The 144,179-nt window shown below is 35.6% G+C and overlaps 1 protein-coding gene and 1 pseudogene across 4 annotated transcripts; both read right to left on the reverse strand.

The window, feature by feature from the left end:
• Window positions 1-25,369: 25,369 nt before the first annotated feature.
• On the reverse strand, window positions 25,370-108,581 carry Opa1 (OPA1 mitochondrial dynamin like GTPase). Of its 4 annotated transcripts, XM_026400290.2 has the most exons (31): window positions 108,329-108,581; window positions 100,317-100,635; window positions 99,575-99,671; window positions 98,503-98,610; window positions 97,964-98,017; window positions 97,234-97,301; window positions 89,987-90,097; window positions 85,322-85,375; window positions 79,713-79,817; window positions 77,883-77,969; window positions 75,943-76,056; window positions 72,827-72,907; window positions 72,629-72,703; window positions 72,249-72,320; window positions 72,061-72,160; window positions 71,603-71,733; window positions 69,162-69,234; window positions 68,989-69,061; window positions 68,034-68,149; window positions 66,998-67,062; window positions 66,210-66,286; window positions 60,336-60,501; window positions 57,905-58,057; window positions 56,536-56,644; window positions 55,197-55,276; window positions 51,808-51,948; window positions 49,341-49,457; window positions 48,124-48,217; window positions 47,578-47,688; window positions 29,790-29,864; window positions 25,370-27,463 (listed from the first exon to the last, which is right to left on the reverse strand). In XM_026400290.2, the coding sequence occupies exons 1-30, from the start codon at window positions 108,358-108,360 to the stop codon at window positions 29,800-29,802; spliced, it is 3,048 nt and encodes a 1,015-aa protein (XP_026256075.1). In that variant the 5' UTR covers window positions 108,361-108,581; the 3' UTR covers window positions 25,370-27,463; window positions 29,790-29,799. The 4 variants fall into 4 exon arrangements, with proteins under 4 accessions (XP_026256075.1, XP_026256076.1, XP_026256077.1 ...); XM_026400291.2 differs by lacking the exon at window positions 97,964-98,017; XM_026400292.2 differs by lacking the exon at window positions 89,987-90,097 and having other exon boundaries at window positions 108,329-108,580.
• Window positions 82,509-83,500, reverse strand: LOC113190793 (glycoprotein-N-acetylgalactosamine 3-beta-galactosyltransferase 1 pseudogene; annotated as a pseudogene).
• Window positions 108,582-144,179: the final 35,598 nt, after the last annotated feature.

Raw genomic sequence — 144,179 nt, forward strand, 5'->3', positions numbered from 1 at the left:
TAAAGAAATCATGGCTAAGGTTTTTCTGAGTGTGATAAAAACTATATACTCCCGGATCCATGAAGGTCAACAAACCCCCCAGCACAAGAAACATGAAGTTCAATCAGGCATTATCTTAATCAAATTGCTTAAATGTGGCTGCTATGCTTTGTATATAGTTGGTCCCTCAAAGGTTTATGTGTTGAAAGCTTGGTCCCCAGTATGGTGGCACTGAAAGTGGTGGATCTTTTAAGAGGAAGTGGGTCCTTTAAGAGATAATTAGATCCTGGGAGCGCCACACTTAGAATAGTTCTCACAGGACCAGGTTAGTTCCCCCAAGAGCAGGTTGTTCTAAAAGAGTGAGCCTGACTCCTCCCCATTCTCATGCTTCCTTGTCCCTGCCACACACAGCAATTTCTGTAGGTAACCATCTCCCTTTCTGCTTCTGGGCCATGTTGTGATGTAACCATGGAGGCCCTTGCCAGTGCCAGCACTGTGCTGTTGGACTTTCCAACCATCAGAAACATAAGCCAAATAAATCTCTTTTCTAAAGTACCCAGCTTCAAGTATTTTGAGAAAAAAAAGCAAAAGAGTTTGTAAGCAGCTTAAGAAAAAAGATGTTATCGATGTAATGGGACAAAGTATAGAATGAGAGCAGACTTCATGTTGAAATGATGCAAGTTAAAAGTTTGGAGCAACATTTTTCAAGTTCTGAAAAGTCAACCAACTTCTCTATATCTAGACAAACTATCATTTACAAATAAAGGGGGGAATAAAAATTTCTTCAGACATATAAAAGCTGGAAGAACTCAGCAGCAGAACATCTACATCATAAGAAATCTTAAAGGAAATATAGGCGTTGGGTAGAAGGAAATGATACTAACGTCATCAGGATCTGCAGAAAGGAATGGAGAACACCAGGAATGGTAATTGCACATGTAGGTGCATAAGATCTTCTCTCATCATTTAAGTTCTTCTACAAGATTATTTTAAAAAGATAATTGCTTAGAAAACTAAGATGTCCCTCTCAAAGATTTTTCTCAGATTCACTGTACCTTCTGTTTCCATAATGAAAATCAAGACACAAAATGCCTTCTTCTCTCACAGGCTTTTCTTGAATTATATTTGCTACCTGTAAACTCAGACCCCCCACCTCTGATTGTCTAAAAGCTCAGGTATTAGCAGTGCTTGTCTGGGTACATAATAGTCACTTGTTTAATGTTTGTTGAATAAATTAATGATGGAAATTAATGTTAATGGGGGAAAAAGAGATAACTGCCATTTAAAGCAAAAATAATAAGATATTGGGCATCCATAGAAGTAAAATTTATAACAATAGCACAAAGATTGAGAGAGGAGAAATGGAAGTATACTGCTGAAAGGCTGTTATATGCAAAGCATAACATTATTTGAGTTAGATATATGCACATAAACCAAAGCTAACATCCCCAAACCATGTAGCTATAGCTAATATGCCAATGGAGGAGATTAAATGGAAAATTAAATTATAGTCAGTTAGTGTCATGAGCCACTCGTGGGCTGTGTGTGGACTGTCACACATCACTGCCTAATTGAATAGGGGAATCTGGTGTCTGAGAACTTCCAGTGGACATTTCCTCTGGCTGACTGCCCAGAGACATTGTGAGCTCTATTCATGTTCTGCCAGGTCCCACACAGCAGCAGAGATGGGGTGACCTGTAGCTGCACAGCCCCTCTGAGATGGGTGTGACCTGCTAAGATGCCAATCAACCTGCTGACTGAAGGACATCACCAAGCAAGACTCCACTCTTGAAACCTTACCCTTGCTTTTGATGTACCCCCTTAAATAAACCACAGGAGCCATTTTCTAATTGTTTAGCTCCAGCTCCTGCGTCGACTGAACCTATCAGGGCTCCATCTTTAAAACTATCCTTTCTGACTCTTTGTCTTTTGTTCTTCACTAATTATTCTAGACTTCAATTTATCAGGATGCTTATCCCTCTGAGCAGGCAAGAATTCCCTGGCAAGGTGCTGGCCACCCAGCAATAAGTTAGTTCAAAAGAATGAAAAAAGAGAGGGAAAAGGAGAATAAAATGTCAATCAAACATGTAGAAATATCAAAATGATAGGTTGAAAATGATTGGATTTATACCCGACATGTCAATAATCACACTAAATAGAAATGGTCTAAACTTATAAATTAAAAGGCAATGTATGACACAAATATAGAAGACTTAACAATTGGTGAGTCTGGTTGAAAAGTATTCCCATATATTTTCTTATAATTTTTCTATAACTTTGAAATTATTTTAAAAATTAAAATTTAAAAATCATAACCTTTGTAATTATTTTTAAAGCAATAGATACTGTTTTTCTTTTAAATTTATTTTTTTTAAAGAGAGAGTGAGAGAGGAGAGAGAGAGAGAATTTTTTTAATATTAACTTTTTAGTTCTCGGCGGACACAACATCTTTGTTGGTATGTGGTGCTGAGGATTGAACCCGGGCCGTATGCATGCCAGGCGAGCGCGCTACCGCTTGAGCCACATCCCCAGCCCTCTTTTAAATTTCTGTTCTTAAGTTCTTACAGGCTCTTGCTTTTCCATCTCACTGAATTCTGGTGGGGTTGTGGCTCTGGGTAGGGAATCAAGACCTGAATTTCAATTCCTGTTTCACAAGGCATATGACTTGATCTCTCAGAACCTCAGCCTTTTCATCTGAATATGGACACAATAAAACTTACCCCACAGGGAAACAGTGTGACGTGTACAAGGATGTCCAGTGCTGGTCAGTCAGGAGCACTTAGTTAAAGGCTCGATGCCCAACCGAAGCCTGGACCCAGGAATCTTGAGTCATTTTTAACCCATAGGGTGCAGTTGAGAAAACCCTTGTCTCAGGAGTGAAGGCTTAGGCAAGACATAAGAAAAACAAATGCCAGGAGTGGTCATTGATTAGCTCCTGGACAATCTGCTGTCCTCACCCACCTCCAGGAGATCCTTCCTGATGGTTGAGAACCATTCAAGTGCAGTACACACCAATGACTCTTTCAACAGCCCCAGCAATGAGGGAGAGTGTGCCACACCACACAGCCAACCCCTGTGCTGGTTCTATCGGCTCATCTCCCTGCCCCTTAGTGCTGAGTCCCTGTGATTTCACAGCTAGACTCTGGTGACAGACCTGCAAATGGTCTCCTACCCTCCATTCTTGCTTTGTCAGCTTCCTTCTCATCTCCAAATTTACTTCTATCTCTGTACTATAGCCAAAGTGATGTTAAAATATATGTCTTTTAATAGACTGTGTTTTAGAGCAGTTTAAGTTCTCAGCAAAATTGAGAGGACAGTCATAGATTCCGCATATGTTTCTTGCCTGCCTGCATGCACAATCTCCCCCATTATCAGCATCTCCCAATTGGTACAATTGTTATAATTTATGAGCCTGTAATGATACATCATTATCTTTGAAAGACCACGAGGGTTACACTAGGTTTCAGTCTTGGTGTTAAACATTCAATGAATTTAGATAAATGTGTAATGATATGTATCCACCATCATAGTGTCAAACAGTAGTTTTGTTGCCCTAAAAAATCCCCTGTGCTCTGCCTCTTCCTCCCTCTTGCTCCTAACCCCTGGCAACCACTGATGTTGTGCCCACGGTTTGTCTTTTCAGAATGTCATGCAGTTGGAATCATATATATGTATGTTTTTCACATTGGTTTTTTTCACTTAGTAATACACATTTCTGATTCCTCCATGTCTCCCTCTATGGCATGTGTGTATGTGTGTGTGCACTCGAGCCTCTATGGCATGTGTGTATGTGTGTGTGCACTCGAGCACACATGTGTGGGTACATGCCCATATGTGCATTATATTATTCCTTTGTCCAGATATACTAAAGTTTATTCACTCACCTATTAAATGATATCTTGGTTATTTTCAGGTTTGAATAATTATGAATAAAGCTGCAATCAATATCTGTGTGCAGGTTTTCGTGTGGACATGTTTCCAACTCATTCAGAAAAACGCCACAAAGTACAATTGCTGGATCACATTGAGCATATGCTTAGTTTTGGGTGAAACTGCCAAACTGTCTTCAAAATGGCTGTACCATTTTGTGTAATCAGCAGTATGCAACAAGGATTTCTCCACATCTTTGTCAGCATTTGGCATTGCCAGTATTTTACATTTTGGCCATTCTAAACCACATGCAATCATATTTCCTTGTTTTTGTCTTTGCTTGTTTGTTTTGTTTTTTGCTGTAGTGGGGATTGAACCCAGGGCCTTGCACTTGCTAAGTAAGCACTCTACCTCTGAACTACATCTCTAGCCCTTTTTATTTTATTTTGCCACAGACTCTCACCAAGATGCCTAGGCTGGCCTCCAACTTTCCATTCTCCTGCCTCAGCCTCCCAAGTAGCTGGGACTATAGGTGTGCACCACTGTGCCTGACTCTTGTTTTTAATTTGTTAACTCCTAATGGCATATGATGTTGTACAATATTTACATGCTCATTTGCCATCTGTCTTCTTAGGGGAGGTGTCTGTTAAGATCTTTGATGCACTTTTTAATTGGGTTGCATGTTTTCATGTAAGTTGTCAAAAGTTTTTGTATACTAGTTTTCTGTATACTAAAATATACATAGCTGATATACTTTATCAGATTTTTTTTTTTTGCAAATATTTCCTCCCAGCAAAACAACCTTTGGAAAAATCAATTTGGATTATGTCACTTTCTTGCTCAAAATCCTTCAAGGGCTCCTCATTTTCTTCAGCATAAAAACCCAAACTTCTTAGCTTGTTCCAATTTAAATCAAACCCAGACTTCAGTGTCACCCCCAGCCTTCCTTAAAGACACACACTTGGTTCCAGTCAAACTAGGCTGTCCTCTGCTACCTAACCCTCTGCATGACATTTATTATGGAGCACCTATTGTGTGCCAGATACCATATGATGTATATTTTTATAATTTCTTATTATGACCGTGGTAAAGTAAGGGTTTATTCCAAGAAGACAGTGGAACTGAAGGACACCTGGGTTGGTTCTGCTCTCTTTGACCTCCCATAGCACTCAGTGCCCTCTTCAGAGAGGACTTCTCTAAAATTATTTCTTGCCTGTGATCAGGATTCTTACTGTTCCTTATGTTCAATTTCTACCAAACCAAGCGAGCCTCTTGGGATGAGAGCCCTCTCTTGTTCATATCTATTTTCAAGAACAGGGCTGAGCCAGGAGTCTGAACTGAATGAATGGAAACCTCCTGTGCCTGAACCCTGTGCATCCCAGCAGCATTTTGGAAAGAGTCACCTGGGCCTCCGCACACACCACAGTCTGCTTCCAGGGCTTTGGGTGACTAGTCCTGGGGTATTGCTGGCACCATGTTCTGGAGGGAAATGAAGCAAAGACCTCAGGACAAGGGAGGTGATAAAGTTGCCAAGACTCTGGGTCCCTGCATGGAGGCCTACAGGCTAAAGGTGACCACGGGTCCCTCTTCCTCTAGTTGGTAGAGTCTCTTGACTTTCTGGCCACTGTGGATCAGCATGTGTACTCTGGTAAGAGGGTGGCATGGACCCAGGTTCTGGGTTTGGGTTTGAGGGAAATTTAAAGGTACTGTCTCATTGCTGGGGCAGCTGGGAGCACAAAGAGTCTCTCTAGTCATCACCCAGCCAGCTCCAGGGTCCCGGCACGCAGCATCGGGCAGCACACTGCAAAATGCAGTCCTGAGATCCTCATCTGTAAAACAGGAGTCATGATGGTTGGGCATGGTGGTGGGGACAGGGGAAGGAGGGCAAGGCCATTTCTGCAGCAGCAGTGTCCTGGGGATGTTTCAGGGGTTGATGTGAATGCAGGAGAGAAGTAGATGAAACCGAAATTTTGCATGGGAGTAAACAACTGTTGGTGCTGCTGTGGTTGTTGTTTGTGTTTGTGTTTCCTTGCTGGGAATGAGGTGATTTTTTTTTTTGTCCCTTGACAAGAGACATGAAGTCCTTTAAAAAAAGCCTTCTTGAGGATGCATTTGTCAGCTTACTCCTTTCTGCCTGTGGATACCTCTGCGAAAGCATCATTAAAGTCTCCCTCCCTGCTGTCGTCATGTCTAAATCGGAGTCCTCGAGAAAGCCCAGACAGCTGTGGAAGCTATTCCTCGAAGGGCTGAGCTTTGAAACAAGTGATGAGAGTCTGAGAAGCCAGTTTGAACAATGGGAGACGCTCACAGACTGTGTGATCACGAGAGACCCAGACACCCAACGCTCCAGGGTTTATCACTCATGACACCATGGAGGAAGTGGATACAGGCAGGAATGCAAGACCACACAAGGTGGTGGAAGAGATGTGGAACCAAAAATCTGTCTCAAGAGAAGATTCTCAAAGACCAGGGCATTAGAGAAGACACTAAAGAACATCACCTATGGCCAGGCATGGTGGCACACACCTGTAATCCCAGTGGCTCAGGAGGCTGAGGCAGGAGGATGGCAAGTTCAAAACCAGCCTCAGCAAAAGAGAGGAGCTAAGTAACTCAGTGAGACTCTGTCTCTAAATAAAATACAAAATAGGGCTGGGGATGTGGCTCAGTGCCTTGAGATCAATCCCCAGTAAACCCCTTCCCCGCCCCCCCCCAAACAGAAAAGAACATCACCTACAAGATTATTTTGAAGAGTACAGGAAAATTGAAGCGACTGAAATCATGACTAAGAGGAGCCTTGCTTTTGTAACTTTTGACAACCACAACTCTGGATAAGATTGTCATAGAGTGTACTATAGGGATACTGCTACATCAATGTTCATAGCAGCACAATTCACAATAGCTAGACTGTGGAACCAATTTAGATGCCCTTCAATAGATGAATGGATTTTAAAAACGTGGCATTTATACACAATGGAGTATTACTCAGCACTAAAAAATGACAAAATCATGGCATTTGCAGGGAAATGGATGGCACTATGCTAAGTGAAGCTAGCCAATCCCTAAAAAGCAAATGCCAAATATCTTCTTTGATATAAGGAGAGCAACTAAAAATAGAGCAGGGAGGAAGAGCAGGAAGAAAAAGATTAACATTAAACAGGGATGAGAGGTGGGAGGGAAAGGGAGAGAGAAGGGAAATTACATGGAAATGGAAGGTGACCCTCATTGTTATACAAAATTACATATAAGAGGATGTGAGGGGAAAGGGAAAAAAATCAAGGGAGAGAAATGAATTACAGTAGATGGGGTAGAGAGAGAAGATGGGAGGGGAGAGGAGGGGGGATAGTAGAGGATAGGAAAGGCAGCAGAATACAACAGACACTAGTATGGCAATATGTAAATCAATGGATGTGTAACTGATGTGATTCTTCAATCTGTATACGGGGTAAAAATGGGAGTTCATAACCCACTTGAATCAAATGTATGAAATATGATATATCAAGAGCTTTGTAATGTTTTGAACAACCAATAAAAAAATTTAAAAAAAAAAGATTGTCATTCAGAAACACCTTGCTGTGCATGGCCACACTGTGAAAGCAAGAGATGGCCAGTGGTCCGTCTAGCCAAAGACACAGAGGCAGTTCTGGAAACTCTGGTGGTGGTCATGGTGGTGGTGGTGATGGAGGAGGAAACTTCAGTGGCCATGATGGCTTTGGTGGTAGCCATGGTGGTGGTGGATATGGTGGCAGTGGGGCTGGCTACAATGGATTTGGTGATGATGGTGGTTATGGAGGAGTGGCCCTGGTTACTCTGGAGGAAGCAGAGGCTATGGAAGTGGCGGGCAGTAATACGGAAACCAGGGCAGTGGCTATGTCAGGAGTGGCAGCTGTGAGAACTGTATTGAGGGGAGGAGGCGGAGGTGGCGTTGGGTGGTACCGGAAGCAATTTCGGCAGTGGTGGAAGCTACAATGATTTTGGCAATTATGACAATCAGTCATTAAATTTTGGACCCACGAAGGATGGAAATTTTGAAGGCAGAAACTCTGGAGGTGATCCTTGGTCAAACTAGAAAACCAAGGTGGGCTGCCACCACAGCAGCAATAGCGATGACAATGACAGAAGGTTTTGATACTGCCAGGAAACAAAGCTTAGCAGGATAGGAGAGCCAGAGGAGTGACAGGGAGGCTACAGGTTACAGCAGATTTGTGAACTCAGCCGACACACTGATGGCAGGGCCTCGCTGCTACACAGAAGGCATGGTTTAGACAATACTTCTCAGTCTGTATTTGGGCTGTAATTGTGATTCATCGTATAACAGGTTATTTTAGTTTCTGTTCTGTAGAAAGTGGAAAGTATTCCAACAAAGGGTTTTCATGTAGACTTTTTTTTTTTTTTTTGCACCCATGCTACTGACAACCAAATGTGATAATCTGATCATGAAATTGAAGGTGTCTTTAAAAAACAAAAACAAAAAAAAGGCTTCCTGGGACTGGGTGTGGTGACAGAGGAAACCTGGCCCAGACACTCTCTGCAACTCGCCTCCCCTGTGAGGCCTCTGTCCTGAGCTGAGAGTGCCAGCTCTGATGTGCCTGTCAGCCATTCCACTCCCCACGCTGTGTCCCCACTCTGTGTCCCCACACACGCATAGAAAATGCTGTGTAGGCACGCTAAAGGGAAGAGAGATCTGGTGACAGTGTGTCCAGAGGGTTAGTCTCCAACCTTCTGCTTTAAATCTGCCTGGGACACATTTAAGAAAGAGTGGACCACATTTAGGACCCAAAAACAAAACAAGAAAAAATTAAGATGCCTCTCGTGGTGACATGGCTTCTGAGGCTTTGGGATGGTGGTATGGAGGAAGTGGGCAGGTGAGGCACAGTGGGCCCGGCAGAGGCCACTGTCTTAGAAGGTACACCTGAGGCTGTGTGTTGAGACTGGCTCACAGTCCTCCTGTGTCTGCACCTCCCATGCTTAAGACCGGATAGTGGAGGAGCCAGGGACCGTACACTTCCATTGGCAGAGGCTGAGAGTCAGGAAGACCAACTCTGTCGTTCAATGGAGTCAACCATGGCTGCCAGAGCTTGGAAAGGGCTTGCATGAGAGTTAGAGATGGAGCCAAAAGCCGACGGTGCCTGGCTGAGTTGGAACTCTGCCCTGCTGGTGGAATACATGTAGTATTGGTTTCCAGTGCCATGTTTCAAAATCCTGGGACTTAAAACAGTCAAGACTAATGTATGCTAGAGGTCTAGATAGAGGTTACCCTTGCTGCAGAGAGTGCCTGGAAGGGGACACGGGTGGGTCTTTGGGATGTTAGAAGAAGTCAGGGTCCTTGACACGGATGCTTGATACCAGGGAGTGGCAGTGTGTGGAGAGTCATCCAGCTGTACAGATTATATGTATACACATGTGGCCCGGGCTCAGTGGCACACACCTGTAATCCCAGTGGCTCAGGAGGCTGAGGCAGGAGGATCGTGAGTTAAAAGCCAGCCTCAGCAAAAGCAAGGCGCTAAGCAACTCAGTGAGACCCTGTCTCTAAATAAAATACAAAATAGGGCTGGGGATGTGGCTCAGTGGTCGAGTGCCCCTGAGTTCAATCCCCAGTACCAAAAAAAAAAAAAAAAAGAAGAAGAAGAATCTTGTGACTTAGCTACTGCTTGGCTGCTCCCTGAGGTATGTTTTAAACACCCCCAGCCGTAACCATGGCAGGGGAGAAGGTTGGAGGGCTGGCTGCTGGTGCATATTGGCAGAGCAAACACACGGGCCTCTCAGCACACCATCCTCTCTGTGTACACAGGGTGTTAGGCCAGGCTCTGCAGAGCTGCACTTCATGGTAACAAAGACAACAATGCCACCATCTCCTAACTGTCAATAGCATGCCTTACTCAAGTCTTTGGTCTAATATTTGCAGAGCCGGAGGAGCTACGTCTGCATTGCAATATTGACTTAGATTCATCACTTACCAGGAAGACCTGAGTGTCTGTGCTGCCTGCTCATCGGCCGTGGCTTCAGGCAACACGTGTGGGGTCGTGGAAAATCACGACTGGGTTTCATGGCCGTTGTGGCTGTTGTCTTTCCCACGTTCCCTGGGAGTCAGGCTGAGGCGGGAGTCAGGAGTTTCCAGGCCGCTGATGAAGGTCACCTGCGTCCTCTGTAATGCCACCTGCAAGATTTGGGAAGAAAGGAGTTGGGAAAAATGAAGCCCAGAACCCTCATCTCTCCAGCTGCAGCTTCCAGGACATGGCAACTAGAAAGCTTTTCTTTATGACAAAAATTTTTCTTTTTCATAAGAAAAACAATTTTCTTTTTTTTATGATTGGGCCAGACCCTGTAAATGCCAAGCCTGTGAGCCTTCCCTTCAGGACTTGGCTTCTCCCAGGAATTTCTGAGTGAGACACTTTAATTTTTAATTTTTTAAATTTGTTTTAATTAGTTACACATGACAGTACAATAACCTTGACACATCATACGTTTGAATCAGATGGGATATAATTCCTCATTTTTCTAAGTGTACAGGTTGCAGAATCACATTGGTCATGCAGTCACGTAGATACCCACAGCAGAGACACTTTACATTGACAAATCCAAGAGACTGCTTTCCAGAGACTCTGTTGCCAGGGGAAGCAGTGGCTCCCCCTTTGTAAGCCCCAGGGTCCCTGAGCCGGGCTGTGACCTGTGACCTCCTGGCTCCCTGCCTCCCTGTCAGCTGGTGAAAGCAAGGGGCCAGCCTGCATCAGCTGGACAAACGAGGGCCTGGACACACTGCCTGGAGGCTCTGCTTTTGCAAGGGGCTGACCCCTCTCTGCAGGTGCTGTGTCCCCAAGGCAGCCGGACTGCCCCCTGCCCTGTCAGGTGGCAAGGAGCTTCCACGTCCCTGCTCTGAGAGTGTTTCTCTTTGCTCCCTTTTATCAGCAGTGCTCTGACCAGCCTCCCTGCCCTGCCCTTTCTCTGCCTCCAGGGCCCACACATTCAGGGAGGCCCCCACAACCATTAATTTAGCCAATTTCCTGGGCCACACCATCCCCTGGGGACCCCACTTTGGTGGGCAGCAGCGGAACAAGACTCCCTGCTGTTTCCCTTCCCTTTTAATGACATGGGACAAGCTTCCTTGAGCTGACTCTGGGAGGCAAGCCCCAGGCCAGCCTGGCTGCCCTCCGCAAAACAATGCACACATGTTCCGGAGAATTCCCTCCTTGCCTAATCCGGGCTGGGAAGAAAAGGGCTTTTCTTCTTCTTGTCAAAGGGGGTCTTCGATGCTAAGATACCATTTTGTGTCTCAAGTCATGTCACGGGACTTCTGCCTCGGCCTCGCTGCCTGCTCTTTAGAAATGAAAGACACAGTCCTTGATTCACCTCAGGACAAGTGCCCCCCACCCTGCCCTCCTCTGAAAATAAAAGGGGGCTGGGGGCCAAGGGAAGCAGGAAAAGCTCCCCACGCCCACTGTTCCTTTCTCATCCTGGCAACCTCTGCTTTCCGGACTGTTTGCGCAAAGGATGAGCAGAGAGGGCAGAGCCTCACCTGCTGATCTCAAGGGTCATGAATATTCTTATAATCCCCGGGAAAGAAGGGCCCTTTCATTAGTGAAGCAGATCCTGTCCTGGCCGCCTCAGCTCTGCCACCTCCTCCTACCCACTGGCTCTAGCATCCTGTCTGCTGTCCTCTCCACAACCTCAGGGGCCCTGTGGGCTTTTCAGCCTGGGCTGGATGGAGACCCAGGTTTCCACCAGGCATCGCAACACTACTTTCCATCCCTAACCCACTTCTCTATTTTATAACAATAAAGAGGTTACAGACATGCAACCTGCTGCTACAAAGGAGCTGGCTTCGGTATACAGAGAACAAATTCCCTGTATTGCTGGTGGTTGCATACATTTATGTTTACACAGTAACCTTTATGTGATGAATGGATTTGAAGTAGCTTTTGGAAATACCTACGAAAATTCAGATGAAGAATTCAAAGTTAAATGGGAGAAAGGTAGCAAAATGAAATCAAATCAGAAAAAAAAAGTTTAATACCATCGACAAGACATGTAAAAAGTTCCCTATCAGCAGAAGGATAGGCTGAGGCTTCCTCGCAGCCAAAGAAAAGGGAGAACAATGGTTAAGAGAAGCTAAGAGTGTGGTTGGTTTTAGTCAGGAGAAGCAGTTCTCCCTCACGCCGAGTCTGAGATACCTCTATCAACTTGTGGGACAGCAAACAAAACACCATACGCTGTGTTGAAAGAGTGTCCCCTAACATTGCCGCACTAAAGATATCATTTCATCAAGCCATGCTAGAATTCTCTGAAGTTGGATTCTCTGCATATTCTCAAGAAAAACAGGCCTCTAAGGCTGTTCAAGTTTTCTTTGGAGTCCATAAACACCACCACCCAGTCAGTGCCACACAGGTAGTACTCTCAGGGGCCTGTCCTGAACATACTGATGCAAGAGACAGGCTGTGAGCTGCACTGTCCATTGAGGCCACCACCCATAGCCCCATCACAACAGAGCCACAAGGAATCCACAGAGCAGAGCTGGGCCTGGGCAGCTCCACCGGCTGATCTAGGCTGGCAGGGGGAAGCAGTGCCCTGAAAAGGTCAGGGTCACCCTTTGCTTAACAGAGAGCACAGGAAACATCTCTGGAAAATAAATCATACTCTGGCGTCAGGGTGAGTGAGTGGACCCTGCAGGAAGGACACAAGATTCCATCAATATTTCTGATGTCAGTCTTGTCTTTGGTTTGGAAACAACTGGAACTTAAGTTACACGAAAATAGTATCCTAGTAACTATTGGTTTTGAATAGTTAATGATGAAGGCTCATCATTAAATGCTAAGCATTTAAGTGCTTTAAATGTATTGGGCTTTTAACCTAAAAAACCCTGAACACACAACATATACACACTCTCCTTTTTCTTTTTTAATGAAATGACGAAATCAAGACTTAGAGAAGAATTTGACAGCACACAGCCAGGAATTAGCAGTGCCAGGATTACAACCCAGTTCTACCAGATTGGAGGACTCACAGTGTTCACAGGATACCATCCAAGAAAGAAAATCAGGTTAGAATTGAGCTATGGAAGTCTTTTGGTTCAGAGATCATTATTATAACAAACCAGCCTCACCATATTATCCTCCAGGGATTCATTTTTTGCTATATTTGTTTTGGGATTGGGCCTCTAAAATCCTTTACAGCTAGGACATTCTGATAAACTCATTGATTTGATAATAAGTTATTGTATTTGGCACTGCATTGTGTGAAAATCAGATGAAGTCTCTGATCTCTCAGAGTCTACAATCTAAATGGGGTAGATGGACATGGAGAACGTAATTAGAAACATGGCATGTAGTAGGAAGGCTCAGTTCTGGGTGCTCCAGAGGCATCAAATTAGTCTGAGTAGGGGTGAGGTCAGGGAAGAGCTCCCAAAGGAGGTACTATCTAAGCCTAAGGATAAGTAGCAGTGAGTGGGGCACATGGAGGTGGGGGTCGAGAAGAGCACGTGCCCAAGCCCCAGGTGGCACCCAGTATGTTTGAAGAGTCTATTTAAACAGACCTAGAAAGTTTGTGTGACTGAGGTTCACAGATGGGAGCCTGGAGAAGGCAGAGGTACACTTCTCGGGGCCTCCAAATGCCTTACTGGTGACTTTAGGTCTTTTCATGAGGACAATCAGTAGCACAGGCTTAAGCAGGAGAATAACAAGTATATGTTATGCTTTAAAACATCATCTGGCTGAAGTAGTGAGGGTGGGCTGGGGGAAAGCAAGAGGGGAAATGAGGAGGTTCTGCAGGAGCTCTTGGCCAGAGCAGACAGGGAGAGGCATGGAGGGCTGAGAGATGTTCAGGGCTCCAGTAGGCTCTAGAGAATGATTGGATGTATATATTAGGGGAGGGAGAAGACTCAAGGACAACTCCTAGTTTCTGAGTTGAGCACAAAGATAAATATCACCATTAAGTGAAGTATGGCAGAATGGACTGAGTGCAGATTGGGGAGAATGATACTGAGCTCAGTTCTGAAGGACCTTTGAGAAATGCAGGTGATGAAGCTGATGAGGCACCAGTTTCATCACCAGCCTGGAATTACTGGTGATTAAACTATGGTTGGAGCTTTAACAGTAGCTGAAATCCAGGGACAGTGGACAGACTGAGGGAGGACCAGGACAGAGCTCTGAAAAGCAGAGGAAGAACTGGCAAGGGAGACACTGAACACCTAGAAAGTGGGGAAAACCAGGAGTGCATGCTGTCATGGAAGCCAAGAGACACGTAGTACTTCAAAGAGGCAATGGCCAAGAGTGCAGAATGCAGTGGTGGTCGTGAGGGTAGCCTGGCCACTGTCCAATGGATGTCATGACATGGGTGCCACTGGGGATCTTAGGCAGAACAGTCCTGGTGGAGTGGTACAGGTCATCTGGACACAACTCACACATGGGGATCCCTGGCTGGACCACCTTCTAACTTCACACCCTGGCTGGACCACCTTCTGGAAGTCACCATTCACATAGATATATCCTGATTTCAGGTGAAGAGAAAGAGGTAATTGTCATGAGAGCAGATCTTCAGATATTTTACACAAAGGGTAATTTCAAATAAGTCACTGCTTTGTATTCTGCAGTTTGGCTAAAGGATCAGACGCTACACTACAGAATAAAAACAGTGATTTTCAACTTTTTTGTTTTGGTTGTAGATGGACACAGTATCTTTATTTATTTCTATTTGGTGTTGAGGATTGAACCCAGGGCCTCACACATGCGAGGCAAGTGCTCTACCACTGAGCTACAGCCCCAGCCCAATTTTCAAAATCTTAATGTTAAAAGTTTTGAGTACCCCAAGTGTTTGTTGGTTGTGTCTCTTGATATTTATTATATTTAAAGTTAAAACAGAAAAAAATACTTATCAATTTATTTAAAAAAATCATGATCATATTAGCATAAATAACACTTATGAGAAATGCATGTAGTGGTGAGAGCATTGTTTTCACTTTGGCATTTCTCTTGAATGTCTGTCTTGATGAAACATGACTGAATTCTCATATCTTCTTGTGCATTAAGTCTATTGAAATCTGTTGTTCTGGTTTAAGTATAGGAAGAAAACTTGGCCTCACAGTTATGTAATAGAAAACATAAGAATTTAATAATTTTTTCAGGTAATTGCAAATCTACTGTACCTACACTTGATGAAGGTTAGTAGTAATGTAGAATCTGAAACACATCAATGAACTTGTCAAATTCTGTGAGCTAAAATCCATTAGTGTGCCTCCCACTTTGTAGGGATCTCTACCCATCCCTGATTGGCCATTTGTAAATATGGATTCCCTGGGTTATGCAGATCTTCCAGAGGTTGGTGTATATTCATTCTTCAACATTAAAAAATCACATTCATTCCTATCACCACCATTTCATCAGAAATTTACTGAGAATCTGTCAAGTGCATGATGGAAGATAAAAAGCTTTTCAAAATTCTCATTTTTGTTTGAATACGCAGCTTTATTGTTGGCAACAGTTACAAGAGGGCTGTTTTCCTTGAAGTGGCAGACTCACTCTGCTCATTGGGTGAGAATCCACCTGCTAAATGATCAAGTCTGAGTTAACAGAAGTTGTCAGTCCATGCTTTGAAGCAAAATATTCCTTGAAGAAAGTGGTAGTTTAGTTCACAACCCTAACTATCAACACAGTGATAAGGGCACATTAGCATTATAAAAAATCATGCTGTCTCTTGGGCCTCTAAAAGGATCTCAAGGACACCAAGGGTCACAGAACACTCATGGTCCACTGGTGGTGCAGAAGGAGAGTTGGCATCTCAGAAGGCAGTTAATTATCAAGACTCTCTTTAATGTCAAAACCAAATAAACAAACTAGTAATAATAATAAAAAAGAGAACAACTTGATAGTTAAAGGAATTAGAAATGCAGTCTGTGCTGCAGTTTTAACTGTGTTAGAAATTTAGCACAGGAACCAGACTATTCCTTTAAGATTTGATTAATTGCTGGGTGTGGTGCAAATGCCTGTAATCCTAGGGACTCCAGAGGCTGAGGCAAGAGGATCCCAAGTTCCAAGCCAGCCTTGGCAAGTTGGTGAGGTCCTAAGGAACTCAGTGAAATCCTGTCTCTAAATAAAATAAAAAAAGGGCTGAGGATGTGGCTCAGTAGTTAAGTGCCTCTGGGTTCAATCCCCAGTACCAAGAAAAAAAAAAAAAAAGAGAGATTATTCTTGTCTATTAATATCTTTAAAAGACTAGAAATAATAACTCTGAAAGCTATATGTCAATTAAGGAGAGTTTTATTTATAAAAGATAGTTTCATAAAAACAGAATCAAAGCTTTCACAAAGGTTCAACGTGACAAGGGCCTTTAGTAAAAACCAATCAAATCCTCTTATTGATGGGGGAATAAAGCAGATTTTAATCAAATGATCACGTTTTAATTTTAGATAGCTCATTCTGTCAAGAATGTGGATGGTACATGAGAGGTGAAAATGATGGCCAGTAGCAGTAACAGAGGCGAGGACATGGGTTGAGTGAACTGTGCCAGGATCAAGGATTGGAAGGAGAAGATGGTAAAAAGACATGAATCAGATGAGCTGTGTCAAAAATGCTAGATCCACACACCCATCCACACACATACTTAGCAGATAGCAGACTATCCCTTATGATAAAGCAACAGTGAGATGATTTTATATAAGCTGTGCAATAAATATAAAATAATGATGATGATTCTGGCTTACTTCTTTCTCAATGAATTTTAAAAATAAAATGTGCCTTCAACATTCAGAATTCATTAAAATGTATAAAATGGGCATGAGAAATGCCATTTTCCCCTGTTGACATTCACCCGTGGGCCTTTCAGAGTTTGAAATAGTTTGATGTTTAGAACAAAAAGCTTCTGTATAAATATGTGCATCTCTTTTCAAACAAGGTTTTGACTTATCCATGGAGCTGGAAGTAGTGCATAATGGCATCTCTGTATGAATACACACACATTTTTGCAGTTTAATTTTTTTCACTGTCACCAAAAAAGTTGACGAGAACAACATAGAAGAGGAAGAGTTTATTTTGGCTCACAGGTTGAGTGTTCAGGCAATGGACAGCTGACTCATAGCTCTGGGCCTGAGATGAGGCAGAATATCACGGTGGAAAGCAGTTCAGATCAGGGCAACAGGAAGCAGGGTGCCACTCACTAAAGATAAAAATATAAACCCCAAAACATGACCCCAGTGACCTAACTCCTCCAGACACACCCTACTGTATCTATAGTTACAAACCAGTTAATCCATATCAGTGAATCAATTCGCTAATTAGGTTACAACTATCATGATCTAATTGTTTCACCTCTGGAAACTCTTGCCTTGTCTCACGCATTAGCTTGTGGGTCATCTCATATCTAAACCATAAAATTCCACTTCTAGCCCATGAAAGTTCATAATCATTTAACAATGGAAAATACACTTAGTATACTTCAAAGAGTTCCAGCATTCCTCAAAAGTTCAAGTCCAAAATCTCATTGGAAACTCAAGGCAAACTGTTATAAAGATCAAAAGCAATATATATATCTCCAATATATAATGGCACAGGAGAAACATTTCCATTCCTCAAAGGAGAAATAGGAGTATAGGATGGGACCAAAGCAAGATCCAAATCCAGCTGGGCAAACAAGTCCTGTAAGTCCATATCGAGTGCCTGAGACACAAGGTATTGTGATGTTTTCCCCAAAGGGTTTGTGTAGCTCTGCCCCTGTGGCCTTGATAGTTGCAACAACATGGGCTCTCTTTTGGCTTGTCTCTGCTTGATTCCTACAGTGGTCCTTGGCAGATGGTCCACAGTACTGGCATCTCTTAATCTTGGGGGTCTCCACTGCAGCTTTGGCTTCCTTCTTAGGTCATGAATTGCCCTCTCAGGGGCATCCTGCAGGTGCCTAGGATCTTGCAACACTTTGGCCTCCCAGGCCTTCCTTTGAAATCTTGGTGGAAAGCTCCACAACCCCATAACTTCTACATCCTGCATTAATGTACAGGTAACACCACGTGGACGATGCAAGGTCTACTACCATCTTGAGCAGTAGCCAAGTCTCCTGGGACCAGGCTTGCAGCAGTCTTTCAGTGCTTGGGTGGCTGAGCACAGCAAAACAACTTCCTAGGCCCCTCTGGGCAAGCAGGGTGCCCCCATGGTCTCAAAGGCATTTTTACCTTTACAACCTTGAGTCTTAAGACAGGTGTGGCCTTGTCAATTCCAAGTTGCTCTCAAGCCATCTTTCCTATTGTTTCTGGGTAAAGTACACAGTGTCTCTAGTGGTTGTAATGTTTTTAACAACGTCAATTTCCTTAGCCCCAGTTTTACATGTGTTTTTCTGGTCAAACTTCAAGTTTTTCAAAATTTTCTCCTCCTGATTATCATAGTAAACTTGGCAAAAAAAAAAAAAAAACAACAAAAAACACCCATAATATCTATGTCACCATTTGAATGCCACATTAATGAGTCCATCACTTTTTTTAAACTTTTTTAAACATTTATTATATTTTTAGGTGTAGAGTTTAAATTCAGCATCACAGAAAATCTCAGGACATGGGCAAAATGTATATAGTTTCTTTGCCAGAATGTAACATGAATGGCCTCAAGTCCACATTCCAATAGAGTCCTCCTTCTCCTCTGAAACTTCATGAGCCCAGTCTTTACTGTCCACAGTCAACGGACATTTTGGTCTTCTGAGCTCCCACCACTGAACTATGCTTATGGCACTCTAAAGGTTTTCCAGCTTGCATCTCTAAGCTTTTCAAAAATTCCTTCCCCTGCAAACCAGCTCCAAAACTTCTGAACCATATGGTCAGGTTAGTCACAGTAATAACCCCTCCAATTGGTACCAATTTGTTTTAGTCAGCTTTTTCATTACTGTGACCAAAAGACCTGGCATGAACAACATAGAGGAGGAAAAGTTTATTTTGGTTTATAGTTTCAGAGGTTCAGCCCATGGTTAGCTGACTCCATAGGACTGAGGTGAGGCATCATGGTGGAAGGGCATGGTGGAGGAAATCAGCTCAGTTCACAGCAACAGGAAGCAAGAGAGCTCCACTCACCAGGGACAAAATATAAGCCCCAAAGACATGACCCCAGTGACCACCTTCCTCCAGCCACACCTTACCTGCCCACAGTTATAACCCAGTTAGCCCATATCAGTGGATTTAGGCAATGATTAAGTTATAACAATCATACTCTAATAATTTTATTTTCCATCTAAACCATAATAGTGGACTGCATGAAAAGGAACTGTTATCTCAGGGTGGTGGAATAGGTGGGAAGGAAACTACTACTACACCTCCATCCCATCTGTACCTGCTCTTTTTCTAGGCTCTGGTCAAACTAACATGGCCTCTCATAAAAGGCCTTATCAATTAGTGAGCAGTGTAACTTCAGACAACCTCTTGTCTAAAGAGTTGACCTGTTGGTAAAATGGTTATGATGCCAACCTTGGTATGTTAAAACAAAAACAAGTGAGGCAATGTATTTAAAACCTGGAGCATAGTAGATATTTAATAAATGAGAATTTCCCTCCAGTTCAGCCTCATAATAAAGCTGCATCTCAAAGAAGGACTAGAAGTTATGTTATTTTAAGAAAGCCTCATCAGCAGCATCACCAAAATCCACTGAGGCTAGAGATCAACAGAAAGCTGTAATTTAGCTGCTAGAATTTGAAAATTGAGAGGTTTCACATTAATACTCAGAACTCCAATTTATCTTGCAAAATGCCTGGCTGTGGAGGCACTGAATCATGGCCCTGTACCTAATTCTTCATGTGACAGGACAGAACATGCCTGGGCATCAGGATATAAAGTCTGTAGCTCTAACATTAGCTTAAAAAAATTATTATTTTCTCTGGGCCTCTTTTCTTTTTGCAAAATTAGAGCTATCACTGTTTTAAAAGCTGTAGTTCATTTTTTAGATAAACAATGAAAATCCGAGGGCAAAAAAACTTATATATCACTCTTCTAGTCACACCATACTCTATACAATTAGCCAGATATTGGGAGGCTTTTAAACTACTTTAGAATATATAAATAATTGGTTTGCATAAAAGATTACTCAAACTACAGACATCAGTATAAAAGCCACAATGATTCAGAAAGGGGAAAATATTTTTAAAACAAATAATTATTTTATGCTTAAATACATGGGAAGATTTGAGCTTCCCACTATGAGATGATGAGCATGCAGACATGCTGCATATCCATCTGCTCTAGAAAGTTCCTCATTTCCATATTCTCATCTTGTAGCTGTAAGGAGGTTGAGCATGCCACGCCTCATCTGTGGAGGCTTTCTGCTTGGCTGGCTTCAGACAAAGTTACCATTAACTCCCCAACCTGCAAGAAAATGATTTGACACAAAGGGTTCCAAAATGTCCTCCTCTCCCCCTACAAGCCTGCAAACAAATGGTACAGGAATGAGGTCAGAAAGGAATCCCCGCCTACCAGGCCGCTGAATTCATTTACCTACCTCAGAGCCCATTCAGGGAAAGGGGTGGGACAGGGAACAAGAGATGCTTGGAGGCCAAGTGGAGTTTGGGGGTCGAGCGCTACATTACAAGATTTGACAGGCCTTTGCCAGCCTTCAGCTTCTTTGTGTCTCTCACATAATAGAGAAACACAAACTGAGCAGCCCAAGATCTGTGGTTACACCCTTGGACAGAGCACACTCTTTGCAAATGCTAATAGTATTGTAGCATCCTGTCACCCAGGAACACAAAAAAGGATGTTGATTTTCACATGAACCAGAACAGGCCCATTGTACACAAGTTTGTGACCAACTTGTAGTATCTGCACATCAAAAGTCCAGCCAATCATAGAGTACACAGCTGGTGAATTGTATCAAAGGGGGGTGCCCAACGAGAACATCCAAGTCCAAATGCTTCATTCCACCAATAGGGTACCATAACATAGTACTTTTGACATGAACAAAAATTACACTCCACAATCTTGATTCAGCTATAACCATAGTAATTACAAGAATGTAAATGTGTCAAATGTTTAGAAAGAAGAAACAATGTGTGGAAATGGAAGTGGTTTTGTGCCTGGGCCCACAGTCTCTCAAATGGCAGAGGCAGCAAATGTCAGGGATGTTCAATACACACTCATTTTTGAGGTATTCTGAAAAGATAAACTCAGGATCCTGAGTTTTGGCAGAAAAGTAGCTATTTCCATTCTAATAGCCTTGGGAAGCCAGACATATCTCAAGGCAAGAAAATTAAAGAAGAAATGTATATAAGATTTCTGGAAATAAATTTAGTTGAAATTATAATGGCTTCTACTAATAACTTTCAAAAGGGTTAGATTTATTGGACAAACGAAGACAGTCAAAAGGAATAATTTGAGAAAATCAAATATTCAATCAAGGTTTTAAAAACTGGGATAAAAGTAATTGTTTCTTAACAGGGCAATTAAAAAAAAACTAAGAGGCTCTACATGGGTAGGTGAGAATTAAGAGAAATTGCAAAGCACTAATTTTTACTCCTAACACTGAAGGCCTTTCTTTGGCTGACATAAACTTTTAACTCCCGAATCTCATCTTGTCCAGTAGGGCTGCACAAGGAATCACATCTTTGTTGGTAATTCCATTCTTGCAATGCAACAACAGCTTTGTACAGTTAGGGCTATTTCTATTATTAAATGAGCTCATTTTGCCCTTTTTAGATGCATCATGTGCCCTGACGGAAAGCATTCCTGATAGCATAAACATATTACCTTTCCTAAAAGTATTTCTGGAAGGACAGTGCATTTCAGAGAGTACACAGGTTTGTAATAATACTACTTATGATAAAGGATGCAAAAAAACCCCCCCAAAAAACAAAAAACACCCTGGTTTCTTTGCTCTGGATTCAGATTTTCTACTTAACTCCAACATTTCAAAAGAAAAGATAAAATTTCCATAGGACTAATTTGGCAAGATAGAATACTGAGAGTTAAAAGGCTTCAAGGGAATTTCTAGACCCCCAAATTCTAATGGCCAGTTATAATACTCCTCTTTGTTTTCTCAGTCCAGCTAAGACTTTCTGGAGCTTCGTAAGGATGTATTCATACTCCAGGAATGGCTGCAAACTTTTGGCACTTCTCCACATCCTTCCTCCAAACACACATAAGACTGACAACAAGAGGTGCCTGATGTGCCTCTTGATGTCAGTCTTGCTCATGGCAATGAGAAGGCAGGCTCACCATTGTCACTGGGTGTATGCTATTTGTGTCCTTGAGACCTCGATATGGTGATTTCTAGTTATATAAATTAATTGTAGAAAAAGATATATTTGGCATGCAAGGGGATAGGCTGTATACACCATGGCAAACGTGAGCACTTCCAACATAAGTTCTCTAGACAAATACATTTTTTCCATATTTTTAATTGGTACATTATATTTATACATAATGGTGGAGTCTTTGTGACAAATACATTTCTTAAAGGAGAAATGACATGACATTTTGCTAATGATGGAGGATCAATTCTGTATTAAGATGTATGGAGAAGAACGTAAATGACAACAAAAAAATGGAACATAGACTATGGGAGCAGAAAATGGCTGGGTTCATTCTTTCAGTTAAGAGATAAACTAAATGCAACATTTCATGGCACCTAAAGCAAGGAAACTGGTAAGATCTTGTATTCTCAAGGTCAGAAGAAAATAAGTATATATATAAAATCTGTTAGAGGAGGAAACTCTGCTGGCACAAAATTATCCAGTAATCCTGACATCAATGAACTTAAGTGATAACAGATTTATTAGACTTTTGCAATATACTTTGTATTTCCTTCAAATAGATGCATCATATACTAGTACTATTTGTTTGTGGAAGTCAAGGACATTAATATTAGATAAAGAGGTACTAGGTAAGTAGTCCAGATAGTATTGCTTTCTGATGATTTGGCCTGATTCTCAAACTTTAGTGAAACAAGAAGTTGAAATGAACCTATTCCACACAAATTATTTCACAAATATTGCAGGTCTCATGAGCTTTGGTTAAGTATGAGATCATGTAAGCCATAGTGAATAAAATTCTTATTTCCATATCGTTCCTCAATGATTCAGTAACTGTAAGAATAAATTCTGCTTTGAATATCATAAAGTGCAATGTGTATTCCCAACAGAGCAGATCTATAGAGATCTATCTCTGGGCTCCTGCTAACTAGGTCTTCAGCAGTGCCTCTTATCTCATTCTCAATTCCTTGAGTTTACACCTGGGTTAATGAATAAAAATACAAACAAGAATTTTTTCTTTATCACGAAAGACAAAGGAACAACTTTGATTTAAAACCGACTAAAAGCAGTGGTTAGCTGGATGTGGTGGTGCATGCCTGTAATCCAAGCGGCAGGGAGGTTGAGGCAGGAGGATTCCAAGTTTAAAGTCAACCCCAGCAACTTAGTGGGACCTTAAGAAACTTAGCAAAACCTTCTCAAAAAAAGCAGGGGTGGGTGAGTGGGTCCTGGGGATGTGGCTAAGTGGTTAAATGTCCCTGGGTTATATCTCCTTATCAATGACTTGACCCTAAATGAACCTTAACACTGGCCCTACAGAATGTGAACATCACTCACAAATAATCTTTCAGAGAAGGACTATGTACAAACTCCCAAGTTTTAAGCTAGGAATTTTGTTATTTTAAGAAACAGGTTTAACTTAATAACTTATGATATAGGTATGTCTTACCCTCAGTTCTTCAGGCTCAAGATCACCCAGTTTACCTGATATTGTCCTACTTTATTTTTCTTTTAAATATATTATTAGTTGTCAATGGAGCTTTATTTATTTATTTATTATTTATATGTGGTGCTGAGAATCAAACCTATTTTTTTAAACAATTTTTGCAGTACTTGTCTTAACCCTCAAGTTTTCCATATTTATCAATTTAGTTTAATGTGTGTATAACATGACAATCCTAATTATCATAAACTGGGTATGTGATTATTTTAAAATACTTTGTAACATGATACATCATATTTGTATATGGTAGTTACATTAATTCTGAATTGAATATGCTAAAAGAAAATATAAACTGCTCTTATAAGTTTTCAGTAACTAAATACTTCAAACTTCTTGATATATAAAGATTCTGAACTTGAACTACACAAAAGATTAAGAGCTAGCATGATTGAAACTTATCTTGCCTGTGCACCTTCCAAATGAATTTTTTTCTTTAATTTTTAAAAAGGGTATTGACATTTATTGATCAAAAATATATTCTACAACTACTGAGTCCTAGTTATTGAAACAATCATGACTTCTGAGCCTTAGTAAACCTCATATACGACTGAATATGTCAGCATCACTAATGAAAATGATGGCCACGGCAGCAGAATGCAATTATAAAACATGTTATATATTTTACCAAAAAAACAACAAAATGCTTTGACAAGTATTGAGATATGGAAAAAAAAAACTTCACCAGTTGAAAATGGTAATATTATAACTGTGCAGTGTCAAGTATGTGGAATTTAAGCTTTAGTGTAAAGTATGTGGAATTCAGCTACATTTGTTAGACCATGAATTTGGTTACACTACAGGGTTCCTCATTAGAAACAAAGAAGATTTTTAAAAAGATGCTCTTCAATAATAAAATTATAATGTGATTTAATTATCTTTTAATTACTTATCTACACAAATGACCTTAGATCAAGCACAGGCAAAATATAAGTTGCAACAACATCTACAAGTAGTATGAGGTTTTTAAAAAATAATACAAAGTTCATTCACAGTGCACAAGTGAAAAACAAGCTTTAAATATTTAAATAACACATCACCATGATCATTCAAAAGGTGAACACATTTTTAAGCATATTTCCATAATGCTAATATATCTGAAAGTAAAATACATATCAGCCTTGAAAATTGAGATAAAGACCATTACTATGATCCCATTTATTGAAGAGAAAACACCAAGTTTGTTTTTTCAGGTAAATATCTAAAATAAATACATACAAAATTATTAACTAGCTAAGGAATTCATCTTTAAAACTCTGATACACTGAATCTTGTATATGAAATTCCCAAATTGTAACATTAGGAAGCAAAACTCTCCACAATGTTTCCTACTCACTTTTACATTATTGGTTCACATTTGGTCACTAAATAATTTATGTGAAGGAGTCCTTCTGAATAAAGCCTGGAAAGCAGGGTAACACAAAGAGAATTTAATTAAATGACAAGACAGGCTGACTGCTCTGCCTGTGACTATGGCCACAGTCAATTTGACAGTGAAGAGCAAGAGCTGCACCACTTGCTTCATCTATACACACCGATTAACATCCTGTCCAACTAATTTTGGCTATCATCTGTTCAAAATTCTTCAGCCTCCATACAAAGCTGTATTCTCCCCATTTTTTGAAAATTCTGAGATCAAACAAATGATTTCTTGTCCTATTTGTCTTCACTTCTGCATACTGAATATCTGAAATTATTTTTTTACCTTGAATTTCAATCATTTTTAATTTTTGAACTATAGACACAACACACAAGATTTACTGTTGAGACTGAATTTTATTTTTTTCTCTTCACAGCATCTGCATTTAATAAATACCTGTTTTTTGAGGGCGGGGGAAGCATATTTAGTGTGAGATCAGCTAAAATAAAAAAGAAAAGAAAAAACCATGAAAGAAGCCAATTTTAATGAAGGGGACAGATAGGAAGAATGTCAGTATTCATATGGGATTGTTAATAATACGTTTTTATGATCTACTTAACATATTTAAGTTATAATATTGATCTCCTCAAAGAAGCCGTTTCTTTGTCCCCACCACCATTTTTAAAATTTATACACATGGAAGTGATAAAAATTACTGCCTAACAAGAGGGCATTTCTTTTCCCCCTCTAAAGTTCACAGTAACAAATATGGTCCTATTTCTTTCTTTCTTTTTAAAGAAATAGGTGTGCAGTTGTAAGGAGTGTTTTACAACTTCATGAATATTACCATTGCAAGACATCTGCTTCAGTGAGGGGTTACCTACCTATTGTAGCTATAGGTAGTAGTAGAGGTAGAGGCTAGCTAGAGTGTTCAAGCAGTGAAGCCATCTCCTAATCCTTGTATAGAGCATCACAAAGTTCACTTCCTTTCTGCTGACCACTGTCCATAGGCCCCCCAAAAACCACAAAATGCTTTTGACTACTCATCTGCAAAATAACAATATGTATACTGCTGCTAGCTGCTAAAAATTGGATCTACTTTTCTTATCAAACAGTGTAAAGCAAATATTCACGGAATTTCTAGTTTCTGAAATATTTTGTGATATTCTCCAACTCTGTATATGAGGTGTCATATCTTGAGGGGTTATCAATTTTTCCTGATTAAAAAGAAAAAGTGGGAATTGGGCAAAGGAATTGTTAACAAGGGAATTGTAACAATTCCAAGAAAACATAAAACTGTAGAATAAAAACTGTTATACAATGGGCATTTTTATTAGCATAATAAAGACTTAAAAAGGTAGCAAATGAGAAAGACATTTTAAGTAAAAAAAAATGGCATATTTGCTTTAAAGCCCTTTAACCAATAAAAATTATACAAAACACAAGAAAATGTTGTGAGGGTATTATTATAACTGAACTGCAAAGAATTAAACTTTAAATTTTTCTTTAAATTTTCAGCTGAGAGAGGGAATGGTCAACATCATTCTAATTGTTGAAAGTTTTTAAAATAGTATATGGAGGCCCTGGGAGTGTAGCTAAGAGTATAGCATTTGCTTGGTACATGCAACGCCACGGGTTTGATCCCCAGTACTGAGAGAAAAAAAAAAGACAAAACTCATATGAAAGAAAGTCTTTTCCTGATTCCTAGTTCAAATGTTTGACAATATTCTAAATAAAATTAGTCAATTGATTATCCTTCATCTTTTTCATCATTTGTCATAATCCAATGGCTCTGTCAATAGGAAAAAGAAACCACTGTTAACAGGAAATCTAACTTAAATATACAATATTCAAAATGAATTAATTTCAAATGGATATAGGGAGTGTAAAAATAGCAACTGAAGGTAAGCTGCTACTGACAACTTCCAAGGCTAACTTCTTGTCTAGCAATGAAGGGTTGAGGTTCCTTTCAATGAATATACACTGAATTATTATAATCCAAATTAACTTATCCAAGGGGTTCTTCTGTTACCCAGTTTTCTTTCATGTGGTGAATATAAATTGAATTATCACGCTCAAATAGTTCCTGGATATAGAACATTAAAGATACAGACAATGACTTAGCAGGCTACCATCATTTTATATACAATTGATAACTTCTTAAAAATTGCTATGTTTTATTCCAAAACAACTAGCATTACATTCCTGGAAAAGAAACTTGACAGTGAGTAACATATGTTAATAAATTTAGTGCCACCACAAATAAGACAACAGCAGAGAGCAAGTTTCTTATCTTCAAGGAGTATACCTAATGGCAACACCAATCTTATAATCCCAATTTGTCACTCCAGAACAACTGAATAGGATGTCAATGCCATTTCCACTGTTTTTTCATTCAAGGCAGCTGATGGTTAAAGTGCCTGTAACGCACATAAATTATTTGTATCCTATGACTTTATTGTATGGGTAGAAAGGTGGAATAGCAGAAGAAAAAGAGGCAGGACAAAAGACTTTGAAGTTTTCTTTCTCTAGACGTACGTAGAGGCCATTACATTGTGAGTAGAATTCTGTAAAAATAAACCCATTTGATAAATTTAGGTCTAGAGAGACAAATGCAAAACTTCTAAACAAACTTTATTACTGCATGATCACAAAAAAATTGAAGTTTCACTAAGTTTGCAAGTTTTATTGTAATTATTTAGAATATCATCTACCATAAAACATTAGCATAATTTTATCAAGTATGATGTCTGAATGAAAATATATTAGAATTCATTTCTTTTTAAAGAAAAAGTTTAAAATGTAACTAGTAGAGAAGACTGCACAGTTGTGTTGGGTATAAACATCCTCAGTAAATATTAGAATTATAATTACTTCAAACTATTTTTTAAAAAGCAAAATGAAGGCTAAGGAACTCCACATACATTAAAACTATAATTGAGCAATTATTTCTTCCAATGCTTAGTAACTTTTCTAAAATGATTGGAATGAAGAAAGGTTACCATTCTGCCAGATTTACTGTTTTAAATGGATCTTTAAGGTAAAAAATAGATCATGTGTCCAATTCATAGATATTTTGCAAGAGTTTAGAGTCATAAATCACAAGGATTGCGAAGGGTCTTAGAGACTCCAGGCATGTAGGAAACAAGAAAAATTGGGATGGTTTTCCTATGTGCAAGGTCTCTCCATGAACCAGTATCATCACAACCTGCTTTTTAGGATTGTACTATACTGTTCCTGAGAGACTCTGGCAGAGAAGAGGAATAGCTCTAGCAGCAATGGCAATTCTAGATATCACACTGACCACATTAGAGGGCAGACACTATTATATAAAACATTGGCTAATTGGAAAGCTGAGACAGGAGGATCACGAGTTCAAAACCAGCCTCAGCATTGGTGATGTGCTAAGCAACTCAGTGAGACCCTGTCTCTCAATAAAATACAAAATAGGACTAGGGATGTGGTTCAGTAGCCAAATGTCCATGCCCCTGGGTACACTGGTACCCCCCAAAACAAACAAACAAATAACACTGGCTGGCTTTGAACTTCCTCAGTTAATTACAAAACCCAGAAATATAGCTTGTAGTTTTAATGGATTTGGTTTCTGTGGGTTTTCATAAATTATTTCCCCCAAAGGCCATATCTATAAATGAAAATGTCATGTGAACACTGGTGCCAAAAAAGGAGAAGATCCAGATCACGAAGCACTAAAAATGTTCACTGCTAATCCTATCTAGTCATACTAATTATCATGACCAGAATGATATTGGAACATTTTATGGTTTTAAAATAACTTTTTACACATGGAAGATGTAGAAAAATTTATAAATATAAATAAACACCTTTAAAAGCACCAAAGTTATATTTGGCTTGTGTTAAAGATAATTCTGCATTTTTGTATACTTCTATATATCTGTTCTTTAAAGAAATAAGCAAAACAAAGCAACAAAGCTTTCCTTGAAATGTGTTTAACTCCTTCCTTTCTCATTTATTGCTGGAGTACTGTTATTAATGATGTATGATCTGAGCAGTACTTCTCTTTTTAGTTTGCTTTCTCAAAAATACTTTCCCTATAGTAGAGAAGAGGTGGTAGTTTTGCTTAGACTGAACTGGGTACAGCCAGGGAAGTAACTTTACATTTCTACTCCTTCCAGTTCCCACCCTGTCACACGCAGGCTGCTTGTACCCAGCTCACAGATAAGGAATGGAAATTTTACAATAAATGATAATGGCTTAACAATAGCGTTTTTTTCCCTTCAAATTCTTCAGTAAAAGTAAACAATTACTGATTATAATGCTACTAAGGGAAATCCTTAAATACATATTTTATTAGAAACATGCTTAGAATGCCAGACTTCACAGAATCAGACAAGTGTCAGTATATCAAGATCAGTAATAAATTCTAAGGCTGTGTAAGTTAAACAGAAAAAGGTTTATCTAAATGCTTTTAAACAAAAGAGAAAAAGATTAAAACAATTATTAAAATTACTATAGACAAGCCAAATAGAAAATTTTACAAGTTGAATATTTAACATATACATAATTATCCAATAATTATGAACAAGGGATAAAATAATAACACAGTTCAGTTTTTAACATGCAGATGAGGAGTGATCTGCAGATTATAAAATATCTTAGCTCTTTACATTCACCTTTGTTCTGCCTATAATGAATGCTAGAGGATATTTTTGGTTCAGCCAGACGGCAATCAAGTTTTTTAAAGGAACAGTATATACATGAAATTCAGAAGCTATTTCTCAGATTCATGCCTTAAAGTTATTACATTGAAAGGAACAATCAGGATATAGTCAAGCAGAGTAGTAAACTGCTAATAAAAATTTAGAATACAAATTTTGTACTTGGTACCAAAGCAGCAGCAGACTCTTTACTCACTTAATACAGTTTACTTCTCCTGATGAAGAGCTTCAATGAAAGCGTCAAGTTTTTCTTGAATTTCTCTAACTTTCTCTATGGAGATAAAATGAGATAATGAATGAGTTAGCTAAATAAAAACAAATTTATTTTTTAAAGCATTGCAAACCACAGGAGATAATCACTTACTAAAAGGTCTAATACACTTATTTAACTATCTGAAGAATAAGGAAAAAGTTAGAGCCCCACTACCATACCATCTGAGGTCTACATAATGTTTTTTGAAAGAGGGAGGACAAGATGTGTGTGCTTTGGAATCTATTAAAAGTTAGAGATTCTTACAGAGAATGCACATATAGAATAGATGTACCATTCTGTATATAATTTTAGTAAGTTCTCAGATTCTTTGAAGCCCAAGCAAGGACTCAGCAAATCTAAAACAAAAAAATTTAGCAAGACCATTTTAAAAACTGAAAAAAAAAGGGGGGGGACCAAAAAAGAACCAAAAAATATATTTTTAAAAAATGAAAATACAGATGGATTTCTAACTGTTATTAGACTAGGAAATGACTGTTTAAGTATAAAGTAATAGGAGAAATAACAAAGGAAAGATCAACCATTCTGATCACATAGAAATGTATGCTTTCACTTCTAAATATCACAAGACTAAAAGGCAAAGAAAACAGTGGGAAATATTCACAACATACAGAGAAAGGTGATAACACTTTAAAAATACACACAAAAAAGTACTTTTCCAGTTGTAAATGAAAAAAGTTTAAAAACACCAGAGCCAGTAAAGGCAGATTTACAGTATTTACTTGATATGAGTTTTTCAGGTTTAAAGACTTCCAAATAAAATCTTGGAAATGTACATTTTTCTCTACAAAGGTGAACAATCTGCAGTATATAATGATCTCTTACTGAAAGTGGAAAAGTCATGATTCATATTACTGACAAATTAATCCTGCATCTCCTATATTATGGTTTACACTAAGCATGATTACAAACAGTTTTGTAATATAACTTAACATATTATGGAAATTATCAGATAAAGTGAGCTGACTGGTTCAAAGCTAATGATCTACAGGTAAAACTGGCAAGCATTCTACTTGTTTCCACAGAAAAATCATAGACGATACAGTTCATATTCAGCATTTATATTTGAAAGAAAATAATCTGCAATTAAAGATACAAGTGACTTTTTTAACAGCAAGGGGCATTAGTGATGAGTACCCAATAAAAGAAAGAACTGTTCTTTTTGTAGATTCTTAGCATCGCATACAATCAACAAAGCATTCTATGGCTGTGTATTAAGACCGCAATATCACAATATTTTTCTGGCAATTTAGTATTTCTAACTTTTGATTAAATTAAGATTAATATAAAACCTATGGGGAAGAAGGGTCTCCTGTTTTAATCAAAGTATTTGTTGAGCATATATGATAATAGTTATCACAATGGTGATGTTACTTCCTTATAGACAAGATTAAACTAGAGGACTGTAGAGAAAAATAATCCCAACCTATGTCTTAGTTTAGTCCATATATTTTCATAGGCTGGTTTTCATTTCTTAATAGCAGTCAAACTAGTAAACATACGTACCTTCCCAAAATAAGGCTACATTGTTAGTTTTAAAAATTATTCCGTCTAGTTGCTTAGAAACAGTCAAGTCTGTTTTTTGCAATGAGTAGAAACGTTTCCCAAAAGTACAATTTATCAGTTAAAGGATTTTTTTAAAAGGGTGTACAGGAGAAGGATAAAGTTTTCTAAACTGTCTCACAGAATTCTGGAAATGGACAGTCTTTAAAAACTTGAATAGCACAACATACAGAAAGCTCAGAGGCATTTAGAGGCTCAGTAGTGCCTCTGAATGCTTCCATGATAAATACTTCTACTTGGGCATACCGTACCTTATAAAAAGATTTGATAACATGATTTGAGAGCAATCAGGCAGCTAGCCACACTTTTACCCTATTAATGACTTCTACCCTCAGCTGGACAAAATATCTGTAGGCATGAGGTACAGTGGTATCACTTAAAAGAACTATTTAACATGAAAACCACAGAATTAAAAAAAAAAAAACCTGTCAAATTTCCCTTAAGAAGTTATACTTTTATTAAAAAAAATTATAATTAGACTATCAGGACACAGTACCACCATGCCTTGAAACCTCAAGAATGACACAAAGGGAACTTAAGTGGGGAGCAATTGGGATGGGTGTCATGAACAGAGGAGAAGCTTACAAGAAAAAAATATCAGTTGTCACAGATGTATTCTTTTAATGCTAACTAAAAAAAAAAAAAAAATCACTTATTTGTCATTTTTTCACCTGCCCAATGCACTTACGGTACACGAAGATATCCTTTCTTTGGGAAGCATTCCTTGGTTACTCCTTCACTCAAAATCTATGAAGTATCTACTATGTCTGTGGTAATTTTAAATGTGACATTTCAGTTGCAAGTGGTGGCACACACTTATAATTGTAGTGACCTGGGAGGCTGAGACAGGAGGATCACAAGTTTGAGATCAGCCTCAGCAAAATTTAGTGAGACCCACAGAAACTTAGAGAGACTCTGTTTCAAAATTTAAAATAATTAAAAAAAAAAAAGACTGAGGTTGTAGCTTAGTGGTAAAGTGTCCTTGGTTCAATCCTTAGGGCAAAAAGAAAAAAGAAAAAGAAATTTCATTTGGTCCTCATTCAATCCTGTAGGTGTAACTACTAAAGATGTGGATGTTAAAGCTTGAAGAGTTAGCTCTGTGTTTCTATAATTCAAATGTAGTATGATTCAGTATCATAAACTGAACATCAATAGTAATAATGCAAATACTATTATTTTAAGTCTATTTGTTACAAATACTACCTTTAATGTGAAATAAGATATATTTCAGTTAAAATCAGGAATATGAATATAAATCAGATCAAGTGTTTATAAAGCAAATTAAAATTTTATAATTACAGAATTCTGATAGAATTTGTGATTTATTTGATAAATGAAACCAACTCAGGAAGGGATTAACAAACTACTATTTCTGTTACACAATTCTAAATGAAGTGAATATGGAGTCTACTTTCCATTTTACCCAATGTTTACTTAAAAGATGAGCTATTTCAAACATCAATTCATTGTGCTTCTTGATTGAGCCATGAATATTCCCATAATCCCCAACTCATAAACCGCCAGTCTCAGTGAATGAAGTTCCTTCTTTTTTCTTCTCTTTAGATGACTTGACACCCATTCACGTTTTGGGTCTCTTTATCTCCACATGAAATGATACTGCTACTCTCATTTTCTTTTTGAGTCTTCTGATACTTGCTCTAAAAGTCTCAAATATAGACTAATCTGTAATTAGGTTTTGAATACACTGTGAATGCCAAAGGCCAAACCCAGGAGAAGGTTCACTTCAGTGGTTAATACCAGTTTAGAACAGGAACAAAGAGCTACACACAAAACACTACCACATGCACTGAAATAAACCTTTTACAACTTTTTGATGTTTTTAAAGAAAGCATGAAGAAACAAGCTGCAAGCTTACTACTGCAGGGTACTTTAAGCAAACCACACATCCAAAGATCCAAATGTCCTCAACAGAACTGTTTTATAACATGCTGCATAAGCATTTTGTACCATGCTTTAAGATAACTCGTAGGTGAGATTCTGTTATAAAGAGCTGTTCACTGATAGACTAAAAATTAAAGAACACTTCTTACTAGTATATGTTGTTCCTTAAAAGATTTGCCTTTTATTAGACAATTATACTATGCAAGTACCTTTTAGAAGAAAGAATATAAAATGTGGGGAAACATAGGGAAAAAAAAGAGTAAAAACAGATTCAAAATAATGAAGATGACAGTTAAAATCTTTGATTAGACAAAGGCAAAAAAAGTGCACTTTATAGCTGATAAAAGGAAGACCCAGAGATACAGTCAAATGGGTACACCTCAATCTAGCATTTATCTTCTGAGTCTTGAACACTGTTTTTTTCCCTTAGAAACAGGCAGGATTATTTTTAAAGACTCATTAATGAAGACAAACAGAATATTACCTCTTGTTATATGAGGAGGAGGCACCAATTCATATCTCCTGAAAACCTAGTTAAGACTGGCATAGACTTCCAAAGCTGGGGTCCTAGACTTCTGGGATCTGTGAAGGCTGGGTTATTTCCATTATTTCAAAAATTCAAATGGAAATTTTTGTTTGGGCTAGAATTACATCCACTTTCTTCATGACTGTTTATTTAGGTTGATTGGGAACTACAATTGATAGCTCCATGTTTCTAATTTAAAAGCGTGTAAGTATATTATTGTAGACAAAATCTTCTAAGACTCGACTTCACAAACAGCAATGAAAGGTTTGATGACCTCCCCCCCTTTAAATCCCTGTTCTAATCCTCTGATTATCAATGGGGGAATATTTTATATCATTTTTAGAAAGGAGAGAACATAATGTGATGTATATCACCTCATAGCTTATACTACAATGTGGAATTTTGCCATTACCCTTACAACTGTGGAGAAGTCATAGTCCTAGTTCTAATTGATCACATGCCTATAATTATATCTTTTAAAATTTCTCTTTCTGTTTACTCCTTGGTGTCTATTTATTTGATGTTAACATTCTGGAAAAAAATGTAATCATAAACTGCAACATATTTTCACAAAGCTATGATTCATCTTGGAAAGATCAATTTTATAAAAGTTTTTCTCATGAATCAATGTGGGGAACAGCAGGGACTGCTTTTATGAATTCCCTACTTAAAATCATTGAGCCTAGTACAATACTTGCTCTGTAATAGATGTCCATGAATATTCATTCAGTGTTCAGAGTTGAGTGAACCAACTTAACCATAACTTAATTCAAACAGTAAAGATAATTATTAAAATATTTGCTATTTTATGACGCCTAAACCATATGATTTTGAAAGAAAGTTTGTCTTAAGAAAGTCCGTGAGGTAAATTACAACTTATGTTTGAGCCAGGCTCATTTTGGCTAATATGATCAAAACCTCTTCAAATACTTTCTCCATATTTTGAAACCTATTCTCCAAAAGACTTCAGTATGAGTACACACAGATTAGCCTTGTATCCATGTTTTTACACCTGTTAGACCCTTCACCTTTTCTAAGTGGATGGTGAACCTAATTTCAGCTGACTGATTATTGATCTGCTTTAATTACCAACATAGTATTATCATTCCAGGTGCTTGTAAATATCAACAAATATAAAATATTTTTATACTTTAGAAATAATATTTATGGAAGATTGTCTATGTGGTATGTATAATTCATCTAGTTCTTTAGATATGTTTTATCTTTAGGTAAATTTAACCAAAGAGCTGTGAATTTGGACTGCATCATTTTCATTTTTCATAGATTCCTTATGAACTTACACTGAGGAACATTACTATGAAGAGTCCATGAAATGCATGAATATATGTAGCCATTTGATTCACATCCTTCAATTCTGTCTCTACTTTAAGAGGACGGATGAGCAATTTCTCTCAGGTATGTGTACCTGGCATACCTACCCATCTCCTAAGTACCTGTCTGACAGTCACCATGAATCAGGTAACCAACTTAGTTTTCCAATGTACACCAACCATTCTGCCCCTATCAAAACATGTGGAACTCTTGAGCATGTTATTTTGAGGGGTTAACAATCTTAATCCAAACTTCACTTCATTTGCTTTAGATTTTCCCTTTCTTCCCATTCAATGTTTTCACTTAAGTATTTTTATTTTTTGCATAGAAGATGTTTATAAATTGCCTCAAGTCCTTTTAGGGATAGGCCAGGAAACTGATAAACAAACTAACAAGCTTGTTTGTAGAAAATGCCAGTAGCCAACTGATTTACACAATATGCCATAATATTGTAAAAGTGGTCTTTTTATATTGGCAATGCTTTCTAAATCAGTAATTTAAGAACATTTTGCAGGGTGGGGACAGGGACTACATATTTGTCATATTTAACCTTCTAGAAATAATTTCTACATGGGCAAAGGAATTTATTTTTATTTATGCTCAACAGTTGGAAAGCTCAACATTATAAATACCTATAGCATTTGTTTTCAGCAATAGAAGTAAAAGATAATAAATTTTTATGGAATCTATGATCATCTTTTTAAATATAAAAGCTATACAGATTCTACTATAAGATTACAATTGTCTACTGTGAATTATTTTGTATGAAGTACATGAAATATTCCATATTATAACTATCAATTCAAATTAGGAGCAATAAAATCTTTAAAAGTTTTTGTATAACTAATTAGAACAAGTAAAAAAAGTTATTCTACATATGCATTTAACACAGTTTTATTTTCTCCAATAAAGGAGAAAATACTTGCAAAGCAGGTAAATAAATTCCATTTGCCTGCTTCTGCAGGAAAATCTAAATATCAATATATTTTTTAAAAATTTAGGCAATTAATTAGGAAGACTGAAAAGAAATCAGTGAAATATTCTGTCTCAATAAGCTTAAAAAAATTGATCATGTTTTTTTTTTCTTTTCTATTTTCCTCCACTCTCAAAAGTATATTATTGCTCTGAGTTTTGTTAGGAGAAAAGCTGAAACATTTTTAAGAAAGGAAAAACCACCCAGGCAGCCCTTAAAGAGATAGGACACCATTTATCACCTGCAAAGACAGATTTATAAGAAGAGGGCCCCTTCTGTTCCTTTAAGACTGCAAAACAGATGGGAAGTGAATGGACAGTCAATGGGAGGAGAAAACACATGGGAGGTGCTGCTGTATGTATGTTCCCAGCATAAGAAAGAGGTCAAGATTGTAACTGCATGACTGGGTCCTGGAAAGGGTCTTTCTTCAAGCTGTTACAAAGACAAACGCTGTTCCTCATCCTGCTGTCAAACTGTTATAAATATTGGTTTGTCAAAAGACCTTCAGTGCTGAAACTTTAAAAAAGGAGGCGTAACAGACAAATGAATCATGAGAATGATTCTTAAACAGTCAGATCATAAATGTAATTTTAAAAGTAAAAGGAAATAAGTTCAGAGAATGTACTGATTCATGAACCCAACTAAAAATTCATGAAAAAAATACAGAATTAAAAATCTCAGTACTTAATAGTTACAAATTGAGATAAAATGCAAAAATAAAATAAAAGTCATATTTCCTAAAATAAGATGTTGCATTAGGACAAAGTGTACTTAACAAGAAGAACAGAATTCATGCTTTATTAGGCTGACTTTACAACTTATGTTATTCATCACAACAATCCTGGAAGGAGGTATAGTTACTGGTATAGGTTGAATATCCCTTATCTGAAATACTTAGGACCAGAAATGTTTTAGATGATGATGATGCTGATGCTGCTGCTGCTGCTGATGATGATAATGATGATGATTTTGGAATATCTGTTTAGACTCTATGGGATGAACATTCCTAATATGAAAATTTAAAATTCAAAAGTCCAGAAAAGTGTCACGTTAGCACTTAAAACTGGATTCCGGAGCATTTTGGATTTCAGATAAGAAATGCTCATCTTGCATTGGTTCCATAAGTTGAAATACAGCTCAAAAAATGAAAATAACTTCAGAATTACTTTCACATATTTGTTAAATTAGAAAATCTTTTAAATTTTACATCACAATTTCTTTTTCTCGGTAGAAAAGGAAAATCAAAGGTTAATATTGCAAATGACAAATATTATAAACTCGAATTACTTTTTTTAAACAAATGAAACCATTATGCATATCTTGAGGAAATAACACTTTTTTCTAGATTCTTAATGACTATTTTCACTGGGAGAGTAGGCTCTAAAACTAACAAAATCCAAAAACAATTCCAAAAAGATTTTATCTCTAACATATATTGTTAGACCCCGCTTTATCATAACTACTTATATAACTGGCTAAAAATCATTAGGCTCAATGAACATCAATTTCCCCCCATAAACAATGGAAAAAAATGCCTTATAAGCTCCATATGACTTTAAAAGAAATGTAAGTTTTGTAAACTGTAAAGCACTATACAAATGTGAGAGACAGATGAAAGCTGATTCCAAAGTATCAAATGATGCAGTTACAATGGGAATATTTTCTAATCCCAAGTGCTAATGCTTTCTCTTATTTTCAGTAATCTTGGAAAAAATCTATTTCAGCAGAAGTGAGAATAAAAGATCACAAAGTTAAGAAGCAAGTGCACTGTTATAAGTAGGGCAACAGGCAAACAGAGTTTTCCTGAGTAAAACAAAATCAAGATCAGAAAGTAGCTGGACTGTATGTAAAAACCAATCATTAGTTTTATGATGAGATTGATTTGAGCATTGAGAATGGTTTGGGAGACATAATGAAAACATAAATACACATAGGAAGGCTAGGGTCCTAAATGTAGGTAGGGGATTAACTTTCAAAAGACAGTGATTCTCAGTACATGTTACACTACATTCAATATGGTTTCTGAAATATTTGGAACTATATAAAGTAAATGGAACCACAGGTTTTATTAATATTGCTCGTTTCTCTGAATGAACATTTTGAACTAAATTTATGTGAGGAAAAGTAAGTGAAATTTAGCTTACTCGGACAGATGAGAAACTAGAAATAAGGGCACCAAAAATGAAGATATAGGGGTATAACAGGAAGTCAACCAGAGAGCACTCTTAATGAAAATTGTGTTCCAGAAACTATAAATTGGTAGGACTACATTACAAATTTTGTTAAATTACAATGTTAAAATGGTAATCTCTGATTGGCAACACTTAAAACTTTACCATCTATATTTTTGTAATTCACTATAATACATATGTACTAGTTCTGTGATAGTAACAATTTAAAAAACCCACTAAAATTATAATAGTGTACTTGGTAAAGATCTGTCTAAAGACATATACCTCAGGGTATAAAGTGGATTCAAAATACAATAAAAGGAGATTCTAAAAAAAGAAATCAAATTCTTGGCACAGAAAGGAGATCTAAGTTAAAAACAGCAAACTTCTTTCTATGTCACAAAATACTAAAAGTAGGGAATAGATGAAAGAAATGTTCTAAGGAAAAATTAGAACAGAATGTTCTGTACACAGGTGGAAACAACGAAAGAGAAAATCTAGTATTTAAAATATGCTAAACAAGCTGGAAAAATTCACTAGTACAAGAAAGATTTTAATTCATTTTCAGAGGACAGACCCAAGATTGGAAGTTGCAGTAAACGAGAATTCACTGTGAATTAAAACCACTGAGGATGATACCACGATGTGCAATTACCATGTGGATCTCATGCAATGTCCCTTGGTACTTACATAACCATGAAGAGGTTATCTGGGAAAATATCTGTTACTTTGAAGACTGTGCATATCATGTACTATCTTCCCTTCCCATGGACAAGATAATTAAGATTATAAAATTTCTAAGGTAACTTTTAAATTGTGCTAATGGGGGGTAGGGAATAAGAGTTTAGAAATGTATAAAATTTAGAAATTTATAAAATCATAAAAACATTAACATTCCTTTCGCCTTAGCCCACCCCTCCAACCACCCTGAGAACTGTACTTCACAGAGGCTACTAGTTCGGTGGGTACCGATTCACCAATTTTTAAGCTCTCTGTCAAAAATGTGTTCATATCTTGCTTAATTTTGTTTTTTATAATTGTTGCATAGGTCAGTGGATTGTTTTCTGATTATATTTAGATTTCTGTTCTATTTTTTTCCATTTTGGAAATGGGGAGAATACTCAAAAACATAAAAGTTAAAAAACCAAACCAAACAAAATTTAATACAAATAAAAATATTCACTCTAATTTCTCTCACTGAAAAACACAGTAAGCATTACTAGAAGGGGAGAAATAGCCTAATCTCTAGGTTTAAATATGTGTATTGGCATTTTGAAAAATCAAAGAGTATTTTCACAATGGCACATAAATAAAACTTAACTTTAATATAAAACTGCAGATTCAATCCCTAGATTACTGAAGCAAACTTTCTTGCTTTTATTAGTACTTTTAACAAAAGCTGAGTTTAGAGTAAAAAGAATATACTTGCTAACAAAGTATTGAGTACCAGTAGCCTATATAATAATATGGAGCAGTAAATATCCTTTTAATCTTGTACCAATTTATCGATATCCCAGAGTCATGATTTTCAAAGAGACTCAGGCCATGAAAAATGTGCTCCATTCTAAAAGCCCATTTTGATTCTGGATTTCCTCATCAATAATTTGGAAACTTAACTACCATAGCCCTGTCATATGGAATTCTGTGTATAAATAACTACTTCTCTAACACATAGGAGTTTCCCCAAGGATTATTTTGTTCTGTGAAAACTCTTCTTCTTCTTTGTTTCTATTTATTTATTTATTTTTTGTGGCTAGAACACAAAAGCAGAACCTGCCTCATTTTGCAGACTTAATCCTTTACTATCTTCCTTAGCAGCTTTCATCTGTCAATTTCACTTTACTATTAAAAAAAAAATTACAAAGGCAGAATTTAAAACTGCAATCACTTTTACCCCCCCCCCGCCCAAAAAAGATGTCTTAAAGAGTCCATGTACATAATGCATGAATTTAAAAAGGGGAAAAAATAAATATTCACTCAATACTGAAAAAAAGTTTAAGCACTGATAGCTTAAAACAGAAATAAATTATGATTTTCTGCTGTGAATAACAACATTAATCTTTCCCTTTTCCAAACATATACATTTCTAGTAATAACCACTTCAAAAAGTACTTTAAGAGAATATATTTTAACTGTGGTATATATACATAATGGAATATTACTCAGCATTAAAAGAGAATAAAATCATGGCATTTGCAGGTAAATGGATGGAGCTGAAGGATATTATGCTAAGTGAAGTAAGCCAATCTCAAAAAGACAAATACCAAATGTTTTCTCTGATATGAGGATGCTGATCCATAATGGGGATCAGGGGTGGAGCATGGGAGAAATGGAGAAACTTTAGATAGTGCAAAGGGAAGGGAGGGGAAAGGAGGTGCCAGGAGGGTAGGAAAGATGGTGGAATGAGATGGACATCATTACCCCAAGTACATGTATGAAAACACAAACAGTGTGACTTTACTTTGTGTACAACTGGAAACATGAAAAACTGCTCTATATGTGTACTATGACTTGAAAGGCATTCTACTTTCATATATAACAAATTAGAATAAATAAATAAATTTAAAAAAGAGATTGTATTCGAATAAACTTAATTCCTAATAAACATATAGAGTAAAAATTTTTCTTTTTCTAAATAAATTGGATGGACTGCAATTAGGAAACCACTGATGACCTATAAATAAGAGGCTTCCATGTAGCTGAAAGTGAGACTACAAAATATGAGGAAGCGAGTGGGTGAGTATAAAAGTGAATATAGCAAATGTAAACTGCTGTATAAGAGAAACGAGATGACAGTTTTCTGATAAGAGAGAGTAGAAGAACGTTTTTTTAGGATGAAAAGGGCCTCCCTCCTCCTCCTTTTAAGTCAAGAGAAGGGGATTAAGGAAGACTCTGTACTAAAAGATCATGATCAAACATTCACAGAACTTGTATAATATATAACATAAGGTATGGTGAACAGAAGACTGAACCAGATCACATGGTCAGAGTGGGTCAATCATAACAAAAATGAAAATATTTTCTTTAAATGGTTATTTTGGTTGACTTACAGTTGCTAATAATGGGAAGCCTTCATTCTGTTCAACTGAACAATCCACTGGCAGTACCTGAATAAGGTTTTTAATAACCGAAGGAAGGCAAATATGTAGACAGGAGAGAAAATAATGGTTTAGGTTCAAGTGATAATCATCGAAAAGGAGGACATAAGAAAAAAAAGAAAGGAAAAATACTGTTTAAAGAAATGCTAGAAGCTAGGAGAGATGAAACAGTGTTGAGGCTAAACAAACACAGTAATAGTATGAGGAACAAATGAGGATATAGGAATTATGGTCCTTATAGTGCATCATTCCTGCCAGAGCACCTTATTCTATTCTTTATGATGCACCCCCGCTTTTTTTCCTTTTAAAAAAGATTTCCTCTGGCCAGGGATGGTGGCTGTATGCCTATAATCCCAGCAGCAGCTGGGGAGGCTGAGGCAAGAGGATATCGAGTTCAAGGCCAGACTCAGCAAAAGCAAGATGCTAAGCAACTCAGTGAGACTGTCTTTACATAAAGTACAAAATAGGGCTGGGGATGTGGCTCAGAGGTCAAGTGTCCCTGAGTTCAATCCCGGGCACACACACACACTCTCTCTCTCTCTCTCACACACACACAAAAAAAGATTCCCTGTGGATCTAGATATCTAGAACTCTACAGCTCAATGTTACCTTCTCCACCTTTAAATCCTTTTAAAATCAATTTCTTGGATTAAGTCTTTAGAATGAAAATGAACATATTATTGTAGATGGAGTTCAAATTAACTTACCAAATTTTCAACAGTCACATTATCGGACTTAAAATTTTTATCCCAATTAAAAAAAAAAAAAACAACAATAAATTGTCTTGTTGTGAAGAGGAAGAACTCTTCCAAGAGTACGGGTCCAGGAGCAGGTGATGATGGATGTTGGTGGGACAACAAAAATTACCTTTGGAGTCTTGTCAATTCATGTCAGAGGCAAACCTCTAGGAAAATTTTTTTACATGTGTACATGTAACTTACTTTTCTGTGAAATATAAAGTTCCAAATTCTTATAATATTTTGGGGGTGATTTTCAGTCTAACAATATTTCAGGGTCACTGTTTTTATCTACAACAAAGATATGATATGCATCGGAAAAGTTTAGGAATATAAAGTAACCAATGGAAATTAAGTTCAAGAGTTATCTTAACATTTTTCCTTTCTAAATACATTAGAATAAAACCATACTGGCTAACTAATTATCTGATAATTTAGCTATCTGATTTTTATTCAAGTTTTACCATGACATAAAGATATTCTATAGCTATTCCATAAATCAGAATAATGTTTGAGTTCAAAAAGGTCTTTTTAGGTATAAGTAGCTATAGTACATTCCTCTTCTCAGCTTTTAAAATGATAGTTTTAGATTATTTTGCTGCCTTCTTACCATCACTTCAGAAATGAACTAGTACATTTAATAATGCAATTATTAAATAATATTAACTATGAATAAAAACATTTTCATTATAAAAATGATTTGTTACTGAATATCTGGTAGCTAAGAATAAAAAAGAATCTTCCATCTACAGACTGTATTTTTAAGTTTTAGGATCACAAATGAATCTTATGCAGACGAAGATACAAAGATTCTATCTTGGCTCCTTTCTAATTATCCAGAGAAAGCATAGGATGAAGGATAAGAGGAGACTGGGAATGTGAAGAAACACAAAGAGGAGCCCCAACAGCATTGTATACACCCAAGAGAAACAAACTTTAAGTTTCCAGAAACAATTGCTTGCTGTCTGGGAGATGCTCAGGCATCAAACAATAAAGAACAGTCAACAGAGGCAAGAGGCCGAGCATGCTGCTGTGATTCCTTCTCTCTAATCCCTCTGAGCTCCAGTAAAAAGGCCAGCTGTTGCCACCTCGCGTAGGGAGTCAGCAGAGCAAATTAACTGCCAGGATGGGGGAAGTTGAGGATATTGGAAAATTCTAATTTACCAGCCTCTTTAGTTATACTGCTTTTAACACTAAGGATATCAAACTATACCATTACAATAAGCCTGTACAATGGTAACCCAAGTAAAGAAATTTATCACTGTTGACACATTTCATTACTAAATATGAAGTAATACACTGAAACTTGTTAGAAAACATTTCAATGCTCCCAATCTAGCTCAACAAAAAGCCTGCATTTAGAATAATGGCCACTTTGTTCAATTAAAGATTCCATATCTGTCACAACTGGACTTTAGGACTCTAAATATGAACACAACCACACTAAAAAACTGTCTGAATTTTGGGCAACTTAAAGGCTACTTAATTACGGTGCAATCTGACAGAATATATTTGGAGATACATTTATAAGTCATATAAAGAAAATTAATTCCTTTAATCTGTTTATGGCTTCACATATACTTTGGAGTTCTTTTACCTAGATGTTCTATCAAAGTTCTCATATAGTTTGAAAGCTTTTTAAATTATGGGAAGTACACAGAATAACTGTGAAGATGAAAGACATCATCACTAAAATGTATGTCTTTCTGACCCACCTTGTGGAGGATACTGTTAATCATGGAAGCATCCCAAAAAGAATAATTCTGTATAATTATATTTTTCAAAGGTTTGAGTTTTCCCCTATAAGTTAGTTCAGTGCAGTATTAAAATATCAGGTTGAAAGTTGAGCAATCTAAATGAATGTTAATGGCTCTTTAATTTTTGGGTATCAATGATTACACAGAGAATACCACGTAAAAGTTGGGCTTTAGTGAATGAAAGACAGAAACCTAAGTCTCAAGCAATTTTATAATAATGGTCCAAACACTCACAATAACCTAATTAATAGTTGATACAATAATCACAGAATAAAGAATAAAAGAACTCTATGTTGTACTGAGGATGCTTAGCAACAAACAGTATGAGCCATTGTTACCGTGCCCAGATCTCAGTTTCAAAGGAGGGATGGGGGAAGAACAAATTACAACAAAAGTTTATTAAATCTTGGGGCTGGAGTTGTGGCTCAGTGGTAGAGTGCTTGCCTGGCATGTGTGAGGCACTGGGTACACTTATTGCCACCACATAAAACTAAATAAAAAAAAATAAGAGTTCATCCACAACCAAATAACCAAATATATACAAAATAATATATATATACATATATATATATGTTTATGAAATCTTAGCATTCATTTGTTTTATATGACAATCAAAAACATTTTAATTTATAAGTCAAAATCTACTATAACAGAAAGAACAACTCTGAATTGAGCCATAATACCAATCTTCACCTTTCTAAAGAAGGTATTTTAAAAGTGGTCTATTTCAACAAATAGTTTGGTTATGTTACTAAAAATTACACTAGGAGTTAAAATGGATTCCATCTAAGTTGACATTATATTTAAAAGGCTGTAAAAAAAATCCTTTGAAATTAATCTTACTAGAAAGTCAAAAGAATCTCAGAGGTCATAATGAATATATTTCAATACTGGACAGTTCTAAGTGTAAATAGATACTGAAGAAAAAGAAATAAAGGTACAAAGATGAGTTGCATTCTTATTAAATTGTCCACGAAGTAACTCAGTCTTTTGATATATTCAGGTCATGTTTTCAAATGTCATTTTCAACCAAGATCCTTACATTAGTTATAAACCACAAATCTTTTTTTTTTTTTTTAAAAAAAACCCTTTGTGTGAAGATAATGTCAGAATTACAAAAGTTGCAAGAACACTACAAAAACATTTTTTCCTGAAACATTACTGTCTTTATGTCCCATTACTCCAAAATATTCTATTATGTATTACCTACAAATTAGGATATTTTTCTAAACAATTCCAATTAGTAATCAAAACTTGAAAACTAATACTGGCATATTAGTACCCAGAAATGCTCAGATCTCATTTAAGTTTCACTGATGGTCCCATTAATGTCCTTTAGACAAAATTCAAAAGTTCAGGATCAGACACTCTACTAAGTTTTCATGTCTTTAGTCATTCTCAGTTTTTCCTTCTCTCTCATGGTCCCAGTAGCTGAAGATTATGTAGACTGTACTTTAATTTGGGTTCTTCTGATATATTGTTATGACTGGATTTAACTTATGCATCCTTACTAAGAATATCTTGGAAGTGAAGCTAGGGTCTTCTCATTGCATTCTGTAAGGTGGCACATGGTTTTGATGTGAACATTACTGATATTAACTTTGACCACTTGATTAAGGTAATGACTGTCAGGTTTATCCACTATAAAGTTACTCTTTTCCTTAATGTATCTTCTGTGGAGATATTCTGTATGATCATAAAAACATCCTGTTACTCACCACTGATTTTATTCACTTATTGACATAACTATCAATTTATGGATTCCTATTTCATTTGATGAATTAAGATTTGTTATTATTATTTATTTTGTCATCTAAATTGTCCCAGGTTTGGCCAGTTAGAGTCTCAACAGGGCCTCTGTGTCCCATTGACATGTGCCCATCATCCTTCAAGCACTTCCTTACTTTTAAACCCTAATATGCTGCAGACTTATCCTGTCCTCTTCCTGCCTATCTCCAGAGATTCTCATTTCTAAATATGAATCCTCGTCTCTGTGCTTCTTGAGACATTTTTTTACTTCCGCATTTCTTTGCTCTTCTTAACTAGCTTCATTTCAATAGTGAATATATCTTTTCCAGAATGAGGAGAAACAATGTACTACTTCTTATGGACTCCTTTTCAAGTAAAAATCAATGAATCACTGAAGCAATGAAATAATTTAAGACCCAGGTAAGCTTAAGACTGGTAAAAATATGATGCATCAAAATTTTAATCATCCTCACATTATACTACTCTTCACTATTTTGAAATTATAATGAAAATTCTTGATAGCTGCTCTTTCTCTAAACTTTATAAGCTAACATACTACCCTCTTAAATGAATATGCTGTATTAGAAACTTTGGTCTGTATGATACAGTATTGGCTATTAAGCTCAAAATTTCAGACTGAAAGCATCCATGATGATATTCCCAAGAGTTACACCAAAGATAAACAATAAGGTGAAGATACTTTCAAGACTCTTTTTCAACTACTGAACAAAATCATGGCTCATCTCCTTTAGAGTGAATGATGAAGCTGAGTCACTGGTGAAACCCTTGCTTACGAATATTATTTGGTACATTAACACCACTATAATTTTATATGGACAAAAGGAGCACTATGAAGCCATAGGACTACTTGCCCTTAAAAACCATCAAGAGAACTTGGCTTGATAGTACACAGAATTTGAGTTAGTAATATTCTTTCTTTAAATAATCAAACTGGGAGTGGAGTAGAGGGTATAGGATTATGTAGGCTCTACTATAAAATATTAGAAAAAACATCATTTTTCAATCACTTAAAATATATATGCTGATAAAATTCATTGAAGTATTTTACTGTTTTGATAATTATCCCGAGGGATTAAAAAAATTGTATACAATTGTGACAGTGACATATCTAGTACTAATTTAGCATGAAATTATGAACCAGGGACTTCTAAATACTTGCAGAACAAATTCTCTCAACAATCATTATGATAGCAGTCATCTTATAAGTAAAGGAGACATGACTTTGGGAGATTCTGCCTAAGATACAGCTAATAAACGCAGTTCAGATCTGAGTGCAGGTTTTTTGTGTTAGCACATACTTACCTCTAATGCCAAAGTGGTATGAGAAACCTAAATATAAAGACAGATGACTAGAAACTGAGATGTAAATGTGTGGATGTGCATCTATACACGATTAGATGTACACAAACACAACAGTATTTCTAACTCTCTACACTGAGAATACCTGGGAATTGTGATATTTCGATAATATGAGACTATCCAGTTCTCAGATCTTGATTTCTAACTAAAAATCTCTAAAAACTGAAAGCTGGGTTAGGGAATGAGCCTGGAACATTTTGCTATCTGGAAGGATGATGCTGGGACAACAAGTGAAACTTGAACAGAGTCTGAGAATTACATACAGTAATGTCTCAGTATTAGCATCCTGATTTGGGTAGTTGCTAGAAAATCCTTGTTTCTAGGAAATACACAGGAAGTACTTGGAAATGATGGGACTTTAAGTCAGTTTTTTACTCTGACAGTTCCAAGAGAAAAAAAAACAAAGTTCCTTGTGGATAGATACTTTAGCTTTCTTATAAATTCTAGATTAAATGGAAAACCAAAACAATGTAAAAGGTGAAGGGGGAATAGGAGGTAAGGCAGGGAGCAGGAGGATCTACTTACTGAGGTCTTCTGCCAGTTGAACTCGTTTGCCAGTCAGCAATTTAACTTTCTTCTCATTGTCTTCAGCAAAATCTTCCAATACCTCTTTAACGTTTTTCTCTAATCGCCTAACTATTCAAAGTAAATAAAAAACTTGAGCAGCACTGTTATTATGATGCAAAGAATGATAAAATTAACCATACATGAAGTGTAAGTCATTTTTTTATCATTTATCAATTTTTGCATAAAGAAGGTAGATGCTCAGTATGCTTTATCTCCCAACCTTTTTGAATTACAATTTATTTTTACTATTTTCGGGGCAAATTATAATTTTCAGCTTTTCTAATCAATCTCTTTTTAAGGAAGTATTTTGGAATTGTTTTATTAAAAATGTCAAGTTAGCCGGGCATGATGGTACATTCCTGAAATCCCAGTGGCTCAGGAGGCTGAGGCAGAAAGACTACAAGTTCAAGGCCAGCCTTAGCAACTTAGTGAGACTGCAAGCAACTTAGTGAGACCCTGTCTCAAAAAAAGGTCAAATTAAAAAGCAGTTTCTATGTGGCTTACCTTCAGTATTTGTAAGTTGTTGTCGTAGAGTATTTGCAGTGATAGCAAGCATGCGCTGTATTCGCCAAAACAAGACCACATCATTGCATTCCAGCTGAAATATTAAGTAACTAAGATTAACAAATAAAAAGTAAAAATGAAAACCATGACTGTAAATACACATAACTATCAAAATCAGTATTTATCCTAAGTTTTAACAAAATATTCTTCTTTACTGTAGTTTATATAAACTACAGAATTTTTTCTATACAGATTGATAGGATCTTGAATGATTTGGATTCTATCTCAACCACACCTACATAGCTTTGTTTTAATTCCTATGAGTAAGCAAATAAACTTGGTAAGTAGAAAATTTCATTGTGTTACAAAAGTAGAAATTCATAATGTATACTCTCAATTTATACGTAGGTTTAGTTAACAACCATGTTTGTCTTAAATATGTCCTTAAGTTAACCTCTTTTGAGTGTGCAAGTCATTTTTTTTAAAGCTTATTCTGTTACGAAACCTTCTTTTCAACAATTAAAGTTATGCAAGAAACTTGACATTTTTATATAGGTTCATTTAAACACAGATTTATTTTAAGCTGCTGAAAACAACAGAAAAGTGTTTTGGAGGTCTCACAAATACAGCTTTTTCAAAAGGATATTTAAAAGTACTTTTACTTATTTAAAAAATGGTCAAAACACATCAGTCTGCTGCCATCTAGGGGTTACTTAAAAAAATGTTCTAAACTATAAAACAGTTTATTACGACTTTAGTTCTTTTAAAGAATCATTTAAAACAAGATTCTAGTGATATGAAGAAATAATTAAGATATATGATAGACTTAAAATAGAAATTGCTTTGCTGTATGATTTCCATTATGCAAATGGATTATTATACTACACACATACACTCCCCAGAAAAAGTTAAAGATCAGAAGCACATAGAAATGCTAACTAAAATAACTTTGAAGTCTAAGGAGTATAAGTGATTATTTATTTTACATATTCTTTTACATTCTTTAGAGGCACTGGGAATGATACGTATGGTAGATGTAGTCACTACCAAAGTAGCACATATATTTGAAAAGATGAGTTAGAATACCTTTTATAAACTATATATATTTTCTAGATGAACAAAGGACTTAAAATTCATATTAAAATTAAAGCTTAATTTTCAATATCTTTAAACAACTATTGCTAAAAAATATTTCCCTTTGTTTTGGAAAACCTTACCTCAGAATCTACAAAATGCCTTTGGTAATAATAAAAGCCTCTTCGACAAAGGTTACAATGATTTAGAGCTGTTTTTAAGAAATGTCTTCTATAAACTTGATGCCAAGTATCCTTAATCTAAAATATGAAAACAAAAATTAGAGTGTTATTTTATACTCTTCACATTGATCAATCACACCAAGAAGTTATACATAAAATTTATTACAAAAATGTTAATTAAAAGCAACACCAAGGTTGTTATTTTATCAACCTTCTTTATTCACTTACATTGTTTTTCAAGCCAAAATTACATTTACTAGTTTATGTATTTCAAAACATGCAATGTTTTAAACAAGCTTGTTGTTTTATTCAACCAATTTGTAGAACAGATAGCTCGGGAATTATCCTTGCCTAATCAGGACAAAGGAAACCAAGGCAAAAAACAGGTTGAAAGGCAGAATTAGGACCAGGAATCTGTTCTTGGAACAACAATATTTTTTCTTGTTGGTGCTGGAGATTTAACCCAGGGACACTTAACTACTGAGCCATACCCCCAGCTCTTTTTTATGTTCTATTTAGAGACAGGGTCTCGTCAACTTGCTGAGGTTGGCTTTGAACTCACAATCCTTCTGTCTAAGCCTCCCGAGCTGCTGGGATTACAGGCGTGTGCCACTGTGCCCAGCTAATATTTCCTTTTTGATAATTAAACATCACCGCTATCATACCAGTATGATCCCTACCACTTTATTACTACATAATAGTATTAGAGCTCAATGCTTCTTCATACCTATTGTCTTTCTTTGAATATAACACGAATAATGCTAAGGAGACAAACAAAACAAGTATCAACAACATGATTTGACAGATAGGCAAAGTGGGGCTCAGAGAGCTATCAATTATTAAAGGTAATATAATAAAACTGTATTAGAATTTAGAACTCCTGACATCCAATATTCTTGTGATGGCATTTGGCTTCTTATTTTAGATTTTTGTAAGATATACTAAACAAAGTATCACTTAAAAAAAATAGATTTCTCTTGCTTACAGAAAGGAAGATATATATATATATATATATATATATATATATATTATATATATCCATATATATGGATATATATATATACAATCTATATCTTTAGATATGGGCAAAAGCTTTAAAAAAATCATACAACATTTTCTACTCCACTATTAAGAGAAATTCCTTCCTACTGTATTAACCAAATCAACATAAATTTAAAAGTATCAAACTGAATATAAGAAGAGTATCACTTAAGCAAAATATTTGGGACCAGACATATTTCAGATTTCAGAATTTTTTGAAGTATCCACATACATACAACAAGAATTCTTGGGGACAGGACCCAAGTCTAACCATGAAATTCATTTATGTTTATATACACCCACACAGCCTATAGGTAACTTCATACAATATTTTTAGTGCCCCTGAATTTTGACTATAACCAGCTACATGAGGTTGGATTAGAATTTTCTTTTTGTGGCATCAAGTTGGAGCTAAAAAAGTTTCAGATTTTACAGGATATCAGATTTCTGAATTAGGGATGCTTAATCTGTACAACTTTTTGTTAATAAGAGTAAAGACCAATGTAGACAAATTAAATCTATACTCAACTAAAAATCTCATGTTCAATTTATAAATAATGTTAGTTTTATAATAGCTTTAACTACTTTCATGTTGACCAGTTTTTTCTTTTCTTGTGAAATTTAAAGCAAGTATATTTATTTCTCAAATGCAGAAACATAATCTTTAAAAAAATCTTATGGGTGATTCTGAAATTTTTATATGACTGTTCTCCCCACTAGATTAACTTTTCTAACTGGGTTTTTCACTTAAGCTAATATTAAAAGGAGCTTCTGAATCCTTTATTTTCTAGCAGGAAATGGAGACCTGTAAAGTTTTATTTTGTTTTTTAAAAATTTGTTGCAAATAATCATTATGAAAGTAAGCAAAAAGTAGTCTGAAGTTTAGATTGTCCTCTTATTTATCATAAATAAAGAAAATGAGATAAAATACAAAGGTCTTATCCAATTCAATAAAAGCACTCATATTTTTTCTAAATCTATCATATCTATACTTGACTGCAAAACATATACAATATATGTGCAGAAATGAGCCATATTTAAACAGAAATTCTATTTTGCAATCTAAAACAGTGTGACGTGATGCAGAGATATGGGTCAGTTTCATCCTTTTTTGCAAGAACTGCTGAACTTGCCCAAGAAAATCCAATTTTCTAAATTTCAATTTCCTATTTATAGATTACCCTTTAAAAAGCAATATTGAGCATAACATTTCTTCACAAAATAACTTCATATAATAAAAATGACCAAGTTTTCATGTCAGCAAACGTGGAAATAAAATAACATTAAGCAGTTAGATATCTATGCAACACATTAGAAGCAATAACATTGTACTGCATAAAACAATGATTAAGAAAGCAGATTTGTGTTTTTCAGCAATATTTATTACCAAGCTTGGATCTACTTCTACTCCTCGGGATTCCAGGTTCTTTCGGACGGTGGTTATCTCATCACTTGCCAGATACGCTGGGTGTTCCTCATTACATTTCAACATCTTCTCCAATTCATTCTTTGTTTCATTGTGAACAGACTTTAAAATGTTGAAAAGAGGACTATGCTTAGATGCTTTTACTTTGGCACTTGTAAAAACAGAGTCCAATTTTAATAGGTACATCGCTATTGCATAATAGGTGACATAAGCTTAATCACAGCAAGAAAAACACACAGTATCCTAACACAAATATGGGTAAGTGATCTATGAATGCGGGGCAATTTGCCTTAAAAAGGGGGAAAAATAGGAATCAGACCTATTTATTAAATTTTACTCTTGTTGCAATGTTTTACTATTGAAGTCACAGCACCAGGTATCTTACTATATACTTCCTTTTCTCCACCTACTTTAGGCTTAGGGAAAAGAACTCTGAAAACGAGAAAAGATGTTCTACAAATGCCCAAGAGAACTCAGATCTGTTGACCTTTTTTCCCTGACTAAATACAAAATGCTAGTTTGACATTTTAAAAAAGTCTTTTCATTAAAAATCACACTTCAGACTGTTCCTGTGAGGTACTTATCATTCTTAAATGATTCACTTTCAGCCTCTTCTCTATAATTGTTCATAAAGCTCAGCAAAGAAGGAAAACAGATATAATACACATAAACACACATTATAAGTTTGAAAACAAGACTTTTATACTGTGTCAAATTAATTTTTCATTTTTCAATCCTTCATTTAAAATTGTATGATAAAAAAAATCTATTACTCTAAACAAGTTACAACAAGACTTTGCTCCAAACTGTACCACAACTATGGAATATAAGTTTTTAAACAAGAATAACACTTTTAAATGCAACTAATTAGCTTGTAAATAGAAGTACCAATTACTACTCTCTGAAGATATGGCACATTAGGAGAAATATTAGTAAAGAGGCATTCACTGTTTGGTTAAATATTTCTATTCAGTCTGAGGTAGGAAGGAAATCTCTGTTAAAGGAGTTCCCTCTAACTCGCCCTGGCCTGCATTTTCACTTCTACCTTCCTAGACATCAAGCACTTCACCATGACACTTAGTCTTCAAAAGACAACTTCTCTCTTATTTATCCTAAAAATTAATTCAGCTCAGACAAGTGAAAATGTTTCAAAGGATATGATTTTCCTAGGAATCTAAGGAAAACATAAAATAAAAAATACTTTTCAGAGCACGTAGCATGTATTTCTAATTTCACAGGACAATCTTTTTTTTTTTTTTTTTCTTTTTTCCTTTCCTGCTAAATCCTGTTACTCAAGACAGAACTGTAACATAGCTACCTAAACTTGCAATATGAGACCTGGAGCTATTCTCAACCTCTTCTAGAATTTGTTTTCTATGGTAATTTCTGAGTGTGAGGTATAGAACCAACCAGGAGTAGGAAGGATTGAAGGTCAGAATATAACTTGACTTGCAAGTCTGACACAAGGCTATCTTTTGAAGGAAAAAACTAATATAAAAACATCTCCCCAGGTGATTCAGAAGTGTCTCTCTCCACAGCCTAAATGTCGCCTCTGTTCAGTCAGCTGGGTACACATGTTGCCCTGTAATTTTTGGGAGAGAAAGCTCTTCTCTGAAAAAGAAAGCTCTTCTCTTGCTCATCCAGGCTTACACATCTTTTGCAATGACCTTAAAATAAATTCCTTTACTTCTCTTCCAGTTCTAGTAAACAAAAAAAAAAAAAAAAAAAAAAAATTTTAAAAACCCTGATAATCAGGAATCTTTTCCAAGTATGCTCTGGCAAAGGATATTTACCACTAGATGCTAAGGCAAGTTCTGCTACTGTTGATTATTATGGATATTTTAGGCCCAATTTCCCCTAAGCTTGAATTGAAAATTCATTCAATTTTCTCTTGAGTTTATCTGTCTTACACCAGCACTTTGTAATCAATCAATGCCTCTTCCTGTCTCAAATGTCAGAAGCCTCTAATGGATTCCCCAGAAATCCTCCTCTGACAGATCCCCTCCTCTCAGCCCATATGTACAGGAGAGATAATTGATGTACCCTAAACACATACTCTAATCACCCACTCTGTCTACTTTCCCAGCTTCTATGCAAGCTCTTAATGAGTCATTTTCCACTAAAGTCTTAGAGGAAAAAAGAGAAGGAGAGAGGAAGAGAAAGATGGGGCTGGGAGAGGGAACTGTATTCAATATTTGAGCCAAGTTGAGAAATGGGATATCTTATGAAACAAGAAATGTGAAAAGTTAGAAGAAAATAGGGTGTTGATTATTTAATTCAACTATTTAAGATGAAAATAAAAATATAAAGAACAAAGTGCATGTCCTTAGGTAATTTTTCATTATTTTTATCTCCTCTCCCAATTTTTCTACTTTTTAGCCATTTTTTTCTCTAATTAAATGGGTACAAAAAAACAAAACAAGAACAGAAAGTAGATTGGATGTTACCTTTTTCTTACAACTTCATTCATTTGTATATTTAGATTCTATATTCTATTTAGATTCATTTAAGGAATAAGTGTAAGAACAGAGGTATAAGCCTGAAAGTGAGACAGGAAAACAAGCTAAAAACAAAGAAGGAAAAAAAGTGGTGAAGGCAGGGATGAGGACATGAATGACATACATTTTTCTGCAATTTACTTATTTTTAGTTATTTATCATTAGACTTTTCCATTTTGTTCTTCTGAAGTGCTCTTTTAACGTTTATTAAAGGAACAAATTCTGTAACTATGCCCTGTGTGAATTTTTATATTTACATTGCAAACACAGGAACAAAATATACAAAGCAATAAAATAATTTGAATAGATTTCCAACAGAAAAATCTAGGGAGAACAAAATACGGCAAAAATCATTAATTATTTTTCTTCCTAATCATATTCTATGCATCTTTTGAAATCCTTTTCAGTTTTTTTCTGTTCATAACTAATCCTTTTTTTTTGTAGTTGTAAATGAACAGAATGCCTTTACTTTATTTGTTTATATTTATATGGTGCTAAAAATTGAACCCAGTGCCTCACCTGTGCTAGATAAGTGTTCTGCCAGAGCTATAGCCCCATCCCAATCTTTTTTTTTTCCTTAATCTCAAGTAGAGAACTGAAATAAACAAAGTAGTCAGCCAAAAAAGGGTCATGTTTTATCTTCATTTTCTTTTATTAACACAGTTACTTGACTTTTAAAACCTTCTCAGATAGTTTATTCTTTATTTTAAAGATTCATTATATCTTAGAAAGGCAAATATAAAATATTTTAAATTCTTAGGATTGATCTAGAGCCAGGCAAAGATTATATTTTAATGCTTGAATTAAAATGAACAAAATTATATTATTATGAGACCACAGAGTCGTTTTTACCTGTTCTTGGGTCCGATTTTTCCAGTATATCCACCTTTTTCTCCAGTCTGGGCCTATCATGTTTTCAATTGCATTTTCAGCTAGAAAAAAAAAAAAAAACAAAACTTAAATTAATTCATCAAAGGACTTAAAAACAGCATACTAACAGGGACACGGCCACATCAATGTTTATAGCAGCACAATTCACAATAGTTAAACCCCGATATTCCAGAGTTAATAATTTAGATGATCTTTTTTTAAAAAATATTTATTTTTTAGTTTTCGGCGGACACAACATCTTTGTTTGTATGTGGTGCTGAGGATCGAACCCAGGCCGCACGCATGCCAGGCGAGCACACTACCGCTTGAGCCACATCCCCAGCCCATTAGATGATCTTCACCTTTCTTTTTTGCCATATGAACTAACATTTAGGTGGAACCAACCTAGATGCCCTTCAGTAGATGAATAAAGAAAATGTGGTATATATACAAAATGGAATATTATTCAGCATTAAAAAAGAATCAATTCATGGCATTTGCAGGTAAATGGATGAAGCTAGAGATATAATGAAAAGTGAAATTAGCCAATCCCCAAAAACCAACTGCCGAATTATTTCTCTGCTTTAAGCATGCTGAGCCATAATATGGTGTGTGTGTGTGTGTGTGTGTGTGTGTGTGTGTGTGTGTGTGTGGAGGGGAGGATTAAATGAACTCTAGATAGGGCAAAAGGGAAAAGGGAAGAGAGGAAGCATAGGGTTAGGAAAATTAGTGGAATGCAATGGTTATCCCTGCCCTAAGTACATATAAGAAAACATGAAGGATGTAACTTTACTTTGTGTACAACCAGAGATATGAAAAATTGTGCTCTATATGTATAATATGAATTGTAATGCATTTTGTTGTTATACATAACAAATCAAATTTTTTAAAAAAGAATTTTATTACTTAACAAGGACAAAAATTATTACTAATAATGATCTTACTTTCTTAACTATTTCATATCAATATAAAATCAGTTGAAATAAAGGAAAAATGATGATTGATATGGGTACATGTATAAGAAAGAATTATGTGTCTAAAATTTATGAAAAGTACAATTGCTTATAGAACTCCTAAAACTGCAGCAAACACAAATATTCTGAATTATACCTTTTTAGAATATGAATACACGTAAACATCATGTATCAAATTTATTTATTCTTTTTAGTAGTCATAAAACACTTGACTGAAAAATCCAACAAATATTCAACTATATGAATGACGAAAATCTTGAAATATTTTATTTTTACACTGTTCACTACTGCTTCACCACTGCAAATGTTCAGAACTCAGTTCAGAACCCACATTCAAAGATACTTACTATCCTTGAGACGAGCCTGAAGAGCCTCTTCCATAAAATAAATAGCTGCATCCCACTGCTGCTTATCAGAAATGGACCGGTCTTCTAAGGCATTGTGCTGAATCACCCTCTGCAATACAAGCAATGAAAAAAGCTGGGTTTGACTTAATGTCTCCTTATTTCAGTAATTTCATATCAGCTTAGTGAATATTCAAAATAACAGATGTATTTAAAATAGCATAAAAACATATCCCTTCCATCAAAATGCAGGAGCTCTTTTAATTGCCTGCTTATTTCTTATCTTTCTGTCTAAAAAAAATAAACAGTGGAGATCCTCTCCTGGCTCACATTAAACAAGTTAACTATGAATGAAGGGGAGATAAAGGTAGTGGTAGGTAGGTATAATACACATTGAACTGCACAAAATGCAACAATCAGAACCTCGATATTCAGGGGTTAATAATTTAGATGATCTTCACCTTTCTTTTTTTGCCATATGAACTGTCATTAGTATTTTTTAAAAAAAGAGGAAAAAGTAATAACTATTATTTCATTGTTAAAAGCAATAAAAATAGTAATAGGGTAAATAAATGCTTAAAAGATCTAGATCATATGTTAGATGTTTGTTTTAGCTGAAAATTTGTTTCCAAATTTTATAACTTTAGAATGAATGAATGAAAATAGCATCACTCTCTAAGAACCCAGACTTCAAAGCACTTAACAAGAATAAACAGTTTTCCAACATGAAGACAAATATTTCTTCAAATCAAAGTTATAATTACAACCAGTTCATGGTGAGATACATACATTTCTATAGCACTGCTGAATCCTTTCATTCAACAGTACCTCTCATGACTCTCTAAGCACAGCAGATACTTAATAAAGGTCTGATTATGATGGTGAATATTGGATGTTGGTCAGGAACTAGACTCTGCAGTCTGAGCAGGCTCTGAACCCCAGTTCTGCCAATGACAATTGGGCTGTCCAAGAATTACATCAAATAATGCTTGCAAAATGCTAAGCAGAGCTTCTGGCACAAGGCAAACACTGAACACATGGTAAAGATTTTAGACCCAGTTATCTACACACAGGCCAATAAAATGACTAACAGATGACAATTTTTGGAAGTTTACGGGAGCCCGCTTACTACAAAGTTTGACTCATTTCTGAAATGATAGCCAAGATGAAATAGCAGAGAGAGATTTTAGAAGAACAGAGAAATGTTAAAGGGAAGATTACAGAAAATAAATCTATTTCCTTACTTTAGTATTTTAAATTAAGAATTTAATATTTAAAAAGGCATATAAAAATAATCTCCTATGGAAAAAACTCAATTTGAGAAATCATGTTAAAAATGATGCTGACATCCTAATTAAAAAAAATGACATACCAAACTATCTTCTGCAAAATCATTCCACTTGTGGCGTTTAATACTTTCTTCTTTTACAGCCTCTTTAAGTTTATCAAATATGTCATCATGTTCTTTTCCCTTGGGTTCTGTCATGAAGCGGGAAAATTCTTCCTGTAGGGTCTCCCAAGCAACCTACAATTATTTAAAAAGAAAAAACCCCTGTGTTTATACTACATACTTTAATATGAAAAACAATGAAATCAAGTCAAACAGATGTGATAAATCAGCTTATCAGGAAATGCATATGAAGGAAAGTACATTAAGAAAAAGGCAGCAAATATAAACTATAGTCTAGGTAGTGGGTGGGACAGGTTTGGATTCCCAACATGTTTGACTATTCAGATACAGTGTATTAAATTTTTAGAAATTAGTCACCAACATTTAAAAACTGAGTGACTTCATATAAATTTTATGGACAATCTGGAAATAATATACCCACATTCCCACATGACAACACCTGGTAGAGCTGAATAGGGGCCACTTCCTTTAGATGAGGTTTGCATTCCAAGTCGGCTAGCAGATTTAGTTAACTTGTTTATCATCATCATCATCATCATCATCATCATCATCATCATCATCATTATTTTGGTCCTAGGGATTGAACCCAGGGGTCCTTAACCACTGAGCCACATCCCCAACCCTTTTTATTTCAAGACAGGGTCTTGCTAAATTGCTTAGGGCTTTTCCAGCCACAGGTATTACAGGTTTGTGCTACTGGGCCTGCCTTAGTTAACTTGTTCATTTCAACCTGTAAGACAATTGAGTTTTCTGGCTTCTACACCATAAAAAGTTCAAAATTTCTTATTGATTCAACTATCTTCACATCTTTGCCTTTAAGCAAACACATGAAAAAAGGCATAATTACTTTCAAAAATAGCTTGAATACAAACAAGATACAAGCATTATTCACTACTGTATTATAGCTAGCTCCTAATAATCTAATAAAAGGAAGAATACAGTATTAAAAAATAATTAAGAACTAAATCTGGTTATGATTAAGTGGGCTTTTAAATGGTGGACTTTGTTTATCACACCCTCATTCTAAATATAAGAAGTTATGGCATAAAGACAAATGATTGTCAAAAGGACACAGTGCGTTGTGAGGTATTAACATCTGCACTTCCTGACCCTCACCAGATCCATGTTCTTTCCATTGTGCCTAAGGTTAGGAAAAATAAGTGGGGCTGGGGCTGTAGCTCAGTGGCAGAGCGCTTGCCTTGCATGTGTGAGGCACTGGGTTCGATCCTCCCCACCACATAAAAATAAGCAAATAAAATAAAGGCATGCTGTCCATTAAAAAACAAACAACAAGAACAACAACAAAAACAGTAAGTGGCAGGAGACGAAATCATGGTTTTTATGATCACTTACCATTTACACTTAAATCTTAGGAATGAAAATATCCTCTCATGGGATAGGACTCAGAAAACTGTTAGGGCCAGTAGTAAGAAGGGCTAGTGAAGTGGTGGCAGTAGCTCACCAATTTTTATTCAGGGTAAGTATCTTGAGAACTGTGTGAAGCAACATACTACTTAGGCAGAAAGGCAGCAAGAAAGAGAGGCTTGAGGAAACTGAGAACAGAGTTAAAGCAGCACAGGACTGAAGCAGGACAGGAAAGGGGAGAAGTCACACCTGAATAATTAGAAACTGATACTTTGTTTTTAATGTCAGTGTGAAAAAAAAATTACTTTCAATGTTGACTCTAATTTTGTGAGCAACCTCACAAAGAATACTCCGCACAGAGCAATGTGCAGGACAGGTCAGCCTGGACAATGATGATGATCATTTCCTCAGTAGTTACTATGGGTCAGGTGTTATTTAAAATTTTTTTACATATATGAACTCATTTAGTCCTTATAATAATTCTGTGAGGTAGGAAACAGCATCATTTCTGTTTTTTAGATGAGAAAACAGAAAGGTTAAACACCCAGCCCAAAGATCACACAGCTAAGAAGTCGAAACAAGACACACAAGTTACAAAAATGGATTCCTTAAAGTACTTTTTATAATTCTTAGTCTAATTGGCAAGAGCCTACCTATGAAAATAAATAGTGTAATTTGAGCATTGTAAGAATGAATAAATAAAATGTTTGATCTATTAAACATTTTCCTAAGTTGTTCAATATATTTCACATTCAAACAAATTTTGCTGGTTTTGTTAAATGTTATCTTTTGGAGAAGAACCAATGCCCTCAGGCAAACACCATCCCAATTAGCAAATTTTTATATCTACATGAGCTGGTAGCAACATTAAGGTTAGTTCCAACAGAGAGATGAGGAACAAAGCATAAATGAAGTATAAAGGCCAAATAGAAAAATAGTGGCTGTGATGAAAGTAAAATCTAAAATTCACAGCTCCTACTCTCTTCAGATAATGCTTCTTACCCATTTAATTAAATTATATCCTAACCTCTACTGCTTTATTTGGAAGCTGTTTATCAGTCCACTGTTTAAGCTTGATATCCACTGTGGTATTAAAAGTTCCTGAATTCATGGTTTGTGCAGCTGGAAGATAGATGTTTTCAATCACATGAGTTGATACTCTTTCCCACAAAGACTGTTGAAGGATTTCCTCCCTGAAAAGCAAAACAAAATTATAAGAACATCAAATTTAAATATAATAAGTTTCTAAAAACAGCTTGATTGAAGTATCATTAACTTACTATAAATTGCAAATAAAGTTTTGACATGTGTATAACATCTATGAACTACAGCAATCAAGATAACAAACATATCTATTATCCCCAAAGCTGGAACCACTCTATGTACTGTGACTATGATTAATTTATACTTTCTAAAACTTTATTTTGTCTTCTTTCACTCAACATAATTATTCTGAAATTCATCATGTTGTATGTGTTAATATTTCACTTATTTTTATTACGAGAAGTATTCCATTGAATGAATCTGTTCATCCATCCACCTGCTGATGGATGCTTAGGCTACTTCTAGTTATTGGTTATTACAAGTAAAGATGTTATGGGAATACATTTAAAAATCTTTGTAAGGACATACGCTTTCATTCCTTTTGGGAAAATGTCTAAGAGTGAAATAACTGGGTCTTTTGATAATTATATGTTTAACTTTTTAAGATATCACTAGACTATTACACAAAATGTTTGCAGCGTTATACATTCCTACCAGCAAAGAATGCAAGTTCTATGTCCTCTATGTCTTTAATGGCATTTGGTATGCTCAGTCTGTAGTTTTGGCTATTGTAGCAGGTTTACAGTGGTATCTCCTGTGGTTCACATTTCTCTAATAACTAATAATTTTATGCATTTTTCATGTGCTTATTTGTCTAACATTAACATATACTTTATGTGTTTACTGTAGAGTTTAACACAAAACTTTTGATGTAATTTTTACAATTTATCAGACCACATCATAAAGCATAGTGATTTTATGGTATTGCTAGATGAAATAACTTAACACATTATGATTAAAGAAATACTATAAAAGATGCATGATCAAGTTGAAAATATTTGTAAGAAATTTTAAGAAAACAGATCACTAAATAAGAAAAAGAAATTATTTTAATTAAGAAAAAAGTGAAATCTTAAGAAAATATTTGTCTTCCCTTGAACCAAATTTTACTATAATAGGATACAAAAACTAAAGTATAACCAAGTCCAACCAAATGAAAACAAAAAACCACATTGTTTATCATATGGTCAGTCTTCAGCATAACCTCAGTCAATGTTGGAGGCCAATCACAGAGCTCAGAGTGGCTATAGAAACACCCCTGTTGCCCCAAAGCAAAACAAAGAGCTTAGCTGCTGGTTTCACCTGGCCAATTTTAAGGTCTTTGGTCAGTTATAACCAGAAAACTAGAGTTCAAGGAAAGGATACATCACTGATGCCCAAAGAACAGAGACCATTCAGTCACTGAGTAATGACAAAAAGTGGATGAATTTAAGAAGATGAAAGAAAAGGAGTTTGTAAGGGATTCCTACTGAAAGACGTATGAAAACAGAACGGAAGATCAGGGTACAGTCTCTGACCTCTAGGGCTTTTTTCTACTCCTGCCTCAGAACAGGTCTGATCTGTTATTTCTTTTTAGGACTCTTGGACCAAGAATCTACATCCCAGACACACTTTTGAAACTGTAACAAAATCCAGAGTACCAAATTCTGACAAGCCTACTGCTTTCCATTCCTAACCATAACAGACAGCTGCTATCACTTTCCTTTATACAGCCTCTCCTACCCTTTCATCACCAAGTTGCTGTCCTCTGTCCCAGGCTCCTATTGCTCCCCTCCATCACTATTTTTAATATGGCCCCAATATCAGTTCTATAACAAATAAGGAATTTTACACTCTCACTCTTTCCCTGTTCCTTTTATCTTTAAACCTTTCTGGCTCTCCCTTAAGGAAAGTGATTATCCTCAAGTTTTACTGAATGGAAGCTGTCAGCAGTTAAATGTGCTTCAGAATTGGAAGTTAGAAGCTATGTTTTCTTCACCCTATAATCTCTCTTCTAGATCATTAGTCCTCAACTCTCATAAAAACTCCTGTACTATGAAGACACCCATCTGGTTGTACCCATCTGCTATCCTTCCTGTTGCCATCATCCAAAAATTTCCCTAGCATGTTCTATAGATTTCGTCATTGTAGGTTTGTCCATCATCCAGGGATATAGTCTACAAATACATAAAATACATATAACACTGTAGTTATACCTTCTTTATCGCCAAGAACTTGATCTACATTTCATTTTAACTAAGAAATACTTTTTAAAGTGGATTTTTTTTTCTTTGAAAGAAGAGGACTTATGCTGGTTGCAGTGGTGTATGCCTGTAATCACAGGTTGACTTGGGAGGCTAAGGCAGGAGGATCTAAAGTTTTAGGCCAGCCTTAGAAACTTAGATCCTAAGCCTAACTTAGCAAGACCCTGCCTGAAAATAAATAAATAAATAAATAAATTAAAAAAAAAAAAGGGGCTGGGATGTAACTCAGTGATAGAGTACTCCTGGGTCCAATCCCCAATATCAAAAAAATAAACAAACAAATAAAATGAAAAGAAGAGAACTTACTCAATATAATAATTTCAACCAATACAGAGAAATAAGTCCCCCAAATCTTTTTTCTAGGAGACACACACTTTGTAGTTTATTATTAAAAAGTATAGTGCTTATATAAATATTGTATATGGGTGTGTGTACTTACACAAGTGGACCATATTATTCATACTAGTTTATAAATGCTTTTTACAAATCTTAATGTACATGATGTTTCCCATGTCAACATCCTGTATTTTTTAGTGGCTGCACAGTAATATATAGGAAAATCAAATACTATGTAATTCTGAATAGAAAACGTAAGTTATTGTCCATTATTTTTTACATTTATAAACAAAACCAAGGTGAAGATTCTTCTGTGTTCATCTTTGTCAAATATATCTTCATTTTCATATATTCCTAGTAATGTCATTGATGGATATAAATATATTCGCTTAATGAACTCTTCTTCATTAGCTACCCATCAAAACACTCAAATCTTGTCAATTCTATTTTTAAGGTAAGCTTTTGAATATCTCGAAAATGGCTCCTCTTCTTCACCTACACCACCACTACCCACATTTAAGCCATCATCACCTCTTATTGTAGCAGTCAACTGCTTCCTTACTTCTAGTTCTCTACCTGTATTCCATTGCTATATCACAAAGATCTTTTTAAAATATAAATCTGATCTAAACCTCTTCAATGGGCCCACTTATGGAATAAATTCTAAGCTTCTGAATATGGTTTGTAAAACTTAATATTCTGGTTGTCATCTATTGTTCTATTTCTTAATTTCTGACTCCATCTATGCTAAGCCAGTAGACACAGCTACCTGGCTCACCTCTCTTGCTTTTACTGCCTGGTCTCTGTGATACCTAACACCAATGCACCCATTAAATCTCTGATTATGATTTTGTAGCTCTTCAATTTCTCAAACTTGAATTAGGGGATTCAACTCTGCTTTTCTATTTTACTTTTATTTTCATTATTTTAAACTAAAAATAAACAATACTTTTCACCAAAAATTACATGAATACCAGAGTACCTTTTTAAAGTCCATATCTATGAAGCCAATTAACTCTCTTACTGGAAAAGACATATACTTGTTGATGGTAACATGTTAATGATATGCCAGTATCTCCTACTTATATTAATAATTGGTTCTTGAAAACCAAGTACTTTATGTAGAAATGCTGACAGAGTCTACAATCCAATATTTGTCAAATCAAAACCCCAACTTTTTAAAAACACAACTAAAATACAGTTCAATGTCTACAAATGAATAAAAAAATGTTAGGAGCTAAGGTGCTTATAACACTGAAATATAAATCAGTCCTGTGATTTAAATAATTATATAGACATTAGGCATGTGTCCTAAAACATCATAAGACATTATGCAGCAAGAGATACCAATAAAAATTTATAAGGCAATATCAACCATGTCACAAAAATTAAATGTTTTTAGTGTAGTGCAGTTAAATTCAATGTGGCATAAAGTTAGATTAGGACTTGTTCTTGTGATTCATGTCCTTTTAAGCTCTAGAGTCTGAAGGAAAAAAAGTCAATGAAAAGATGAGAGAATCATCTGATTGACAGCTCACAGAAATAATTCTCCAGGAGCCAGATGTCACAGTTCTCACCCTTGCCTTTTCAATGGTCAATCTTGCAGTACAGGTTTCTTATTCCTTCACTATCCATTTGGCCCCCTGGTATTAAATAAATTAGATTTATCTTCTGGGTTTGCATCAGTGTAGATATTCTTTGATTTCAGGATTGCTCTGTCCAACCAAAACTAAGGTTTCCATTTGATGATGCCAGAAATTAATTAGCAGAAGGATCAGTTTTCCCTCCCATAAACTAAATGATTATGTTTTAGTTTACAAATCATTTATGAACATTACTCTCATACAACCTGACAAAGCAATTAGTTCTGTATTTGCATCTAAACACAAATATTTATGTATCTGTTTCTTGCAAATTCAAAAGCTAACTGACTTACACAACACTACTGCAAATAGGTTAAAACATAAATATATCAAACATAAGAAGTTGTATCATATATATATGATTAATAAATCAACAAGTATAGATAAGATCAGATCTCTTTTTTGTGGGGTGAGGATTAAGGAAAGATTAAAAATGGTCAAGTACTGCTAAACAGATCTTACTTAAATGTGATGCTGAGATGGGAATGGCAAACTTGAGAGGCAAGTCTGGGAATTTAGAGAGACCTTGTCTTAAAATACAAAACTAAAAAGGGCTGGGGATGTATCTGAGTGGCAGAGCACTCCTGGATTTGATCCCAGTACAGGAAAGAAAAAAAGGAGGGCAAATATTGACTAAGAGAGAGGAAGGATCATTACTGAGGAAGAAAGGACACTGGGATGGGGAAACTAGTGAAACCAAATTCAAATTTAAGGACTAGACACTAGTGTCCTGACTTGGTGGTGAAAACCTTCAACTGAGCAAACATAGAAGGTGCTAAAAATATTTATCATGAATGGTGGTAAGAATAGTTTTGCTACAAGAATGATAAATTCTTAAATATACCATAGACCATGTATGGAAAATAATTTAGGCACAAAGAATTTATTAATCAATATAATGATTGCAAAAATTTCAAAGCTACTTTTATATAGCTGACTGAGGTACATATAGTTTATTTGTTTATAATGCCCAATCCAACAAATTTAAGAATGCCCAAATTAACACAAAACATAAACTGAAGGTGATCCTTCACGTTAAAAGAGATTCTTATGAGAATTTACCTTAGGTAAAATGCTGCAGAGGTAAAAAGGCAAAAATAAATAAATAAATAACAAATCTTGAAAATGTGATCTGTATACAATATAGCAAGGAGTATGTTTAGAATGCAATAACTGTCCTTACTCTAAAATGAGAACTTGGGAATATATACTACTTTCTCTTTATAAAACAAGTTTCTCTACAGTTTTTTTCTCTATGATTAATCTAACAACGAATTCTAATAGATTGTTTGCTATGTATATAAAGCAGAATTTATGAAGACTTCACCTAAATGATTCTATAGAAAACATGATTATATATTTATTAACTGTAAAGAAAAGCCAAAGATTTAAAAGACCATGTAGAAAGTTATCTTCCAGAAATTCAATGATTAGATTACAATAGCAGACATCTTGCAAAGATATAATTTTATGCAACAATAAACACTGCTTTATCAATCTAAGTTTGCATATTTCATTTAATTCAAATAGTAACATCACTGAGACAAGGGATTAATGGCAAAGTCAAATACTCACCAATGTTTCGGTGTAACCTGGCTCAGACTGATAACTTCATCAAGGATTTCATTTTTAGCTTTTTCAAATAGTTCATTCTAGGCAATATAGATACAAGTAAGATTTTTTGCAAGACAATAAATTTGCCCTGTTATGATTTTAAGGAAACCAAAAGAAAGCCTTTGGTAGGGTAGTAGGCTGAATTTATGCATAAATATGCAGTCCTAGCAAAAATACTCTTATAATCTATTTTTTTGATTTTTTTTTTGAAATATCATTATCCAGATAAGGACAAAAAAAAAAAGTGATATAAATACTGATATAAATGACCACCTTACTCAATTCCAAATGTAGGTTTTCATTAGCCATTTTTTCCCCAAAGATTTCCATATTACTGATGTTATATGAAACAATATTTATCTATTTAGTGTAATAGTAAATAAATGTTGGTTGGTTGTTTTACAACAAATGGTATTTTAATATTAAGGAAAAGCAATATTCAGTTTCCACTAAATTAGAGTCTACTTCTCTAAGGTAAAATGCTGAAAGGTAATTTTTAAAAATTTTTGATTACACTTTAAAGAATATTCTTCAATTCTCAGGAAACATTTTAACACTTGTTTTGATATCTTATGATACCTAATTACATTATGAAATATAGTAAACAATTTATTTTAGAAGAGATAACTGTGTCTATATTATAGTCCAAACCAAAGCAATTTAGCTAATAAGATCTCTCATTAACATCAATTCTGTTAGAATACAGTAAATTAAAATATCTACAAAATATACGAGGTACCATATATTACCCGATCAAGTTCTCGAAGGCGAGGATAGTTATTCTTCCACTCAGTTTCAAGGTTAAAACGTGTTGCTGAGGAAGAAGAAAACTGTTTTAAGTTTATGATTCTTATTTATTTATTTATTTATTTCTATGTGGTGCTGAAGATCAAACCGAGTGCCTCGCATATGCTGGGCAAGTGCTGTACCACTGAGCGACAACCCCAGCCCCATGATTCTCTTTCTTCTCAGGTGTAATGGTGAAAGGCTATCTTGCATATCTTCTGTATCAACCGGATTTCTGAGGGTGCACCTATGATTCCTTAGTACTCTGGGTTCTTAACATCTCAGAATTTTATAATTGCAATAGTTATCTAATATTTTCTTTGATTCTAGTTTTCCCATTTCACAAACAGGTGCAGCAGCTTAGTATGGCTGCTAAAAGAAGGATCTGGAGTTAGACCACTAAGATTTAAATCCTCAGTCTAACTGCTATGTGACACCAGTTGTGTAAATTACTCTGCACCTGTATTCTCTTCTGTGAAATGGGAATAAAAATAATACTTAACAGGTTGCTCAGGTACTAAGTAAGATAAATATATAAATTTTCCAAATGGGAAAAGAGAAGACTATATTCTCACCAGGTGATGCTATGTAAGGAAAGACACAGAGCAATAAATTGTGGGACTAAGAAAACAGGACAATGTAGCTGAAGCACAGGGTGCTCTGCGTCCCAACATGTTTCCTCACATTTCTTTATAAAGAGAGAATCGAAGTTCTGTATAGTTTAGTAAGTAAGCTTCCTCTCAAGCATTACTACAAACTTCTTGACTTTTTTAATACTCTGTAATGGCTCCTAGCAATGTTTCTTCTCAAAGGGAAAATCCCATAATTAATGACACACCAAAGGTTTGTGTTTTTCCATTTTCCACATATTGTCTAACAGTAAATCAAGTACAACTTCTAGGCAACTATAAAGAAAGGGAGTGAAACATGATGGATGCTGAAGACTGCCAGCTAATAAAATGTCTAAATTTGTTTGCTTATTTTAAAAATCCAACTTACCCTTAAAACTATCAGCCTGTTGTTCAACTGACTCTCGTACCATTTTCCAAAAGCAGTCTGATACAGCAAGGCTTAAATTTCTTGTAGTCACTTGGTGTGCCTTTAGCATACTTGTCCTATTGAAACAAACAAGAGCTAAAATATATTCAAACGGTAAAGGGACAATAATACTATCACTAACTTGGAGAATGCACCTGTGTGTTATGAGAATAGCCACTTATATCTTTTATATAAGTTACGACACTGTCAAGTATGACTTTCTGTGGTGAAGGAAAAGTTCCACAACTGGGCAATCCAATAGAGTAACTGCTAGCCATATAGGGTTACTGAGCCCTTAAAATAGTTGGATTCACTGGTTCTCTACTTGTCCAGTGTTAAAAATCCTTTCCTGAGTGTGATAAAATTTTTAATTTTATCAAATATTAACTAATTTAAATTTTTAATAATTGCAGACTAGCAACTGTTGTATTAACAGCACAGTTCCATGTCTGTCAGTTCTTCCCAATAGACACTTCTGTAGGCTGTTGGCAGATACACTATTCTATTTCCAGAAACACTCTACGTATAAAGCTTTAATATAATTCAATTGCCCTTTTAGCTTTTCCTTTTTAGTCAATACCTCTATTAAATTCTGATAATACTTATTCAGAGATATTCTTTTGACATCCTCAGTTCAACTTTCCCTAATACTTTAAAACAAAATATGAACACATATTTTAAAAAGAAAATGCTAATTTTAAAAAATCACTTTCTAAGTGAAATAATATAGGAGGTATGAGTGCTGTCTTCCAGTGTCCACATCTTCGGGGGCAATTTATCTTCCCTGCATGTGCGTACTATGTGACAAACTGTTCCCAATTCTGTCAGAGTAGCTGAAGAACTTGCTTATTAGATACAGACCACTAGTTGGGGAAAAAAGTCCATAAATTTTAAAATACTTTTGCAAGATACTTACTTTAGAAGTTTTGAATTCTGAAAAAATTCTTCTTCATATTCTCTTATAGCTTCAATGCTTTCAGAGCTATTTCCTAAGGAAAAAAATGATGATCAAATTTTCATCAAGGAAATTAATATTTATTACTTGAAAAAAAAAACTGAAAATGAGTTATAATAATCCATCTTGCATACCTTTTCCTGTTACAACAGCAAAATAGCCCAGAGCTTTCATTGGGAAGAGCTTTCCTTCAATTATCTGTTGAATCTGTTTTTAAAAGTAGGAAAAATAAATGAGATAGAAGCTTACATAATTTTTAAAAGGACAATACATAATTTAGAAAGCAAAATAATTTGTGATGCTATACATGTTGAGCAAAATATATTAGTATGTACAAAAGCATTTAAATATAATTCAACTGCTATTTGAGAAAAACAAATACATTTAATTTTACTATTAAGATGTCTTATTAAAACATATGCACTGAAATTAAAACTTGGAATGATTATGTAGTGCTTTGGAGTTAATCTCTGAATTCCTGCTCTGCCACTGAACAACTATGTAGCCTTAATTTTTTCAAAAAGGTTGTTGAGATTATGAGATAATACAATACTTCGAATAGGCAAAGAAAAGCACTCAAATTTTTATTATTATTTCCCCAGTGTCTTCAAATATCTAACCTCTAAACAAGCTGGATTGTCTTCTTTTAGTCTTTCTTCTTTCTCCTTCCCCCACCTCCTTTTTTAATAGTTGGACCCATTGGTTCTCTATTTGTCCAGTGTCAAAAATCCTTTTTCTGAGTGTGATAAAAACTAGATGCTAAACCCAGAAAAGTATATATATGCACAGAAAATATAAGAGTTTCTACCCCTGAGGCCCATTCAGATGAATACTGGGGTAGGAATTCCTCCTCTAAGACTCATTACAATCTAGGCTAATGCTGAATCTTTGACATGAAAAAGAACAAAATAAACTTTAATTCCAATTCAGATGAAATTCAAACTGACTATCCTACAAAGGAGAGGAAAAAAAAAAAAAAAAGAAAGAAAGGTCTGGAGAGAAATGGAGGCCACAGAAATTTATTTCTATTTTACTTCTCTCCTCTACATCAGGACCAATACAGCCACATCAGGCCTTACTCTTAAAAATAAGGCACAGCGGAGGTCATGAGGATATGGAGAGTTAATACAGCAGGCCTGAGAGAATCCTGAAAAAGGCCTGCTTCCTTTTCCTGGCATCTGGGAACTTAACTGATAAACAATCCCCTATACCGATATAAAACTTACTCTAAATGACAGTGGCTCTTTGTACAAGTAATGTGGTTTATGCTGAACAATGTGCCTTCCTTGTGGGAGTCTGGAATTTTGGTACATGAGGATGTCTATCTGACAAAAAACCTTAGGTGTGAAGTCTCTAACGAGCAATTTGTGGCTGCCAGACTTCCTTTGTATCCTTTCACTGTAATAAACCTTAGGTGTAAATATAACTATGTGGTAAGTCCTGTGGGTTCTTCTGTAGAATCACTGAACCTAGGGCTGGTCTGTTTGGGAGACTCCAGATACCGAGGAATAGTCCCAGAAGGTGTAAAATGGGAAGGACACATTCTATGAAGTAGCAGTGGGGCTGGGTACCAAAGTCTAAAGCTGTTGTCACACACGAGTAGGACAATATTACTCAAAGATGATAGCTTCCATGTATATAACAAATACTTCTGTGCCAAGCGTTATTCCAACCACTTTACCATATTTATTAAACTCATTAAACCTTCACAACCTATAAGACAGTACCATGAATATCCTCATTCCACCAGATGATGAAGCCTTAAGCTCTGAAAAGTTAAAAAAAATTTACTCAAGATTACACAGCTACAAATGATAAAGCCAGGATTTGAAGCTAAGCAATCTGGCTACAGATTTCTAGACTCTTAACACAGAAGTTTCTGTCTTTACAAGTAAATAGAGAACATCTTTAAGAGAAGACTTGAACCCTAATAAGACACACAAGGAGGGGGTAGAAATAGGAAAGCTGTTAACAGATTTCAATGAAATTATTCTAAACATATTTTCCTAAGATAAGAGACATTTGAATACTACATATAGAACTCACAGAATTTAAAAAATGAAAATGATCTTAGATTTTATCTAGCAACTAGACTAATGGGCTGGATTCTGGATTGACTGGATACAGAAAAGTGATTAAGTTTGCCTAAGACCACACAACCAGTTGATAGTGAAGCATGGATGAAAGCTGGAGCCTGATGCTCAATAAAACATCTGCTATACCACACAGTCTTGATGAATGAGAGAAGATAATCCTTCCTTCAGTAAAATGGCATATGTAAGATCCAAAATAAATCTATACTACCACTGATTTGTGGAAGAAAGGAAGGGAAGGCAAACATTAGCAGTTTAAAATATTTTGTAAGTAAATTAGTTACAATATACATGGAATTTTATTTATATTCCAAAATTACACTTGAGTAATTTACTATAATTTTCTGATACTTCATTTTAAAATAGGAATCAAATTCCATAAATACTAACAAAGATTAAAAAATAAAAAAAATTAACCAATCCCTATTACAGCTAGAGCTATTATGAAGAATCTGTTCTTATAATAAACAATTTGCTCTCACCCTGCTTGGACTAGCTACATTCTTCTCTGCCAGGTCTACTTTGGTCAAAACAAATATGGTTCTTCTTCCATGAGGATCCATTTGACTGACTAAGTCTGTAACAATACTGCGTTCAGCATCCACAGATCCATCTGAAAAGTTGAAAAATGACACTATAATAATTGCAAAGTAAATACAAACTATATAGTTAAGGTCTGCTTTATAACAAGAACCATTTTCTTAATACATTTACCTTACTTATGAAAGGAAACTATGAACAATAAAAATTTCTATGATTCCTAGAATGAAAAATATGAAAATATCTTCAACTTCAATTCTATATTCAAATAAAATGAAAAAAAAAGGAAAAGTAAACATCTATTTGTCTTGTACATTTACATAATGTGCATTATTGGGGGTGAGCTTGGATTACTAAAGAAAGCATATCAATGTAACTAAAATTGTTTAGTATGATTTACCTTGAATACACAGTATGATGGCATTAGGATTCTGCATGTAAGCTTTGCTGATACTGAAAATAGTTTCCTTTGTGTCAGGAGCCATGCCTGATGTGACAGTCTTGAAGAAAAAGGTTTTAAATGTCATTATAAATGTTACCCACAGTAGAAATTAAAAAAAAAAAAAATCATGTTTTGTCTATACTTACATTTATCACACCTGGTAAGTCGACGAGCACCATCCTCTGTAATCCAGGGCCTTTCACATTTAAGGATATAGTCTATTCAGGAAGAAAAAACATAAATTGGGGGGGGGGGTTGTTAAGAATTTTTTTGGTGCTATATATTCTGAAAATTCAGCATCTCATCCATTCAGATGAAACATTTGGGAAAAAAAAGTTGTTCTAATCTTAAAAGTAATTATTCTAGAATATTATCTACAAAATGATACATTATTTAGATTATTTTTCAAAAAATTTCTGTATCTTGGGACAGCTATAATCAAACATCAATACCAATACTGAAATTTACTTGAAACTATAAACAATGCACTTCTATAAAACATTTTGAAATAAACTGCAACTCTTACCTCAGGGCTAACTGTACAACCTTCTTTCACATTTTTCCTCATTCGAAGTTCTATTTCATGTCTTAATGCTGCAAGCTGTTAAAGGAAGATAACAAAATTCAAAGAAAATATTAGTTCACAGATATTCCATTTAATTGTCTTAAAAGCTCACAGGGCTTATAAAGTTACACACATAAGCCTTGGATGAATTCTACTTACATCTTCCTCTTTGGTAAGATCAAACTCCCGAGAACTATCCTTAAACAAGGCTACATGGTGAGGACCTTCACTTAGAGTCACCTGAAATTACAGAAAACAAATAACAATGATACATTTATAGTTAATATTAATTTCTACAGCACTTACCTGGTCCAGCTAGAGCCACTGCATCATACACATCTGACAGTTCTTCACACTACAGCTATCACTCTGGCAGTTCTGTATTGCTCATGTATATATCACATGTGTTGTGATTTTCCAACAAGATTACTGACTACTTCATATCTTGTAACCAAATGTTCTTCCCCTTTTCATTCCCTAGTCAATGTCATGCAGAATACAGTGAAACTTGAAAAACTCAAAGAAAGGACTACAATTAACTTCAAAGGTGAATTCAAGTAAAGGGCAATTCATTTATTCAACATTTATGCTTATGACCTATTTGTCAAGTGTTGCAGTTAAGAAAATATAGTCGACTGGCCCTGTCTTAGGCTTCACTACATAGTAGGAGAAATATACATAGACAGAACAGAGTGGCAAAGCCTAGGGTGCCACAGATAAGAATGGCAATGATATTAGGAGAGTCTGAGAAGCTTTACCCAAGGAGTGGCCCTTGGACAAGGGGTTTTATGAGAACTTCTAAATTTCACATTCCTTAATTTAGCGATTATACTTTTCACACTTTAATTTTACTATTTTACTTTAAAAATACAACTCCTTCCACTGACAGTAACTACCAGATTAGATTTAAAAAAAAATAGTGCTGAAAGCAACTATGGCATATCCTGGACAAAGTCCAGGATCCCAGGGGGATTTGCAGGGGATTCTCCTGCAGCTGTTTTCCATCAGAGCATTTGTTGATTTGTGGCACAGGGCAGAGGACAAGAAAAAAGCCTGAAACCTGCAGCAGTTTTGCTGGATTGACTAGACAAAAACTAGAGTTCAGGTTTATCAAGTAGACACGATTCCAGAGAAAAATAAACTGCAAAAGTGACACCCTGACAAAACTAAGTCCTATATCCTGTGCACTGTTTGCCCTCAAGACATGTGCATATTAGAAAACCAAGCAGAAAGTAGCAGCAAAGAGACTAAAATGCTAAGTCAAAACTTTGCTAATTTCACTGTCCTGGGGAGACAAAAATATGGAGTGCAGGGTCCATCAAGAAGGAGAAATCTGGAAAAAATCTGGAAATAGACAAACCTTATCTGTTTCAAGAAAACCTGTTCACACTACAACTACCTACCAGAACAAAGTTAATTCTCTCCTGCATTATTATCCACAACCTCTACAATTAAGGTACTAGTAACGACACCAAAGGTAGATTTCCAATTGATTATGAAATGTGATATAAAGCATAGGTTCACTTTGGGATGTTGGAGGTACCCCAAATTCCTACCAATAGTAAAATGGATTTATAAAGTCTGGTACATTCACTCAATAGCACGGAAACATGAAGAAGGAACAAGTATCACATAACACAGCCAGACCCAAAAAAGTGCATTCTCTTGTTTGAATCATACTAGACTGCCCAATACTCCTTGTTGCAATTATAAAAAGATTTCACTTCTTGAAGATTTTGATATCAGCTCATTGTCTCATTTTCTACCACTATTCTAGCTATAATTCTTGGTGATTTCCAATTTCCCAATTCTTAATAATTCCATACCCACCCCACCAGCTAACTGTAAAACAAAGAACAAGGAACACCCCCTCCTCACCAAAAAAACCACAGATTCACTTTAAATTTATATCCACAGATCTTAATGGGGATTTCTAACTCATCAATCCTAACACTACTTGACTTCATCAATTCACTACTACAGGTACATCAACTTCTCATAAAGTCTTCATTTCTTTCTCCTGTCTGAATCCTTTCTCCTTATATAACAGCTGATAATTTGGCTTCTCATTTCATTGAGGAAGCAGAAGCAATCAAAAAATTTCCATATATATTCCACTTATGTGTCCCCACTGGTAAACTGAAATGATTGCTTTTCATTTTTTTTTTTTTTTTTGGTGGTACTAGGGACTAGGAATTGAATCCATGGCTTTGCACAGGCTAGGCAAGCAATCTACCACTGAGCCACATTCCCAGACTTTTTATTTTGAGACAGGGTCTTGCTGAAGCTGCCCTTGAACTTTTAATCTTCCTGCCTCAGCTTCCTGAGTAACTGGGATTACAGTGTGTGCCACCATATCTGGCCACACCACTGACTGACTGCTCCTCAGTCTTTGTTGTAACCTTTCAGCAGCATTTGACCTTACTGATCACTTCCTCCTCCTCACTATATTTTCTCCTGATCCCAGTAAGGTCCTGGTTCTCCTCCTATTGCATTGGCTGGACCTTCACACATTTCTTTATTGTCTCTTCATTCAACTTTTTAATATTGAGAGTGCCCAGGATGCAATTCTGGGTCCTGTGTTTAGGTCCACAACCTCCTTCATCACTAGCATATACCCTCTCTTTCCCTATTAAATATGGCAAGAAATCCTGTTGTTGCTACTTTAAAACAGATTCAAAATCAAATTATTTCTTATTACCTTCAATGTTACTTCACTGGTCCAAGGATCAACTGGATAATCTGATAGCCTCTCACCTGGTTTCCATGATTCTATCTATCTTGCCTTTATCTAGTTTTAACATAGCAGCCAGACCCCTTAAAAGGCAATATAACTCTGCTTTAAATTCTGAACTGGCTCTTCGTCTTATTCAAAATAAAAATCATGGTTTTTGCAATGCTGTGCAAGGCCCTAATGATTTGCTTCACCCAGTCCTACATTATCTCTGTGACATCATCACAATTCTCCACTCTGGTCAAGTCACACTGGTGTCTTTACTGTTCCTTAAACATGACAGTGCTTCTCTTCTCCAACCACCCAAGGAGCTGTATACTAGCCTGGCCAGCCACTGTACCTCCACTGTCCTCATCCACACTCTCTTTTTCTGCCACATGGGCATTCTGGCTGTGCCACTTACTCATTGCTACACTAAGAATCATTCAAAATGCTATATAAAACTCCTTTTAACTAAAAGTCTTGATTTCCACCCAATGAACAGCCCCCATCAAGTGGTGACTCTCCTGAAGCACTTCATTCAGATGGCTGTTTTTCTTACCTTCACTGGAGAACGTGTCATCATCTCTCCAGATCCTCGAGGGAATATTCGTGCTTGAGCAATCATTTCCAACACACTTGTTTTTCCAGCACTCTGATCTCCAACCACAACAACCTTATCACAAAGCAAATAACATTTATTCATATTTCTCAGATAAAAAAATTTGCTTAAATAGATATGAAATGTTGCTGTTTTAGTCTTTTAAAATTATTATAGTTAAAAAATGAGTTTTTGTCTAACCTACTGAGCCTATCTATTAATTCCCTCTCCCCACTTATTGTGGGTTAGCCTCCACATATCAGCAAAAACATTCAACCTTTGTTTTTTTTTTTTTATTAGTTGCTCAAGACAATACAATGATCTTGACATATCATACATTTGATACAAATTGGGTATGAATTCTCATTTTTCCACTTGTACAGATTGCAGGATCACATTGGTTATACAGCCACGTATATACATACAACAATACTAGTGTCTATTGTATTCTGCTACCCTCCCTACCCGCCCTCCCCTCCCATCACCTTCCTCTACCCAATCTACTTTCTCTCTTTTTTTTTCTTCTTCCCCCTCACATCATCATATATGTATTTTGTATAACGATGAGGGAAGGGAATCGGGATGGGAAAAAGAAAGACAATGCAATGAATCTGAAATAATTTTCCTATGTACACATATGAGTACACCACAGTGAATCCCACCATCATATGCATCTATAAGAAGGGGTCTTAACTAGAATAAGATATATTCTATGCTGGTACAATTATATCACAATGAATTCTACTGTCAAGTATGATTAAAAAGAAGCAATAAAAATGTAGAAAAAGGATGATATAATTTTAAAAAAGAATAATTTATAAGATAGATGTGTCAGTTAATATGCTATATTAGGTCAAATTTCTAAGAATAGGGGTTAATGCTCTATTAATGTAATCCATCTTTTCGGTATAAAATATCAGTTAGATGGAGGTTCTATTTTCATAGAGAAGTAGGAAAAAAGTAATGTAGAAAAGGTTGAATGCATTAGAATGAAGAACAAATGCCCTTGGAAGCAAAGGGTTATTAAATATCATATTAGATTACTGGAGAAAAGTATTGTGGTCATCTTCAGGGTGAATTAAACGTACATCCTTCTGAGAAGCCTCACGTAAAATCTGATAGAAGGTCATCAGGCAATGGTAGCCCTGAGTTGACTATTTCGTGCTGCAGAATGTAGTTGTTTGTTTTGATTTCCTTTCAACACATGGTGATTTTTCTCCCCTTTGAAAGGGGAAAAAAAAATGGCTTCTTTTTTTTACATGTGCCATGAGCAAAAGATAATTTTTGTTTTTGGAAACAAAACATTCAGACATCCAGTTTCAGAATCCAAGATCAATAAAGCCAAATTAAAAATAAAAATAAATGAGTTTTTGAAAACCCATGACAAAATGATGGTTGATATAGCAAAACATTAATCAGATCCATTATTTATAGCCAAATTTTAATTAAAAAAACTTGTGCTCAATTAATTAAAACCACTTTTTCTAATACTAGATTACTAACTCTCCACAAATTTTCTATAGCTAGTTTACTCTTTAGAAATACATTTAAATTCTATTAGGTTAAATTTCATTTGTGTGCCTAATTTAATTCATGGTTCAGGTATTTTACTATTATAAATCTAATGAATTTATAATGCCAAATATCCAATAGTCTTCCTTCATAACATTATACAATACATAAATAAGATGTTAATATGGAGCAAAATAAAGAGTCAAACAATACTCAGTGCTTAAGCTATCATCTGAACACATAAATAATATTATATAGGTAAAAAATTATGTATGTCTATGTGAGTGTACATATGTAAATGCATACAATATGTGTATAGATACATAAAACTTTTAAGAAGGTGATTTTTGCTAATGAGCAAGTTCATTGTGTATTATTTTTTCACTTACCCGTGGTAGATGATCTTGTGTATTATAACTGGCATCATAATCAGAGAGAACATCAAGAACTTCTGAATACATATCAATCAAAGATTTCTGTAAAATTTTAAAAAATTAATAGAAAATTGAAACATTAAGGAAAAAAATACTACAGATGTGTCTAGAGAAAAAAAATGTGATATGTTCAAATTGTTTTCCCATGATTATACTGCTTTTTCCAGTTACATAAATATATCTTCATAGTAAACATTAAAACATTAAGAGATGGGAAAAGGAAGAACAGTGGAATGAGTCTGATCTAAATTTCCTATGTTCACATATATATGAAGATACCACAGCGAGACTCACTATTACGTACATCCACAAGACACTATTAAAAAAAAACTGTAAGAAAATCAGTTGAATAAAGGGTAAAATGCCATTTCATCTTCAGTTTACTTTAGAGTTTCAGTTTAATTTAGAGAAAAAATTTAGAACTTCCTAAAATTCTAATTAAATAATAAAAGGAAGGTATTATTACTGATGAGCTAATATTAAATGTCAATAGAGGAAGACCATTAATACCAAAAAGGCGTTAAAAGAGGCCAGGTGACCAATTGACAAGGAAGCTATTGTTCTCTGCCAAGTATGGGGTGTGTGTGTTTGACAGGGAGAAACAAAAAGGATAGAGAACATATGCAAATAAACATCTGAGGCTAAAACTAGAGAAATGATCACCAAGAGGACTGTTAAGCCAGTAAAAGAGGTTAAGCTTCCTCTGACACCTCGGAAGGCTACTATGTTAGAGCATCTGGGACAGATATCCTGGATTGCTTCTCTGTAGATAAGGAATGAACATGGTGTCTTACATATAAGTAAAATATCTGAAGACCAAACAAATAAGCAAAGTGGTCTGGAAAAAAAAAGACCCATTTACTAATTAAAGATAGGTGCTTTTTTTTTTTAAGATAAGTTTTAATGCCAAGATACAAACAACATTAGGGTTTAAGTGTCTTAATCTTTTATAACTGAAAGTAATTAAATGGTAAGCAACTGTCATTCCATCTATCTAAAAGCAAGCAAAAAAATTTAAAAAGAAATTTCATTACCAATGCATTTTATGAGAGAAAATGCCATCTTTTAGGTAAATTCTCAACATACAGTTACATTTGGATGTGGCTTTTCTCAACTGGTAAGAGCCACTTGTAAATAAAGCCATGCTAGTTATCTATTTTGTACTGTCACAACTTAAGAATCAGAGCTAGCAACACATTCTTTAAACTAGAATGAAATATTTGGACCTTGGCTACAGAATGTATGTGCCATGAGTACTTATTGTGCTTACTTACAACATTTAAGCTAAATGAACTACTTTAATTTCATTAAACACATATGCTGGCTTGGCTTGGTTTGGTGGGAGATAGTGGTAATTACCAATGTGCTAATAATAATATCATCAGGCTTTTTCGAAAAATTTTTATAAATGCCAAAGAAGCTTCCTTTAAAAGATGAATGTTAATTTTTAAAATCAAATAAAGTGGCTCAGTCATTCACTGGAAATAATAGTAAGGCAATGATGATGTCATAGTTAAATGTCCATCAAATTAATAATTCTAATTATATAGATGTAGAAATTAAGCCTAGAGATAAAATTAAGTATTTCAGAAAAATAAATTCCCAAGGAATTACTCTTAAAAATAAGGCTTTTAGGAATCCAGTATAAGAATAAATCTGGGAGACTGTTGACATTAAGTTGGAAATAAAAGGATAACAAAACATTCTACAGTTCCTTAAAAACTGGTATCAATGAACAAAGGTATGTGTCAAAGTTTTGAGAATTAATAAACTGAAAGAAAATACCTTCAGCTTTCTATGATGGATGCCTTTATCGTCTTTCTGCAATACTAATTTTCTCAATTCTTTGTTCTCCTTTTCTAAACGTTCCAAGATTCTCTGATACTTTAGCTGCAAAAAAATAATACATACAATTATATGAGAAAAAGATGGGTCAACAAATACTAAGTCCAAATTAAAATCTTCCGAAATTTTGAAGTCATATCACCTATTTAAAATATATATTACTTTTAAAAGGCTTATAAGGCAATAATGAAACTCTGAATATTAAATAGTGAAATTCATGACTTTCTATTGTAATTTAGCATTTAATTTGAAAAATTCTTTACAAATTTCTTACACTGAAAAAATTAAGTTATTTAGAAATATCAAATATGTATGAATTTTAAAAAGTAGGTTCTGAAGTACACCCTAAAAAGGCAGTATTTCTTGTTATTGTCAAAATTTAAGGTTTGCATTATAGGGCCATTCGACAAAAATTCAGATTCTTTCCATTCCCAAGTTATTTTGTTTTAATTGATGCTATGATATAAAGTAATAATAACTACAATACTTGAGCATGTAGCACGTGATAGACTCTCTACTAAGTTGTTTCCCATGTATTAACTATCTTAGCCATCCTAGAAACGTCACATGGCAGGAGTTATGCAGAGTAGGATCTTAATTTAGGGATGTGTGGTAGCATGCCCAAGGCAACCTAGCTTGTATTGGTGGAGAAAAAGAGTTTTTGAATATAAGTTTGTCTGAGTCAGAGGTTCAAATTCTTCCGTTTTGTTAAATGCCAATGCCCAGAGAAAATATGTCAATATTTAAAATAATGATATAAAAATAGATTGCAAAGAAAACTAATAAATTCAAAGAGGGTATTCTGTCAAAGGAGTTGCTTGGTAACCATCTCCTCTTCTTAAGTGAATGTGATCCTTTTGAACTGGTCTTCCTCATTCTTATTTCTTCTAAACATTAAAAAATGTACAAGAAACTACTAAGAAGCACTCTTCCCAATAATCAGCAGAATGTTCCTGTATAAATGCACATCATAATTTTCATAATAGAAAATAGTTTTTAAGAAAAGTTTTTTAAAAAGTTTCAATCTTTTGATTAAAAAAGCGTATTAGAACAAAGTTATCACTTAAACATGGTCCTATCCTCTGAGAATGTCCAGCTTAAACCAAGTTAAAGAAAACATATAATTGAATCATATAATATGAAACAGTTTACGTTGCACTATAAACATTTTTTACACGTCCATTTATATCCACTAATAGCACATATAACAAAATTCTGGTAGATTACTGTTGCCTAATATGGTAGTCACAAGCCAAAGAAACTACTGAACACTTAAAATATGGCTGGTCTATGAAGATATGCTGTAAGCATAGAATATCTTATTTAATACTTTTACATGGATCACACATTAAAATTAAAGTATTTGAGACATATTGGGCTTTTAAATAGTATATTGTTAAACAATTTCATCTGTTTCTTTTCATCCTTTTTTAATGTAAAACTTTCAATTTTTCAGGTGACCTGCGTATTTCTTTCTACTGGAAATCACTGATACAGACACAGCTAATTCCATGGTTTTATTATATTATGAATTCTCCACACAGTGTTGTGTCAATGCTCAGTGGCTAATAACTACAACTGTACAAGTCAAAGGGTTGATATTAAGGGATACATAAAGGTGGTAGGATTTCCACTGGCTCATTTCCTTGTAAATATGGAATCTATTTGGGGATTTATATTTTCATTCTTTAGTACACATGTCAACTACAGCAATGTGCTATTAACCTGTCTTGCAAGGTTCTAGAACAATAATATACTGTAGGGCAAATCACAACTTCCTTGAAAGATTTTCAAAACAAAGATTGCTAGGTTCCGGATGTATAACCAATGTGATCCTGCAATCTGTATACGTGGTAAAAATAAGAATTCATAATCCACTTGAATCAAATGTATGAAATATGATATGTCAAGATCATTGTAATGTTCTGAGCAACCAAAAAAAAAAAAAAAAAAAAAGATTGCTAGGTTCCATTCCCAGAGTGGGACAGAGACAAGAATTTGCCATTTTTTAACACCTCCCAAAGAACACTGATACTTCTGATCTAGCGATCACACTTTCAGACCAGTGAATTTTTTAACTTACAAAATGTAGTTTTATTAATGCACTTTAGGATAAGTGCCATTCTTAGTCTACCTTCTTCTTGAATAGATATTTCCAATTATAAATAACCACAACAACAAAATTTTCATTAGGTAACTATGCATGTGGGGGAGGGTGACTGGTTCATTTATATCACACTATAAATAAGTATAAACACTGAGCAACCATATTTCCTTCTAAATTTTCTTAAGGCAGGTCTTTTTAGCAGTGTGGATTTACATAGTGCAGTGCAGTTTTAGCAAAGTTAACTATTTTAGTTACTCAATCAAAATAATATACATGGCCAGGAGCCAACAACAAAATCTCTTCTAGTTCTTCAACCTTGTCAGTTTTAAAAACGTAAGTTCCTCATATATGTGTGTGTGTTATATGTGTATGTATGTGCATGTACATACATTACCATATCAAACCATTTTAATAGACTTCAGTTTCAGTTTAGTCATTTACTTGAAAGATTTCTATATGGAATGTTTACTCAGAATTAATTCCTCACTGGGATTTCAGGGTTCTATGTCAAATATGCCCAAGTCCTTCTTCATTGTACTGCTAGACATTTTTGGGGTTCATTCACACTTTTCTTTCAAGGGTTTCCTAATTTTACTCTTGGATCTTCATTTTTGTTTGCTTGAATTATTTCAATTTTCAGATAATGCAGGTTGATATCTATATAAATAGCCATACAGATGAAGATAATAAACAAAGTATTCTTGATTGTTGCAGAATCAACATTGTGAAAAGAAACTGTCAGATCAGAACAGTAACCAGGACCTCTACAGGAGGATATTTATAGTAACAGTACCAAAAAGTTCTGGGTAGATAACCTTTGATTAGGTGGTATTCTTGTAGAAAGGGATGAAAAGTTTATTTTCCAGTGATTACCTCTGGAATCTCCAGGTTTACATTTATAATTTACATACATTATTCCCGTTTTCATTGGAGGAATTATGGGTACATCTGACTGTTTTAAATGCATCACTACCAAATCTCTTCAAGGCTTCTTTGATCTCCACTCATGCAATCCTGCTTTACACAGTACTTCTCCCAAAGTGAATTCGTTCTTCAGCACCGTGATTTGAAAGCAGTCATCTCAAATTGTCTAGTATGACATATGTATCATCACCTGATTTCACACACCAATTAGCATCTTCTAAATAATGGTCATGAACATACTGAAAAGTTTTAATTGCTTTCCAGTACAGGTGCTCTGCTCCTTTGGTTTTTAATCCCACAGCAGGAAAGTCTTTAACACCGCTTTATTATGACACTGAACTCATGGTAGCTTTTACATATTTGGACTTTTTCTCTAGATTCTGAGGAACTACCACATCCCAAAAAAGAATTTTAACTTTTTGATAGAGGTTTTCAGTGATGTCTGTGTTTTCATATGTTGGCTAGAAACTGGAATCAAGTTCATTTATCCTTCTAGATGTTTCTGTCGTCATCATCTTTTACCTTTTAAAAGTAATTCTAGCATGAAGATCATTATGAAGAATATTAGCCTATGTGCCACCTGTTCTCCCAACAAGATACTTACTAAATAGCTGAAAACATAAAAAAATCCACTGAGGATGGTTAAAAATTTCAACCAAGATTTAGAAGTTATTTCCTGAAAGTGTATTTGTGACATCAGCAACTGCTCCCTCTTATCCTCCTAGGGACGAAGAGACAAGACAGATGGATGACCTTTCCTTCTCCTCCTAGCAGCAGCAAGGCTGCCACTGCTGTTGAGATCTCTTTAGGCAATGAAGACGGCTAAGTTAGGCCCAGCATGCATTCCAGCTTGCTTACTCCACTTCTCTCCACAGCATGTCCACATCTATAAAACCAGTGATTCTTAACTCCTGCTGTATCACTATACTATTCTGCTTTTAGTTTCTTTAGATAAATACCAAGGAGTAGGATAGCTGGGTCATATGGTGGTTTTATTCCTAATATTTTGAGGAATCTCCATACTGCTTTAAGAGTAGTCGTACTAATTTGCAGGCTCCCCAACAATGTACAGGTGTACCCCCCGATCCCTGCCAGGATTTATTATTGTGTTCTTAATAACTGCTATCCTGACTGGAATGAGATGAAATCTTAGTGTAGCTTCTATTTGCATTTCCTTGATTGCTAGAAATGTTGAACCTTTCTTAATGTATTTGTCACCCATAAAGAAGAAAAAAATTATGAAAACAGAACATCATGCAAAGTGCAATAAGACAGACTCTGAAAATCAGGGATTGAATGTTTTCTCTTATGTGGAAGCTAGAGCAAAATAAGAGAAAGAAGATGTTGGGCAGGGGTGGTCAGTATCATAAATATATGGGGAAGATCATTAGAGTAAAAGGAGATCCAGAGGGAGGAAGGAAGAAAGTGAAAGGGAAGGAAATATGAAATGAATTTAACAAAATCACATTATATGCATATATAAATGTACCACAGGGAATTTCACCTTTATGTATATGCAGAAAGCACCAGTCAAAAATAAATAAGCAAGTGAAAGGAAGATCAGTAGAAGAAAGAGAATGGGGAAAGGAGGGGAGGGAAGGCCGGGAAGGGAGGGAATGTGATTAAAATCAAAGTCCATGCCATGTATGATTTTGTCAAAATGAATCCAACTACTATGCACAACTATAAGTGCTCTATAAATAAATAAATGGCAAATAATAAAAAATATATGGGGCCACCCAGAACATAGGTGATTGTAGCATACAGTCGGGTATAAGACTCAATGAAAAAATCAAGGAAACCTGTGACTCAAAATGTACATATTAGTTGTTTAATTTCATCCAGATTGATACTTGTTTTTTTTCCTAAATAGAAAGACCCAAGATGAAAAATCTTTTAACTTTTAAAACTAACTCTTAATGATTGTACATTACTGTTATTTATATAGAATATAGATGATGAAGTGATAAGGCAATTTTGCACTAGAAAGTCATCTACTAATAACACTGCACAAGTTACCTACTCACAGAACAGATCTTTAAAATGATGATTTTACAAACTATTAAAAGAATAGTTTTTCAAAGTGGAACCAGAAATACCTTTAGAAAAGTACCATCTCATTGATTTCAGGCTTCAGAGAAGCAAAGAAAAAGATTTCGGAGAGCTCACTAGATTATGTGGTAGTAGACTCAATTCAAATTTCTTTAACTGTTGCCAATTAAAGAATTATTTTATCAATATAAAAATGCAAGAGTCAGTTCATATAGGAACAACCACTTTCCTTCCTTTTTTCACAGTACACTCAAAATGAGACACATAAACGAGTTAATTCAATACTTACATAGCTCCTCCTTAGTTCTCAATTAGCTTTTCTCTCTTAGTGATAACAAGAGTTTATCAATAACAATTCCAAATATTGCTTTGTTGAAAAAAGTAAACTTCCAAACTTACATATCATCAAACTTACATAGGATTATTTTTAAAAAAGATCCTGGGTTTTCTTACTCATCAGAATTACCTGAGTATGCAGAAGTTCTTCTTGAAGTTGGTCAATTTTCTCTTTGTCTGACACCTAAATATTTAAAGGAAACTAATTTTAGTTGACTAGAGTTAGGTTTATATAGAATGTACAGTAAGTTAAATTTTTAAAAAAGTATCAAGAATGAAAACCGATAACTTTATATGTATAATTAAAACAAACTTTAAATCAAGTGATTTTTTTTTAAAGAAAATACCGGCATCCAACAATAAAAATAGGTCATCAAAATTTTATATTTTAAGAAGTAAAAACCTTATAACAGAATAAATTTCCTGTTGTCATTCCAGTCATTTCTTATGAATGACTTGTTAGAAAAATAGCAGACCAACCAACATGTTTATTCTTAAGAGGTTGTTCTGTACTAAAGCACAGGGACTTACATATTTGGAGAATAAGCATTCATATCTCTCTAGAAATAAATTTGGGGAAATCAGATACATGGAACTAATTACAGCTACTGTAAAAGCTCATTGGTCACAGTATATCTTTTAAGGAAAAGTTATTCATTTCTATACTTTAAATAAGTGCATAATAAATGCAAAAAGTAAGTTGCATTTTCAGAGCTTTAAGTTGAACCAAATGCTTGTTTTTAAATCCAATTCCAGTGCAAGATCTGCTAACCTTTACACTTTAGGGAATGCATTTGCAGCAATGAAACCAAGTACAGCAACTAACATCAATTTGAACACAAAACAAAAAAAGAATAAAATCCACAGGTATTGTGTAAACTACTTCAAATTGTTATTGATAATGTTAACATAAAATATTTTTAAAAACTCCAGAGAACTTTATAACAGGTTTTAAAGTAGTCACAATACAAATCTAAATGCAAAATACAATGATCAATTGTAATAAAAACGATGTCACTTATGACATTCACAAACTGTACTTTGACTTCTTGATAAGGTACAGAAGTTGTCATCCTTAGTCTTTAAAAATTACTTTCTAATTTCTGAAAGTTAAAATTTGTAGATGTGAATTTATATCACAGGAGAAAAAAAATCAAGTTAAATTCATATTCTTTTTCATTTAAATCTTTGCACATATTCACTGGGCAATTTAAGCAATCAGAACATCAATGGCAGCAAATACATGCAAAAAAACTTTAAATGATTATTGAGGTAGACATTAATAAATCTTGTCCATGCTATAAAGTTATTTTCAGTTTTTTTTTGTACCAGGGATCGAACCCAGGGGCACTTTACTACAAAGCCACATCCCCAGCTCTTTTAAAAATATTTCATTTAGAGACAGACTCTCACTGAGTTGCTTAGGGCCTCATTAAATTGCTGACGCTGACTTTGAATTCATGATCCTCCTGTGTCAGTCTCCTGAGCTGCTGGGATTACAGGCAAGCTGTAATCTACTGTGCCTGGCTATTTTCAGATTTTAATTCCTATTTCTAAGTATTTTTCAAATTTTTCTCCAAACTTTTACTTAGATAAATGCCAATGCTTGCTAGAAATAATAGACATATTTTCTTTTTCTTAAAAGACCATGTCTGAAAATCTCCAAGAATGACTTGGTAATGAGAAAAAATATTTTAAAAACGTTGTTTTTGCAATTCCGTATAGCAAGCAGAAACTTGCTGATAATATTTTTTCTCATTTTAACTATATGTATGTAGAATGGACAAGAATTATTAATAGTCTCCTAAAACATAAGGAGATAAGCAAGTTGAGGAGGAGCCCATAACCCAAAAAACAAAATTTAGAAGGCCAATGAAAAAAGAAATAATTCCATGTTACAATCATATGGTATGCCATAATTTTGTAATAATATGGTCATAAATAATTTGTTATGCAGATTAAATACCCAGATCATTAAAAAGGCACTTTGAGATTTACTTTGCTTATTAAATATTCACCCAAAGGGAGCTAAATATGTAAAACATACATAAACATTAGTTTCAACTATTTTAATTTTGAATATGAATATTTACTGATTTCATATAATATATCCTAAATTATTATAGAAAATCCAACATACTCAACATCTGGGGCAATAATTAAGAAACTAATAATAATTATGCAAAAAAGGTTTAAATGTCTCTTACAAGCCACGAACTGTAAAAGGTTAACTTAGTTATTAGTTTGGTAAAATAAAAAGGTTCAATATAAGGTTAAAATGATGTTTATTACAACATAACTCAATCTTGATTTTAATATTAGTATTTAGAATAAAAACTGTTGAGATCTATATATATGTATTTGGATTGTGGGGAATATTTAAATTTATTATTTGCTCTTCTGGCAAAATTGTGAAAAATAATTCATGCATAGTTTACTGACACAGTTTCTATCTGCTTAGTTTAATGCAGCATCAAAATTAATCTTAATGTTATATTAAAAGACAAGTGGTGGTGGAATAAAAAACAGATCTATTTTTTTTTCTAGAAAACTTTTAGGTTTCTAAAACAAATGTTAAAGTTTAAGGAGAATATACGTTTACATGTTTTCTTCTACTTTCAACCAGAAACTTATCCTAAGTCTTAGCTAGTAACTTGGGTACATTTTATTTTGATGTGCTTTGCTATTAAATTCAGCCACTTACAATGAGAAGCTCATGTCCTGTTGTTTAACATATTTAGTTTTCGTTATGAAATTAACTTGAAACTCACCCTGACAGAAATGATATCAATGGTCTTGAAACCAGAGCTTTTCTACAATTCCAGGGCTGTGAAACTGATGGAGAAAGAGCGGAATCCTCCGCAGAAACAAGCTAAAGCTGAAAGAGAAAAACCTTTACTAGCTCCTCACAAAACCAAGCCTGATTTTAAATAAGTATTTCTTACTACTAAGCCATTGTGGCATTCTGAAATACATATACAAGAGGGTCACTGAAAGATTTCTATATATATACATACTTTTAGGAGGCAAAACTACCACAGGCAGTTTTAATCTATTAGCTCTTCTTGAGCTCTTTTACTTAGAAGATACAGAAAAAACTTGTTAGTTGCTTCTAACAAAATATTTAAAAATGAAGACCTTTTTATAGTTTCAAGAAGGTAAGGGAAAAACAATAATTAAAAAGCAACAAAAAGTACCCATGGTTTGTTTTATACCTCAAATAAAACCCAAATGACTGCAGTGACAAAAATCTCATAAGAATTTTGATCATGCCAGTGAAGAGCTGAAAAGTCACCTCTGTACCAACTCTAGGAAGGAGGAGGTAAAGATTAAGTAAAGAACTCTTCTTTCAGAACGGTAAGGAGAACTCGTTACAAAAGAGTATAAATTATTTTTTAAAGTCCCACTTATAATTAACACAAGATAACAAAAAGAGGGCACAAAAAAGGTCTGTCTGGTGCCCAACTAAGTGTATTTTAATAAACAAAATAGAGACCTAACAGTCTCTATTTTATAAACAAGGAAAGAGGTACAAAATGCTTAAATGAATAATCCAATAAACATTAGAAATAGGAATGATATTTCTGAGTCAGAAGTAAAAACTAGTAAAATAGGCCTACAATGGATATTAACCTTTTACAATGTAGAAAATGAATGAGTGCTCATTCCTAATATCCCTGTATTGTTAGATTCAAAAGCACAATGATAATCTTTAACTATATCTTAGAATCTTAAAATGTCAGGGACATATTTCATCATTATAAAAAAAACACTTCAGAACAACTTGTAAATAAAGCTATATTTATATTTCTAAGTATCATACTAGAACATACTAACTCCTCCCCCTTATTTCTGCAACAAATCTATAGTATGAATAGGTTGGCCTAAACATCCAATTTGATAGACTATTTAAATGGTACACTCACAGGATACAGAAAAGAGAAAGTTAAAGTACCACTTAAAATAAGTCCTTCCTTTTAACACATCTACTTTAACCACATACAAAAAGAACTTATTTTCTTTTCCTTCCTATGTTATTTCTTTATTGAATGCTAATATAGATTTTTGATTCCACAGCCATGGAATTGAGAAGAGCCAGTGACACTGAAAAAAATAACAGAATTATGATGAGTACTGTCAAGTATTAACCACCACCAAATGAGATAAGGTTAGCCAGCAGAATTATGGAGCCTAATTATTATCTACAGTATTGGTTGATGTAGACATTAGAACTCTCCTGGAAGTTAACTGTGTGAATTAATCTTTTTTCCTAAATAAAGTCTGTGTATAACTTTAAAACTATTTTTATCTAATAGATGTAACATAATTAACTGATTTTTGAGATCTCAGACTCTAACAGCAAAATCATTAATTATTTCACTGGGACCTAAAAATCTTGTCACAATACAAACTTAGGAATCTATACTCTGGTATTACCTAACAGCCGAAGCAACCTCTTAACTGCATCAATTTTGGGGTGACTCAATAACTGGACCACATAAACAGTAACTCATAATCTTACTCTAAATACAAATCCATGGACACTCACAGATAAACTAATCTTTGGAAACTAAATTGCTATGGTTGAGCTTGATATTTTGAGCTTTGTCTATACTATACTACATCCACTCCAGGAAAGTTACATATCTTTATGATGTATCTTTTTTTTTTTTTTAACTTTGTTAAAAATAATTTCTTGTAACTTGAGTCCATGAATGGATTAAGGTGACATGATCTTGGCAGAAATGGCTGATTAGCGTGAACATATCAGTAGCCCCCTTAAATCATCCATCACCTTGCGCTTCTGTTGGGCATAGCTCGTGCTATATTGGCCAGCAGCTCTGCGTGCTTCTTCTTCATGCTCTTGAATTTGCTGTTGTAAGAGAATGAGCTCACCAAGCAGACCCTGCCATGAGTTTACAATGAGGAGAAGAGGAAAATTGGGGAGGAGAACAATGTTAAACCAAAGGGCACAACAAAGAATAGATGTAAGATAGGGAGGAATGGATAGCTTAAAACAAAAATGGAAACTCATGCACCTTTAGAGCCTTCATTTAGCTGAGCTCAGTACTGCATTTCCATTTTCACCCTCAGTAAAATTAGATGTCTCAGAAACATTAAACAGCATAGCTTAAAAAGTGAAAAGGAAAATGCAATCGTAACTGTTGAATAAAGTAAGCCGGATATATAATATCAACACACAGTAAAACCTAGACTAACTGGAATGCTCCAGGAAGGCAGCATTGTAGTTCATTGCATTTCCTGGTATAACCCTTAATTTTGAATTGCCAATGTGAGCCAATGTATGCCCCTAACTTGGAGAAAAAAAGCAAAACTGCTCATCTTACAGGCCTAAATTTAATACTCATCCATAATCTCATAGGACTAATTGGAAGACCATACTAGCTTATTTACTTATTAAGTTATTATTCTTAAGTAAATATTTTTCTTCGATACAATTTCTTCAATTGAAGACTACAATCTCTCAAAATCCCATTAATTTGAGTTTTCTAGCATCAAGGTAATCAAGGTTTTACATTAACTCATATATTCTATGTGCTTTTGCACACAGCTAAAATTAAAATTTTTTATAAGTTAAAAACTGTGTTATGCTCTATTTTGATTTTATATAATATTAAATAACAAACTTGACTGTATTTTCACTTTTTATGAGCTGTTTTGACATTAAATGGAAATAGACTCTGAGAACATAACCAAGTAAATATCAACTACTAAGCAAAAGCACTATAAAAGAACATAATAAAGACATAGAAATAATATAATTATTATGAAAATTAAAAATGAAACAAAAGCCAGTTTGGATCCAGACACAAAATAATTACCTTTTCTACTTCTAAAATTAATTCCACTTAACTGGGAAATGATAAATGGGTACAATTTTTGTTACAATGTAGTCACATGTGGCATGATAATAAAAACATGTAATTCTATGTACAGTATTTTTAGTTACTGGTCTATAAGATAATCGATCTTGAGAAATGTGGAAGAAAGAATAACTAGAAATTGACAAGGGCATAAGTTTCATATTTTCTCAATCAGAAATCCTAAAAAGGTAGTTTCAATGAATGAAATAACTAATTTGTATAAGAATAGTGTCTGGAAATCAATGGGCTCTGTTTTTATAAAGTCATAATAACACAGACTTAGGAAAGCCCCTACTTACAAAATAACCTAATTAGGAGTTTCAAATAGTTTCAGAACTTTTTAAATGACTTTCAAAAATACTTTGTTTTGTAGAATTAGAAAGTCCAAAATGCTAATAAACATTGTTAAAATCTAATTTATCCAGAGGCTTATAGAACCCAAAGACTTAAAGAGTTTTCCAGAAAATAAATACAAAAGTTAGTATTATAGTAAAGCATTTTAAATTGTATAAATGTTAATATACAATTTGGGGAATCTGTGCTTGATCCTTAATTTTAATACAGTAGGTTATGATCATTACCAACATTAGACAATGCATAAAACTGATCAGTTTACTATAAATCAAAGGATGGAACTAATTGCTATTTTTTCCATATGACAAGTGAAGTTTCAATATTTGTTTCCAGATTCTATAATATAAAATAGATTTATAAAGTCTGAAGTTATCTTTAAACACATATCTTTTGAATAAATCAGTTTTATTAGTCATTGTCAAATCTATCAAAAAAATAAAATGCCAACTATCTATCTTTATCATTTCCATAATTTCTGTCATTTTTTATATCATTGCTTTTCATCAAGCAGGAAGAAAAGTAATCTGACAGACTTATTAATTTGTTCATTTATTTTGGTCCATCACTTTTCAAATCACCCAAGTGTTTAGATTTCTCTGCCTTAAAAGAAGTCTTCCTATGTTGATTTACACAGTAATGTGCCTACTATCTATTTATATACCACCAGTAATAAAATTTATAAAATGCCAAAGCTTTTATATTTATAGCTTAAATACCCTTCCCTAGGTCATTGCTTATATATAAATACAAATGAATGGTAAATACTTTATTAGATTATAAGAAAATGCTCTCTTTCTAATAACACCTCACTTTCCTTCCAAGTCTGTTATTGAAGCACTGTTATGTGAAGATAGGTGAAATTAACTGTTACCTCCTGAAAAAAGTAGGGAGAAAACACGAATTAGACACATAAAAAGCTATTTACACTATGCTATATAGTTTAAGGAAGATACTTCTCCCCAGTCTTAGGCAACAAATCTCATGCTCAATACCCAATGAAGGGCTTAAACTTTATAATCTAAGACCATGTGGAAGTAAGAGGACAAGGAATGTATGCACCTGCTTTTCAATATACACTCCTCAGATGTACAAAACATATTTTTATTAATAAATATTGAAAACAAGCTTGGGCATTTTTATCTCAAGAAATAGTACACAAATCATTATTCTTAAAATACTACATAGAAATACAGTAATTGCTATAAATAATGATAAATAATTCCTGTTAAGAATTACAAATGATATATTCTCTAAACATCTCCTGGCTGTTCTCAAATTGATACTGTAGTAATTAGTTCCATTTTCATGTATAATGCTGTCACCTTTGTTTTGTTTTTAATCATGACATAAGATCAGGAAAATCAGTAGCAGTAGAAGTCCAAAGTGTTGTTGACCCATGAGGTTCAACTACACTTTTAAAAAAAAAAGTGATAATAAAACAATACAAAGGGAAGCATATTTAAATTACTATTTAATTACTAATTAATTTGGCAAACACTACAGTGCTCAAACTGTGTAGTCTATAAAGACATGATAGCCCGCAAGCACAAATGAAACACTTATTCTCTGGTTCTGTAAGGAAGTTTGCTGAGCCTTGATTTAGAAATTTTATGGTAACTTTAGTATGACAAAAGAACTTCCTAAAAGTAACAACTTCTTTCCCTATCTTACTTAAAAATATTCCTAAGTATTAAACTACTTTCCAAAGTTTGAATAATTCTGCTATTTAGTTAAAAAGAACTATTTCTGCCCCCCAGGTAGTACATAATTCTGCTGAAGATGTTTATGCCAAATGAAAAATGCTATTATTAGTTATCACAAAGAAACAAGTCTTTCTATTTAAGATGAAATTGCTCCAATCAAGAAATATCATATTCTACTTTACTTTTTGGAGAATTTCTTTTAAGAGAAAAACAAGAGAGCTATTGCCAGAAATTATCAGTATTACAACATCTACTAAATTCCCTTTGTTCTAAATAGTTACATAAAAACAGTATTATATACATATATATGTACATATCAAATAAAAACATTTATTGCTGCTTTTCTTCCTTTGATCCCTCAGTTTCTCATATACTATGCTCCAGGATGCAAGCAGTTTGGGATTCTGCCTGTGAATTTAACCAAGGATAGTTGTTCAGAAAACTTAAGAATTTCTCAATTCCATGGTTACTTGATAGTGATAGTTGTGAGAATTTAATTTTGCAACAAATTCTACATTATCTGTTGTATGAGGAATCCCAGAAATGCAAACCCTATGTAAGCAACATTACTACAATTCAGAATATAAATACATTAAGTGCTTTTATAGCTAACACACAGTAACCAGAGCAAAAAAATCTTTAGGCCCACCTTTGTTAACATCAAACAAATGTATCTACTTTATATCAGCCTCTCTTCTACTAAGTTAAAGCAATTAATTAATTTTGCTAAGAGGTCAACACTATCCTGATTCTCTGAGGACAGAGATTTAGTGACAGAAATGGTCCATTAAACAGTAAGAATTCAAGCCAAAGTAAATAGTATTTCATATGGCAAGTATTCTAAACATTGAGGAGAGGATAACTGAAGAAATTAAAATGATTATTTAAGAATTCATGAAGGGGACAATAAGCACAAACAGAAATTAGGCAGGTTAAAAAAAAAGAAAGGAGATATTTCAGTTGGAAGATAAAACAAACCATAAAAATAAAAATTAGAGTAAGATGTTGGAACAATATTAATGTATTATCATTTAATAATTACACTGAAAATAATATTACTACTTTTCGTGATCTGGGCCTTTAAAAAGTCCTTCAAATATTTTCTGTGAATCACAAATATGCTTGTTACCTTCAGAATGGACATATTACTTACTTCTGTGAGATGTTTATGACCAAATAGAAACATGATAGAACAAAAGCAGAAAACAAAATGTCTCTTTTAACAAATTAATTTTCACTAGAACATGATAGTGTTAAAGAATCTAATAAAGAAGATACACTAATGGTCTTACTACTTATATATATGACTAATATGCAGATTTCAATGATTCCATTAATTAAAAAAAAAAAAAAAAGGCCATCAGTCCAATTCCGAAATTGTCTTGAAGTAATTTTTAAGTTCTCTGGGTCTCAAGAATATTATTCAGTTTATAAGGGTGATTTCTAATATTTTCCTCTAGAAGACACAAGTATTAAACTTAACAAAAAGTATTTATTAAAAAGTGATTTTACTGTATGCCAAACATACCTCAATAAAATGGCTTAGTTAGGTTAAACAAAGTGACTTTACTATTTTTCAATGTTTTATTAATCAAAGATACACATCAGAAATTTCAATCAACATAGCATACATAACTAATATCTGCAAACTAAATGGATATAAATCCAGGTAAACCAAAGAATCTTGATGATTACTTAGCCTGTTCGGCATTCTGGGGGAATATATTCTTTCTGTAGAATCTTTGAAGACCTCTCTAACAACTTTCCCAAACACCTGAGTCTAGTGAGCCTAGATTAGAAACCAGAGGTAATCAGTTCATCATGTTGTTCCTTCTGTCTGACTCAAGTCAAATTATCTGACATCTGTATTTCCTTCCACTCCCATCATTTTCACTTCGGTTGACTTTGAATGGTTCTAATTGTTCATTTACTTGCCAGGACTTTTCTGAATGTGGTCTCCTATTAGAAAGGACAAATCTTTATTTTAGTTCTAGTTGTAAAAACATTTTCCATAGAAGTCCAGCCAGAAACTGTTTCAAACCTGACAACATTTAACTGAAGTGTGACTGCTTCAAACCCTACTTTAAAATACTATTTTAAATCTTGGGTTCTCAGACATCAGACTGAACCAATTGAAAAGGTTATCAGTTAACCTCTGGATGCCACCCTAATATTTCTGATTATCATCCAGATTTTCAAACTTCATGTCTCTGTTATTTCAAAAAGGCTACTGCTATGCAAAGGTCTCTTCTTGCTTGACTGTAATCAATCATCAATTGTAGGGAATTCTCTTAAAAACAGATCAATTTATCTGTATCATGTCTGAGTAGTTCATTATTCTCAAGCATTATAGGCAACAGTCAATCTTTAGAGACATCAGCTGAGACTGGAGGTAGTTTTTTCCACATATAAATTTTTAATATTTACTATAATTTAATTTAATTGGTAACAAAAGCAGCTTAATTACAATCTAGATTCAGTGTTTACAAAAAATGTTTGAGTAGAAATACCTGGTGAGATTTTACTGGGCAAAATAATGACCATAAATTATAAAAAAGTTAAAAGGAAACAGTCTACAAGGGCATTTATCTTCAAACAAGCATTTATTTTCAAAATAATTTATAAAATAAAGCAATAAATTTACTTGCAATAAATTTACTTGCATATCTACTGTATAAAGTAAAATCTGTAAATATATTATCCCAAACACATTCTTTTGCTTTATCTCTACTGCAGAGCTCCCAGTTAATTATTGATTATTCATTTATCAACTTGGCAGTTTTAGAGGAATAATCCCAAGATAAGTTCTTCTATCACCAAAGTAATCCTAGGTCATATCAGAAAGAAAGCAGACATGCATACCTCCTCTAACTGATTTAGGCAAAAAGAAACATTGTCACTCAAAAAAAAAAAAAAAAAACCCACACCATCATTCTAACAAAGGTGCTTTCTCCCCACTTATAGATAAGTAGATTAATTCATTTATTGTTTACTTGCCTCAAGAACCAAGGCCTTGGCTCAAAATAAGCTGCACCTTACCAATAGTTAAGAGTACTACTTGGTTAAAATTATTTAAGTACAGTGTATCAAAAAAGATTAAATCAGAAGCAAATACATACACATTCTGAAATATACTTTATCCAAAAGATAAAGTTAAAAAATGAAAGAAATAAATCTTGACATATAATTAAAATCTGGACCATTACATAAAATGTTCAAAATTTAAAGAGAGGGAAGGAGACGGAAACCTACACACAGGAATCATTTCTTCTTCCTTTACCCCAAATAAACATAAAATTATTTCCTATTATTAAAACTCAGCATAAAACATATATATTCCATATTTAATTTTAAAATGTTCAGAATATTTTTCCATGAATCTATTTATCTACATATTATTTTTCCAAAATTTTTTGCATAATCAATTATTTTACCCATTCCCAAAGGATAAAAGAAATAAAGACTAAGAAAATGTCCAATAAACATATAATTGTAAACAGTTACACATGTTATTCTAATTTAGCAATTTTATAACATTATATGCAATTCTCCTATAGCTTTAATATGGATTTTGCTAAAGGAATGTACTGAAATCAACAAACTTCAAATAACCCCCCACATAGTTTTGTGGACTCTAATTTCTTACTCTATTCAATATCCTCCCCTTTGTAAAATTTAGTCTCCTGAAGATTTTCATGAGAAAGAAGATTAATAAATAAATTCAGAAAATCCTGTATAATTTGATTCCTCTTGTAGGTCCACAATGCTCATGAATATATTAAGGTCTGTGGAGTTCTGAGGAAAGGAAATCATCTTGCTTTATCTAGACTGGCTTTCACCACATGTATTTAACAACAAAACTTTTTCTTGGAGCCAACCCTTGAATTATTATTTCAGAGAATATATTTGAAGAAAATGGGCTTGTCTAATATTTCCAGAACCACCATATAACATTTTTGCACTAAGATTAGTAAAAGTACATCTATTTAGGTAATTTTGTATTTGCTCCTCTCATGCTGCTACTTTCAAATCTTCCAAATGGTAAATACTTTAAAAATCTTTCAAGACTACCTATAAGAAGAATTCTGTTTTATACTTACCTTTCTATAATGCTTGTCACTTTCAGATCCACGATCTGTTGCTCTAAATGCCGTTTCTCCAGGTGAACCTTAAAAATATGCAATCCTTTAAATCCTTTAAATATGCAATCCTTTCAATTCATAGCCTAAGCTAAATTCCAAACTATGTCTCATTAATTAAAAAGTAAATTGATTTTAGAGCAACTCAGAGTCAAAGCATCAAATCACTTTTATTTTCATATAGAATACTTCTAAAAATCACAGCACATATTTAACTTATTTAAAAACTATTTGGCTAAAAATTATAATAAAAAAAATAATAAAATCTTTGGTAAAGATTATTTTACATGAGAGTACTTACAGTTCAGACAAATACCACTGTCATCAAGCCAAGTATATAATACAAAAACAAATTTAATATGTCAACCATGACAGGGCAGATGAGACAAACTAAAATTACTTTTCATTTTAATTATCAAAAATAATTATATGTTTCAAGAAAATATTTTGGCTAAGCAAATTTTAATAGGTTTAATCTTATACATACATATTTAGGAATTTTAGTTTTATTGCAAAATAATTATTTTATTCTCTGCACCTAAAGGATAATGAGTTTGCTTAATATATTTCTGGGGTTTTAAAATTCAGCATAAGCAGCATTATAATTTTGGTCCGCAACTTTATTTGCAACTAGTTTATTAGAAGCATTTAAAAGGCATGTTAAGGTCAGCAAAAATGTCTTTTTACACACCTAACAAGAGAAGTAGGTCAGAAGCTTCTATGACTTCACTAACCAATTTGTGACCTGTGAAAAATTAGCAGAAGGGGAAATAAAAATGTAAAATTTAATAGGAATGGCAAACAAAGGTGTCTGAGATCTCAGATTTATATCACAATAGGGTAGTAATTGGGCAAATATGCCAGGATTGGCCTTATAAATTCTACTTATAAATTGGCCTTATAAATTCCTGTGAAATTAAATTTTGTTTTAAAATCACCATATTGGCTCTAACCAATTATGAAAAGCAAATACATAGGAAGTCTCATCTACTTGTCAAGAAGTGGTGCTATGTTTTTCCCTCACTTACTAAAAGTCAAGCATAAATTTTCAGTTTATTGAGCTAGAAAAACATTCAAACCACTGTATAACAAAATTTAGAAGGAAGTTTACCATTTTCAGAAAACTTACTAAATATTTTAATTTAAAAGATGGAAATATGCAAATATATGTATTCATTTTTCTCTGTAGTTCTTAAATCTCTAAATTAGATCAAACAGGTCCTTTGTTACCTGTGGTGAAAAAGTCCTTCAATAAGCTGAGGCTTTCAACAATCTTGTCAATGTCTGGTGCTAACTTTGCAAGGTCTTCTGAATTAGGAAGGGCTTTTCTAATTTTCTCTGAAGAAAACCAAAATACATAAATAGTCATCAACTGTCTCAAGAATATGACAGCTATTAATCTAAGGGCTATAAAAGTATTAATTTTCTTAATTCTCAAAGGAACTCTACAAAATTGCTACTATTTTCAACTCCATTTACAGATGAGATAACCGGGCATACAACAAGGAAGTAGGGGAGCCTGGGTTCAAGCCCAGGCAGGTTTGCTTCAGAATATAGGTTCTCTGGCCAATGTATTATGGGAGTAGCAAATGTATTATGTTGAAAAGTACCCCCATGAATATTAGAAAAACAATTTGAAAGTGTGCTTTACCAAAAATGCCTAGTCAACATATTACAGTTTTATTTTTAAGAAGTGCTGTGAACGAGTGCTTACAGAGATTAAAATTCCAACTCCATTTACAACTAAGAAATTATGACAAATGTCTTAAAAAGAAACTGAGGAAAAGAATTCAATAAAAATATTTTTTAAATCACCATGAGTTACTGATAATAGCTGCTAAATATATTTTTTTCTCGTCTACTTATTAAAAAGGGGACAGGCAGTATCTGATTAGGAGGAGAAATCATTCTGAATACTGACAGACTTTTAAGGAACATGGCTAAAAGCAGAAAAGTTATGTGGCAGAATGGAAATGCTGACAAAATGTGTTAAGTAGCAAAAACAAAAAGTACATGTCCTTATGACTATATAATTTTTTAAAAGAAACTAAAATTCTAACCACATACAAAGAAGTAGAGTTAAAAGAAAATGTTTTCTATAAGGATGGTGGCAGTTGTGTTGAAGTGATGGACTACTAAATACTTTTTCATACAACTTTTTTCTTTGATATTCTATTACTTTTATTGTTAAAAGAAAACTACTACATATTAAGACTCAAAACTTAAGAAACTACCTCAATAAACTATTTCTCTTTCCTAAAGAAATAACCATAAAAAATATTTTAATGTTAATGATACGAACCAATATCAATATACTCATCAATTTCCCATACAATGTCAGGCACAATCCATTTATAATCGCTAAGGTCTGGTATCATATCTTTCCACTGATCAAAAGTCTAAAAGATAAGAAAGCATGTTAATCAGATATTTTAAATACCATATAAAAAATGTAAAGAACAGTTATTTCAATTAAAACACATAAATCTACAAAGACCAATGTATTGTATAATGTACTAAGCTTTGAGAAACAAATTTACATGGCTTTAGCTCTTCTATAAACAAATCAGAAGGCAAGCATACAAAACATGTAAATACTCCTCTACCAAATATAGAAAATAAAAAATTCGAAATATGTAACTATTTTAAGCTGATTTCATATTGGCATTAAACAACACCATGGAGAGCAGCAGGAAGATATATCAGGAGACTGGACACCTTCTCTCTGAACCCAGAGCTGCCAAGAAGTGGCCCTGTGAGCAAGCTACCTAACTTTCCCATCTAGGCTCAATATGAAACCTATATTTCTCACTCTCAGCTCAGGGACCTTCCTCTAGGCCTTTTTATCTCCTATAATTATAACTAAGATTCAGAAGGTACATTCCTTTTAGCATCATTAAAACAACCTGTTACATAGTAAAGACACACAATAAATGTTTACATCAATTACACTTAACTACACTAAAAAAAATGACTTAAAACTACAAAAATTCAAAATAATCATACTGGAATAATTGGAAAACCAGTAGGAAAGTTAAACTTACCTTTTTAGCTGTATAGCCACCCCCAACAGCAGATCCCAGTATAAGATATCGAAGTTTTAAGAGCCTTGCAGCTAACCGTGCTGGCCAAAAATTCCTGCAGGGCTGGTAGCCATATTTAATTGGAGAAAGTTTCAATTTACGTAAAGGAAGGTTTGTCAGAGAAGAGAACTGTTGAAATGATGTCCTTAATTGGGGTCTTTGAAGCTTTAAGGTAGGATGATGTGAACAATAAATACTTCGTGAAACCAGATGCAGTTTTTGGAGTGGTAAGCTTCCTTTTATTCCAGAGTTATGTTTCACCAAGGATTGGCAGACTTCACTGAAACAAAAAAGTACAGGGGTGGTAATGGCACAAAGGAAATAATATAACTAAGCAATATTCTAAAGAAGATACACATGCACATGTGACCAACTGCAACGAGTCATACAACTGTTGATATTTATTTATTTATGTTGATATTTATTTATGTTGATATCTATTTTGTTGAAAACAAAAATGCATGCAAAGTTTTGCTTTTAAGCACAAAAACTGTGGCAGTTTAAAAAAGTTATTCTTTTATCTACGTCTCCCAATTCTAAAATAGCCCAGGGATGGATATTTTAAAAAATAATTCAATCCCACCTAGGAACCTGGCCCCCAGAAAAACGAAAGTAGCAAAAAAGCCACCCCAATCTCCAAAAGAGAACAGAACCTACATGTACATGTTAACTATGTGAGTTCTACCCTACTCTCCATCCAGAAGAGAATGAAAGGCTACCAACAAGAACCACATGCCTAAGCTTAACACACATTCATAGTTGCTTACAAATGATCTGAGCCCAATTTTAAGTAGCTTTAAAATATTAATTCATTTAACTACATGGAATTTGAAACTTCTCAAGAAAAAGAAATTATGGAACATAAAAACAATGTTGTAAAGGATAATAGAAAGTGGAATCTCTCCTTCCTAAGTGCCAGACATCATGCCAGATGCCAGTCATCCCCCCCCCCCCATCCCTGTTTCGGATATCAGGGATTGAACTCAGGGGCACTTGACCACTGAGCCACATCTCCAGCCCTTTTTAGTATTTTACTTAGAGACAGAGTCTCACTGAGTTGAATAGTGCCTTGCAACGTTACTGAGGCTGGTTTTGAACTCACCATCCTCCTGTCTCAGCTTCCCCAGCCACTGGGATAACAGGCCTGCGCCACCATGCCAGTCATTTTTACAAATAATACTTACTGCTGGGTAACTCTTAGAAAAACCCAGTAAGCCAAGTATCTTCTTTCACAAATTTGCTTTTTAAAACTATGTCTTGCTTAAGGTAGAATGAGTAGTAAATGGTGGAAAAGGATTGAAAGTAGGTACAGCCCGACAATAAAGCCCAAATTCTTTCCACAACAGACACTGGTAAGCAAGAATGTGAAAAGCAGTAGAAGCATAAATGGTGTAGCTCCAGATAGGAGGCTGCGATAACATTTTTTTTTGGTGGGGGGAGAACATGTAAATTTATTAGGGTGTGGTATGAATTTTCAGGAAGGAAATGTCATTACATTTAGGTATTGGTACACTTTAGCTCAGAATCATTAAAAATATGTGTTTCACCATTATATGGAAATGAGTTTTATTTTTCTCTATGGTTGAAGATTATAGTATTGTCCTTGTGAGAGAGAATGAGTGCCTCCACTGGTTCCTCTTTGTACCCAGGGACGGAGACCTAGTCCTTCAGATCAGGGTGGTTTTGGGAGTTACCTGGTGTTGTCAAATGAATCAGGTTCAGCCTTGCAAGTCAGGCATCTACCTGAATGCATAATGGCGATGGAGGGGGAGCATAGGAGGAATGGAGGAACTTTAGATAGGGCAAAGGGGTGGGGGGGGAAGGGAGGGAGCAAGAGGGTAGGAATGATGGTGGAATGAGTTAGATATCATTACCCTAAGTACATGTATAAAGACACGAATGGTGCGAAAATACTTTGTGTACAATCAGTGACTTGAAAAATTGTTCTCTATATGTGTAATATGAAATGAATTGCATTCTGCCATCATGTGTAACAAATTAGAATAAATAATAAAAAATTCAAATTAAAAAAATATATAATCTGGGAAATTGAGATGTGTTTATTAGTGACCCACAGGCCATGGCTAACCTATATCACAAATAACCTTAAGAGAATGCAACAGTGACCAGAAAATGACCTCTATTTTACTGTAATGCTAACATATCCAACCAGGAATAAGTTGAGCCTAATTTTCATAGCCTATGGTGTATGCTAAAGCACTCTTTTAAGATAAATCACTCATGTGTAACCAAGGCAGTGACATTTTGAAGTATTTGCTACCACCTCTGAAACTATCAGGATGACAGAGTCTTGCTCTGATTCAAGATTCTATAGGAAATCTCAAACTCAGAAAAACTGAGGAAAAATAGAGTTTAATAGTAGGAGAAAATACATATTGCCAGATCAGGCACACTGTTTATTTGTAATTATACATGTAATTGTTACTTCTGATCACAAAAAAACTTTCTTTATAAAAGTTGGCAATCATTTTGTATTTTAAAAAATAAAAAAGCTCTGTCTCAAAATAAATCATAATTTCCACTGTCTTATAAACATAAGTCCCTGTCTTCTTTTATCAATCAAGAGATTAAATTCTTCTGACATTAGACTCTGCATATCTATTAAGCAAAACCTCATCTTAGCTTCATATTGCTTCTACCCCAATAATCATTAACTATAAAAATTAAAGACAAAACAAATCCTTCAAATCAAAGGCATAGTTAAATGGTACAAGAGTTAAGTTTCTGAGAAGAATTAGTCTAGACAGTAAATAAAGAAAGTATGATAACTGTTAGTTAAAAGTGTATCAGGAGGGAAGTGAAGAAGTGGCCTCATTTCAGTTGTACCCACTGCATCTACACCATCCTCTTCTCCCCATGTTAGATTACATCAAGTGCTCCTCTTCCCATTGAAGGTAAATCCCTAAAAGGTATTCTTGCCCTATCCTTTCAGTTTCTCTCATCTTAATGAGGAAATCAAAACCTTCTAAACCAAACTACTTTATTAAAAACTAAAACAACCCGGTTTTCACTTCTACCATTCAATAAAACAACTCTTACTTAGGACACCAAGACTTCCAATGGGCATTTTTTCCTAGTTTTCTCAGCATTGTGAGACAATCTTGACACTTCCTCATTGTTGGAACTTCCTGTTACTTGGCAGTCTCTCATTTTACCCCTATCTAACTGGCCACTCCTTTTCAGTCTCTTCCTCAACTACCTTTTAAATGCTAGGAGTTTGTTTAAGTATCCAACCTACTTCTCTTTTAACTTTCCCTAGGCAATCCTATCTACATCCACTTTCTCAATTACCATCACATACTCATGTTTCTCAAGTTTCTGTCTAATACAAATAGGTAAGTTCTGGTCGCTTGTATAGAATTGCCTACTCAATGTCACCACTTAGGGATCAAAAAGGTACCTTAAATTCAATATGTCCAAAATCTTGGACATTGACATCTCTCCCATCCTAAATCCTGACACTTCTACAGTATTTCCTATCTCTGAAAATGGTATAAGCAGCCATCTACTTAATTAGCCAGAGTTGAGGATCCCTTTTTGATACATACTTTTATCCTTACCATTACCAAAGCACTCTCCAGAACTCAAATCTGATCATACACCTGCACCCATCTTTTAAATAGATCCTCTGCATTTAGAATAAAATCCAAACTGCTGGTCTATAATGCTCTCCATAGTATGGTCTCTGTCTCATTCACTTGCCTCAAAGTTCCACCCAGACTAATTTTCATCTAATTCTTCAATGTGCCATTCTCCTTCCCACCTTGACCATGAGACCCGCTATCTACTTGACTCTTGCTACTTACTGATCACAGTTTCACCTCCAGCATTCCCTCCCTTCCCCTGAGCCTTCATTATAATGTGAGTCCCCCTGCTAGAGCTCTCAGTTCTCTGTACTTTTCCTTCATAGCATTCATAAAACGTGTATTACATAATAATGTAGTTATTGGATTAATATTGGTCTCTACCAGTAAACTAAAATCTACCAGAAACAGCCTCTTGGCTGTTTACCACTATATTTCTATGGTCTGCACTGCCTCACAAATGATAGACACTCAATAACCTGCTGCATGAACACAGGTTATTGGAGTAATTAAATTACAAAAAATAGGCCAAAGAACCTAGCAAATGCTAGCAGAGTAAGTGCTCAATAACATCACTTCAACATAATTTGCACTAAACTTCACTACTGTATAACTCCTTAACCTTTGAAAAGTCATTTGCATTTCTTATAAAAGAGTTAATCCAAATATATACCCAACTAGATGAACTCCAGTACTGAGTTCATACCTAGGATGTTTTTGCTTTTCATTATTTTCTCACAAATTTCTAAAATTTCTATTTCGACAATGATGGCAATAATAACTATGGGTGAGAGACAGGGACAGGGATAAAGTATTCAAGTATTTCAGTTCAGTAATTACAAATGAAATGTTCATCAATTAGTTCTCTGGAAGAGATAACAGACTTTATGCAAATCCTAATACTTAAAAAGACAACCTCAAGAATTACTTCTAGAGCTTCCAATTTAAAAGATAAATGTTCATACAGGAGGGGATTGCTTTTTTTTTTTTTAAAGAGAGAGTGAGAGAGGAGAGAGAGAGAGAATTTTTAATATTTATTTTTTAGTTCTCGGCGGACACAACATCTTTGTTGGTATGTGGTGCTGAGGATTGAACCTGGGCCGCACGCATGCCAGGCGAGCGAGTCCGCTGAGCCACATCTCCAGCCCCAGGGGATTGCTTTTTACAACAAGATTCTCTTGAGACACAGGTGGGAAAAAAAGAGAAGCAACTGAGATTTACTGAAGCACTAACTGTGGAGAGGGATGTATGGGTCACCCTCTAGTCCATTCCAATCCAGCCAAATGTTAGCTACACTAGTTGCCCCAAGGCTAAGAATCTGTCAAAGAAGGGAAGAGCTAAGTCCGTGCATGCATGTATGTGGGAACTTCCCAGAGTGAGCCTCTAATAGTATTAGTATATGTAACAAGTTCAGGCCACCCCTTTACTCCCTAAAATGAAGCCTGCAAGTTGATATATCAGGTATCTAAAACAGTTTTTTCAAAGCTCTCTCATTCACAGGTATCCTGCACTGGCATCTATACCAACTATTAGCCCATCAGGTTTAAATATAATTTAGGTAACAGACTCTAGAAAACAAGCAACTCTTAAGATGAGGACTAAGATGTCATTATTAATCCTGGAAAAAGAACAGATATGAAATCCTTATTAGGATTTTCAGGAAGATCTGTGAAAATATTACAGACATAAATAAGAGAATCTTATTACTCAAAAACTATTTTTTAAAAATAGCTGGGGGCTGGGGATGTGGCTCAAGCTGTAGCGCGCTCGCCTGGCATGCGTGCGGCCCGGGTTCGATCCTCAGCACCACATACCAACAAAGATGTTGTGTCCGCCGAGAACTAAAAAATAAATATTAAAAATTCTTAAAAAAAAAAAAATAGCAAAGAACAACAGAAAGCTTACTGAATTAAACATGCTTTTAAGAGTCAAAAGGAGCTTAAATACTAAAAAGGTAGTTCGTGGAGATTAAAGTTGCAATGGCCAATATATTTTTAAAAAATCAAAACCAATAATGGAAAATAAATTAAGGAAATCCCCTAAAATGTTGAATAAAGAAAAAAAAATCAGGAAAACTACTAGAGAAAAACTAAGTGATATAAAGAAGAGATATGCAAAGAGGGTGAGAGGATAGGGTGAAAGCATCCCTAGGTTCTGGAAGAAAGTATCAAAGCTTCTGGCTGCAGTCTTTTTTGTATACTATCCTTCAAGATAAGATCAATTTATAATGTAAAGATATATATATATAATGTAGAGACACACACATACATAAAGATGAATGTGTAGTGTACATCCACATATTAGAGTACCTGCATTTTTTTTTTAACAGATAAAGGATACAGACCATAATTTGGAAATCATGGACACACAGGATCAACTTAAGAGGACTAATAGTCATTTTAAAAGTGCCTAGAAAGAAAAGAACAGGAAAAAAAGAAAGAAAGAAAATAAGGAAAAAATTTCCCAAAACCGAAGGAAGATAATGGTCTATTTCACAAAAAGGCCCATTGAGTGCCAAGCCAGTTGGTGGTGAAAAAGGAAACCTATATCTGAACAAAAGCCCTGAGAAATTTGAGAGTATAAAGTGGAGATCCTAAAAACTTCCATGAAGGGATAAAGAGACTGCTATATGCAAACAAAACTAAAAATCAAAAGTGATGCAAAATAGACTCCCTATTCCAAGAAGTCATCTACTTTCTTGCCTATCTAACATCTCTTTTAAGACAACAATTGCAAATATATAGTTTTCATTAATTTTTCATAAGTATTGCACCCAAATAAATGGTGGTCATTGGTCTTCTCACAAGTCCATGAGCATGTGTTTATATATGTATGTCAAAAATGTTTAGGTTCCCACCTGTTAAAGAGTAGGAATTTAACTGTATTTCTTCATAATATGCAAAGGAACTATTAGCAAAAGACAAATTCCACAGTTTAAGTTTTCTGACTTTCCACAGCTCCATTACTTCTGGTAGCTAAAATGTGCTGTCATCACAGGACATTTTTAAGCCAAGACTCTATGGCATCCATAATAACTTTAGAAACAACTTAGTCCAACAACACCCAGTTGAATAAAGCAAATAGTACCAGTTATAAATTAGTTTGTCTTTAAATTCAATTTTGAAAATTTTTCCTACACATCTTAATTGCTCCAGAGTATGCTGTGTTTTTCAGTCTCTTCTTTTTTATTTAAATAGATGTTTCCCCCATTAAATAATGAGAAGTAGAAATACGAAGTGTGCAAATAACTTACTTCAGTGCCAAGGACTGTGAGTTTACTCAAAAATTAAATTCTATAGGATTAAAAATAACTATGCAATTATTCTAATTGACTAACACTGTAAGTTCTGCATTTGCACTTCAGTTAACTTTCAAAAAACGAATGGATTGTATTCCTTATAAACACTGTAAATTATCTACACCATTAAAAAAGTTTTGAGAAAAACTCAAGGCCGGTGTTTAGAGGTTCTTTTAGAAATGGAAAACTAATATTTTATTTTCAATCTTGCTTGATGCATATTCCTTCCTATTAAATGCCTTCAATATTCCTTCCTATTAAATGCCTTCAACAATGAGTTAAGTATGAAAGTTATCTAAGGTTATTAGAACAAATTATATAAAAAGATAAAATCAATTAATATGCTTAGAATGCATACAGTAATCCACAAAAATGAAAAGATTTCTATGATTTCCTATGTAGGAGTAAAACAGGCCAGAACAACAATGACTGTATAATTTGAAAGGTGGTGCAACATTCGCTTCTTTTGCTTCAAAATGCAAGTCTCAAGTCTCTTCCTTAAACACTGTGAAAATGCTTCTTCGAACATGGCATCTATACATACCATCTCTGACACCATGTGCGTCACTGTTCTAGATCTGACTCCCAAAAAAGGGTTAGGCAAACAGGCAGAGGCCCCTTCGCCCTGCAGAAAAGCCTAAAGACTTACAGGTGTAAATGTACACATGGCATGGAGATTGAAGCAAAGGCAATTAGGGGAAGCGCACAGAAGGCCATACATGGACAAAGCCAGAACAGACGTGGAGAGAATTTGTAAAACAAGAAACAAGTGAAGGCAGAGATAACAGCGAGGTCACAAAGGTGTAAAGGACAGCGACAAAAGGACAACAGAGAAGGGCCAAGACAGGCGTCCTGAGTCTTCAAGCTGGTCAGGGACGACGGTCGAAACCGAAGCCAGCCAGCTCCGCAGATAAGCCTAGTCAGAACTCCTGTAACTCGGGTCCTCAAAAATATCCGAGAATTCCCCAACCGCCCTCGGCTTGAACAAGGCGTTATCTGCACATTCTGAACGTAGTAATGGGACAATCCTGGCCCTGAAATACCGGGGCCAGGTTGGAGCCCGCACTTACCAGGCCACAGCGACCCGACGCATTCGCCACATCTCTCCGGCGTAGAGGTCACCCAAGCGCCGAGACGGCCTCGCGGGAGCCCCCGTGTCAGCCCCAGTGCGGCTCTTGATCTAAGAATGACCCAGGAAGAGGCCTCGGTAACAAGGGCACAGAGAAGCCGCTGAGGCCCTCCCAATGGCGCATGGACTTCCGTAAGAGCCTACCCGGCACCCGTATTCAGTCCGTCACTGAAACCACCACTCCGCCCATCCTAGGGAAGCAGCACGAACAGTCCGCGGGGCCTGACGCATGCGCCCACAGTCTGTAGGCGGGAGCCCTGTACTCCGCCTCTCCCCACACCCCCGCCCTGCCCTTGTACTTTCTGGGTTGAAAGGCTTGGAGAGGGAACGAGAGTGGGGCGTGGTAAAGGGCGTGAAATCCGTGTTGGTAAATGCTCACTGTGGCAACCAATTAGTAAGTGTTGGGTATTAAGGAAAAATAAAGGAGCCCAGAGACTACAAAATGAATACGATAGAGTAATTGAATAGAATAATAAAAATTAACAATTGCCCCTTCGCCCTACTTTTGTAGCCCTTCTTTGTTTAAAAGCACTTTCATATCCTTGAAACAATCTTTGGAAGCTTGAGGAGGAATCATGAATAAATTAAGTGAATTAGAATCTCTGAGATTTGAAGGGGACTCAGGTCATTAGGCCAGCTCTAGGTTTGAAATAAGAGTGTGTGTTTTAAAAAAGGCATCAAAAATGTCTTTGTTCATTTATTATCTAGCTGGCTTTCACCTGAATTCTAATCCCACTAATTTGTTGAAATGGCCCTTGTCAATGTCTCCAACAGTTCCATATTGTTAGTGCTTAGTTACTTTGGAGCAACATCAGCTGAGCACTCTATAGTTAACCTGCATTTCTGTTTGGGCTTTCAGGACACCATATTCTCTTTTTCCTCCAAGAGCAGCTAATTACTAGTCTCCTTTTGCTGTCTAAATTCTCTAACAAATTTCTTAATGTTGGAAAGTCCAGGATCTTGGACATTCTGATTCCCTTCCTTTATCTACTTTCTCTTCCTAGGTAATTTAAGTCCCTTGCTCTTTGAAAGTTTATATTTTATGAGAAAGTATCCTGTGAAGGATTATGAAGCCAATTCGTGAAATTAACCAGGCTTCAAATTAAAGGGTTTTCTGCCCTGTCTTCATTTCAAGGGCAAATTCCCCTCACCCGTTCATGTACACAAAACATATAAAGAAAATTTCTTTCCCTTTAATTGTCAGAGTCATAAATCCAGATTCATCCATGCATAATCTTATCAAGCATAAACCCTCCAGACCTAGGAGTCATGAAATAGTTTTACTATTTTACACTGAATTCTCAATTTCAGCTTGGAATTAAGCAATCCACCAGCTAAAATTCTCAAAGCATTTATCTTGACATGCAAGACAACAGTTTTCAGAGTTAACCAATAAATTACAAATCTTCAGAAAGGAAGCTAAAGAGATGTTAATGGAAACTTAAGTGTTTGCATTTGTTACCATAAAATATGTATTTAAGTTTTTACAAGTTTTTTTCCCCAAGTTCTCCATCAAACTTATCTATGTTCCCTGATACTGCACTCTTTCTCTGTGATTTCCTGGAAAAATAAACAGCTGAAATAACATATATTTGCACCATCATCATTATCAAACTCTCTCCAGGGCTCAGAAAAGCACGTTATAATGTTCATCGACATTTATTAACCACTTACTATAAACTTGGTCTGTGCATATAGAAGAGTAGAATATAGTTCCTGTCCTCTACTAACCGTGGTCTGGTTAGAGAGATATACATATGTAAAAATATAATAACAATGTCAAGTAGTACATGCTGAAGACCAAGAAAGATTAAAGGCAGGATCTGTTAGAGAGATAGGAACATAGTGGGCTTAAGAAAGATCATTCTGGAAAAACAGAAAACAATGAATTTGTAAAGAAGGAGATTGAAAGTCACCAAGACTAGATAGGGAACTATTGAGAAGGTCAAGTGTGAAAGGTCTGAACTAAAGTCTGACAGTGGGGAGAGGGGAGAGATCATTTTGAAGGATATTTGTGAGTGTTTAAAGCAATGGAAACCTTAATGCAGGAATTAAGGGAAGGAATCAAGGATGACTGAAGTTTCAAACATCAGTGAATCATACTAGTGACAGTACTAGTGACAGTCACAGAAATAGACAAGCAGAATACAAAGAAGGTATGGAGGGGATGTTAATGCTGGCTTTGGATTGATGACTAACGCTAAGTTATTAATGCATTATTGTAGGTGGAAAAACCTACGAGGCAGTTATAAATTAAGCTCTGGAATTCTAGAAGGCAAGGCTTGCAATACAAATTTGAGTTGCATTTATAAAGTCAAAGCTGTGGGTCAGATTAACCATTGCAAAATTGTGCATGGATATGGAATTGTATGCAGATAATTAAATCAATATTATTTAGTGATTTTGTGTGTGTATATGTATATGTGTGTACATATATATATATATATATATATATATATATATTGTCTCTGTGTGTGTGTGTTATATGTATATATAGAGAGGCGTAGGTGGGAAGGGTTTTTATTTGGAGATAGGGTTTTACTACATCACTCAGGCTGCTCTCCCAACTCCTGGGCCCATGTGGCCCTCCTATTTCAGTCTCCCATGTAACTAGGACCACAGGCATGCATCACTGTTCCTGGCTTGATGATTCTATTTTTAATACTAAATGTATTATATGCAGTGAAGCAAGGCAAGAAAAAGTATAAGCCTAACATTTTTCAATGATAGTTTGCATAAGAAATCAATAAAAAATAATAAGAAATAGTGAGGGAGTTTTTTTTGGAATATAAAACCAAAATAAAAAATGCTTTTTCTACATATCACCTGTGTAGACACCAGGTCTTAATCCTTGAAATATGTAAATGTTACATTATTTGGAAAAAGGATCTTTGCAGATGTTATTAAACTAAAGATCTTAAGACAGGGAGATTTTCCTAGGTTATCCGGTAGCCCCAAATGCAATCACAAAGAAGGCCATACAAAGCACAGGGAGCAACTGGTTGCAAGCAAAAGCCAAGGAATGCCAGCAGCCACCAGAAGATGGAAAAGGCAAATGACAAATTCTCCCTAGAGCTTCTAGAGGGAGTACAGCCCTACTGATACCTTAGTTTCAGCCAAGTGATACCGATCGTGGCCTTCTGAACTCCCAAACTATGAGAAAATAAATCTCTATTGTTTTAATCATTCCCAGCTTGCAGTCTTTTGTTATAGCAGGCCCTGGAAAGGACTAAAAACTGAAAATTAAATGAAAAATATTCCATTCTGAGTAGCATTAAAAAAAATAAGTAGCCAAAAATTGCATTAAAAAATGTGCATAAACCTCTATGCAGAAGACTAGAAAACATAGATGAGAGAAACCCAGGAAGACAAATGGAGAGATATACTGTGTTCAATCAGTATTGTTAAGATACCAATTTTGAGGCTGGGTACAGTGACACTCACTTGTAATCCCCACAGCTCAGGAGGCTGAGGCAGGAGGATTGTGTTCAAAGCCAGTGTCAGCAACTTAGAGAGGCCCTGAGCAACTAAGTGAGACCCTATCTCTGAATAAAATAAAAAAAGAGCGGGGAGGGCTGGGGATGTGGCTCAGTGGTTAGGTACCCTTGGATTTAATTCCAGAACCAAAAAAAAAAAAAACAATTTTTCCCATTCTCAACACATTCCTGACAGACATTTATTGTAGAAATCATAAAATATTCTAAAATTTTTATAGCAATACAAAAAGTCTACAATATAAAAATGCAAAGTTATAGTGTTTATAAATACCTACAACATTTACCATTAAAACAATTGTAATTGGGACACTGTGACATTGACATAAGGACAAATAGATAAATGGACCAGAATACAAGATTCAGAAATAGACCTCAACCTGCGTACTTAATCGGTTTTTGACAAAAGCACCAAAGTAATTCAATGGAGAAAGAAGTATTTTTAATGAATGGGGGCAGGGACAACTGAATACCCTTATGGGAAAATACACCATACACATAGTACCTGCAAAATCTTTTATATATTTATACCATACACAAAAATTAGTATATATACATAAAAATTAATTATAGACTGGAACATAGGCAGTAAAAAAAAAGTACAAAGTACAAAGCTTACTGAAGAAAATAACTTTGCAACTTTGGAGAAGGCAAATATTTCTTAGGCCATTGAAAGTAATATTATAAAATTTAAAAATTCATTAATTAGAATTAATTCATTAATTCTTAATCAAATTAAAAATCCTGCTCACCAAATAACACCATTAAGAAAATAAATAGACAAAGCTCAAGTTTGGAGAAAATATTCTTAGAATACATATCTGGAAAAGGACTCATACCAAGGACATATAAGAAATTGTTTGTTATGATTTAGATTATGACTCATGTGTGTTCTCCAAATGCCCTTGTGTTTAAATTTAATCCCCATCTTGAGATATTAAGAGGGTGAAAACTCAATGTAATTACAGTGCTTGGAGGTGGGGACTTTGGGCAGTGATAAGATTAGACAAGTTCATGATTGAATACTGGTGGAGTTGGGGAGAGAGAGAGAGAGAGAGAGAGAGAGAGAGAGAAAGAAATCTTTGGAGATGCCCATGCTTGCTCCTTATCTCATGTCATGTGATAGCCTGCACTGCCTTAGGACTCTTCCATGAAGAAGATCATTGGATGTAGCACCTGAATCTTGGATCAGAACTGGGAACCAACACAACTTCTTTTCCTTATAAAATTAGCCTCCCCCAGGAATTTCCTTATAGTAATGAAAAATGGGCTAGTACATTCTTACAAATCAGTAATATGATAAACAACTCAATTAAAAAATGGACAAGAAGTTCAGATATTGCACCAAGGAGAAAACACACACACACACACTGCCAAAGAACATAAAACACTCAATATTCAATATTATTAGTCATCAGGGAAATTAACATTAAAAGCACATCTTTACTAAATTTTCTAAAAATAAAAAGACTAACTATATCAATTTTTCCCAGCATGTGGGAAAAACTAGCACCATCAGGCGCTATTTGTAGGAATGTAAAACGATACAACCAATTTGGAAAAATATTTGACAATTTGTTTAAATTAAGTTAAACATTCACTCCCTCTTAGGTCAGGCAATTCTAATCTTAAGGACTTATCTAAGAGAAACAAAAACATGTTCACAGCAACTTGGGAGGCTAAGGTAGGAGGATTGCATGTTTGAGGCCAGCCTCAGCTACTTAGCAAGACCCTCAGCAACTTATTTTGGGCGTGTGTTTCAAAATAAAAAATAAAAAAAAACAAAGGGCTGGGGATGTGGTATATGGTAAAGTGCCCCTGTATTAAATCCCTAGTACTACAACAACAACAACAACAAGTTCATTAAAAAGCTTGTATAAAAATGTTCATAGAATTATATTCATTTCAATCCAAGATGGCAGGCTAGAGGGAGGCTGCATTCTGTGTCACTCTGGGGACCTTGGATTCAAGTAGTGGCAATGCTGTTTCTCTGTGAGCAATTAGAGGCCCACCCCCCAACACCCCTGCCCCGCAGCTGCTCATGCACAGGAATCATGGCCGCCATGCTGCCCAGATCTCCAGGCCTCACTGTCAGCGCAGGACACCAGGCCGCTGCCCATGGAAGACTTCTGGTTGCCCAGGCAGGACCACTGACATCAGCACCTGTTCAGGACTCCTGGTTGCCCACCCACGCAGGACACCGGGCCGCTGCCCGTGTTCAGGAATTCCAGCTGCCACTTCCGTGTGGAACCCCATCATCTACCAACCTGGGGCTCCCCCATTCGCCTCTATTTTGGGACACTGCAATCACTTCCATAGTTCCCTACACATAGTAGCCTGTACCTGGGGACATTGCATAGGGTCGGGAGATAGCCACACGCCACAGAGCTGCATCTTTGAACAGCTGCCCAACTCCATCGCCCAGCCCTACACGACAGGAAACCCCAGTTTCCTGAAACCAGCTGCCTCCATCTTGGGACATCTTCATGGCCATCTTCAGTTGGAACAACTCCCAGCTTGGGACTCTGGCTAGGGCTTAGAAGCACTATCAAGGTACTTTTAGTCCCCAACTTCCCCTTCTTCCCCGCAGCCACTAACCCGGCAGAGTGCCTGCAGCTACATGGCCAGTCCATCACTTGCAGAACCTGGTCCTGAACTGTGCAATATAAAACAGCCCAGAAGACGTCGGGGAGAAAGATTCCTGATTGGGAAGATGAAAGGGAGGAGGTGAGTGAGATACAGTTCAGAAACTAAATTAGAGACCAGGAATTGTGAGGAGATATAAGGAAATAAGACCAGGTGCCCACATCACTCCAGGGGGCCCCAAAGGAGATCCTTGGGGGATCAGGCAGCAAAAGATCATTTCGATAAAGAGCTACATAAGCTCTTTATAGGAAGCAAATACTGTCTCCCATTGGGGAACTGCAAGAGCTTTACCCCACCTCCAGGAGCTCCGCCCCCAAGACCAACCCTCCCACCCTAATAACTTTCACCATCCTGAGGGTGGAGATACCAGCAAAAAACAGGCAACCCCACCTATTGGATGAGAAGGGAAGCAGGAAAGATACTGATCTCCAACAGAAACAATCCTTATAGCCTCCTTTAAGACCTCTCTCTCTCTCTCTCTCTCTCTCTCTCTCTCTCTCTCCTCCTGCCCTCATATCCCCAACATTTGTGAAGCAAAGTACTTTTCATGAATTAGGCTACTGAGGACTGGGATGTCTGAATAGTATATTACAGTTGTATTGTATATTCTTTTATCTCCTATTTTTACATTTTTCTTAATATTTGTACTCTCTTGTCTTCCCACTTACTTGTCTCCCCTAAATCACTTTCTCTCTCTTCTCATGCTATTAACCAACTTCTTTAGATTTCTCTTTCATGCTTTCTAAGTCTAATAACTATATCCTCACCTCCTACCCCCTCAACATCTCATCCTACACCCACCCCTGATTCTCTGTCCACCATCAGAAACTGTAGACCCTTTTACAAACCTATTGTTTATATTATAGGTAATAATTGAACTCACTATTTCTGTATATTGTGACAAAACTGTAAACGTCTTAACAGCAGCTATTTGGTTTAAGATTGTATATTGTTTGTATAGGGATCTGTTACTATTGTTCTGACCCTTAAAGGAGAGATATTGGAATTCTGCAGGGACACTGTAAGCCTATAGGGTTAAAGTCATAATGTCTGGGATCTGCTAGAAGGGAAGACACACAAACAACATGAGAAAAACAAGGGAAGAGAGTGCCCCAAACAAACCAAGGTACTACATTATTAGAATCCATGGCCAGCACAACAGAAGAAATAACAGAGAAGGAGTTCAGGAGTTCAGGATGTACGTAATTAAAATGTTCTGTGAATTAAAGGATGATATAAGAGAGCAAATTCAGGCAGCAAAAGATCATTTTGATAAAGAGCTACTTAAGCAACTACAGGAAGCAAAAGATTACTTCAGTAAGGAGACAGAGGTTCTAAAAAAAACATAAATCTTTGAAATGAAAAAAAAACAATAAACGAACCAATTAAAGCTCCATAGAAAGTACCACCAACATATTAGATTACTTGGAAGACAGGACATCGGACAATAAAGACAAAATATATAATCTTGGGAAGAATGTTGACCACACAGTGAAGATGGTAAGAAACCATGAGCAGAACTTTCAAGAATTGTGGGATAACATAAAAACACCAAATTTAGGAATTATTGGGATAGAGAAAGCATAGAATTACAAACCAAAGGAATAAACAATCTATTCAATGAGATAATATCAGAAAACTTCCCAAACACAAAGAATGAATTAATCAAATATAAGAGGCTTACAGGATGCCAAATGTACAAAATCACAACAGATTTACACCAAGGTACATTATAATGAAAGTATCTAGTATACAGAAAAAAGGAGAAATTTTTAAAAGGCACAAAAGAAAGGAATCAGATTACATATAGAGAAAAACCAATTAGGATATCTGCAGAATTTTTAACCCAAACCCTGAAAGCTAGAAGATCCTAAAACAACATATACCAAGCTCTGAAAGAAAATGGATGCCAACTAAGAATCTTATATCCAGCAAAATTAAGCTTTAGGTTTGATGACAAAAACCTTCCATGATAAACAAAAGTTAAAAGAATTTACAACTAGCAAGCCTGCACTATAGGATATCCTCAACAAAATATTCCATGAGGAGGAAGTGAAAAACAACATGAAAATCAACAAAGAAAGGTATTACATTAAAGGAAAAAATAATCAAAGGATAAACCAAGTCAAGTTAAATACCAAGAACAAACAAAAATATCCAAGAAAACAAATCATGTCTCAATAATAATCCTGAATGTTAATGGCCTAAACTCACCAATCAAAAGACATAGACTGGCAGATTGGATTTAAAAAAAGACCCAGCAATATGCTGCCTCCAAGAGACTCATCTTATAGGAAAAGACATCCACAGACTAAAGGTGAAGGTTGGGAAAAAACATACCACTCACATGGACTGTGGAAACAAGCACAAATTTCCATCCTCATATCAAATAAAGTAGACTTTCAGCCAAAGTTAATCAAAAGTGATAAAGAAGGACATTTTATACTATTTAAGGAAACCAAATATCAACAAGACATAACAATTATAAATGCATATGCCCCAAACAATGGAGCATCTACATTCATCAAACAAACACTTCTCAAGTTCAAGAGTCAAATAGACCACAACACAATATTTCTAGGTGACTTTAACACATCTCTTTTACCACTGGATAGTTCTCCCAAACAAAAGCTAAACAAAGAGACAATAATAGAACTCATAATGCCATCAATAACTTAGACTTAACAGATATATATAGAATATTTCATCCATCAATGAATGAATATATTTTCTTCTCAGCATCACATGGATCCTTCTCTAAAATAGACCATATATTATGCCACAAAGCAATGCTTAGCAAATACAAAAAAGTAGAGATACTACCCTGCATTCTATCAGATAATATGGAATGAAATTAGAAATCAATGATAAAATAAAAAATAGAAGCTACTCCAACACCTTGAGACTAAATAATATGCTATTGAATGAACAATGGGTTGCAAAAAAAAAAACATCAAAGAGAAGATTTTAAAAATTCTTACAGGTAAATGAGAACACTGATACAACATATCAAAATCTCTGGGGCACTATGAAAGCAGTACTAAGAGGAGAGTTTATTTCATGGAGTTCATTCCTTAAAAGAAGAAAAAGTCAACAAATAAATGACCTAATATTACATCTCAAAGCATTAGAAAAAGAACAAGTCAACACCCAAAGCAGTAGAAGATAGGAAATAATTAAAATCGGAGCTGATATACATTGAAACAAAAGAAAGAATTGAAAAAATTGACAGAATAAATAGTTGGTTGTTTGAAAAAAATAGAATTGATAAATCCTTATCCATGATAACAAAGAGGAGAGAGAAAACTCAAATTACTAGAATCTGTGATGAAAAAGGAAATATCATGATGGACACTGCAGAAATACAGAAAATAATTAGAAATTATTCTGAAAATTTGTACTCCAATAAAATAGAAAATATCGAAGGCATTGACAATTTCTGGAGTCATATGATTTTCCCAAACTGGATCAGGATGATATTCACAAGTTAAACAGATCAATTTCAAGCAATGAAATAGACGACACCATCAGAAGCCTGCCAACCTAAAAAAGCCTAGGACCAGATGCATACACAACTGAGTTCTACAAGACCTTCAAAGAAGAACTAATACCAATACTCCTCAAATTATTTCATGAAATAGAAAAAGAGGGAACACTTTCAAATTCATTCTATGAGGCCAATATCACTCCAATTCCAAAACCAGAAAAAGACACATCAAAAAAAGAAAACTTCAGACCAATATCTCTAATGAACATAGATGAAAAAAATTCTCAATAAAATTCTGGCAAATCGAATATAAAAACATATGAAAAAGATAGTGCACCACAAGCAACTGGGGTTCATCCCAGGGATGCAAGGTTGGTTCAACATACGGAAATCAATAAATGTAATTCATCACATCAGTAGACTTAAAGATAAGAATCACATGATCATTTCAATAGATGCAGAAAAAGCATTCGACAAAATACATCACCCCTTCTTGTTCAAGACATTAGACAAACTAGGGGTAACGAGAACACATCTCAACATTGTAAAAGTTATCTATGCTAAGCACCAGGCCAACATCATTCTATTTTTTTCCAACATCATTCTAAATGGAGAAACATTGAAAGCATTCCCTCTAAAAACTGGAACAAGACAGAGATGCCCTCTTTCACCAGTTTTATTTAACATAGTTCTTGAAACTCTAGCCAGAGCAATTAGAGAGATGAAAGAAATTAAAAGGATACGGATAGGAAAAGAAGAACTCAAACTATCACTATTTGCTGATGACAAGACTCTATATCTAGAAGATCCAAAAATTCTACCAGAAAACATCTAGAACTAATACATGAATTCAGCAAAGTAGCAGGATATAAAATCAATATCCATAAATCAAAGGCATTTATGTACATCAGTGTCAAATCCTCTGAAGGAGAAACTAGAAAAACTACTCCATTTATAATAGCCTCCAAAATAAATAAATAAATAAACACTTGGGAATCAACAAAAGAGATGAAAGACCTCTACAATGAAAACTACAGAATGCTAAAGAAAGAAATTAAAGAAGATGAAAGATCTTCCTTGTTCTTGGATAAGCAGAATTAATATTGTCAAATGACAATACTACCAAAAGCAGTATACAGATTTAATGCAATTCCAATCAAAATCCCAATGACAATCCTCATAGAAATAGAAAAAGCAGTCCTGAAATTCATCTAGAAATATAAGCGATCCAGAATAGCTAAAGCAATCCTTAGCAAGAAGAGTGAAGCAGGTGGCATCACTATAACAGATTTTAAAGTATAACTATAATGCAACAGTAACAAAAACAGCATGGTATTGGCACCAAAATAGACTGGTAGATCAATGGTGCAGAATAGAGGACACAGAGACTAATGCACATAACTACAGTTATCTCATATTAGACAAAGGCACCAAAAATGTACATTGGAGAAATGATAGCCTCTTCAACAAATGGTTTTGGGAAAACTGGAAATCCACATGTAACAACATGAAACTAAATCTCTCTCTCACCATGCACAAAACTCAACTCAAGTGGCTCAAGGACCTAGAAATTAAACCAGAGACCCTGTGAATAATAGAAGAAAAAGTAGGCCCAAATATGTATCATGTCAGATAGGCCTCAACTTCCTTAATAAGACCCTTATAGCACAAGAAATAAAATCAAGAATCAATAAATGGGATGGATTCAAACTGAAAAGCTTTTTCTCAGCAAAAGAAACAATCAGTGAGGTGGAGAGAGCCTACAGAATGGGAGCAAATTTTTAAGACACGCACATCAGATAGAGCACTAATCTCTAGGATATATAAAGAACTCAAAAATCTCAACACCAAAAAAGCCTATAACCTAGTCAATAAATGGGCCAAGGAACTGAAAAGACACTTCTCAGAAGATGATATACAATCAATCAACAAACATGAAAAATCTTCAACATCTCTAGCAATTAGAGAAATGCAAATCAAAACTACTCTAAGATTTCATCTCACTCTAGTCAGAATGGCAGCTATTAAGAATAGAAAATGAAGTTAGCCAATCCTCAAAAAATAAATGCCGAATGTTTTCTCTGATATAAGGAGGCTGACTCATAGTGGGGTAGGAAGGGAGAGCATGGGAGGAATAGGTGAATTCTAGATAGGGAAGAGGGGTGGGAGGAAAAGGGAGGAGGCAGGGGATTAGCAAGAATGGTGGAATGTGATGGACATCATTATCCAAAGTACATGTATGAAGACACGAATTGGTATCAACATACTTTATATACAAACAGAGATATGAAAAATTGTGGTATATATGTGTAATAAGAATTGTAATACAAAAAACACCAAAGTACATGTATAAAGACATAAATTGGCATGAACATACTTTATATACAAAGATATGAAAAATTTGCTCTATATGTATAATAAGAATTGTAATGCCTTACACTGTTGTGTATTTAAAAAAATAAAATCAATAAAAAAAACTTCCTTCCTAAAGAATAAAAAAAAAAGAAAAGAAAAGAAAGAAACCAACTTTGGTTGAACCTCAACATGTAGTGAAAAATTGAAAAAAAAATCTGTTTTAGAAAAAATTTTATTATGCATCATTATTTCACTTAATGTGAAATGTTGGAAGTTGGCATGAACATGAAAAACTCAAGCAATGATTAATTCCTTAGTGTGAATCCTCCAATACTGACAGCTTTGCCTATGTTGCTAAGTGTAATGTTTCAATTCTTCTACTATTTTTCTTTCAAATGTTTCAAAGTTTTTGTTCTTACAGTGCCCCATGGGGCTACTTATCCTTTATTTATTGAAAAAGTGTAATACATGTCCTTCTATCTTCATATAACTATTAACAACCTGATACTTTATTCCATTACACTATGAAAATTTTATTATGCTAAATAAAATCTGTTTCTGAAAATGAAAAAAAAAGATACAAACAACAATAGGTTTTGGTGAAGATGCTGGGGGAAAAGGCACACTCATACATTGCTGGTGGGACTGTAAATTGGTGCTACCAACATGGAAAGCAGTATGGAGATTCCTCAGAAAACGGGGAATGGAACTCTCATTTGGCCCAGCTATCCCACTCCTTGGCCTATTCCCAAATGTGACTTAAAAACAGCATACTACAGTGACATAGCCACATCAATGTTTATAGCAGCACAATTCACAATAGCCAAATTGTGGAACTAATCTAGATGCCTCAATAGATGAATGGATAAAGAAACTGTGGTCTATATACACAAAGGAATACTACTCATCATTAAAGGAGAATAAAATCTTGGTATTTTCAGGCAAATGGATGGAGTTGGATTATATCATGCTAAGTAAAGTAAGCCAATCCCCAAATTCCAAATGCTGAATGTTTTCTCTGATGTGTGGATGCTGATCCATAATGGGGATGTGGGAGGGGGGAGTATGGGAGAAGTGGAGGAACTTTAGATAAGGCAAAGGGGAGGGAGGGGAAGGGAGAAGGTATAGGGGTAAGAAAGACAGTGGAATGAGATGGACTTCATTATCCTAGTATATGTATGAAGACACGAATGGTGTGACTCTACTTTGTGTACAACCAAAGACATGAAAAATTGTGCTCTATATGTGTACTATGAGTTGAAATGCATTTTGCTGTCGTGTATAACAAATTAGAATAAATAAATAAATTCTAAAAAAGAACTTTATTCACAATAACCCCAAATTGGAACCAAATTAAATATCCATAAACAAGAAAATTGATAAACAAATTTATACAATGAAATGCTAACCACTAAGGAGGAGGAAAGAACTATGAGAATATAGTAATAATATAACATGCTAGGTAACTGATGTGCTAGAATCAAAAAAGGATGTGCTATATGACTTCATTTATAGATGTTCTAGAACATGGAAAATGGGTATGAAAAGTTGGGAAGAATACTAGTGGCTCTTCAAGGAGATGGAAAGCTTCTTTATTATATGACAGATCTCTGAGTTGCATGGACATATTCATTTGTCAAAATGTGTAGCTAAGATTTGTACATTTCAAATTTTAGATTTATATATGTACAATTTACTTAAATAACATACAAAATACTCGAGTGAAGAGGATAGGAAGTGAATTCATTCTATCTTTGTTTGCTTTGTAGGTGAAAGTTTTCATTATAAAAAATTTAAAACACATCGTATATCTCTTAAAAAATACCAAGAAGCATGTAAAGGAAAAATAAAATACATCCAACAGAAGTCATTGGTATAAGGGCAAGGAGCAGAAGAAGGTGTGAAAGACAAGGTACAAAAAACCTCATGTAACCTATAGAATAAGCTTCTGCTTTAACAATTTACCTCAAACTCAGTGGCATAAAACAAAACTGTTTATTATCTTAGAGTTTCAGATGTAAGAAGTAAGAAATTAGTCTCTCTAGGCTAAAAGAAAGGTACCCACAGTGCTAGCTTCTCTCTGGGGGAATCCGGGGAAGAATTCACGTGTTTGTTCTGATTTCTTACCCTTTTCAGTTTCTAGAGGCTACACACATTCATCTGTGGCTTGTTTCCTTCTTCCAAGTCAGCAATAACTGGTTGAATGGTTTTGATATTGCACCCGTCTGATATTAGCTTTTCTGCTTCTATCTTCCATGGGTAAGGGAACCTGTGATTAGATTGAGCCCACAAAGATTATCTTTCCACTTTAAGATTGACTGAGAAGCAGCCTCAAATCCTTTTTGCCATGCACAGGTTTGGGGACTAGGATTTGGACCTCTTTGTGGGGGGCATTATTCTGTGACTACATATCTCCAAATAAAGTCCTTTTACTGCTTTTAAAAGAATCCATGAATATGATCTTTCTTTGCATCTTCTTATTATAATGGCTATTGTGATTACTATGACAAGTGAATATTTTCCTTCTGTTCTCTAATACAGCTTTTTTTTCCACATGCTTCAAAAAATTTTCTATGATAGGTCACAGGATGTACTTCACTTTATGTCGCAAAGCATGGGTTTGCTCCACAGACCTCATACTTAGTGCTTATTCCTCCAGGATTCTGACTAGAGATTTTTAACATTGCTATAAATTTTCATAGTATTTCATAGTATAGCATCTTCACAGGAATTTTCATAATTAATTACAAAAATTTTAAAAAAAAGGACACGGAGGACAGGTAGTCCAATACTGGGAGGTGGTATAGACTGTAGGAGTTGGGACCTACCTAGAGGAAGTGGGTCACTGGGAGCCAGGCCCTGGAAGGTATATCTGCTCCTTAGCCCCTTTCCTTGCTCTCTCTGCTTCTGGTCTCTCAAATGTTGCTGCTGATCTTTATTGACTAAAAAATGTAGTCCCACTGTGAATATTCAAATGAAACTTTACTCCCCTGCCTCAGTTGTATAAACTACTAGGGTGGACAAGCTTTGAAAATAAAATTTATGTGTTTTTTTTTTCCCCCAGATTTCTCTTTTCCTTTTCAATTGAAAAGGCAGCCAGTTTTGTAATTTCTTTGCCTCAGAGATGTTAGCAGAAGCCTGGAGAATTAAAGGCCTTCATGATTCTATCACTTCCAAAAAGCCCCACCTCTGGTCTTCTAGAAATGCGTAGGCCCTGTAAGAGGACTTGGCTAGGAGTAAGCAGATGAGAGCCTTGGAGAAATCACAGTTGGAGGGCAGAAATTCCTAGAGACCAGACCAAAAAGAAGATGACATTCTCTCTTATGCACCCCAAACCTACCCTAAACCTTTCTGAAGTCCCCTCAGCCTCCTAAAAGATTCTGTCCACCTAAAAGGACAGGAAACAACAGATCTACCAGATTCAATGGGATTACAAGTACCAGGAATTCAGGGGACTCCTGAGATTACTTGTGACCTCTGATTATAAAAAACTATTTTCTATGTGCATGATTATTTATGTCCATTACACCTGTGTGATGGAAATACTGAACAAATACCTGATATTGTGCACTTCTTACCAACTCTGTGTTCAGTGATGTCTTGATGGTTACTTAAAGTTAATCATGACAGCAGTAGATATTATACAGGAGCAATCAGAAAATACAATCAGGGCTTGATTTATCATTTTGTTGATTATCTGGTCTTAATAAAGTTATAGAAAAAATGATAATACTGCAGATGAAGTTCAAATGTGTGTTCTGTCTGCGGATGTTACATTGGGACTAGCCCAGAGTGTTAGCTTTTTTTGTTGCTGGGACAAAACACAAGAGGGAGGGAACATTTTTTTTTTTTTTCATATCTCATGGTTTCAGAGGTTTCAGTCCAAGGTCAGATAGCTCCATTGCTTTCAGCCTGGGGTGTGGCAGAACATTATGGCAGAAGCGAAGGCCTGGTGGAGCCAAGCTGCTTACCTCCTGGTGGCTGAGTAGCAGAGACAAAGAGAAGAAAAAATGGGAAAGGACCAAGGTATAGTCCTAAAGAACATGTGCCTAGTGACCTCCTTTCTCTAACTAGACCCTACCTCCTATAGTTTCCACTACCTCTCAATAATGTTATCAAATTATGAATCTGTCAATAGAGTAATTCACTGATGAGATTACAGCCCTCATGATCCCATCATTTCCAAAAAGCCCCACCATCACTGCACTGGAGACTAAACCTTCAACACTTGAACTTTTGCAGGATATTTCAGATCCAAACCACGACAGACAGAAAATTGAGAAGATCTTTTCCCAGTATTTGAAAATGACTATCTAATTCAGTGAGGAAGTCCTGTGCATCTTCATGAATTATTTAGGTCCTGATGTATGCCTTCCTTGTTTATTCTCTTACTGATTAATGCCTAGGAAAATACCAAAAAATATTCATGTCAGATCTGAACTCACAGGTTAATGATGTGGTCAATATCTTTACTGAAATAGTAATGAAAGTAATCAAGAATTTATTTATAATACATTTCAGAATGAAATTCTGCACATATATATTATATGTATATGTATGTTGTTATATATATGTATATTATATATGTCATATATGTAAATATGTATTATATTATATATACATATGATATTTTATATATATAATTATATGTATGATATTATACATATATGTATTATATATATACATATATGTGTGTATATATATATATATATATATATATATATATATATATATTGTTTGTTTGGTAGAGCCAGTTGTTGGACATTTACCAGCGCGTCATTGTTTAAGCAGCACACCACTGCTTTTCTTTATTTCAAGTTTTCCATGACTGAAAAGCTTTGCTATTTAGTGCTTTTTTGTTTTAAAGTTTATTACTGTGTACCTGACAACCTTACAACTGTTTTTCATCTTGGCCAATGTCATGCCATCTGCAGAAATATCTCTTCTTTCTACTCCAGGGTCTGAGGCTTTATTCTCCTGCGTTAGGGTTATTTTTTTTTGCTCCACACTTTGGAGCATTTCTTCTTTGTTTTTTTCTAGACTAAAAACATATCCTCCACTTCATTCCTGTTCCCAAACTTGACTTGTACAATAAATAAGTATATACTGGCTCTGGAGTAATTTCACATGGCAGTAGTCTTTAACAGTATATGCATTAAACTCCTCTCCAGCTTGCTAGCATCTTCCTGAGCAGGAGTGGGTTGAACTGTGCACCTTGCAGAGGGACTGCTCCCATGTCATTGTTCTCATTGTCTCAGGCTGTTGACAGTCCCCTTCCTCCTTCTAACTTTGGATAGTCTTAAATTTCCTTGGTGATAGGAAGGGCCAAGAGGAGCATTAGCGGCAGTAGCCTGTTCTAGTCACCATAACACTAATCCAGTTCACAGTCACCCCAGGAGAGTGAGCTCTGTTGTCTTCCAGTGCAGAGACCCAACTAAGCAGCAAATGTGCTTGCATTTAAAAAGGCAAAATGAGCCTGCTTTCAGTGGTTCAATTTGCCAGGTTATCCCAGTTGGAGAGATGACTGGATGCTCGGCGCCCAAAATGTTTGATTGAATTTACATATTTACGTAAAACAGACAAATAAAACTTCTCCTTTCTTTGTTCCTTTTAAGACAGCCAGCTTGCCATTTTGTTCCTTTCTTGGGCAAGCATAAGATTTTGACAAGCAAAAAGAATGGGGGAAGAAATACTGGAAGGGTGTGTGTGGTAAATTTACAGTTCAATGACTATTTTATGTTGGAACCTCTAAATTATTCTATTACCATGACACAATAACATTTGCTAATATATGTCTCATTATAAAATGAGTTAATATATGTGAGGAGGCTACAGTAACATCTAGTACACAGTATGAACTTAATAATTGTATTAATTATTCATTAATTGAAACAAGAATGCTCTGGTTAATGAAGTCTCAGAGACTTGATCACAGTATGTGGTCATTTCCTTTCCACATGGTATTCTGATGTGCACTGGGACACAAAGGCAGCAGACTCACAGAACCAATTTGCTTCCAGCTACACCCTCTGAAACATGTGGCTTCCAAAGTCCCTTTGGAGATAATAGAAGATTGTCTGGGATGATGCTTGAAGGCTAGGATAGAAATGATTTGTTTCACTCTGCCCACATTCTATTGGCCAGAACTTGTCATATGGCCAATGTAATCACAAGTAACACTGTATTCTGCCTTGGGCATCAGAATTCTTCCATGGGGAGTTGGTGAAACTGCTTGTCTCTACCAATATAAACATTAGTTACACCAAGAATAAGAATAATATGCTCTTATTCTCCAAAAATTAGATATTTCCTTCTGATTATGTATTGCTATCTATATGTCTATTGAATTTATAGTTTTAGAATATTTTAATACTAATGTTCTTGTGTTTCTAAAATACCATGAAATCTGCCTTTACTTTATTTTCTTTACTAGTCAGAGTTCTGCAGAAAAACAGAACCAATAGAAAATAACTATAAACATGGATATAGATAATGGGGATTTACTAGAGAAATTGGCTCACTTGATTATGGAAGCATAAGTGTCCCACAAAAGGCCATCTGCAAGCTGGAGACCCTGGCAAGCATGGCTCAGTTCAGGTCCCAAAGCCTCAGAACCAGGGAGGCCCATGATGTATCTCTCAGTCCAAGGGACAAGGCCTGAAAACGTGTTGGGGGCAGGGAAGGTACTACTATAAATCCCAGAGTTTGAAGACTGGAGAACTGAAGGAGAAGATGGCTATCTCAGCTCCAGAAAAGAGAAGAAAATGAATTTTGTTTTATGTGGGCTCTTAAGGGATTAGATGATGCTCACCCACATGCAGGAAGGATGGATTTTCCTCACTGAGTCCTCTGGTTCAGAGGTCAATCTCTTCTGGAAATATCTTTACAGATATACCAGCAATAATGCTTTACTAGTGATTTGAGTATCCCTTAATGTATTCAAGTTGACACTTCAATTTGATCATCCCATGTACCATAATAAATAAGTAACCTAATTTAATTTTACTATCCATTATGGGAGAACCACCAAAATGACAGTAGTTGAGTTTTCCAGAAACCCAATTAATTAAGTTAAATTTCATTTCATTAAATTTCAGTTTGCAGACTGAGATTCATACCTACTTCACTAAAGCATATAGTGTGTTTTCATATTATCCACAGTATACATTTACATAGTGTATTTGCAGAGAGGTTGAAAGAGATTGATATATTTTCAACTTTCAGGACTTTTTCATGGAGTGTTTAAGAAGCCTGGCTCTTTTAAGAGCACTGGAACAAGAGCGTACCATGAAATACAACCTTCTATATGGTGGGTTGCAATGTGGAGGTCTGATAAAGGGGGGTTTGGAAATGAACCTACTGCATCAACAAGAAAGTTATGAGAATAACTGTGCTATAGTGCTTCTCCTCTATAGTTGACCTCAGAACAACTGATTTGGGGTTACTGGTTCCACCAGGGAGTGGTGTACACTATAACATTTCTATTTTGTACTTTTATGAATGGAGAAAAATATATTCATTTTCTCAAGGTCACATATGGCAGATTATTGGTATTTTTAAATGTTCTCTGAGTTTGGGACTAGACCTTACAAAGACAGGTATAAGATTTAAATAAGCACAGACCAGAAGAGAAGGCAACTCAAAAAAGAATAGTGAGAGAAAGATGAAAGGAAAATAATTTGCTCAGTATAGTTAGAGCTAAATAAGCAAACCATTTGCCTGAATGAGTAGTAGGAGAGAAGTCTGGAAAGTAGGTTCAGAATAGATCATGAGGTGGTTTAAATGATATCAAATTATGTCTGGGTATTTTTCTATTGGAAAAGGGACTTTTGCATAATTTCTTTGGAGAGAAGCACCAGGATCCAAATGGAGCCCTAAGGAGATTAATCTAACAGTGAATATAGTTTTGGTAAAAGGAAACCACTTAGGAGGACATTGCAATTATCTAAATATGTTTTGACTTGGACTATGATTATGATATCAAAGAGACCCCAAGGTTTTGAGCTTAAGTGGCTGAATTTTCATTTTCTGATGTTAAGGCTGAAAGACATATGCTTTTAAAGTGATGTCACGCTTCTTTTTCCTTTCCTTTCTAAAGCACCCATTCCATCACCATTGCTAATATATACATCCTTCCTTCATTCCAGCAGTGTCCATAACAGTGGTGGGAGTACTTGATGTTTTGTGAACCAATTCTGTAGTGTGCTTTTATGAACTTTTCTTTTCTTCTTGGCCTTCAGGTAAGGTTCTTCAGTCCTTCAGACCAGATTCTTCAGCTCTTCCAGAGATTTTATGAGCTGTCTACTATTGCTTAATTCATTCCTTTCCTGCTCATTTTTCCTGGTTATTTCTGTCACTTGCAAATAAGAACCCCAACTGATTTATTTTTCTTATTTGACATTATAACCCACAGGTAAACTAGCATCACCCAGTCCCTGATGATTTACATAAGATTGATTCACACCATAGATTGTAGGAAATCCAATGAAGAGTCCTGTAAATTGTGCAGGACACACAGGTTCTCATGAACACCTCTAATTTGGGTGGTTTGCTTCCTCTAAATCAAGATTTCTTAGCCTGTGCACTGTTAACACTTTAGGCTGGATGAGTCTTTCTATTTTTGTTGTGCTTGGGATCAAACCTAAGACATTGAGCATACCAGACAAGTGTTCTACCACTAAGTTAAACCCCCAGGCCTAGACTAGACCACACTTTATTGTAGGTAGCTGTCCTGTGCATTGTAAGACTGTCAGTATCTCTGGCTTCTACCCAACCAAGAAAATCAAAAGTATCTACAGATATTATAAAATGTTCCCTTAAGGGGAAAAAAATTGCTCCCACTTGGGAACTACTATTCAAAATTAATTCAGTTTAGAAATTAGCACCTGTCCTCCCTGTTCTCCACCAAGTCCACCTAGGTGTGGAACTCAAGACATTTTTCTTAATTTCTGCATAAATTAAAAAACACCTAAATATGTCACAAAAAGTATCGACATCTTTACAAATATTATGGAAATCTTTGAGAAATAGAGATTTTTATCATGGATATACAATCAACATCAAATTTGTTAAGACTTTCATTCATGTGGTCAAACTGCCTTCCTGCCTGACTGGTCCCTGACTGGTCCCTCACACATGTGTGCTGATTTCCTTAGGGATCTCCCAGGAAGGTAAAGTTCTGCGTATCTGCACAAACTGACATATGGTCCTAGCAGATCTGAGGTTTGGAATGTATCTTGATTCTTTTTTTTTTATTATTATTTTTTTTATTGTTGGTTGTTCAAAACATTACATAGTTCTTGATATATCATATTTCACATTTTGATTCAAGCGGGTTATGAACTCCCATTTTACCCCGTATACAGCTTGCAGAATCACATCAGTTACACTTCATTGCTTTACATATTGATATACTCATGTCTGTTGTATTCTGCTGCCTTTCCTATCCTCTACTATCCCCCCTCCCCTCCCCTCCCCTCCCCTCTTCTCTCTCTACCCCCACTACTGTAATTCATTCCTCCCCCTTGTATTGTTTTTCCCTTTCCCCTCACTTCCTCTTGTATGTAATTTTGTATAACCCTGAGGGTCTCCTTCCATTTCCATGCAATTTCCCTTCTCTCTCCCTTTCCCTCCCACCTCTCATCCTTGTTTAATGTTGGTCTTCTTCTCGTGCTCTTCTTCCCTAGTCTGTTCTTAGTTACTCTCCTTATATCAAAGAAGACATTTGGCATTTGTTTTTTAGGGCTTGGCTAGCTTCGCTTAGCATAATCTGCTCTAATGCCATCCATTTCACACCAAATTCTATGATTTTGTCATTTTTTAATGCAGAGTAATACTCCATTGTGTATAAATGCCACATTTTTTTTTTATCCATTCGTCTATTGAAGGGCATCTAGGTTGGTTCCACAGTCTTGCTATTGTGAATTGTGCTGCTATGAACATCGATGTAGCAGTGTCCCTGTAGCATGCTCTTTTTAGGTCTTTAGGGAATAGACCGAGAAGGGGAATAGCTGGGTCAAATGGTGGTTCCATTCCCAGCTTTCCAAGAAATCTCCATACTGCTTTCCAAATTGGCTGCACCAATTTGCAGTCCCACCAACAATGTACAAGTGTACCCTTTTCCCCACAACCTCGCCAGCACTTATTGTTGTTTGACTTCATAATGGCTGCCAATCTTACTGGAGTGAGATGGTATCTTAGGGTGGTTTTGATTTGCATTTCTCTGACTGCTAGAGATGGTGAGCATTTTTTCATGTACTTATTGATTGATTGTATGTCCTCCTCTGAGAAGTGTCTATTCAAGTCCTTGGCCCATTTGTTGATTGGGTTATTTGTTATCTTATTATCTAATTTTCTGAGTTCTTTATATATTCTGGATATTAGGGCTCTATCTGAAGTGTGAGGAGTAAAGATTTGTTCCCATGATGTAGGCTCCCTATTTACCTCTCTTATTGTTTCTTTTGCTGAGAAAAAACTTTTTAGTTTGAGTAAGTCCCATTTGTTGATTCTAGATGTTAACTCTTGTGCTATGGACCCGCCCGCCCGTGGGTTGCAGGTTCGCCTAGCTTCCTATCTTGATTCTTAAAAATAGTGCCTGAAGCCTAAGGGATGTCTCTTGCAGCCGTGAAATGTCAATTGAATAGTAAACCAGTAGGGGGCAGAGTTGACTTGCTAAACTAGGGATTTTTGTTTGTTTGCTGTTCTTTTTTTTTAAACCTAAACCAATTTATACTATCAATCTAAATCTAAATGCTGACATTGCCATGAAGTATCTTCAATTATTTTAACACGTGATAAGCAAAGACAGGGCAGCTATAAATTTAAAATAGGCAATTCTCAATTACTACAAATGTAGTATTTGCATATTTTTTTAAAGGAACTTTCTTGTTTCAGAATAGTTTTACTTTTACAAAAAAGTTGCGAATATAGTATAGAAATTCCCACACACTCAGTTTCTCCATTGCTGACATCTTACATTGGCATGGTACATTTACTGTTATATTTATTGTCATTAACTACTGACCTAATATTGATACCTCAATATTAAAGTCCACAGCGTATTCAGAATTCCTTAATTTTTAAAAGTTTTATGTTCCAGGCTCCATCCAATATGCCAAATTAGATTTAATTGTCATGTTTGTGTGACTCCTGTAGACTGTGGCGCTTTCTCAGACTTGCTTTGCTTTTGCTGATCTTCACAGCTTTGAGGGGTCCTGGTGAGGAATTCTATATAATTTCATTCCATGTGGGTTTGTCAGACATTTCCCTCAAGTTAGACAGGGATTGTAGGACCTGAGGAGGAGGAGAACAAGAAGTAAAGTGCCATTCTTATCACATCATGCTATCAGCATGACATATCAATTTTGATGTTAACCTTGACACTTGACTGAGCCGCATTTGTCAGGTTTCTCCACGGACCCCCTACCTCCCACTGTCCTCTTTGCTCTTTGGAAGGAAGTCTCTGTGCACAGCACTCACTTATGGAGGAGTTAACAGTGAGTTACGTAACCCTCCTTGAGGGGGCACTATCAACAGCTGTCTATCCATCTCCCCATGGATTCATGGATATTTATTTTATATTTTGCTTTTTTAACCTCGTCTAATTTTACATTCCTTTAATTATTATTGTAAGAGGACAATAGTAGCTACTACTTATTGAGAGTTTCTTTATGGGAGCCACTGTGTTCAAGAATTCTGTGTACATCATCTCATTTAATATTAGCAATCATCTCGAGGGGAGAGACTATTACTTTTTGGTCCTAAATGAAGTGCCCCACACTTAAAGTGAAAAGTAATCTCTCCTGAACACACAACTGGCAAGTAAGTTGTAGAAAGCCAGCATGGCCGCAATGCTGCCTGCCTACCCTGGGGAGGAAGTGGTGTGCTAAAGGGTAAGTTTGAGTGTGTGAGGGTGATAAGAAAGATGAAGGCGGTGGCAGGATTAGGCCTATAATTTAATTCTTTGTCCTTCGTTCTCTTTACTGACATACCAATAATTTTCCCACTCCATATCTCAAGGATAAAAGAAAAAACAAATAATAGAAGTGCATTGAGATCTTGCTAGTATAATATTTGCAATGAATGTGATAAAGTGGTCTGGTGATAAATAATATAATAATATTTCTCTAACAACAGAGGAAAAGGAGATAATAAGGAAAGAATGATGTTGTTTTTTTATGTACAATTTTTACAACACATTTGTTATTATAGAACAGTTTTAAATTTATAGAAAAATTTTGATAATAGTATAGAAAGCTCCCATATTCCCCACACTTAGTTCCCCTATTGTTATCAGCTTACATTAGAATCATATGATATCACAATTAAACCAATATTGATAAATTATTTTTTAATTAAAGTCCTTAACTTATTCAGATTTTCTTAGTTTAGCCTAATGTTCTTGATGTGTTCCAAGATCCCATATAGGGTACCACGTACATTTAGTTGTCCTGTCTCAAGCTCTTTTTTTTTATTGTGTGTATTTATTTATTTATTTTAATCAGTTGTATATGACAGTAGAATGAATTTTGTTTCATTGTACACAATTGCAGCACAACTTTTCCTTTCTCTGGTTGTACACGATGTAGCGTCACACCATATGTGCACTCATACATGTACCTAGGGTAATAGTGTCCATCTCATTCCACCATCTTTCCTGCCCCCTCCCCCTCCCCATCCCTTCTTCCCCTTTGCTCAATCAAAGTTCCTTCATTTTTTTCCATGCCCCCTCCCCCCCATTATGAATCAGCATCCACTTATCAGAGAGAATATTCAGCCTTTGTTTTTTGGGGATTGGCTTACTTTGCTTAGCATGATACTCTCCAACTCCATCCATTTACCTGAAAATGCCATGATTTTATTCTCTTTTGACCCTGAGTAATATTCCATTGTGTATGAATACCACAGTTTCTTTATCCATTAGGGCATCTGGGTTAGTTCCACAGTTTAGCTATTGTGATTGTGCTGCTATAAACATTGATATGGCTGTGTCCCTGTAGTATGCTGATTTTACGTACTTTGGGTATAAACCGAGGAGTGGGATAGCTGGGTCAAATGGTGGTCCCATTGTAGGTTTTCTAAGGAATCTCCATACTGCTTTCCATATTGGTTGCACCAATTTGCAATCCCAACAGCAATGTATGAGTGTGCCTTTTCACCACATCCTCAATAACACTTATTATTATTTGTATTCTTGATAACTGCCATTCTGACTGGCGAGAGATGACATTTTAGTTTTTATTTGCATTTCTCTAATTACTAGAGATGTTGAACATTTTTCATATACTTGTTGACAGAATGTATATCTTCTTCTGAGAAGTGTCTGTTCAGTTCCTTAGCACATTTATTGCTCTTTTTTTGTTGTTAAGTTTTTTGAGTACTTTATCTATCCTGGAGATTTGTTCTCTATCTGATGTGTGTGTGGCAAAAATTTGCTCCCCAAATACAGGTTCTCTTTTCACCTCATTGATTGTTTCTCAGGCTCTTGGATTATGACAATTTCTTAAACAGTCCGTTTTTTGAGGACGTTAGCAATATGAAGAAGTACTGACCAGTTCTTTTTTAAAAAATGTTTTTATTAGTGCATTATAATTATACATAATAGTGGGACTCATTTTGACATAACCATATGTGCACGGAATATATTTGCTCCATTTCAGTCTTCAGTGCTTTGTCTTTCCCTCTTCTCCTCTCTCTCCCTCCTCCCCCTTCCTTACTATATTGCTGACCAGGTGCTGACTAGTCTTTTTTTTAGAACTTCCCCTCTACTGGAATTTGCCCAATGTTTTCCTCATAATTAGAGTGGAATTCTGGGTTTTCTGGAGGAAGAACGAGGAGGGAGGATTTCATGTCACCTCTTGGAATTAAGAATGTACTTTTCTTAACTTGATCTGCCACTGTAGAGCTGACCTCCATCACCTGGCTGGAGTCTTACTGGTCGGGTTCCCATTGCAAAGGTTCTCTTTCCCCCTTTCCATTAATATGCTCCTTGGAAGGAAGTCTCTTGAGAGTCCAAACTTGTGGAGTGTGAGCAGCGTAATCCTCCTCCAGGGGGCAGTATTACACAAATTGTTTGGCTTCTTCATGAGAGTTTGCCTCTTCTCCCTCATTTGTTTATTTATTCTAAAAATCATGAACATTTATTTTATACTTTGGACTACAATCCAGTACCACTTTAAAAAAATTGTGGTTCAAATTGTTTCAACTTTGGCCTCTGGGAGCTTTTTCAGTTACTGCTGTACCCAGTTGATAATATCCTCTTTCCCCTGCCTGGTCCTCAGTATTATTTTAGCACTTTCTTACTTCCTGGCCCTGCAAGAGGCTCCAGGACCATCTTTTAAAAGAAGGTGTGAGTGTGATAACACATTATTAAATGACTCTCTTCTTAGAGTCAGCCGTTTTTCTAAGAAGCCGTGGTTCTTTTTATTGGAGAATGATATTAGAAACAAAGACTTGAAGGCTTATAGACATATGTATGGAGACTTTCCGTCCTTTCAACAGTCCTGTAGAGTTATTAGCCCTGTTTTGCAGAGAAGCAACCTTCACAGCTTTGCACAGATTTTCCCAGTTAGTTGCAGAGCCTAGCCTCAAGTCTGGATTTGGGGTGACTACAAATCCTTGCTCATGTTCAATATGCACTGAAATAAACCGCTAATGTGGAAGAGGGGTGTCCATATTGCCTGCAACTGGGTGACAGATTCTGTGTCTGCTTTCATTTTCTTTTTCCCAGAGAAAGAAACAGCTTTTATCCTGGAATCAATTGTTTGATGAAGCTGTTTGGCAGTCAAAGGAAAGTTCTGGGGCTTCAGGTGGCCCTGTTTTACCAAGAGTAGTACCATAGATTCGGGATCTTAAATGGGGCTGCTCTACTCTGACTTACAAGATCATAGGCAGGAGAATCCATTTGAAGGAGCCCCTACACTGACTTCAAACTGAACCAGGGCCAGTCAGATTTAGGAGAGACAAGGGTTGATGGAAAGGAAAGAAACAAAGACCATCAGTGAGATTAAAAAAAAAAAAATCCTGGAAGAAGAAAATATTCTGGCAGAAAAGAGAAAACCTAATGCATGTTAGTTTAATTTCCATTTCTCAGAGAAGTAAAGGAAGTTCAGTGGATCCTTAATGAGTATTCATTTCCTGCCACAGTGAGGCTTACAGGTTTTTTTTTTTTTAATTTGGATATTTTCAGTGTAATTGGAGTAAACTGCATTATATTTCTGACTTCTCATCTTGGGAAATAATATTAATTTTTTAGCTCACAGTCTCTGTCAAAGGGATTGTGAAGCTCGTCATGGGGCAAACAGGAGATTTGGGCTCTAGTAGAAATTTAGTATAATTAAAAAAATTATGCTATAGCAATTTTTTTATACATTTACTTTGCTTGATTATAATATTAGAGCATGCTTATTGTGAAAAAGTAGATAACACAGATAAGTGAATGAAACAAAGAATCTCCCTCTTAGAGAAATTCACTGAATATTTTGCTATATTTTTTTATATCTCTCTCCTATCTTTCCTCTCTGTCTGGGGATTCATGGATAATATTGAGCTCATATTGCATATTTTAACTTGCATGTCTTGTTTTTCAGTTAACATGTGATTACACATTATTAAATATGCCTGAAAATTTTGGTATTTAATTGATGCCTATTAGTCTATCACATAGATAGATATATTCAGTTTCAACAATGCTATGATAAATTTTTGAATACATACATTTTTAATATATTTGAGATGATTCTTTTAGGAACAATTTCTAGAAGTAGAATGAAGTGGTGATAATAAAAGTACCTGCTTCATAGAGTTAATGACATGAAATAAGATAAGTTGCCAGGTATTATGGCTCATGCCTGTAATATCCCAGTGACTCAGGAAACTGAGGCAGGAAGATTGCAAGTTCAAAGCCAGCCTTAGCAACTGAGTGAGGCCCTAAGCAAGTTAGCAAAACCCTGTCTGAAAATTTTAAAAATTAAAAAACGAAAAAGACTGGGGATGTGGTTTAGTGGTTAAGTGCCCCTGTGTTCAATCCCTGGGACAAAAAAGGAAGGAGAAAATGAGGTAAGATGGGTTAATGTACCACAATGCTTGGTACACAGCAGACATTCTTGTTGGATATAATATTATAAATATATTCTATTTGTTAAGTATCCAAAAATAGTGTTCCTGAAAACTCATTTTCTTTTTCTTTTCTTTTTTGGGGGGGAGGTACTGGGGATTGAACTCAGGGGCACTTGGCCAATGAGCCACATCATCAGCCCTATTTTGTATTTTATTTAGAGACAGGGTCTCACTGAGTTGCTTAGTGCCTCACTTTTGCTGAGGCTGGCTTTGAACTTGTGATCCTCCTGTCTCAGCCTCCCAAACTTCTGGGATTATAGGCATGCACCACCATGCCTGGCTTCATTTTTATTTTTAACATAAGTATATTATTCAATATTTTAATAGTGGAAAATATTGAAAACCACAGCACTCAGCCTTGGGAGTGATGTCTAGGGTAAGAGATGAAGTATTGTCCAAAAGGATCAAAGAAATTAGCAACAGGTCTTCTAAAGATTAGGTGAAAGGACTGAAAAATATAGTGGACAGGAACAGAGAGGCTGTTGCTACCACTGGATTCTATGAAGTGTGATCAAGTTTCATGCTAGTGTGCATGTGTGCATGTGCATGTACATATATGTGAAAGAGAGCTTTCATAGTATCTGAATGTGTACCTGTGTGTGATGTTGTGGGGGTAGAGAGAAAAGGTTGCAAGGCTCTAGTGATGTATAACATCATCCAGGCCTGGAGGGACTCAGCAGAGAAGGTTCTGGGCTACATGGAGCAGTCCCAGACTATTGAGGGAATAATACAGTCCTAGTAGGATCACAAGTGCATTGAAGAAGGAGAAAGGCCAGTTGCTGCCCAGATGTATGGGTATTCAGATCAGAGGAAGGTGTAAGTGTGATAACACATTATTAAATATGTCTGAAAATTTTGGTGTTTAATTGCTGCCTATTAGTCTATCACATAGATAGATATATTCAATTTCAATATGGGGGCAAAAACTCAAAGCAAAGACAAGCCTGGTGAGCCAAAATTAAGAATAATCTCTCAACTATTAAATTTCAATAAATAAAACTGAAATTTGGGGTTGCAGCAAACAGAGTAGGTTAAGAGGAAATGCTGGACACATTGACAATGACCTGTAATTCCAGCTACTGGAGAGACTGAGGCAGGACAATCACAAATTCAAGGCCAGCTGGGAAACATAGCAAGATCCTGTCTCAAAATAAAAAATAAAAAGCCCTGGGGGTGTAGCTCAACGAAGAGACTAAAGGCAGGCGCATGGCCTCCAGAGAATCAGTGCACTGCATCTTTGTTACATGGAGAGAAAGCAAGTCCTCCAACTTTCCCCTCTCAGCAGCTGCATAGGTTTGTGAGTGGAGGACTTGGAACCTTCCCTCTATCCATTGTACTCCTATTACTTCCCAGGATGCTTATGAGAGTTCATGCCCTCCCATTTGTGGAACACTTAACTGTGCTGAGCAGGACTAAGCACTTTAGATTATCACAGGAATGGGGCAAAGAATACCAATACCACAATAGAGGATTCAACTGAGGCTCAGAGCAGTGAAGTGACTTGTTCAAGATCTCATGCTGAGGCAGGAAGTAAATGTGTTTCTCACCTCTGATTCCAAAATACTCAATAAGGTTTCGTTTATGCAAACTCCTGGCTGCCAGGTGCCAGCCAACAGTCCTCTGCAGGGGCACTGGGAGTGGAGAGAGAAGGAATCCTGGGGCAGCTCATAGATGGAGGGGGCCATGGGAAGGAAATAGAACCAGGCGATCTCGGAAGCTCCTTCTAATGCCACAATCATCTCTTCCACATTATTTTCATTTGAACAGCTGGAGGTGTCTGGAGATGGAAGTAAGACTTCTAGAAGTTGGCTTTAATTCTCCCCCTTTCCAGTGCTCTCTGAAGGCCATTCAAAGGTCCCAGAAACTCAGAAACCTAAGTCAGTCTTCCTAGACCGAGTACTTTCAATTAAACTACCCCTTTCAATGTTAAAATTTCAAAGAGTCAGAGGACCGAATTCTCACCACAACCCACGCAGATGAGTCATAATGGTTTAAATGGACTGGCTGCAACATTAAGCTAAGAAAGTGGAGGAAAATCACACAACACAAACATAGTTTTCAAATTGGGGGCAGGACAGCTCTTTGACCTTAAGGGTCAGCTTCCACACTGGAAAGAGAGCACCAGAAAGAGAATGTGAGTGCACGTTTGGTTTATTTCATAGCGGGGAAATCAGAGGCAGGGATAAGTTTTCAAGGGTGGAGTCTTGTTTCATGATGTCTTGTGGTCAGCAAATTGATTGACATCTTGGCAAGTCGCACCCATCTCAGGTGCTGTGTGGGATCTTCAGCAGAGCTAGAGGTGGAGGTGCACCTGCATCATGTGATCAATCCCTGGCGGAGAATTCGCAGGACAGTGCCAGGCCTGTCCCCTCATCTGGCTACTATGCACAGTGGTTCCCACGCACAGCTAATGGGTGGCTCGTGACACCAGATAATCACAGTCAATTGTTGCCCCATATAAACCACCTCACGGCACTTCATGTGGGTTCTTGGTCACATGACAGTGACAAGGCTGATCAAATTTAAATAATAGAAGCCCCAACTTTGTGACATTAAGGCTCATGCAACTTTCTACTTTACTGAAATATAGTTGAATTATAATTAACAGTACAAATACAAAGTGTGAAATATATCATGTGTACATCTGCGAAACTATCCCCACAATTGAGAGGACCAGACCCTTACTCAACAGCAGTTTCTACCAGCTAATCCCATTTCTTCCCTTGGAATCCTGTCTTAAATGGTAAGCAGGCAGATGCCTGAAGATAACCAGCCTGCGTTCCTGAAATCTCCTGTTTCACAAGGTAAGCATTTTCATGAGTTTCTTCCAAGGCATTTCATAGGACTAGTTGAAGTTCTCTTTTCACATTATTCTTCTCACTTAGGGATTTTGGCCAGGTAATTCAATGTTTGGATGACTCTGCAACCTGCCAAATGTCATGTTGCTTTTGTCACAAAGCACCCAACTTAAGATGAGGTGGGTAGGCCAGGGTGGCAAGGCCCTTTGGTTGGTCTGCTCTGAATGCTCTTGTCTTCAACACTTTATTTAGCCAAGTGAGCTTATTTGAGAAAAATTAATAAAAACAGTTTTTAATTGTCTTTTTTTCAATCTTATAATTTTTTTAGGGAATAAAAGATACCCAGGTATAGTTTACTTTAAAATTTTCCTTTAAAAGTCATTCTGATAGTTTGTCTAACACTAAATTGGACATGCACATATTATTTATCCTCACAATCATCCGACAGAATAGAATCACAATGTCATTCTATTTCAGAGGTGGAACTGAAGGTTAGGGTAATTTAAGTAACTTGCCAAATTTTCCATAGATATGACTTGTAAAGCCATAATATAAACAGTCCTATTCTAAGGCTGGAATTGGTTTCAGTACATCAAGGCTTTGGGAGATGAGTGGCAGAAGAGAACAGAGAACAGTAGCTAAAACCCCAAATCCAAGAATGCCTTTGTTTAGGTATCCTGATAAATTCCACATCACAAAGACATACAGATGCATTTTGCAAAAATGGGATTGTACACTACATAGCCTAACTTTGCAGTTACATACATCCTGCCATGACAATAGATTCTACCTTATTCTGTTCTTTTTCCCTTTTCTTCCCTTCCTTTCCCCCTCCCTCCTTCCTCCATTTCCTTCATTGTCTCTTTTTAATAGAATAAGTGAAACATAACTCATACTCATCAAAACATAGATTTTGTGTTTGCACCCCCAGGATTTCTCATTTGCTAGGTCCGGATTGGCCCTAGGGCATGTAAGATCTAAAAAGACTTGGGGTGACTGACACACCTCACCAGCAAAGAACTCTTTCTGTTCTCTGCTGCCTCCTGTGGGGTGAATGAGGTATAAATAAACAGAGAAACTGAAGGAGCAGGCCACCAACCAACAACTAAAGGGTTCTGGTGCCAGAGAAAGACTGAGCAGAAGTGAGGGAGGGCTGGGCTCTATTCCCAGTGGTGGAAAAGCATAGTTATACTCCATGGCAGACACAGAAAATGAGGTTGTGTTATAGGGGCATGCAAAGGAAATGCGTCCCAAGCAGCCACGGCCCCCAAATCCCCCTTAAGGAAAAGAGATGCAATTGGAAGTTCAGGAACTTGTTTTAAATTTGTATTTGCATGGCATACACAAAATTACTTAGATTCCCTGTTACTTGAGGTGCTTTTTTCAGAGTTAGCTTAGGATGTGAGAAGAAGCCCTTTTAATGCCACACTAACTGGGGAGTACCAGATTCATTTTTTTTCCTTCTGTTTCATTAAACTGTAACATTTTTTTTTTTCATTCAGGTGCAATAGTGCATGCCTATAATCCCATAACTCAAGAGGCAGGAGGATTGAAAGTTTGAGGCCAGCCTCAGCAACTTAGCAATGCCCTAAGCAACTTTAGTGAGGCTCTGTCTCTAAATAAAAAACAAAAAGGGCTGGGGATGTGGCTCAGTGATTAAGTGTCCATGGGGTCAATTCCCCAGTTCCCCATGCCCTCCCCCCAAAAAACCTTAATAACAAAATAAAAACTTTACATTTTTCATTATCAACTTGATTAAGGCATTGAAAGACGTGTCGTTCAAAAATAAAATCTCTGAATTTTAGTAATTGTTAATTTCAGTCTTCCTTTCAAAATATCATTAGTCCACTTGGGGGTCTTCTCCATTCTGTGAAGCATCTTACTTGCTAATCAAAGAAGTGACCAGCATCTGTCATCTTAAAGTGGAGTTTGGAAGGATAGTAAACAGGAAGGGCCAATAGCCAGGCCCAGTGCAGTCCTAGCTTTGCTTCTTTCTCCATTCCCAGCTGGTATCTATTCTTGATTCCTCCCAGGGGGCTCAGCCCAGTTCCCAAGTCATCCCAAGCCCACAGCAGGGGTGCTGGACTCAGCCAGACTCCTTCTCCACTGCATCAAGTCATGGTCCCTGCTAGTCTGCCTGGAGGCTGTGCTCTGCTTCTACTAACTGGACTCCTGCTTCATCCCCAAACCCAAGGTCCCCTGCCATGTGCTACTGTTCCCAAGTTCCTGCTTGGCAGCCTGCCTGGAAACCTTGGTCCTTCCTAGGAGTATAGACTGGCCTTTCTTTTGACAGGCTCCTACCCGGAATTGGTATACTGTCCCAGGCTCAAGGTTTCTGATTGGGACTTGGCCATGAGAGGATAGATTTTTGGAGCCAACTTCCTGTCTGGATTTTCAAGTATCACCTGAGCCCCATTGTTGGGCTCTGTGTGTTGGAAGCATTTTTTTTTCTCTCCCTCCCTCACTCTCTCCTTTTTCTCTTCCTTTTCTTTCCTTCCCCTCCCTTCTAGTCTCTCTTTTTCTTTTCTTTTTTCTTCTTCCCCTTCTTTCCTCCTTCCCTTCTTCTTTCCTTCTTTTGACAGGTCTCCCTAAGTTGTCAAATCTGGTCTCTAACTCTCCATCCTCCTGCCTCAGCCTCCTGAGTAGCTGGAATTACAGGTGTACAGCACTATGCCTGGATTCATTGGGATCACTTTGGACTTCTGTTTATGACCTGCTTTTCCTTCCTCCTTGGGCATGTGCTTTCCTGAGCAGGAAGCAAAAACCTCCATAAACTTCAATCGCCTGGTTGATTGAACTTGCTTTTGTTAGCACCTGCGGTTTCATCAGCTCCCCAAGCTCGAAGTATTCCCGAAGTGGGTGGGTCTATGCTATGCGTTAGTCCTTAGGCCAAAGTAACTCCATTTTGAAGATCAGTTCCTACTCACCCAGGCATGACCTTCCTGTTAGGCCACCCTGAAAGAGTCCCTCACTACTGAAACCACAGGAAAGACATTAAGTAACAATCACAGCATCAGATGGGTAATTTTTTAATTACTCCATTGTATTTGACTATATAGTTAAGAAGATTTTTTTTTTTTTTTTTTTTTTTTTTAGCAGGCAGCTGCACCTTGTAGAAGGGCAGCCTGGAAGATATTCTCTGTCAATAAACCTTTACTTGAACTCAGAGATGTGTCTCTTGTAGATATTTGTGCCACCTAGCCTAACATCCTGCCTAGGTAACTAACTGGCTATGCCCTACAAGTCTATGATTTGACATAGACTTTATACAGTCAGTGAGTTCTGAAGATGTTCTCTTTAAATCAATACTTTGCAAATGACATTCTTTAAAAAAATATTCTAGGGAGATTGTTTCAAAGAATCCCATTCTGATTTCTTTACAAAAAATGTGTAGCAATATGGTGCCATGTGAAATTTGAGTCAAATAAATAAATAAATAAATAAATAAAACAAGCAAACCTGAGTCTGGTTGAGTTCTACCTCTTGCAGATGTTAACCATGGACAAATCACTATACAGCCCCCCCCAACCCCCCCTTTTTTTAACTTGAGAGATGATGAAGCTAATAGTCATTTCTAAGGCCCAATCTAGTTGCAATAGACTATAATTCTTAATAATCACACTTTAACATGTATTGTTTTATATATATTCAGATTTTCAGGTTAAAGGTTTTCAAAGCCAAATACACTGACATGAAGTTTCTATCTGGGGACTGACTCTTTTGGGTTTTGGGTGGAACTCAACCAGACTGTCCTTAGAGACCTGGAATTGGTGCAAGAGTTGCTAGCTCTGGCAAGCTTCACAGAAGGGGAGCTGCCTTGCCCACATGGAGGAGCACTTTATTTTTTATTTTTGGAAATTACAGAAAACAAGGGAAGCTCCTCTAACCACCCCGCACTACCTTAAAGAAGGTCAAAACCCAGCGCGGGATGGTTGGGAACAACTCCTCTGAAAGGCAGATGTAGCCATTAGCTTGCTCTTTTCTTCTCTAATTAATAGGGAGGCTTGTGTCTTTGTATGAGACCCTTTAATCCAAGGGTTGCTAAGTGTTTTGGAAATGTTAATTAATTCAATTAAACTTCACACCACCACCTTGAGGCAGGTAATTCCTCTCTGGGCTATCACATCTTTGCCTGCTACAGAATGGCCCACAAACTGTATATTAGTGCAGATTAGGATAATTAATAATAACAGTAAAACCTTGGGTTTAGATAATGTTCTGTAACTAAAGGTCTCAAGTACTTTGCAAAAATCGGATTTGTGTAATGAGGACTGAAGAGGGGGCTCCAGCCAACTTATTGCCCATGATGACAAAGCAGAAATACTGTACTTGTTTCAGGTTCCACTCCAGGCTGAGGACACATGACCTTGAACAGTCCTCTGTGACCTCTTTATGACTCAGTTCCTACAGCTTTCAAATGGGGGCAATAATATTACTCACCTCTCCACTTCACAGAGATGTTGCAAGGATAATGTTGGTAATATGCTGTGGAGTTCCCAGATGAAAGATGGAAATTAATACATGATGAAACATTACGACTACTTATCTGTACACCATCTAAATGGGCTAGGCAGGTGAAATATCAGCATCCTTTCAGACCTGGCAGGGAAACTGGTACTGCCATTATGTTTACTTAACATCTATTACAGACACCCAGAAGTTGAGAACTGCTCAGAGTGGTAGCCATGCTCCTGAGGTAAGCACAAGCAGGAGATACCAGATCAACAGAGGCAGCTAATTATTTATTTACTCTCTTTCCTCCCATTTCCCAGCTTCTTTGGAACAGAGTATTTGAGAAGAAGTGAATGCAGAGAGAGAATCAGAATGACGGAAGTAACTTTTACACTTGGACATTCCTCTCAATTCTAAGTAATCAACATGTGTATAATTCATATT

The sequence above is a fragment of the Urocitellus parryii genome, chromosome 2, assembly GCF_045843805.1.
Source record: "Urocitellus parryii isolate mUroPar1 chromosome 2, mUroPar1.hap1, whole genome shotgun sequence".
NCBI lineage: Eukaryota > Metazoa > Chordata > Mammalia > Rodentia > Sciuridae > Urocitellus > Urocitellus parryii.

Bases quoted from the DNA above. Each gene is read 5' to 3' on its own strand.
- Opa1 (XM_026400290.2), bottom strand. From the start codon at position 108,360: ATGTGGCGAATGCGTCGGGTCGCTGTGGCCTG. The intron at 90,098-97,233 runs GTAAGTATAAAA...AACTCATGGCAG, and splicing joins GTGACAAGCATTATAGAAAG to GGTCTGCTTGGTGAGCTCAT. The intron at 29,865-47,577 runs GTAAGTAGATCC...TTATCTCCATAG, and splicing joins TCAACTGGCAGAAGACCTCA to AGAAAGTTAGAGAAATTCAA.